The sequence below is a fragment of the Canis aureus genome, chromosome 30, assembly GCF_053574225.1.
Source record: "Canis aureus isolate CA01 chromosome 30, VMU_Caureus_v.1.0, whole genome shotgun sequence".
Taxonomy (NCBI): domain Eukaryota; kingdom Metazoa; phylum Chordata; class Mammalia; order Carnivora; family Canidae; genus Canis; species Canis aureus.
In genome coordinates, this window is record NC_135640.1 from 23,223,237 (window position 1) to 23,367,415 (window position 144,179).

The 144,179-nt window shown below is 33.6% G+C and overlaps 2 long non-coding RNA genes across 6 annotated transcripts; one reads left to right on the forward strand and one right to left on the reverse strand.

Moving 5' to 3' along the window:
• The first annotated feature begins 25,433 nt into the window (after window positions 1-25,433).
• On the forward strand, window positions 25,434-63,210 carry LOC144301780 (uncharacterized). Of its 5 annotated transcripts, none has more exons than XR_013368632.1 (6): window positions 25,443-25,488; window positions 38,240-38,400; window positions 43,565-43,653; window positions 60,455-60,608; window positions 61,097-61,200; window positions 62,691-63,210. It is a non-coding gene; the product is annotated as an uncharacterized LOC144301780 (long non-coding RNA). The 5 variants fall into 5 exon arrangements; XR_013368633.1 differs by having other exon boundaries at window positions 60,455-60,595; XR_013368630.1 differs by lacking the exon at window positions 60,455-60,608.
• Window positions 33,874-114,687, reverse strand: LOC144301778 (uncharacterized). Its single transcript, XR_013368629.1, has 4 exons — window positions 114,589-114,687; window positions 62,851-62,999; window positions 35,545-35,670; window positions 33,874-34,144 (listed from the first exon to the last, which is right to left on the reverse strand). It is a non-coding gene; the product is annotated as an uncharacterized LOC144301778 (long non-coding RNA).
• Window positions 114,688-144,179: the final 29,492 nt, after the last annotated feature.

Sequence of the window (144,179 nt, forward strand, 5' to 3'; positions counted from 1 at the left end):
TTTCAGATAAAGTACTCAGGATAACTTGAGAGAAGAACAGGAATTCTTCAAGTGGAAATATTGAGTACTACCTCCACTATCAATATGTATTTTAATTTTTTTTAAAAATCTATTTTTTTAAAAGATCTTAATATTTGGGAGAAAGAATGCTAGAGAGAGTGCAAGTATGATGAGAGGGGATGAGCAGAGGGAGAGTGGGAAGCAGACTGTCCCCAGCCTGAGCAGAGTCTGACACGGAGCTCTATCCCAGGACCCTGGGATCATGACCTGAGCAGAAGGCAGACATTTAACTCACTGAGCCACTCAGGTGCCTCTACACCATCTGTTTTTTTTTTTTGTTGTTGTTGTTTTGTTTTGTTTTGTTTTTATTCATGATAGAGAGAGAGAGACAGAGACAGAGACACAGGCAGAGGGAGAAGCAGGCTCAATGCAGCCCGACATGGGATTCGATCCCGGGTCTCCAGGATCACGCCCTGGGCCAAAGGCAGGTGCCAAACCGCTCTGCCACCCAGGGATCCCCACACCATCTGTTTTAAATTAAGCTAAAGTAAATTCCATAAAATGCAAATGATTTTAATCAAATAAATTTATAAATTAACTGTATATTTGTATACTTACAAACTAACATAAATAAATGTGCGAGCCCAAGAAAACAAGACAATGGCAGAATTAACATTTCTACACTTAACTATGAGTTCATAATCAGTCTATCTATAAGGTAAAAGCAATTGTGATCTGCTAGGATCTAAATCTTAAAGAATTTAAAAAATACATAAAAACAAAAGAATCACAAGGAATTAAGAAGACCAATTGATATATAGATTTATATTCACTATTGTTAATGAAACTCATTCTACACATATTGAGTATTGAGAAATTAGCATATAATAACATCAAACTTTGCAATCCACAAAGCATTTAAATATTTTTTTTTAAATCTCAACTTTAGGGCAGCCCGGGTGGCTTAGCGGTTTAGTGCCGCCTTCAGCCCAGGGCCTGATCCTGGAGACCCGAATCGAGTCCCACGTCGGGCTCCCTGCATAGAGCCTGCTTCTCCCTCTGCCTGTGTCTCTGCCTCTCTCTCTCTGTCTCTCTGTCTCTCATAAATAAATAAATAAAATCTAAAAAAAAAATTCAACTTTATCTCAGTCTTTGAAAATAATTTTTGCACATAAATTTGATATACTTATTTTTTATTCATTCATTGTGATATTATAATTGTGATGTCATTAATCATATTTGTTCAGAAATAGTGGTTTTCCCATGTAATTTCTCTTGAAATGCACAAGTACTGATAAAGAAGTAGACTTATTATTCCTCAAAGTGGTACAGGTCACACCAATATCAGGAAGAATAAAGATGTGTATCAAGAGACAGAGTCTTCTGGTTGTTATTCCCATTTAGCAGTGGAGAGGGTTATTGGATGAAGAAAAGTATAACTAAATCATGGCTAAGGTCTATGTTTTGACTGATGTGATCTTAACTTTCCTTTATGTTTTTTACACCAAGAATATTATTTTTCAGCTTTTAAAATTACCATGTAAACTAAAAAACAAACAAACAAACAAACAAAAACAAAAAGGACTGTTAACTTAAACTATAATTCAACTCCCCCATCCATATTGGGAAACGATTTTTGTTTTCACTTGGGCTTCCAAGGAGTTATTTAGTATTTTGTAAATTTGTATATTCAGATAGGAAACTCCATATATTTGAAACTTCAACTGAAAGAAAAGAGCAAAATAAAAAACTGAAAGAGATTACAATGGGATCACAACAGTGTAAGTAATATAAACAAAAATAGCGTAGAAACCATTGTATTGATCTGTGAATCAAGAATACAAAATTATGGAGTCAACTGCCGAGCTCAAGGACTCTTGATCTCAGAGTAATGAATTCAAGCCCCACATTAAACATAAAGTTTACTTAGAAAAAGAAGAATAGGAAGTTATAAAACTACAAACTAGTAATAAAATTAAAATAAAATGGATCATTTGACAAATTAAAAAATTGCAAAATAAGTAAAAAATTATAAAAGGTTTTAAAGTAGTTTGGCAAAAATCTCCAGAAAGTGGTACAAAGGAGCAGAAATATATTTTTTAAGATTTTTATTTATTTATTAATGAGAGACACAGAGAGAAAGGCAGCAACACAAGCAGAGGGAGAAGCAGGCTCCCTGTGGGGAGCCTGATGCAGGACTCTACCCCAGGACCCCAGAACCATGGCCTGAGCCAAAGGCAGCAGGCTTAGCCACTGAGCCATCCAAGTGCCCCAGAAATAATTTTTAAATATATAAAATAAAGGATCATGTAAGGGCAGGCAATGCGCAACTAATCGTATTTCTGAAAATAGAGTACTCATATGAGAAAATAAATAATACGCGAGTGATGTTGCAGAAATAATAAAAATGAGGTTTCATAGTGAATGGGGATCATAATGAACTTAAGCAATTGATGAATAAAGAAAAAAAAAAGAAGATAAACTCCCTGGAAATTTACTATGAAATTTTGGGAAACTGAAATTGGAGAGATGCTGACAAACACCAACACCAGAAGTTAAGGTGAAATGCTTTTCTGCTAACGATGCATTACCCAGAAAAATAATTCAACAAATGAACCTTGTAATAAGGGTATTTTCAGATATTCAAGAGTTTTGATGGTTTTCCTTCCATAAATTTTATTTCAAAGAGTTACTGAAGAATGATCTGTATTAATAATATAATATGGGAATTAGAGTAAAGATTCTAGATTCAGGCCTTCTGGTTAGAAAGTATGCTAACCCACTTACCAGCTGCATAATATTCATAGACATTTCCTATTGCAAAATGGAGTTTATGTTAATTATGTATATAGATTCTTATATGCATAATGTTTCATATAGAGTACATATAATTTATATATACATAAAATTATGCAGAACATTCTTCCTAGCTCTCTCCAAATTTACCTGTGGCCATTAAGATAAAGAAATAGTTTTTGGAGGGGTGCCTTGTGGATTCAGTCAGTGGAGCCTGATACTTTTGATCTTGGAGTTGTGAGCTCAAGCCCCACTTTGGGCATACAGCTTACTTCAAAAATATTTTTTTTCTCAAGAAATGTAATAATACTCTAACTCCCAGGAACTAGAGTACCACTATGATTCTCAAATCAAAATCAGGTACATAGAAGACACATGACAAAAGGATGATTGGACTAATTAAAACACAATCGTACCTGTGAAAAATAAAAAATATAAATAAAAAATAAATAAATAAATAAATAAATAAATAAATAAATAAATAAATCACAATCGTATCAGCCCACACTTTATTTTCCCAGCAGAAGTGTGCATAGTTGGAACAGAGGACAGTAGCTGGAAAACCTCCACACTGATTCCCTGGCCTGTGATGTGAGAGCTACTATCCCTAAAAATTGCCCTCAAATACCATAAAACTGGAGAAACTGAATAAATTTGTGCCACTATCAGCGGCCTGATGATACCAGAGGTACTGATTTCCAGGACCTCACTTTTCATATTACCTACTTGACCTACCTTAAGCTCTGAATCTTGCAGATTCACAGAAGACTATCCTCTATATTCCTGTGTTTACTCAAACTACAGCTGCTTTCCCAGATAGGGTCTCTTTACCTGACAAAACAGCATAATATCTGACAGCGAATATGCAACTTCTAATCTTAGAAATTCTCTCCTCTCTGTCTGCTTGTAAGACCCCCAGAAGCTGTTTATATGTTTCTTGTACTAAGAGACTCCAAGCAGCAGCTGAGACTACAACTAGGTCTATAATTGCTCTCTCTACCGTTGGAGCTTCCTTCCTGACTGCACTCAGGAAATTGAGCATAGGGCTTCAATTTGACCTTGATCTTCCCTTCCTGACCCTGCAAACTTTGGACTGGCTTAGGTTCCCCCCCACCCACAATTTTATGAGCCAATCAACTGTAGTAAGTCTCTTATGTAAGTATAAATATGAATGCAACCATACGTGTAAACACTTACCCACATACAATGCCCGATTGTTTTACTTTTGGGATATAATCCTAACTGATATATATTGCATGCATACAAGATCATTCCATTATAGTTGTCAAATTTAAACTGTAACTACCCACGGCTACCACATCGCCTGCACTGCAAAGAAGAAAGCAGGAATTCCATTTCCGGAACATCTTTACATAGTTCTGGGTTAGTTTTTTAATGAAAGAACTTGCCCAGGACTGTGAAAGGAAAGAGGCTGTTATCTGGGAGGCTGCGGCAGTGAGACATGTCAGTGTTGCAGTTGAGGTGCACTTATTTCACAGAAATTGTGGTAGATGTGTTGAATCCTCTGAATTCGTTTTGGCTTTTGTTTCACAATTTGAGTGGCCAGATAAGAGAATTGTTTTAGGCTTATTTTCTAACTTCTGTTTTGTGGCCAATGAACTCAAATACCATGGCTTTTTGGATGAGCATCCCAAAGTTCAACATTCTGGACTCTTCCATAGCTCTAGCTCCTACATACATAACATGTTTCAGGCTGAAGTAATAAATGACTCTCCCTTTTCTATCTTTCTCATTTTCATGGAAACTGATTCCTATATTAAACTCATTTATTCCTGCAGTTGGTCTATTTTCCTGACTCATCTAGAACTATCAAATTTATTTAAACTTGCTTATTGTTAAATAGTCTATAATCTACATTTCTTCAGCTTAATGATTAGGTAGTCAAAATTCTGTATCTGGTTTAAAAAACTAAAATGTAATTTTGTACTGAAAATATATATGACAATATTCTACTCATCTGAATTACACAAATTCTCAAAATATATGAGATAAACTGTTCTTTATCTAGGAAAACATTAACATCCTGTACAAATTTCATAAAAGCCAACTAACTCTTCTTGAGTTCTGCTCACTTATTAAATATGATTTAGAGTTTTTTGGGAATTGACTATACATCTGCATAGCAATCATGCCTGCACTGCTGTAGTATGTATCTATACATATACATATATATATATATATATATAAAATGTATAATTATCCATAAAGATATGCACTTTTTTTGTAATTGTTATTTGATGTTCTACTACTTGCACACAGACTTAACAAGAGATTTTTTTCATATAATATTTTAATTTTTTATTCTTATCAGAAGTTAGCAATGAAGACAATTGAGTAGTCATCAAACAGAGGCAAATAAGCATCTTATTATTTCCTTCAGTAACGTTTCTTTATTCTGGGAATATAGTTTATTTTACCTGCATGCATGTAAGTAAGTCTGTTTTATCTTTCATTTTTCCTTCTAATCTCTTAGTTACCTAGGTTCTTTGGAATACAATCTTAATCTTATAGGAAATTCTCTGTAAATTATCAAATTAAAAAAAAGGAGTTTGAAGTGTGTATACTTAGAAGAGTATACACATTCAGAAAATGGGAATTCTACTTTTAGATTTAAAAAGTTCTTGAGTATTTTTTTAAAGATTTTATTTATTTATTTATTCATGAGAGACACAGAGATAGAGAGAGGTAGAGACACAGGCAGAGGGAGAAGCAGGCTCCACGCAGGGAGCCCGATGTGGGACTCCATCCCGGGTCTCCAGGATCAGGCCCTGGGCCGAAGGCGGCGCTAAACCGCTGAGCCACCCACGCTGCCCAAAAATGTTCTTGTGTATTTTTACAAATATTTCAAAGTATTATTATTTTTAAATTCATTGGTGATTTGGGGTATATTTATAATACCTATTAAGATATTCCTGGCTATATGACTTAGTTTACATTTTATTTCCTTTGTATTAGAAATATTCAATACTACCATAATTTATGTAATATACAGAATTTGAATGAAACATATAACTAACTTGTTATACACAACCAAGAAATCTGTGGGTGTCTAATAACATACTTGCAGTCCTAACCCTGTTTGTATTAGCTACAAGCTGACAATCTCACTTTTGGATGTCAACTTAACAAACTAGAAAAGTAATTGAAAGTTATAAATAAAGACATTGCCAATAACACATTCTTTATATTTCACTGTGTATTGGTGTAAATATAAAAACTAAAATAAACATGTTATATCAGTGATTACAAATTCTACTTTATTACAACACATTATTAATCACTTTTAACCTTGATGCAGGTGGGCAAGAAATTCTTAAGAGAAAAATTGATTCTAGTTTATTTTATTCCTCCATTAGTTTCTTCCTCTTATATACATTGGTATAGTCTCTCAAAGATTTAAACATGCTTTTTTACAATGATAAGGGAAAAATACAAGGAAAACAAAATCATAAAGTACACTCATCCCAAGTGTACATAATATCATAAAGTATACTCATCCCAACTTTCTTATTTTCTAAATAATACCTCTTTTTCCAGAGAGATCTTTAAACTAGGCATTTTTAAATAATACTGTTCAGTAATTTTATTTGTTAAAATCAGAGATTAATAGCTAAATTAGAGTAAAAGAACTATAAAAATCATTGTACTAAACAAAATGTTTAATTAAGGTAATTTACTTTGGAAATTCATTTGATGTGATGATTTCATTTCTAATTATTTCCTAGCTCAATGTGATTGAGAGTTATATTTAGATTTTTTTTTTCTTGAACTACAAATACAAATTTATTGTGGTTGAGCATCTGCCTTTGGCTCAGGTCATGATCCTGGGGTCCTGGGATCAACTCCTGCATCAGGCTCCCCATGGGAAGTCTGCTTCTCCCTGTAACTATGTCTCTGCCTCTCTCTCTCTGTGTTTCTCATGAATAAATAAATTTTAAAAATCTTTTTAAAATAAATTAAGATGGGAATCAATCTAACAAGAGAGGAGAAAGGCAAGGAAACAACAATCATTGAGCTAAAAGAAAAGTGACGAAACAGGTACATAGCAGAGGGCAGTGGAATGTAGAATACAAATCTTATTTTATTTTTTTTTAGATTTATTTATTTATTCATGACAGACACACAGAGAGAGAGAGAGAGACAGAGACAGAGACAGAAACATAGACAGAGGGAGAAGCAGGCTCCATGCAGGGAGCCCGATGTGGGACTTGATCATCAGACCCCAGGATCATGCCTTGAGCCAAAGGCAAATGCCCAACCACTGAGCCACCCAGGCATCCCTACAAATCTTATTTTAATCACACTTCATAATCCAGCATTTACTTGCTTTCATAACAGCAAAATAGGATGACAAAGGCAGCAAATTCTAGTCTCTCCTGGACAGCAATATGAAGCTGTGGGTATTTTATAACCATTTCACTTCTTTTGCCTTCGTACACATCTAAATTTAGAAATTAGAATAAAAGGCAGTAAAAGCACACAGTGAAGAAGTAATGGTAACATGTGATAAGGTTAGGGGTGATTGGAGTGGTACGGTGAAAAGCCCATCAGAGACAAATGGCTGAACATATTACCTAATATGCAAACGGATTTGCATTTTTTGTAGAAGAGTAGGACCTGCAGAGGCATTAGGTCTCAGTACAGGGGTGAAAGAGGTGATGAAATAGATTCTTAGATAAATGACATAGAAAACCCTATTAGTCAACCTATTAATTAGTATGAGACTAAAATGGTCTAATGGTAAAAGGCTGAAATTGTGGGTGGGTTTGGTCACTGGAGTAGAGGAAATTAAGAGACAAAGAGGAGCAAAATAAAGGTTAAAACAATATTATCTACTGATTAATTAGGTACAGTGGATGAGGAAGAATGAGTAAAATTATAACTATATATTTTATAGCCTAGGAAACCCAGAGAAACATATTTTCATCATGAAAAATAAGGAGATCATGATGAAAATTAATGAGATCACGATAAAGCTCTAGTTTAAAGTGTGATGTGATTAGGTCAGTGTCATCCATATTGAACTCAGTTGAACACTGGCTAATAAGCATTAAAAAATAGTCAAAGGAGAGTTGAAAAATTGGAGAAGGAACACAGGAAGGAGGTTTTGGGATAAATAAGGAAATTCTTAAGAAATATATTCAGAAGATAAATGCTGATAAAATCTTGGAAAATATCCACATGTGACAACATAGAAAAGAAATGGAAGTACAGGAAAATAATAAATAAGGAAAAGAAGGCGGTACTTTAATATGCCTGCACAGAGAAGAGAATTTCAGAAGGTTACACTTTATTGCTCCAAATGCTCCTGACATGAATGGAAGGGAATAAAAACCCATAGATCCAAAACAAAACAAAACAAAACAAAACCATAGATCCAAAACATCCATTAAGCCTAATAATACATTGTATACTAGAAATAGGAGAGAGTCATATTTATACTTACACTAAAATATTCATTTTTAAGTCAGCACCAAGAGCTTTTTAAAAAGGCCAGAGGCACCTGGGTGGCTCAGACAGTTAATATACGACTTTTGGTTTTGACTCAAGTGGTGATCTCAGATCCTGAGTTGGAGTCCCAATTGGGCTCTGTGCTGAGCATGGAACCTGCTTAGGATTCTCTCTCTCTCTCTCTCTCTCTCTCCCTCTGCCCCTTTTCCCACTCCTGCTCTCTCTCTCTCTCTCAAAAAATAATAATAATAATAATAGTAAATAAATAGAAATGTGCCATAAAATAACTATTAATTATTCTCTTGAAAAAATCTGAGACATAACTCTGCATTACTATGCATATCTAAGAATTGATGTTTATTCTATATTTTGTGTCAAATTTCTTTGATTTTTTTTTTTTTAATTTAAACCACACACACAGAGCATAAAGTTGAATTGTTAATAGAACACAAGTAACTACCAACATTTTACATTTTTTTTTCATCTGGTCTTACCCTCTTTTTAATTTGTTAAATATGTTAAAGATGTGTTATTTCAAGTCAAAATACATTCCAATGGGTCTTAAAAATACATTTTCCTACAAAACTTTTTTTTTTTAATTTTTATTTATTTATGATAGTCACACAGAGAGAGAGAGAGAGGCGCAGAGACACAGGCAGAAGGAGAAGCAGGCTCCATGCACCGGGATCCCGATGTGGGATTCAATCCCGGGTCTACCAGGATCGCGCCCTGGGCCAAAGGCAGGCGCCAAACAGCTGCGCCACCCAGGGATCCCCAAAACTTTGTTAATTATATCATATCTAAGAAGATTAGTAATAATCCAGTCAACCCAATATCCATTCAAATTATTGGAATTATTTTTAAGAACCCATTTTTCTTAATCATTTCTGCATTTTCATATATGAATATTTCAATATGTTATGTCAGAGTATAATAAATCCTCATGTTATCACACAATTATAACAATTATCTTCTCATGGCAAAAAGTGTTTCATTTATATTCCCATCTTCTTTAACTTCAAATTAGTTTGAATAAAATAAAACAGATATCTTATTTAATTAAACTTCTAAATATTTCTGCATCCAAAGCTACAGAATAGAGTCTTGTTACATAATCATATTATTATCATTATTATGCTTTAAAAATCTACTGCAACAATTGTTAATTGCTCCATAAATGCCACACACACACACACACACACACATGCACACACACAAACAGAGTATTACTGGTTGGTTTGTATAATGCTTCAAATAAAACCCATAAATTGAAATAGGTTGATTTGTCTTTTAACTTTTTTAATATACAAATTCCTTCCTTAGTTCTTTATTTTACCTTGAAAATGATTTACGGAGGGGCTCCTGGGTGGCTCAGTGGTTGAGCATTTTCCTTTGGCTCAGGTTGTGATCCCAGGGTCCTGGGGATCAAGTCCCACCTCAGGCTTTCCATAGGGAGCCTGCTTCTCCTTCTGCCTGCGTCTCTGCCTGTCTCTGTGTGTCTCTCATGAATAAGTAAATAAATAGTCTTAAAAATGAAAAAGAAAATTATTTACTGAAAAACATTTGTGTGTAGGATTTAACTCTACAGGCCCTAATTATTCTAACCCTGAACATTCCCAAGAAGGGCCTATCTTTGCAACTGGCCCATGCCTGACTTCTGAGTGATGAGTTCTAAGGCCTTGAAATATTTTGCCTGACAAGAGTGTTTCTTTTTTAAGCCTGTGGCCTTTGGGCACAGAGTACTAATTTGATCAGAAAGCTTATACTAAGCATCTTATCTATGGAGAATGCCTGATTTTTGCATAGTGGCTAAAGTCCTACAAACTGAGGTCAAGCATGCAGATGCTATAGGCATAAGTGACTGATCCCCAATAAATACCTTGGATATCCTGCCTCAGATAAACTTTCCTGGTTGGGAATACTTTGCACATATTGTCATACATCATTGTTGAAGGAATCACACGCCTGAGAGAGTCTACTGGGAGAGGACATCTGGGAATTTGCTCCTGATTTCTTCAGCCTTTGCACCATGTGCCTTTCCCCTTTGCTTATTATAGTCTATATACAATACTGTATTTATACCATGAGCATTAGCAGCTTCTCTGAGTTCTAATAAATCATTGAGCCATAGCATATTCTTGGGGAGTTTCAACAAACTGTATCATTTATGCTTCATGTTTTCTTTCTATCTAGGCTACATGGCTAATGTGGCATAAAAGCCCCCACAGGGAATATCTGCCTCCTTGAGTTGTGTCCAAGCCAAATTCAACTCAAATGTTGGTTTCATTTTAAGAGTAGAGTTCTTGTGAGAATACAAAGGCCCCTGAGGAGTTGTGCCTACGAATCTCTTAGACCTCCCCAATTTGCCTGAACTCTCTTCTTACTGTATTGCTTATTTTTTATTAAATCCTTATGTGAGCTCTCATAAATGTTGTGGATTCTTTCAAGTATATGAACCTGAGAAACCATTACACCTATAGTACAAAATGAAAAATTAAACTTAATTTTACACCTTGGAAATAGTACTACTAAGCATGTGACCTAATATCGATTATATCAATAAGCTCATCAAGCAAACTTTGCAAAGACTTGATCAGATGCATAAAATCAATATTCAATAAATTCTGTTATGATCAAAATGTTTTTATTTTTAAAGATGAAAAGTTCTAATTAACCTTGGTATTAATGTCCAAAATGGACCAGCATATCTAGCAAATTTCATAGCCATCAAATTCATTGAAAGAAAATCAAAATTTCATTATCACAGTATTAAATTACATACCTAAAAATAAAAAGCTTAAAAATCATAAAACTGAAGGAAATTTGAAACAAAGTCTTGAATAATTTTATTATCACTGCTATTTTGCTGACTCATATTTTTAACAGTGGCTAAAGAGCATAGGTAGAATTCAGCTATTTTTTTAAAGTTTCTTAATTAGAATTTGTTTTCTAAGATTACCCAAAGCAGCTCTATGTGAAATAGAAAGTAATTAAGGGATTTCTTACTACTCCTGCCCATAGGAGATGAAAGCATCAAAAAATTAATTGAATAATAAATATCACAACAGGGAAACAACATTATTTGAATATCACCATCCTCCTGGCTGGAGTCCCAGAAGCAAGTGAGCTCATGGTTTGTCAAAGACTGGAAAATAAGTCATATGTTCTATTTAATTCTCCATGTAAAGAATATATACTTTTTCTAAAATTCCAGTGATAAAATTTAACATAATCTGAAGTCCTATAAGTAAGGTGAAAACAAAATAACAAGATTTGTATTTATACACCATTGCTTGAATAAAAAATGTTGTGTAAGATGTTTGGAATAATGGCTCTTTTAATAACACATATTGCATACGTTTTCATAAAACCATATTATGATATTTGTTCCTATTGCTTCATCAGCCCATCACCATTATTCTTTCTTTGCTCTCAAAAGAATGACAATGTTCTATAGATCTTATAAAAGGCATACTGTTGTTCAATATTTTCATCAGTAAAATGGATGGATCATTATCATACTAATATAGTTTGCAGATACCTTTTTTTTTTTTTTTTTTGAAAACAAGGACTTGAAATATCTGCTTCAAGGTGAGGGTTAGAAATCAATTAGAATTGAATAAGCAAGTACCTGAGACATAAGTCATCAGATAGAAGTTAGTATTAATATTTGGAGCATTATCACAGGACATGGGGAAGATTGAGTGAGTTTCTCTCTTTAGGAAAGAAGTGTCTTCTTGTGATAAGCACTGGGTCCTGTATGTAAGTGCTGAATCGCTAAATTCTACTCCTGAAACCAATATTACACTATATGTTAACTAACTAGAATTTAAATAATAAACTTGAAGAAAAAAAAGGAAAGTGGCTTTAATAACTTCAGAAGAAGAGAAACCGTTGCAGATACAGCTTAGACTTTATGGGATCTGGGTCCTGCCCATCTCTGTAAACCTGACTTTAGCCACTCTGTAATCTCACAATAATCTCAAGGGAACTAATTGTTTAGCCAGAAGAAGAGATCCTATTCTTCCAAAGAACTGTTATGACCACTTGTTTTCTTGTTGCCCTATTGTATTCACTCAGCCTTGATCATTCCATAAAGTAGCACTAAATTCATAGCTTCTTGTTCAATCAAACAAGATCTTATGCTATAGTTTAGTATTAGTACTTCCAAAATGTGTTCAGTGACTATCCTATTACCTTCTCCAGTGTGGTCAGATGTCCTTATCCAGTGTTCTAAAAACACACTTTAATGCTTACAATCATGGCATGAGCCAAATAGTTTTGGATTTACTTTTCTGTTTGTTGTTCTATCTTCTGATTGAAAATATCTTCCTTAAATGGGCATATTAATTTTACACACTTTTGTGTAGTGAATGTTCAGCATAATTCCTGGTATTAAGCAAGTGCCAATAATTATTTATTTTTGAAATCTTTAAATATTTTTACTGCTTTTATTTGAACACTTACAGGATTCATTTTATTTTTTCAGAACTTGGTCCCCAAATGTATATAATACATAAAGTACATTTTATATGATAGTATATGCTATATATATAGTACATTATATATTATGTTCTATGTTAGAAAATATATTTCTACACACATATATAGTTGTATATATGATGTATAAACTTTTTTTCTACATGTAGGACATAGATTTAATAATTTCTAAAATATTTATTCTAAATTCTGCTTACCTAAATAGCATTAAAACACTATTCTTACATGTTTTCAGCCACTGAATTACTTGCAGACTCTTCCAATGAAAAAATAAGAAATTATAGATTATTTATATTTTTCTTACTACATATTATCTCCCTTTCCAATTGCTTCATTTTTTTATTACAAGATTATGTTGCACCATAAATTATTATAGAGCAACCTATAAAATATATGAAAGTGTGAAAACTTTAACAAAATCTTATAAATGACACAATAACAAATTTCATTAATAATTTTTACCACCTAGGGATGCCTGGGTGGCTCAGTGGTTGAGTGTCTACCTTTGACTCAGGGCATGATCCCCGGGTCCCAGGATCGAGTCCTCCATCAGGCTCCCTGTGACCTGTTCTATAGAGTCTTGACAACAATCTAAGACTAAAAGATCACATCAAAAGTAAATTTGAGTGATGTACATTTGCAGATCACTTTGCCAAAATGTAGAACCTAAAGAAATTTGTTCATTCCCTTAGGGCCCTACCAAACTGACAAGAACACTACCAGTAGTAAATACAAACACTCTAAGCAGAATAATTTCCCCTTGACATCACTTTGTTCTCCATTTTGATAGTGGATTTCCCTTGGGATTGGTATATTACTATGAGTTAAAATTCTGACAGCTAGATATTTATGAAGGATCCCCAAAGCAATACTACTCCAGTACAGAGATATCTACATTTTTATATCAGAAACATACTACCCTAGCAAAAAAAGAAATGGCTCAGACCAACTCCTAGGCCCAATAAGTCCCATCACACTCAGTGAATAGAAAGCCACATTATGCTTCCTGAAGCACATCTCTTGGGGAAATTTTAACTGATTAGTAAATTAAATTACTATCTCCAGTGATCATTTTGGGAAACCCAAATATTGTAATTTTATATCAATGAAGCACCAGCTAACCAAGATAGAAACCCCTAAATAAATATGTTCTCTTATCTATTTAATACTTGTGACCAAAGTTATCTACTACCGAATGATACAGTATCATGGAAATAGTAGTTGCACAAATCATAATTTTGTCAGGCAAAATCATTGTCAAGATTTTGATTAACTCTGTGTGTTTTTATGGTTGTTAGAACTGATACAAATTCAAAACATAACAACAAATACAAGTGTGCTGGCCATATGTCATGGGAGTATATGCAAAGACATCTTGTTGTTAACTTGATACATAAGGCTGCAAAAGGCACTGTAAAAACCATACTAGAACACATTTAAATGTGAGAAGCAGTTACATAAGGAACATCTAGAGCCTGAAAGATTACTGTGAGATGTAACACATTTTTTAGCTTAGGATAAGTGTCAAGAGTTTTTCTTTAATCATTCATCTTTCTAATTTATATTAATACTTTACAAAAAATAATACTACTATCTATAACTGGTTTGTAAAAACCAGACAAACCAAAATACAAGATTTTGCATTTTTCTGAAAAAGAATAAGCACAAACCAATTGTTCACAATATACTTATATTAACCGAACAGTCCAAAGTTTAGGCAAAATTAATCATAGATTTGTGGTCTTAAAAGAAATGTCAGAGGGCATTCAGTACAACATATATTTAGTGTAAAAAGAATTGCCTGTGCTGAATAACTGAAAGCATTTTCTCACGAGTTGACATATCTCAAATTGGTGATTTTTCTCATTATTGCAAAACTGTTCCTACCTTCAATGGAAAACTGAGCTGACCACTTCATGCCCTTGATTCTACTAATGCTCCCAAACCAGGAGACATGCACCTCTCCCATGTGGCAGTTCTTTAAATATAGGAAGATTTCTGTTGTAAGTTACCGTGAGAGGACATGACTTCAGATTTACTCCAGAGCAGGAGGAGTCAGAGGCTCCTCACCCTCTTCTGGGTCCTTGGAATATATATTCAGTATACTATTCCCACACTAGCAACTGTTCCAAGAACATAGCCTTGAGAGAGTAAGGTGTGCATGTGTGTGTGTGTGTGTGTGTGTGTGTGTGTGTTTTAAAGATTACATTTATTTATTTGACAGAGAGAGCAGTAGGTAGAGCAGCAGCCAGAGGGAGAAGGATAAGCAGTCTCCCCTTGGAGCAGGGAGCTCCACATGGGGCTCAATCCCAGGACCCTGGGATCATGACCTGAGCCGAAGGCAGATGCTTAACTGACTGAGCCACCCTGGTGCTCTGAGAGTAAGGTGTTTAATATTATCTGGGCTGAATATATGACTTACCTCGATTAAACCTTCTATATAAACTTTTGCGATCCTGGAGGGCAGCTGAAGAGAGGTCCTCTTGTAGCCAAAAAAACCAAAAACTCTTATGTAAGTCTTATTTCTTATCTAAACTGCCATCTTATGATTCTGGAGTGATCTACTCCTTTCTTCTGTTTCTCCTTGCCTTTCAGGTTTCATGTGCATCTCCTAAGGTTGTGAACCAAATATTTCATTTAAAGATCATAGTTTTCAATATTTTTTCCAATGTTGCAGGTAGCTTCATTTCACTAAATCTAATACAAAGGGCTTTAGACTTCTAATCTCCTGAATATGTTTATCTGACAACATCTGATTTTGCAAATTAGCTTCATAAATAAACACATAGTCAAGATGTGATATCAGAAGCGGAGCTTCAATTTTTCTGAATCCTACCCTTTTTTTGCAACCTAGGCCACAGTGACTTTATGACCACTGCTATATTTGTAGAATGATGTAGATTTCAGTGAATTAAAACCCTTCATAGCCAGTCCTATATAGGTCATTTATTTTTTACTGAAATATGGTACCTAATCTTGGTCTATACTAAATTGTTATCCCGTTTCTTAGCACCATTATCTTTGTCATCGAAACTCTATTTAAATCATTGTTCTGATTTTTTATTTTATAGAAAGTTACTTAGCATAAACAATTATTATATTTGATTCTATCATTCCATCATTAAAAAAACAAAACAAAAACGTTTGAATTAAGCACTGCCTGTTAAAAATTCCTCTTCACTCTATTTATACTCAGAGAAAAATCTTTAAAAAAGAAATATAGATAATATAAGCAGCCATCTTTACCTCTGGAAGTTTCATTTTTATTTATGTTTTATTGCACCTAATATTAAACAATCTCTGAATTAGTAAAATTGCCATCCACTTCTTGCTTAATTTTTGAAATTTTCTGATAAGATTGTTTTCACTCTCATGATTAACAATATGCATTCTAATAATAGTTTAACTTGATAGATTTCTTGAGGCTCTTGGGTGGCTCAGTTGCTTTTAAGCATCCAACTCTTGCTTTTAGCGGGGGTCATGATCTCAGATTCTGGAAATTGAGCCCCACATTTGGCTCCATGTTCAGCATGACATCTGCTTGAGGTTCTCTCTCTCTGCTCCTCACTGCCTTGCCCTCTTGCTCTCAAAATAAAACAAAAACTTAATAGATTTCTTGACTGAAAACTGGTCAAACAACTTATTACACACTAGAAAGATTGAAAACAAGCAAATAAACAAACAGAAACCATTCTCATTCTCCATCCAATTACTTCCTTGGATGCTTTTTCCTATAATAGATGCTTAAGAAATGTTTTCTGATTATTTATTGCTGTATTTAATATATTATTCACTTAGGTCTCTTAAGGTTGGTTTGAAAATGGGTGGTATTAGGAATGACACATGCACAATATAGACTTAGTGACCCTCCAACTGTATACAGTGGATAATTAAATATACTGCATATAATAAAGGCTGAAACTAATACTTCTGATGAGTAATTATAATTTCCCCAACATTATATACAAATGCCATCTTAAGGAAGACAGCTGGGGATCCCTGGGTGGCTCAGCAGTTTGGCGCCTGCCTTCGGTCCAGGGCATGATCTTGGAGTCCTGGGATCGAGTCCCTTATCCAGGTCCCCGCATGGAGCCTGCTTCTCCGCTGTGTCTCTGTTTCTCTCTCTCTCTTTGTGTCTCTCATGAATAAATAAACAAAATCTTTAATAAAAAGAATAGTTTAAGGAAGACAGCTGGGAAATTGTGTTACTTTTAGAGATTTTTTTATGGTTATTATTTTTGCTATTACAAAGAAAATATAATATTTTGTTATTAAATGTTTCAAATAAAAATTAATGTAGAGACATTTTCTGCTTACCTTCTAGAGATTTTGCATTACTGATAAAAGAGAATAAATATTTGGGAAAATTCATTATTCCAACAACAATAAAGTCACAAAATGGGATTTGGGGGTTATTTTTTAGGATAAGAAGCACCTCCATATGTTGTGAGCAAATGAAAGGACAGCTCTCAGGACTGGTTCTTAGATCAGTTTTTCTCTAATCATACTCTCTTAAAATAGGTCATTCTCACAAACGAGACCCATGTTGGCTATCTGTCATGTAAACAGAAGGGTCGAGAAGTGCAGACATTAATTGAAAAAAAAATATCCATGCCTTCCTCCCTGAGATATATTTATATGTTGTCACTTTCCTAGAATAGCAGTGTTAATCATCAGCTAGAGAAAATACTTACCTGCTAATTTCATAAGATATATTCAACCTAAACAGTGACTTAGAGTGCTATTTTTAAAACACTGTCATTTTTAGACATATTAATCATGTTTATTGATTGTAAGAAGTCAAGGTGCACTAGGGCAATTTAATGCACATCATTAAAATAGAACAAATTAGGTGATAGCCTACACATGCCAGACTCTGAGCATTATACTACAGCAACAGATCGGGGCATGGTCATGACAAAATGTAAGCATACTCAAAGGCAAAGCATAACATATTTGGAGTCAGAATCTGGCAAATGGTTTATTAATTATGCTCATGGGATAGCATAAGCTTAATAAATACAGAATGTATGTGGTTGTCTGCATACAAGTGTATATCACTGAGTTTATAAATTCAGCATAAAATCTTCTACTCCCAAACTGTATAAATTTAGAAGCTCAATCTGTTTATGTTACCTAGATTATGCAAATATGTATGTATATATACATGTATATATTTCATATTTTCTATTTATCTTTATTGTCACTGATTCCCAAGACCAAAGTTATTACATCCTTAGAAAAACTGAATAAAAGGGATTATTTCTTCCCCAATACACACGGCACACTCCATGACAAAAGCTTCTTTTCTAAATTCTACTTGTTTAATAATATACCAGCAGGAGTTTAGAAACTTCTTGGAATTGTAAACAGAAGTCATGATTTGGGCTATTCAACATTACCGACTCTCCTGCTGTAGGGCAGTGAAAAATTTTTCCCAATGGCCTCAATGGTTAATATTTTAGGCTTTATGACATGAACAGTCTGTCATAACTACTCAATTCTGCTGTTAGTAGAAAAGCAGCCCCAGATAACACATAACATATTGCTGTAGCTGTGTTCCAATAAAATGCCATTTACAGAAACAGTGAAGGGTTGGGATGGAGATCCCCAGTATGCGGACCCTAGCTCTAGACTAAATCAAAACACATGAAGAATTCAAGCCATCATGCTTATATGGGATCATGGCCAAAGAAAAGCCCAGACAAGGCTTTCTTTTAGAAAAAAAGTTTACAGTGATAAAATTTATGATAAAAGATAACCGTATGCACACTTATAACCTGATAGTGGTTTTGGCAGAAAGTTAATAGTTGTGGTCTGTATTAATAAATGCCATTTCATTTGCTTCAAAATGGCTGCCTCTCATCTCCCTTGCTCTCCAATTATGGAAAGGAAACCATAAGAATATTGAGGCACATTTATATAAGGCTAAACTCTGCATATACTTATAAATTGAATATATTTTACTTCTTAAATTTAAACATCATTTACACCAAGAAAATATTCATTTATTATCCCACCTAATTCTTTGATTAGCATGTATTTATATATATGTGGTTTTAAATAAGTACATATTTTCGCTATTTTTATTTCAATTTCCTAATTTTAATTCAAAATAATTGATATTCTTCTGAGATGAGGCACAATAATACATAACATTGAACTCCTGTTACTGAAACTTATAATCTTATATACTGAACTATTTTAATCTGCCTAACAATTATTTTGGGGAATCTTAAGTTTTCCTGATCTTGTTAGTTTATTTTCCATGACTATGCAAGGATGAGATGCCCAAATCTTACATGATGAGCACTCTTGGCTCCAAATCATCTTATCATATCATTCTTTGCAGGATCCAAAATTATCGAAAATAAAACCCTACTAAATTTTTTATTGGGACAATGAAACTATCCACTGCTAGCTATTTTATTCATAACTTATTTTCCATTTCCATATATTTTCTACAATTTATTTGATTAGCAACCAAATTTATTCTGAATTTGAATGAATTTTATACCATAAATGTCAGAATTATTTGTTATATCTACTGATAATATTTCCTGGCTTCTCAAACCTTAATTTTTAGTTTGTAGGATTTTATTGTAATTTCTGTGCTATTAAATCTGAGATATGGGTGTGATACAAAAGATTAATAACTACATATCTATTCTTTATCAAAATATTCTGCACTTTGCTTAATGTTATACCTGTTAATTTTACTACTTGTACACTATGCACCTTTTATTTTAAAATTCATTAATTATAAGAGTGGTTTTCTAGTATATAAAATAGTATTAAAAATAGAATTCTACAACCTATTATAGCAAAGTGGTAAAGATTGTGAGTTCTTTAATTATATTGCCTAGGTTTGTAACCACTCCAAAATTCAGTAGCATATGACCTTGTGAAACTTACTAAACTTCATGACTGAGATTCAACCCCACTAAATAGAAAACACAACGTAACTATTTCATGGGATTATGTGAAATTTAATTATGTTAATACTAAACACATAGCCTAATACCTGGCTTATAGTAAATATCACTTAAAACATCTATCATGTGCATCACTTAAGTCAATAAGTCCTATAGTAGTGATATTATAGCAAAATATAAAAGCTTAAGTAGAATTTCCAATTTGAAAGAGAAATTAAATATTAAGCGTTATATTTTAATATTGATTATTTTACTGAACTATACTTTCTACTATAGCAGTTTTAAAAGAAAGTATCTTTGAAGGTACATTTCTCATTTCATAAAATACATGTTTGCATTATTATAATCTGGTTACAGGATAAATATAGACCAAAATATTACAGATACATGTATTTATCAGGAGTTAACCAGACAACCTCAATAAAATGAATTGATAAACTAAAGGTTAAACTGATTGAAATTTATCATCTAAAATACAATAGAGCACCAATGGCAAACATGGATAACTCAAAAGAAAACTGCTTATATAAATTTGCTTGTGTGTAGTAGGAAATTTTCCACATCATGTTGCTGACACTCTTCTTAGAATATTAATAATACAGAATTTGTTTTCTCTTTAATGCAAGATTTAGTAACTTAAAAACAATAAGAAGTAGTATATTATATTTTTGCATGAAAATATGTCTATAAGATTAAAGCATTGGGTAGTATAAATAGTATTTCCAAATTGAATAACACCTATCTACTCCTGGTGAGCTTCAAGGCACATGTGCAATCCTTCTTGCCATTTTTCCTGTCCCATGGAACAGGTTGGAAGTTCTATGGCACTTCCATGACACTGGGGGAGATTTATAAGAAAACCATTACTTGAGTTTTGTGATAGTGATTTTAAAACATTTGGTTTGTAAAATACCTGGGGCACTTATTTCAAAAAAGAAAAATGCTGACAATCCAAGTGATTACAAAGCAGGATTCCTTGAATCATGGTTGAGAAAAACAAGACAGGAAATATAAGGGAAAAATAATAAAGATCATTTAGGTTTGTGTTTTGGTGAGTCTTATAAAAGAACAACGTGTCTATGATCTTAACCAAAATATCATAACCAATATGCTGATTTGATCCTTTGGTCCAATTTTCATTCATAAATGGATTTACTTAAATCAGCAAGCCATATCTAATTGAATTATATGGAATATGATCATATTTCAATATCCAAACTAGTTAAACAATATGCGAAATTTCGGTAGAACAAGATAGAGTCAGTCTCTTGCTTTTACCCTTCAATTTTCATTGATGTTACCCAGAAGATGAATCATATTTATAAAGCAACCATTACATAATATACATTATCCCAGAAAATACAAGGTTCATATAATCCAAGTTTCAAGTCTGACAGAATTCCTTCTACCTACAATCCATCTTTTCTTTTCGGTTTTCAGTTATTTAGTACCCACCTTCCTCCCCACAAAAATAATTTCTCCACACACAATGGCTTATGCATATTATTTATAGGTCCATTTAAATTTACTTTTAATGAGTTTGGTTTTATTAATTGATATCCTTATATACTTATCTGGAAATATAAAATCTTATTTAGTAGATACTGTATTAGAAAACATAGGTTATTGTCCTGCTTCCATTGTTAGACAACTCTCTCAAACTTGATAAATTTTAGTTTCCTCATCTCTAAATTTTAAAGAGTGGGTCATATTTACAGACTCCTTTTTATCTCTCAAATCCTATGTAATTCTCCATCAACTTTCTGCCTTAAGATCACTGCATGTAAGATATATTTTGGGGCAGCCCGGGTGGCTCAGCGGTTTAGCGCCACCTTCAGCCCAGGGCCTGATACTGGTGTCCCGGGATGGAGTCCCACGTCGGGCTCCCTGCATGGAGCCTGCTTCTCCCTCTGCCTGTGTCTCTGCCTCTCTCTCTCTCCTCTCTGTGTATTCTCATGAATAAATAAATAAAGTCTTTTAAAAAATAGATAATATTTTGAATCTGAAGAATGATTTGAAGTCTTGTCTCCAACACTTACTATCTGTGGGGTTTTATATAAAAAAATTAATGATTCATGCACCTGTAAAAGTGGAGTAATATGATTTATTATTTTGGATATGAATATAGTAGTAGGGTTATATAACCAATAGCCTGGTGAAGCCTGACAGTATCTATGCTACAGGTAGATATTACCTAGATAATATTGTATTTGGAGTAAATTTTTTATGTTTTTTATGTTTCTCTATGCTTGCATGACCCAGAGATCCCTCTTAGTATACGGAATTTTACTCACAATATCTAAATTTCATATGGGGAATATAGAAACAGAAAAAAACATTAATTAATTTGTAAATAGAAATCATAATCAGAAGCCATTTCATACGATTATTTCAATGTTTTGTTAACATCCAGTGACTTGGTAACTCGATTGATAGATAGATTTGATTAAGACTAAAAAGATTTTGAGTTATCTCATATGATGATTTCAGATTATTTGTGTTTTATTACTCCAAATTTCTTTAGTAAGAATTCCTCTAACAACAAAAGTTTATTGAACTTTACGATATTTTAAGTTTGCAAGGAAATTGGAACAGGATCATGCATTTGATGGGATTCTATTTCCCCACAATAATACTGTGATGTTCATAAAGATCTTTACCCACTTTTTTCACCCGAAATTATTTTATCTTCTCTGAACATGTTTTTCCTTGCCCCCTTTTTTATGTGCTTTAAATTTTTTTTCGTCAATATACTTCATTCCAACATACACCAACAAGGCAAGTTTAACAAGAAAAAAATTATACATTTGCCATTTATTGTATAGACTGGTGCATTTATGATCAAACTTTTTCTTCTACCATAAGCTGATGGCAATTTTTTCAAATATCTGGTGGAAAAGCTTATTGTCCTTTTGCATGGACAAGAAACACTATATAGAATTGTTATGAGACAAATAAAATGAGATAATGCAAATGATATTGTTTTATAGACTACAAAGTGCATTGAAAATAAGATCTATTACCATAACTGTATGCCATAACCAAAGAAAGTTCTGAGTTTGTATTATGTTTGTCAAGCAAGTTGGAACCAATTACTCTACTCATTGTTGGGTTAGTGTGATTGCTACTGCAAAAACGGTAATGAAAATCATGGCATCCTAATTCAGAATATATAGCTTCTTATTATCTGAGTGAAGTGGATGTAAACTATATGTAATAAAAATACATATTATCTGACACAACAAAACTAAAACTTTCTAAAAGTCAAACTTTAAAATATCAATTAGCAATGTTTGCAATACAAAGGTACATTTGGTATAATGTAGTGCACTGTTGTATTTTAGCTTCATATCCACACAATTAGACTAATTAAATATTTTTACTTTGTTACTTTTGATTAAAAAATAATATCCAATCAACTGCATATTCAGAAAATTAAAAAAAAAGATCTAGGAAGATAAGAAGGAATGAATGCTTAGAGAAATTAGTTTGGATGAATTAAGTTATCCCCTTCCTAAAAACCCTTCAGTAAGAAGCCATTGCCACAAGAAAATGTTAAAAAAGAAAAAAAAGAAAAGAAATGTAAAAACAAAACCAAAACTTGATTCTTTGACATGTAACAATTACAGAAACTACTTATATAGTGTTGCTTTTAAAATGGTAAGCAAAGCACACACACACACACACACACACACACATTTTTTAATCCTGATAGAAACAAGGTAAATTCTATTATACTTATTTTACATACAGGAAAACTAAAGCACAGAAAGATAAAGTAATTTGCTCTTGAACAGAACCAATATTTGAATCTAGAGAATTTGGTTGTATGGTTCATGATTTTAAATACCATATGATGGTGGTTTTCAGAATATTTATAACAAGACCCTTTAAAATTAGTAGCTACCTTTCTTTCTTTGAAGTCTCCATCAAAACAACTGCTTGAACCTCATTGGCTTCTCTTGCTATTTAAATATAAGGTCTTTGAAAACAAGAAGGACATTATTTTTGAATCTTCATATTCCAAGTGCCTAATGGTACTGGCACATAATTGGTTTTAAACAAATGTTTGCCAAGAGGATGGATTCTCCTGCCAAATTGGTATGTTTTTATGACATTCCCAACCTCCTCTTATTATGTCTTTCTGGTTATTTTCAAAGGGTTGATTCAAACTTCCTTGCCAAACTCGTTATTACTCAATATGTCATGAAGTCTCACATAGAATTGATCATGTCCTCAGTATTCTCCAGAATTCTGTATATATTTCTAAAATAGTACTTCTACATTGTATTGTTTTTTATTTGTGCACATCTTTTTCCCTATCAAGTTTCTTCAAAGTAGATATATCATTCATTGTTGTACAATCAGTCCCTAATAAAGTGCTTAAAATTAAATAGTTGCTACCACTTAAAGAGTTCTGCAGCTTAAAAGACAGTAGATTTCTCGATTTTATTTGTCTTCAATTGTAAGAGACATAATCTAATACTGGTCTGGCTCATATTCTATGTATTAAAAAATTAAATCCATCTTAAGATTCATAATTATTTCTAATATGTAAATAATATAAACAAAGGGATAATCTATGAATCCAGGAAAGAGAGTAAATTCTGAAATAAGCTATATGCCATAATGATTTTGGCAGTGTGATTGAGTAGCAGAAATGGGTTTTAAAAATCAGAATTGTGATAGGACCTCACCCTGCTATTTGCAGATTATGCCCTTGGTCAAGTCACCATATTGCTTAGACTTAGTTCTGCATTTTGTAGATAACTGTGCATATTTATAAGGTTGTTTTAAGGGTGAAATGAAATATATGTGAAAGAGCCTGTAAAATGTCAGTGTAGTATGTAAGTTTGTCTAAAACTATGTAAAATATAAGATCCTTAGCTGCCACAGTCTCAATGCATACATTAAAATTGTGATTTTAAATATTTTTTGCTGTGAACTACAGTTTGTGTTATTATAATTTTGTGCTTTAATAATATCATAAATGTAAATTTTGGACTGATATATAGTGCATGTATATAGTTTATATAGGCATATATTATTTAACAAAAGAACAATTTTGTTTGACTAGGATGAGCTGTGATCTATTCTGTTCTGGCCTATTCTAGTCTATCCACTTTTAATTTAAAAATTATATTTGAGGGGCATCTGGGTGGCTCAGTTGGTAAAGTATCTGACTCTGATTTAGCTCAGGTCATGATCTCAGGATTGTGATGAGATTGAGCCCTGCATTGAGATCTACACTGGGCATGGAGCCTCTTAAGATTTTTTTTTCTCTCCTCTCTCTACTCCACCCCTCTAAAAAAAATGCTCTTTGAAACACAGTTAAATAATTGATTTTGTTATTCACAGATGAGTTAAGCCCTAGAGTTTGAAAACTACCGTGTGACAGTCCCAGCTTACTTTGTAGAAGAAAATTGGTGATATTATGGGAAAGAAAAATTTCAATAAACTATGAAAATTATTTTGGTAGTTATTAGGAAAATTCATAAATATTCTGGTTTCCCTCTCTTTTAGAGAATCATTAAAACTGTATTAGTATTAGTAGATAGGTAAGGTCATGAATCTTAGTTTGATTAAAAAACATGAGATGTGAAAAAAATATGAGAGGTGACGTATTTCACTTCTAGAGAGGAGCACCAAGAAACTAAAATTTTGTCACTTTACCCTTTATTGCATGGTGAGTCTCCATGTTCTCTATGACATAGCTCTGTCAGCTTTGGTCTCAGAGTGAGAAGACATGGTCACAGCATCAGTTGGCTTGCATAGGACATGTAATGTGAGTAGAAAATAAACATATCCTATCCTGACTGATAAATAAATTAAAGGCTATGTTGTGTTAGTGTAAAAAAACCCAAGGTCACTGAATTTTGCTTGATATTCAAGTAGAGATCACCAAATAAATTATCGATTTTAAAATAATGGACATAATAGTAGTGGTACATGTAATCAGGCAGAAATTTGGAAGACAGATCATCTACCTAATAGACTTGTAGAACTAGGGCAAAGAGCTGGAAGTTAGAATGTTTGTAGGTTTTATTCCTTCCTGTTGCTTCATTTGCTGTTAATCATTTTGGAAGCAGGAATAAAAGGGAAGAGAGAGAACACATAAATTCAGAAAATGCAACCGTGCAAGAGGCAACTGCTTTTCAATTCCAAAGGGAAATGGTAAGGCTGCGTAAATCTTTAGCTAAACAGCAGTCTAATTGTGCCTTCAAACATAAATCAAAGCAAAGATGTGGTTGTCAAAGCCATTGAGAAATCTCAGAATAAAACCAACGGAGGATGTGCCTCCTATGATAGTTAATTTTATGTGCCAAACTGACTGGGCCATGGGGTGCCCAGATATTTGATCGAATGTTATTCTGGATGTTGTTGCAAGGGCGTTTTTGAATGAGATTAACATTTTAAATTAGAGATAGAGTAAAGTAGGTTGCTTTCCTTAATGCAGATGGTCCTTTTCCAATCAGTTTAAGTCTGAATAGAACAAAAAGGCTGACCATGCCTTTAGTAAGAAAGAGTTGTTCCTATCTCTCTGCCTCTGAACTGGGACATTAGTGTTTTTTCTGCCTTCAGACTTGAACAGAAACATCAGCTTTTTGGGGGCTGGAGGTTGCATGCCTTCCCATGAGAATCATACCATTGGTTCTTCTGGTTCTGACCTCCAGACTTGAGCAGAAATTGAACCATTGTCTCTACTGGGCCTCCAGCTTGCATACTGCCAACCTACCCTGCAGATCATTCTATTAATTCTATTTCTCTGGAAAATCCTAACTAATACACCACCAATCATTTCCATAGGAAAAAATTCTAGGAAAACAAACTAAAGATTTTCTTCTAATGCTTGACAGGTTCAAGATACAAGCAATTTATATGAGGGATCTTCTACCTGGCACAATGGAAGAAGACAAAGAACTAAATTTCAATTAGAAATTAGTCTGTTGTTTCAGCTAGTCATGTAATCCCATCCGTTTCCAGGAGCTGGTGATATTCTGACAGTGGGGAGACGTAAAAAATAATTGTGAAGAAAATACTTGCTATGGGTCCTTACGAAGATTTGGGTAATCAGAGAGTCTGTTATTTACTACTTTATACAGAAGTAGTGCTATTAATAATTTCATAATTCCACATTTAAGAAATATCCTGCATTAATACATAGTGCATGAGTATTCTCCAATTTAGCAGATGATCTATGTAAAAGATAGGGATGCTACATTGAATTGCTGGAAATCAAATCTTCTTCATTATTTATAACCTTAAAGATACTTAATTTCTCTTTATGTATTTGATATAACAGATCTGTAAAAGTAGGAAATTAGGTTAATTATTGATGTTTCTTGCTGCTGTTTTATGTATAGTTTTTAAAAATGTTTTATTTCTGTGTGGTATTCCATATGCAAATACATCATTATTTATCTATCTCCTGTTCATGAACTTTTTGAGATGACTTCCAAATTTTTATTAATTTATATATATATATTAAAATATGGAATGTATATAAAATTTTATTATACTTACTAGAGTAATGGAGGATTGATTCTGCATCACATACTATGTTATACTATTGCATATTATAAGAGTTACAGTATTATATCAAAATGGAAAATAAAGGAAGGCTATTCAGAAGGTTTTAGGGTCTGAGCTGGTTGATTTTATTTTATTTATTTATTTTTTGAGCTGGTTGATTTTAAATCAGATTTTGCAAGATGAGAATCTGAAAGAGATTATACAAAGTTTATGTCATACTAGCATAGGTGACAGTGAAGTAAGGGCCTTGAAAATAATCTTGATGAGCAAAACTCATCAGGGGACATCTAGGTGTGTTGACTTTTTAATCCCTGCCCTGCCAAAATAGCACAATATGTTGATCAAAGTACAGTTTGTTAAACTGACAGTAGTAAAGCAGGATATCAAACTGACTGTCTTAATAGGGTATTGACATGGAAAATTAGGGTAGCATGTTTTAGTTTAGATTTTAGGCTAGGTGATTTTGATATGGGTTTTGAAAAGCTGAGAAATGATTATAATTGAATAGAGTCGATAACATCATAGCTTTGGGTTGGTGAATACAGCATAGAGAGGACCATGAAGTAAGTCCTGACTAGCAAACTGTTGCTTCTGATAATTAAGCTGTATAGTGGATTGATGTGAGTTCACTGTGTCCTCTAAAAAGTTATATTGAAGTTCTAACATCCAGTACCTGTCAGTGTGACCTTATCAGGAAATAGAGTCTTTTCCAGTACAATTAGTTAAGATGAGGTCATACTGGGTAAAGGTAGGCCCTGATCCAGTGGCCTTAATCCAGTATCCCTGTAAAAAGAGAAAACACAGACACAGACACACAGGGAGAATATCATGTGACAAACAAATGCAGAAATTGGGGTTCTTAAAATCAGCATCTTCATACCAGGGAGTACCATGAATTTCTAATAATCACCAGACAAATAAAGACTCAAGAAAGGAACTTCTGCTATGACCTTTAGGGGACAGCAGATTTTGTACTTCTGATCCCCCAAACTTTGAAACAATGAATTTCTATTTTAAGTCCACCAATTTGTGGCAATTTGTTATGGCAACCCTAAGATATTAACAAATGAATTCAGTCTTATTGTCTGGGAAAACCTATGTCTTAGAGCAAGCAGCTAATTTAATTTTTCTTGTTTCCCAAACTGTTTAACATAAGGATGGGGAAGTATGTCAATTCCCAGTGTGGTGTCACATAGGAGAGAATTAATTATGCTAGTTTCAATTCTCAGTTACTTCACTTTTTTATCACCACTAAAATGTAATTTACTGATTGATAGTGTAGTATATTTATAAATCAAACACATAAAGGCATGTTTAACATATATTAGTGTGTGTATATATACATATATACATATTACATACAATGTATATGTTAGCTAGATAGATCTATTTAGATATATTAATTGAGCATTCAAAAATCAAAAAAAATTCTACTTCAAATATCCATATTAGGAAAATAATTTTTGACTAATTTATCTAAAGAAATCTATTTCATTTATATAAAGAATAAATTAAACACATAACTTTAGATGATATCACTAGAAAGAAATATAATCTTTAATGTACAATCCTTATTGTAATGTATAATCCTTAATGTATCTTCTGAAACAATTAGACAAAAGTGGTATACACTATTTGACAAATATTGTACCTTGGGTATTCAATTACAATAACAACCAAGCACTCAGATGTAAACCTGGACCAGGGGTTGGCACATCACCAAAAATCAGCTACTGAGAACCTGGAAATCTCCAAAGAAAAGGTCAACTTTCAACATTCTCTCTGATAAGGCTCCTTTCAGGTAGATTCATGGAAAGACTAAACACAAATAGTAAATAATATAAATTCCAATGAAACACACAAGAAAAACAAAATAAGCTATGCTGTAGATGGAAGGAATGTTAATTTATGCTCCAGTGTTCCAAAAAAGAAATGCATAGATGACAAATCACTAATTTTCTCACTAATTGGAAGATCACTGGAGTAGGGAAAATGAATTGGTGCATGTACTTAGGAGGGGCAATCTCATGCTAGATTTGAAGTATGTTATTCTAGTTTCTAAATTAATGACCATCCGTGTAGCACAGGGATTTATTGTTTCTTCCCTCTGTCTCTCTCTGTCTCTGTCTCTCTCTCTCTCTCCTCATTATATGAAGATTCACTTACTAAGCAAATGTGAGCATGTTTCTGAAGCTTAAAAAAGGAGGAGCTGCAAGTTGGGAAATTTTAGATTTAGAGAAAAGGTAGGAGGGAGGGATGGTGATAGTATGTGATAGTGTTGATTCCACTAATTTTGGTGCTTGAGAATAAGTGAAGCTTGTTGTGGTAGCCAAGGCTGGAATAAGGTTCAGATAAAACCAAAATACACTAGAGGTTTTCAAATGACCCATTAATTGACCCAAATGTCTGTCTTGGCTCTTCTGACCTCCCCAACCTGATCCATTTTTCCTTAATTCTTTTTTACTGTTCACTGTGTCTTAAAGGCTGACCCACATGACTTTATCAACTGGATATTTTGTCTTCTGATTTATGTTGATGTTGGCCAATGGGGAACCCTGGCAAGAAATCAGAAGGGAAGAGTGTGAATTTGTTCCATTTTTTCTTCATTTTATTTCCTGTGTTACCATTCAGAGCTGAATATATTAATATCACTATCATAGAAGATCTTCCCACATACTCCCCTCTCAAGTTCATTAACCATTCCTTTTCTGATTCTTCAGACCTTAGATAAAAGGATGATAATAGGTTGGTGCTGTCACTTACCTAGAACATTGTGCTGTTTCAGTTCTTCTACATTCTATCCACATGTCTGTAAATAGTCCCTTGGTTAATTTCTTTCTTCAAATTTATTTTCTTCCCAACTTTTTGAGGAATAATTGATGAATATAATTTTAAATATTTGAAGTATATAAGTGATGACAGGATATCCATATATATTGTGTAATAAGTATCATTGTGAGAATACTCAAGATCTACTCAGAAACATTCAAGTATACAATATCGTATCATTGACTATAGGCACCATTCTGTACGTTAGATCCTCTGAACTTAATCTTTTTAACCATCTGCTTCTTGCTGGACCTTGACTAGCATAGAGTCTGGAGCTACTTAGTTATAATTCTGCAAAAACTTTGGAGTTTTCATTCAAAGGAATAATAAAGAAAGTGAAAGGGAAAAATTGTTCAAGATGATTGGGCTCTGTAGGAAAACTCAAGAAAGCTTGAAACTACCATGAAACATTTTTTGCTGTAATTTTTATTTGTACTATAATTAGTAGCATCCCGAAAGTAAAGACATCCCTGAAGTGAACATTTTGTTTAGAAAGAGAACATTATCTTTTGTTTCCAAGGATCCTAGTTTAGTTGGCTGAAAGCCTACTTATAAATATTCATTTTACTTTCTAACCTACCTTTCTCTTCTTACCATCTACATTTTCATCCACTGTTTTATTCATTCTGCAGGCATTTCTAGACCCTCCATGAGATCCACACACATTTACTCTCTCCTTACTTAGAACAAGAATCACTGCAGAGCTGTGTGGTTGCCATTGCTTAACGTGACCATATTTTGATACCTGGAGAATTTTGATGCTGAGAGCTGACAAAGACTTGATTATTTTAGTGATATATAGATAGATGATAGATAGATGATAGATAGATAGATAGATAGATAGATATAGATAGATATAGATATAGATAGATATAGATATAGATATAGATATAGATATAGATAGATATATTGTTATATAGATTAGATATAGATATAGATAGATATAGATATAGATAGATAGAGATAGATAGAGATAGATAGAGATAGAGATAGAGATAGAGATGATATATATATATATATATATATATATATATATATATATATATATGCCAAAGGAAACAGTAAGGAAACACAATAAATAGATCTAAATAATTGATGGCAAATTCTCCTTTGCATGAATTGGCCAGCATTCCTTGGATAATGAGTTTCAAACAGGACTATTTAGATCATAAAGCTATGAAATTTCAGAACTAAAGATGCATGAACAATTACTATGTCAGATACATAAAGAAAAATTAAGTGTGTTTTCCAAGATCTCATAGATAATTAATGAAGATATGATAAACAGCCATTTGATACCCCTTCTCCACTCTTTGCATAGATCATTTTGTGCATTCCTTAAATAATTATGTGACTATAGATACTTACATGAGACATTTCTCACTTCCATAACACAGCTTTCTTTAGTCATTACTTCAATTGTGAAAGAAGGCTTACCAGGCCTAAATCCTCTAAACTAAAGACAGATTAAAGTATCAGTGGAATAAATATTCTGGAAGTTTAAGCAATCTTTTATTTTTTTTCTCTCTCTTTTTTTTTTTTTTTGAGAATGTAACAACTAAAATATTGGTCAGCAGAAAAATATTCATTAAAAAATTTTACTTGTCCATTTTTCATTTACTTATTAAAAATATGTCAAATAGTTATTATGTACCTGGTATAGGTTTAGATGCTGTTGACATACATTGAAGAGGGAAATTTAAAGATAAGATAATTTCAATAGTGTTAAGTGAATTGAAGAAAATAAAATATTACTGAGCCTCAGCAAAACCGAAGTCAAGGAATGATAGCTTCATCAGGTAAAGCATCTCTTTTTACATGACAACTGAGCAGAGACATAATTACTGAGATCATCAGTAATCAGAAGATTAAAATAACCAGAACAAAGATTCTGTAGTGAATAAAAAGAAAAGTATAACAGGTGCAAGAACAAAAACTTGATGTAGCCTGAAAACTGCAGTAGAGACAGTGTAGGTAGGCAGAATTGAGGAAAATAGATCATTTATTCAGGCTAAGTTAAGGTGTAGGAATGTTATCCTAAGAAAAGAGGGTAAATGTTTGGAGTTTTTTGTTTTGTTACTTTTTTTAAGAATCTGGGTTGAAGAATACATGATATAAGAGCTAAGAAGATTGTTCTCTTGCTCTAATCTTGAAATTAAAAAAAAATCTTTCAGACAATAGAAGAGGTAACTATTCTCAAATAATTTAAATATCCTGATATATCTAAATGGCTGAGAAACTTCTAAAAAGCTGAACAGTTGTATTAGTCATCAGGAGGATGAAAATTCTGGTCAATGTGGCATGACCTATATTAAGAAACATGGAATCTGAGATTGTAAATTGGTACAATCAGTACACAAATCTACCAGTAGTCATTAAAACTGCACATTTTTATAAACCACATCTTTGTAAAAATGCTATTCCTAGGTTACCATCAACAGAAATAAGCATCTATATACACCAGTGGACATATTCAACAATGTTCAAAACAGCTCCATCCTTAACTAGCCTGTACCAAGAAACTGTGTCAATGCCCATCAACAGAAAGTAAGATGCCTAGATCATTCTGTAGTCAACACAAAGAAAATTAATGTACTAGAAGTGTACTCGGCACTTCTTTTGGATGGCTCTCCCAAACATATAGTTGAGGGAAAGAAGTTAGATGCAAAATTACACTGTTGTTTACATTTGTGTAAAGTTCAAACAAAGACAAAATTAACTTATGCTGATAGACATGAGGTGGCCTTTTGGTTGTGACAAATTGACTATTTCTGAGATTCTGGTATATTCTATTTCTTGATATGGAAAGAGGCTATATTGCTATATACATCCCAAAATAAACACCAATTTCTACACCTACAATTTGTAATTTTCTTACTTCAATAAAATGATGGGAAAAAAGAGATCAGTATTATTAGCATAGATTCTATGTGGTGAAAGACTGTATGTGCTGAGAGTGGAAGAAGACATTTTTGTAATTGCTGGAATAATAATAATGGCTTGCCCTAGATGTGGGGGTTGTGTAGGTGGTTGGGGTAGGGTAACTGGATTCATACATCTTGGAAGCGACAGCTATATTATGTTAGGCTAAGTATAATCATTTGTAAAACAGATGTTATTTCTAGATATGTACAAAAGAAGTCTCAAGAATAAAATAAAAGACATATAGATAGAATTTAAGTTAAGAAAATGTCAATTATGATCAATAAAGAAAACATATCTGAATTTTATGGGAAAATATTCTTCTATTCCTACAATTATTGTATTTCAGGGAAAGTATTCTCCTATTCCTACAATTATTGTATTTCAAGTATTTTTTATTACTTTTAAGGCTTCAGAAAAAAACAAACACTGCAATTCATAACTCAGTACATACAATTTCTTAAATTGCTTTATTTACCTAATAACCACTATTTTTCCTATTTGAATATTATAATTCTAAATACTCTTTCCCCTCTTCAATATGACATTTAAACTTTTCTTAGCATCTCCTCTACGAATTGTCCTCCAAAAAGAGCAAGTTAATATAGCTCCAGAGTTTCCACTTTGGGAACAAAGGAGAAAGGAACAATAGTTTAGGTAATAATCTAGTTGCTAGATTTATACTGCAAAACACTGGGAAGCATCCTGTTGGAGCAACGCCTAAAAGATTGTCATGGGATGTTAGCAAAGAGAAACCCAGCAGTTGTCCTTTTTCTTCTCTCTGTTCTCTGCCCTCCTCTACCTCACGACCAGCAACCCTAAGCAGATAACTTGATAGTATGTCTGTATTAGTTTTCTATTGCTGCAGTAAAAAATTACCATAAACTTTGTGGCTTTAAAAACACAAATTTATTAATTCAAAGTTTCTGAGGGCAAGATGTCTGAAGTTATTAACTCAAAGTTTCTGTAGGTGTGATTTAGCTGGTCGTTTGGGCTACCATTTGAGGTTCAATTGGAGAGAAATCTGCTTCCAGGCTTACACGATTTTGGGCAGCATTTGGTCTCTTGAGGCTTTAGAAATAAAAGCTTTATTTCTTTGTGACCATGAGCTACAGTCTGCTCTTGTTTACTTGCCATGAGGGACCCTCCAACAAAGGCTGTTTGTTCCAGGAAGAAAGCAAGGAATTGAGAAACTCCAGCAAAATAGGCACTTTAACCTTATGTAAATGAATCACATAATCAGAGATGTCCTTTCACCTTTACAAATTCTTTTGGTTAGAAGTGAGTCACAGATGTTACCAATATTCAAATAGTAGAGATCACACAAGGGCTTGAACACAAGGCGATTTGGATTATTGGGGCCACTCTAAGAGATTGTCTATCCCAGTCCACTCTCTAGCTGCCAGTGACTCCCATCTGTTCCATACCTAAAATAATTTTACCAACTTTCTCCCAAATGCCAGCAAGAGTTTTAGTCCAATATAGCATCTTCTCAAAATCTAGAGCTCATCATTGAGATTGGAGGTAAGTTAAAAAAAAAAAAAAAAAAAAAAAAAAAAAAAGCCTGCTTCTTTTCAATAGAATTTAGGGTGTTTGGCTATCTTTCTAGTTTGTACTCTCCTTGTCCCTTCCATTCCAAACAGCTAATGTTTTTGCTGAAATAATTTTCTCAAGAACTTTGTGGGTCTCTCATGGAACTAACTCAGGTTCTTTTTTTTCTTTTTCTTTTTTTTTCTTTTTTTTCACAAAATCCATTTTATGAGGTCATTTAGAAATAGTCTATTTTGAGCTTTGGCTGAGCTGGCTGAGGGACATGACTCTTGTTTCCTAAAGATATCATGGTTTGATTGAGAGATTCTATGAGGCACACCCTTAATATCTTAAAAAGAAAACTTTCAATCTCACTTTTCAACCTTTCTGATGATTTAGAAATAGTTTACACTATCACACTCTTTTTTCTATAGACATTGCTTTCTTGACAGTGCTAAGATGTCATTTCTAAATTTTACCATCTTTTCCCATTGGAAGAGTGAGAATGTCCCAAATCCTTTCATCCTGGTTGTTATTGTACTTAACACATCTTGCTGCAATTTATCTCACTTTTCTTGAATTTTGCTATAAGTAGGAAAAAGAAATCAGGCAACATCTTTTCTACTCTGCTTGGGCATCTCCTTAGCTAGGTCACCAAATTCATTAGCACATTTTCTACTTTCCACTTTATTATAGGCAATAAAGTTGCTAAGTTTCACAACTATGTAATAAGGATCCTCATTCTTTCTAATTCCAAGAGCATGTTCTTTATTTACTTGTTAGCTCTTACTGGCAGCATGCTCCAAGTTGAGATGTGTACAGAGAGTAAGTTTTGTCTATCAAAGTCTTCAAAATTCTTCTAGCCTACATCTACTGCCAATTAAAAAGCCATTCCCATATTTTGAGGTATTTGTTATGGCAGTATCCCATACTCAGATATCTGGTTTTCCTATGCAAACCTGCAATAAAAATGTTAGCTAGGGATAGTTTCTCATCTGGAGGCTCAAATGAGTAGAAATTTACTTACAAACTTGCATTGTTGTGTATACTATTACTTGTTGGTTGTCTTCTTGGGGCCACCCTTAGCTTCTAGAGGCCACCATCAGGTTCTTGCCATATAAGCTTATAACATGCCTATTCTCTTCATGTAAAGCTGCATAGAAATGGGAGACTTCATCAAAATAAATGCTATAATTATATAACGTAACTACATAATCAAATATATATAGTTATATATGTCCTGTCACTTTAAACATATTCTATTGATTATAAGCAAATGATAGGTTGAATAAACACTCAAAGAAAGGAGATCATGTACATATGTGAATACCAAGAGGTAGGGATTATGGAGCTCATCCTAACAGTGATATCTGTCCCGAGATCCATCCTCAAAATATCTTTTGAACATGGGTCTTGATATTTGCTAGGGGTTGAACATTTTATATATGTTATTTACTTAAGTTCTAGCAATGGTGTCTAATTAGATGAATACTGTTATTCTGATTTTGCATGTGAGAAAATGGAGGTGATTAATTTGCTAATGGTAACATAAGGAGTAGTGATCATTTCTGATTTTGCATGTGGTAGGATTTTTTGCAAGAATAATTTCCTCCCATCTCTTCATTCTGTCCTGCCTTTGCATTTTCCAAATAACCTACTTACCTTCTCATCTAAGAGAATGCACAGTCATCAATACATTCTGATTCTTAGGACTATGTTAAGAATTAGCTCTTGAAAATAAGAATGTGATGCTCAAAGCCCTCCTATTGCTTTCATCTGTCAAATAGCTTCATTTCATTGATAAAATAATAAAATTCAGAAACAGCAGGCAAGCAAGATTTCTTTTGAGATAAATAGAACCTAGCAAAACAGCTGGTCCCAAAGATCAGGTCTCTGGCAGATGCTCTCTCTATGCTTCCATTGATGGCAATCACTTAGGCTTTCTGAAGACTCCATTACTATAAATAAATATTACTTAGGTTTCTTCTATATGCTGTATTCTATCCTGGTTTTAGTCTTGGCTATTCATATTTTGAATATTGAAAAATTATATTTAAATATGAATATTCATAAATATTTAACCTGTGACTCATAAATAATCACAAAATATGTTATCAAACAGATGCTCTAAAGAAGACCATAGTATGTCAGTCTTTCATTTATTTAAAAAAAAATATACCAACTGTTACAATTAAAAGTCAGTGGTTTACAATTAAAAGTGTGTCTATGGCTTAAAAAGTTTGATCTGCACCATTTTGTATTAGCTATGTCCTATGCTTCCTCTCTATACCCTCACAGTGTAGCACATGCTTGAGAAAAACAAGTACTCAAAACGAACTAGCTTCTGATTGAAGAAAAAAAAAACTGCTCTATAATGAATCACACAGAATTATACAAATGACTCTGAAGGACAAAAATGAAGAAAGCATAATTATACCCATATTTTCTATAAAATGTTTTCTCAGAACAATATGCTTATAACAAATAAACTCATTGCCCCTTAAATATCATCTCTACTTTTCTTCTGCAATAATGGAAACTCTAGTTTTTCTGTTTGTTTTAACATCTTTACTGCGCTATAATTTACAACCATAAAATTCACCCATGTAAAGTGTATAATTTGATGTTTTTTTAGTATATTCACAGATTTTTGCAACTGTAGCTAAAAACTAAGTTTAGAACACTTAAATTACCTCAAAAAGTAACCCCTAGGAGCTAAGGTGGTGGCTAAGTAGGAGAACCCTAGGCTGGTCTTGCCTGTGGAATATGAGTTAACTATCAAATCATCCTAAATATCCCAGAAATCAGTCTGAAGACTGACATAACAAATTCCAAAACTAAAGGGAGAGAAGAAACCTCATGGAAGTAGGTAGGAAGGGCGGAGAGGTGGTTTGAGGCAGAAAGGGATCAGGACTGCTGTGGAGGAGAAGGAGCCATGGTCCAAGAAGCGTGAGAGACACAGAGAAAGAGAAACAGGGAGAGAGAAAGTCAGATAGAAAGACAGGGACAGAAGGGCATGCAGGAACCCACACCCAAAGCCATTTACTGGGAAAAAGAGAAGAGCTGAGTTTCTTGCAAGCAATGGGGCTTCAAGTCTGAAGTCTGAAAGGTCAGGGAGCTTGGCTGGCTTAGAGTCCTGAGGGCACTGCCCTGTGCCTGGAGAGAAGACAGGCAAACAGCCCCAGGGGCATATGGCATGATTTGCACTTCTTGGAGAAGTCACAGAGAGGTAGTTTTCCTACAAGGGCCTCTCTGGGCCCACAGGAGCTGACTGGCACCCTTTCTCTCCCAGCCCATCAGCAGAAATACAGGCACCAGCAGGAGGCAGCTCTGGACCAGCACAGGCTGCCTCACTTACTTCCAATAAAACCCACTTCCTTGCATTCTGGGGAGACTGTCTTTTGAGATCCAGCTTGCCTGAATCCCAGTGCAGTATGATCCTCCCCCAGAAGACCAGTGCAGGTCCCTGCCCACCCTGCCATCCCTAAAACCTGGAATTTAAGAAGTCAGCAAGCTGGGCTGGGCTAGAACCTATAAGGCACTGGGCCGCTCCTGGTCAGGAGGCAGGCTAACAAGCTGGAAACAGCCATCTGGAAAAGGCCTGGGACACACCTCAGGGAGATAATTTGTTTGTCTCAGAATGCTTTCCTGAGAGGCAGTGGGCTTGGAGACTGTTCTCCAGGAACAAAGGAGGTGACCAGTGTCATTATATTCTCCTGCAGGTCAGCATCAGCACAGAGCCCTCTAAGGTGGCAAGCAGCTAGGGACGATGGACAGCTGAATCTGCTGACACCAAGTCCCATACACTTGCCCTCCAGTCTCTTAAGGATACTTACAGTTGTTCAAGTCTTCTGTTTCCTTGTAGCTCTAACCATTATTGAAGGTGAGGTATTGAAATCTCCAACAATTATTGTTCAATTGTTTATTTCTTCCTTCAGTTCTGTCAATTTTACTTCATGCATTTTGGAGATCTTTGTTAGTTGGTTATATATTTGTAAATTTTATATTATCCTCACTGATTGGCTTTTCAAAGGCTTTTTTGTCAATTTATTTAAATTAAAAAAACTCTTGCTTCATTTGCTTCTCCTATCCCTCAGCCCACACCTTTGGCAACCACCAATCTGTCCTTTATCTTTAAGTTTTGTTTTCGGTTTTGGTTTTTTTTTTTTAAGATTTCACATATAAGGTCACGTGGTATTTGCCTTTCTCTGTTTGGCTTCCTTTACTTAGTATAATGCCCTCAAGGTCCATTTCTGCTGTTGTAAATAGCAGAATATTTCTATTGTAAATAGCGATATTTCATTCTTTTTTATAGCTGAATAGTATTCCACTATCTATATATACACTAAGTCTTCCTAGTTCATCATCTATCAGTCTATGCTTAGGTTGTTCCCATATCTTGGCTATTAAACATGAGGGTGCAGTTGTCTTTTAGAGTTATTATTTTCATTTTCTTTAGATAAATACTAAGAATTAAAATAGTTGCATAATATGATAGTTTTTTTTAAATTTTTTGAAGAGACTCCATACTATTTTCCACTGTTTATTGTGTCTGTAGAAACAATCCCATTTACAATTGCATTAAAGAGAAAAAAAATACCTAGGAATAAATTTAACCAAAGAAATGAAACACCTGTATATTGAAAATACAGTATATTAATATAAGTAATCAAAGATGACACAAATAGATGGAAAGATATTCCATGCTTATGGATTGGAAGAATTAATGTTAAAATATCCATAATACCCAAAGCAATATATAGATTTGGTGCAATCCCAATCAAAACACCAGTAGCATTTTTCAGAGAAATAGAAAAGAAAATCCTAAAATTTGTATGGAACCACAAAAGACCCAAAAAGCCAAAGCAATTCTGCAAAAGAACAAAGATGGAGGAGGCATAAAGCTCCCTGATTTAAAACTGTATCTGCAGATTTAATGTAATCTCTATCAAAATACCAACAGCATTTTCCATAGAGCTAGAACAATCAGTCCTAAAATTTGTATGGAACAACAAAAGACCCCAAGTAGCCAAGATTATCTTGTGATAGAAAAACAAAGCTGGAGGTATCACAATTTCAGATTTCAAGTTATTCTACAAGGCTATAATATCCAAAACAGTATGGTACTGGCACAAAAAATGAACACATAGATCATTAGAACAAGATAGAAGCCAAGAAACAAACTGTCATTTATATGGTCAGTTATCCTTCAACCAAAGAGGCAAGAATATGTAATGGGAAAAGTCTCCTCAACAAATGACACTTGGGAAACTGGGTAGCAACATGCAAAAAAATGAAACTGGACCACTTTCTTACACCATACACAAAAATAAATTCAAAACGGATTAAAAACCTAAATGTGAGACCTGAAACTATACCAGTCCTAGAAAAGATCGTAGGGAGTAATGTCTCTGACATCAGCCATAGCAACAGTCATCATGGAAAACAGTATGGAGCTTCCCCCCAAATTAAAAATAGAGTTACTCTGCAATCCATTAATCGCACTACTCAGTATTTACACAAAGAGTACAAAAGCACTAATTCGAAAGGATATATGCACCTGTATGTTTATAGTAGCATTATTTATAATGGCCAAATGGTGGAAGTAGCCCAAGTGTCCATCAATAGGTGAATAAATAAAGAAGATGTGATACACACACACACACACACAATGGAATTTTATTCTGCCATAAAAAAGAATGAAAGCTTACCAATTGTAACAACATGGATAGAACCTGAAGAGTATAATGCAGAGTCAAATAAATCAGTCAAAGACAAATACCATATGATTTCACTCATATGTGGAATTTAAGAAACAAAACAATGAACAAAGGGGAAAAAAGAGAGAGACATAAACCAGAATACACACTCTTAACTATGAGTACAAACTGATGGTTATCAGAGGAGTGATGTGTGGGGATATTGATGAAATATGTGACAGGGATTAGAGGCACTTATCATGATGAGCACTGAGTAATGTATAGAATTGTTGAAATACTATTTCGTATACCTGAAACTAATATAACAGTGTTATCTATACTGGGATTAAAAGAAAAAAACTTAAAGTTAAAAAAACTCTATATTACAAAGCTATGGTGATTAATACAGCATGGTATTGGCATAAGAAACAGACACATAGATCAATGGAACAGAATAGAGAGCCCAGAGACAAACCCAGACATATGTGATTGATTGATTTACAACTAAGAAAGAAAGAATATACAATAAGAAAAGGGCAGTCTCTTTAATAAACGGTTTTTGAAAATCTAACCATTAAAATAACAGTGTAGCTACTCCAGATTTCTTGTATAGTTAGACATGGTAATCTCCTTTTCACCTTTTTAAAAATATTTTTGTATCTAACATCTCTTATAGACAATGTACAGTTGGATCTTGGTTTTTATTTTAATCCAAATTGATCATCAACTTTTCAATTATATATTTTAATCCATTCACATATCTTATGTTTATACAGTTGAATTTAGACCCGTCATTTTGCATATTGCTTTTTACATGTGTAATGTCTTTTTGTTGATCCATTCTTCCTTTACAGGCATCCTCTGTAAACATTATGCACATAATATTTTATGCAGTTCCTTTGAAATAATTTAAGAGAAAAAAAGAAAATATAAGAAATTATGCTATATTTTAATTACCTATATAATTGTCTTTACTGATCTCCGCTTTTTCCTGTGCATTCAAATTCCTACCTGAAATCAATTGTATTTGACCTGAAGAACTCTATTTAGAATTTCTTGTAAGGCAGGTATGATACTAATGAATTCACTTAGCTTTTGTTTATCTGGATCACATTTCCTACATTCTTAGCAGGTATCTTAATATTTGTTCAAAGTCGGACATTTTAAATAATAGATAATTGCCATTCTGGATACACTTTTCGCCCTTTCCTCTCTCCTAGAGGTCGATGTCATTATTATTGATTATTTGGTCATTTGTTTATTTGTTTAGTGATTTGGCTTAATATGTTCTGTGAAATATATTTATACTGCAGAGTGTCCCCTCTGATGTTCATGCTCACATTTCTTTCCTTACTTTTGCCTTTAGTAAAGGAGAATTAATTAGGTAATACCCCTTAGGTCAGGATAAGTCAATTATCGGTCAAAGTTCATACCTATGTCTCTTTGCTCGTTACATATTTACCCTTGACCTGCAGATGAATATGTAGCTTGGTGGCTAATACCATAGTTCAAGGAAATTATACCCTCTTCCTATGTTCAGGCAAGGACTAGTGTGGAGATGTTCCCTCTGTGATTACTTTGGAGAGGGTGCAACCCCGGGTATCCACACACTCATCCAAATGGTTTTTAATGATTTATTTACAAAAATATAGATTTATTTATTATAAAGGGATGGGGGAATAGGGAAAGAGGGAGAAGGAGAGAGTCTTAAGCAGACTCCTCAGTGAGCATGGAGCCCAAGGCGGGCCTGGATCTCACAACCCTCAAATTATGACTTGAGCTGAAAGCAAGAGCCAGATGCCTAACTGCCTGAGCCACCCAGGCATTGCAAGAATAGATGTAATTTTATTTTTTAAACTTGGCTTCCCCAGGATTGCCCCAGTTCAGAATAGCTTCTTATACAGCCAGTGTAGTATGAGAGAGAATACTTCAGCCTCTTGTGCTGATTTTTGATGTATCTGATCAAAAGTTAGAGAAAGTTTTCATGTCTGCCCAATGTGCTGCATTGGTTCACCCTAACACAATGACTGTGATCATAGCAGGGTTCTTCTTGGCTATCTCTTCCCCTAGTTCTTTGTTAAACTTCTGATTTCTCTGCTGTTCCACTTGTTACTACCAGTATCATGGAACCACTAGCACCATCTTAATTGCTATTCTCATTCCACTTTTCTGAAATTTTCTGATGAACTTTTACATTCTGGATGGACCCCATCAATATAAAAAATTCATTTGTAGGCAACCTTGCCCAATGATGTGGTAATATGACTAAGTTTAAACCAAGAGATGAGGAAAGCAATATATATAATTCCAGAATTTGTCACTTTTTTCTTTCCTTCCTTCAACTTTCTACTGAGTTCTTGAGTATAGAGGTTAGACCTTCATCTTATAACATAAAAAGGAGAAAATATGTCAGGAATGGTAAAATAAAAGGCTGCAAACAAACATCCTGCTCTCTGCTCCCAAACTGAAATAATTGAGATGGCTTTATTTCACTTTTCCATGTGATTGTTTAGTAGACTTCTTTTTGTGTTTGAGACACTCCCATTTGACTACTCGGTTTAAATTCTCTCTCATAACAATCATATTTCTCTTTTTAACCTAGCTGAATTACTCATTTACTTTTTCTATTAACTTATATACATAGAACACTTAATGCATATTCCTATCCAGGATTTCAAACATGCGTGTGATTTCAAACATTACAACTTACTAAGTCAACTCAGGTTCTAAAGATCTTATTTATATGTCTATTAGCCTCATCACACTTTAATTGTAATTATTTGTATGCATGTTTGTTACCCATATTTTCCCCCTTTGCCTCAGTTAACTAATATAGCTTTTGATGTCTTATTCTTTTTTGGGTGATTACTATAACCAACACTTACCTAGGCTTTGAATAAATACTAATGAAGTTTGCTAGTTAGTTAATTGAGTTTTATTAAGTTGATATAGGGAAAAACAAAGTACTGAGAATACAACAAAAAAAGTACAAAAAATCAAATTTTAAAGAAAACTAAATCTATCTGGACAAAAGAAAATATAAGAGATTACTATTAAGTAACAGAGGATTTAAAACACTGTTAATACAAAGGCTAAGGGATAACGGTGGATATTCTCATAGAAGAGCCTGAAGATAATCTTGGAAGTTTCGAGCTAGAACATAAAGCAGAGCAGAATTTCATTAAGAGAGAGACAGTGTTGTTTCTTAAATACTTGTTATCTAATTGTGATCAGTAGAATTAATATGCATTTTTTCATTATGCAGGCCCCCTCCAGCCCAATCTATTAAATTTCCCATTTGAAAAGTAAAATATAAGTTTCAGATAACCTATTTTCTACCTCTTGCAGGGGGATATATATTTTGGGTGATATATATATAATACCGAAAGTTGGATCTTCAAACAAAAAGAATACGAAGCAGCATTAATCAACACCAGGTAAAAATTGGGGCTTTTCTGCTGCCACCAGCACAGAATGTGCAGAATTTACTCATTTATTTAGTCTTCCCACTGTGGCCCCTGTGGCTGTTTATACTCTCAGATAGGGTGCACAATTATTGCTATAGAAAATTTCTGTGAATGCACAAAAATTCTCATATTTAACACATAATCTTTGACAAAACCTATTTACTCCTCTACAACTCAATTTCATTTTCTTATGACTAGATGATGAATACTCTTAAAGTTCTATTATAAAAACTAGTCTCTCCCTAAGATTAGGAAATAATGTTCTCATTGCTAAGAGATAAAATCTCAATAGCTCATCTCTACATTTTATAGCATAGAGATTAATGTTCTTTTCATTGTCTTCTCAAGCTTTGCTCCATTTTTTAAAATTTAAAATTCACAGTGTTGATTCTAATTCAACGGAAGATCATATCATATTTTTCTAGCCACATAATTAACCAAACATATTTCTACTCAGAAAAAAAATTCTACTCAGTTCTTATACCAGCTTTTCCTTCTAAATAAGGCCAACAGTTTATATATATTCATCCAAGATACATATGCTCAAAGTACCTAAGATTTTCCTATTTGGCAAATGCATCATCATAGGTATCAACAAGCTTACTCATGCTATGTACGTGTGACTTAGAAACAGAGATTAATTAGACACTTTACTTGCTCTAGCCTAATTTTAGTATCACAATTCATTGTTGTAAGAATAATGTCCAGCCGACTTCAGAAATTGCCATTTCTTGCCCTTATACTATTAGCGAACTGGAAACAACAGATCATTCTTTTAGCAGACATAAAATATTTTTTTGAAATATGGTTTATTCACTTTAAAATTCCAGAAATGTGTAAGAACTTTTAAAAAAGGTTACCCCACATCATCTATAAATGCTCTTTTATGACATTTTTTAAAAAACATCAAAAAGTGCAGAGAAGTATAAAATAAAGGTAAAATATTTCATACAACTTATACCAAATCTTTTTTAAAATCATTCTTAGTTATCACTATATATTTTGTCTTAAAATAAAAATATCCTATCAGTACACTCATATATTTACATCATATATATAATATACATGTACATAAGTGTGTATACACACATATATAGACATATATGGATATATGTGCTATATATGTGATATATATATATACATATAATTTACACAGAAAAGAATAAAATATTTCTGCGGTGATTACAATAATTCTGTGAGTATTTACTAAGGGATAGATTTTTATTTTTTTTTTTTAAGTGTTTTACTAGTCAATGAAGTTGGTTGGTTTTGCCACCAAATTTGTGATGAAGAAATTCAGAGAGAGAAAATTTAAATGACTCTTTTGGGGTCACCAACCTAGGAAATACTGAAATCAACATTCAAAACTAGAGGTCAAGCCCAGAGTTATTTTACTTTTTTCTTTTGTAGACTCATTATTTTTATTAATGTCACTGCATCAATCATCATAATTTGTCTCTATATGGACATGGCTGCTCCTTGAAAAAGAAAAAAGGTACAATGTGAGGGAAGGGCTGGCTTAGAGCTACACTTACAATAGAAATACTGACTCCATTGAGTTTCCAAGTAAAATAACAAGGAAATTTGAAAATATGAAAGAAGACACAGGGAAAGTTGTGTATCCAAATAATGTTCAGCTGAATTTTGAGTAGTGGTACAGAAGAGCATAGAACAGGGAGTTTGAGGTACTTGATTGCATTATAATGTCAATCTCATGAGCTCTTTATTTTTTAATCAATTCACAATGCTAGTCTGGTATTCAAGGCCAGCACCTATAAAATACAAAGGTTGGACTATAAAATGTAAGCATTGCGTGGTGCCAAACTCTTTTTTTTTTCTTTTGAAGCATAAATTGCTTTACAATCTTCTATGTAGAACTACAAATGATAAGAGATGTAAAAACAAAACAAAAAAACTGAAGGGAGTTTAGTTGGAAAAGACGAGAGAGAACTATTGTCTGGAAGACTATCTGGTTGACTTCTGGCTCACCAATGATTTGGTCTCAATGTTTTGTTCATGGGATCCAAGTGTAATGGAGACAGAGTTTAACAAATAACTTAGTTAAATAATCTTAAACTCAGTAATGTTTCTCTCTGAATTTCATGATCATGAACCCTATAATGAGCTAGTTATAACCAAACATTGGCTGCTGATACCACTACATGTGTGTGTTGAAGGGGCCTTATATATAGGGGGTTAAATTTTTAAGTGGTTATGTTAGTCAACATCTAGATTAGCCAAATAATTGGAATATTTACTAAATACATAATTTTAAAATATCATTGTAAGCTTGGTTTTGAAGGAATGCTTGATTTCTATACTTGAGGGAATTCATGTTTCCATGCATGATGTGTTAGCAACAATGGAATATAAGGCAATTGAAGGACAACTTACAGCAGATGATGGATATGGCCTTTTAAAATTAAATTGCTTTTGAAATATATCATTTTATTATAGTTTAATCACTCATGGTATTTATATGTACTGGCTTTATAAAACAGCAATTATATGTTAATACAAATATTAATATGTATAATACATAAGTTTGATCCTTCTATATTAGAAAGAATTATATATTTTTTAAGTAAATGTAATTTCGTGTGGAGATTCAAAACCTTTCACATGTCGGAATTTGTGTGTTTTCAATGTCTGTATTATAAAAGGACCCTTTGTGAATAACATGTATATTAATTTGGAAAAATTGTAAATAACTCTGAATAAAGGAAATTGAGTAATGGTGAATTTGCATGGCAACTGTGAAATAATCAGGCAGGGATTAGGTACACTATAATGGCTTGAATTACATCCCCACAAAAATCACACAGAATTGTGGTCTAACATAATACTTATGTTACATACTTATCATACTTAACAGCACTTAGGAATGTGACCTTTGTTGATATTGTCTTTAAAGAGATAATCAAATTGTAATGAGGTTATTAGAATAGGCTCTAATCCAATATTATTGGTGTCCATTTAAAGAGAGGAAATTTGGACAAAGAGACACATATAGAGAAGAGATGAAATGAAGAGACAGTGGTAAAGATGGCTGTCTACAAGGCAAGAGAGGGCTGGAGCAAATCTTATCACATAGCTCTCAGAAGGAATCAACCCTGCCAACACTTTGATCTTACACTTCTAGGCTCCAGAATCATGAGACAATAAATTTCTGTAGCATAAGGAATTGTTTGTGTTATTTTGTTACAGCAGTCCTTGCAAACCAATGTATGCAGGTAATAACTCTAGAAAATAATATCTTAAATACATATCACTTTCTTAGTTATATCTTTTTACTTGAAAATAAATATTCATTAATTTGGATCTCCTTAAACCAACAATTCTTGTATTTATAAAGCCATGAAAAGAAAACATGTTGCAAAGGAAAGTAGTATAAAATAAGCAAACACTGAACAAACCTGAAATGGAAACCTAAGCATTTTTCTTAATATTATTTAATCATTTAACCCATATTAAAATTTTATGTACTTTTAATTATGAATTTGTATTATTAAGAAAAGAATGAATACGTTACAATCTTTGAAATATCTCATATGTTGGTTTTTTGTTTGTTTTGATGCATAAACTTAAACTCTAAATTCCAACTGAAATTTGAAATATGTAGAAATCTAAAACTCCTCATCTTGCTAGCTCTTTAATTACGTAGACTCTGGGCTTTCATGCATCTGGTTAGACTAAAATGTGTGGGATGGAATGAACAATTGAAAAGTGATAGAAGTTGGCCTTGGAATTCTAGGCCTGGAATATTGAAGAAGTCACTTCTACTAGGAATTTAAGGTTGTTCAGGCCTTTATGGCATACAGAATATTGTATGCAATTTCTGTGCTCGAATCATAGCCTCCTAAGTTTCACTTATCCCTGTGGAATCCAATGCATGTGCTCTTATTCAACATAATATTTCCATATCATAAGATGATATTTTCCATATAAATTATGGCTAGTTTAAAAACTGTAGCCATTTGTAGGCCATGTGATGATGACCTCCATTTTCAAAGTCAGAGTGTAATCTTGCTACTTTGGTACTTCCTGCAAAGTTTAGCTAAATTTCAAAAGGGGGAGTCTATAATGCACATATGAAGACTGGATTGGAAAGACTTCAGCAGAAAAGAAATTGATACCTTGGCTGGATTATGTGTGTGCCCATGAATAGATGTGAGACCACAGATGGTATATCTTATATAGAAATAGACATAAAGAACATCATATATCCAAAGGTAATATTATGCATCCATATGTGAAAACAAATATATAATTCAAATGCTTAAAAAATGTTATAATTGTATGCAAACCAAAATAGTGACATTAACGAATTAGGAAATTGAGGGTCTTATTTTCACATATTGAATAAACTATAATCACATATCTTGTATAACTATCAAATTTGATTTTTAATTAACTAAATCTGGATTTAAATTTTCATTTCATAAGATCTAAAAATGCAACAGCAAAGATGTTAGAATTTTCTATAGTAAAAATTAAATATGTAAAGTCATCTATGAGTAGACTCTGAGATTCATGTGTATATTATATGTAGTTTTTCTGATATAGGTTGCCATTTTATGCCTTTTTAAAGTTATTTTGTATTCTCCGAACAAATATTAAGAATCAAATATATCTTGAAAATTACAGGGAAAAGAAGACATAAATATGTTCAGTGTTTTTGTATAAAATATGCTAAAAATATGATGTTTAGATACCTGTATTTGTTATTAAATCTCAAATAGTTGCATGGCTATGTAATTTCCCTCTTTTTAACAGTAGTGGAAATGCATAAAAGCAGATTTTGCCTGTATGAAATTACTGTGCTCATGATTGCTGCTTATGTATAATTTTAAAATCCATGATGTATCTTGAGAAATTTCTTGTACATATCTTAAATAAGGTTAAAAATGAGATTCACTTTATGCCTTATTTTTTAAAATAATGATTGTAAATGGAACAGATGGCAACACATGTGCTGCATTAGACCAGAAACAGCATTTAGAATTATTTAATTTGTAGTTCAATATTCATATTTAAGATAGGAAAAGGTAAATCATTGCAAAAGTTTGCAATGCAAATTTGCAATGCAATGTAGCCTCGGCTACATTGCAAACTTTTGTCAACACAATTGTTATAAATCTGGTGTTTGAAATATGAACATGATATAATAGTAGAAAGTCACATATATGCAAAGATGTAAAACATGTCTAAGATACTTTACATATAAATTCCACTTTTATGACTCATTTAGTGAGGAAAAATCATAGGAACCCTTAAGAGATCAGATTTTGCCAATTAAACCTATATAACTGTTAAGTATTCAGAGAATGAGTCTTATGAGCAAATCACTTTGTTTCAGGTTGTAATTTAAATCAACACATGAAAGCTAAACATTCCCTAATAGGGTACTCTTTCGTGTAAATGAATCAATCCACAAACTTACTCATGTTATTTTTGTACAGAGATGACATTTTCTCAGAGATTGACAAAGATAAATTTCAAGTAAGGTAGTTGATGACTTGGCAAATAGTAATTTGACAAGTTGTGTTCCTTAAAGAGGACCCAAGTAGGGAGTAATATGGCTTAAATATTGGCATGATTAATATTAATATAAATATACAATAGTGAACAGAAGAGATTGGTAGGCATCCTCTCCACTATGGTTCCTTGCCTTGTTTAAAGGTAGATACACCTCTAAAATTAGGTATAACATGAGATGCTTCTTACTATGGCTGAGGGATAGGAAATTTGGCTTGGATTACCTTAAATATACAGCCACATTGAACTAATTTTTACTACCTCTCTGCTACCATTCTTATATGAGCCTTCAAAGTATAGTATTTACCCAGATTACTGTAAAACCCTCTGTGTTTTCTGCCTCTATGACTGCTCATTTAAAATTTATTCTCAGCAAAGAAACTAGAGCAGTTGTTGTTGTTGTTGTTGTTGTTGTTGTTGTTGTTTATAATAGCTATTAGATCGTACCATTATTCCCTCAAAATCCCGCAAGGGCTCTTCTGTCCATGGTCTCATACAAGACAGTACCTTACTCCTCTACCCCAATTATTTTTGACTTCTTCCCCTCTATTACCCTCATAGATTCTTATTATATTATAGTTCCTTACGTACATCTAACATTTTCACCTTGGATAGTTTTCACTGGCTGTTAACCTCTTCTTATAAAACTCTTCTCCAAGATATGAACAGAGATAGGGTCTTATTTTTTTCAAATCTTTACTGAAATCTCATCTTCTTAATGGGGCTACCCTCACAGTCTATTAAAAAGCATTATTTATTTTTGGCACTCCAAGATTTCTTATCTTGCTCTATTCTGCTTATTTTTATGCATAACATTTATCACCTCACATAGCAGGTTATTTTTTTTCCTTTCTGTTTATTGTCTCTATAGCTCTGATAAAATATAAGTCCCCAAGAATAAAACTCACACTTTGGTATTTCTGGTATATAGTATGTACCCAATAAATGCATGTTGGATGGACATGTGAATGGGAAAAAAAGAGAGATGTGTATTTGGAAACTGTCATTGACATTCTAAGTGGCAGCCTCCCTTCTTGCTTGAGTATATTGTTGAGTAGATGCTAAGGGATTGATGCCAAGATTGTGATTTATTGCAGCAGTCACATTTTGTTCTTGCCAATACAGAATGATATAATATTTGAAAATGTATAAAGAGTTAAATAAAAATAAAACCATATAATGATGTAATATGACCACGTTTCAAAAGCATGAAATGTAATCCAGAGTATTATAAGATGATAAATTAAGATGAGAAAATGAGAAATGGAAAGAAATCAAGAACTGTCTAGCTCTTTCTTTCCAGCAGGACACATTTTATATCACATTTAAAATCTCAAAGTAATATCTATATATCCTTATAGATCCACACATGTATATCTATATAATTACATATACATACATATGGGCATATGTGTGTGTCTATGTGTGTGTGTATATATATATAGATATATACATACATACATATATACACAGATATATACATGAGGAATTAAATCCATGTTTTACATAATGAAAATATAGTACCATTATATTTACACAATCATCATATCATAAAGAGGACAAAAAGCTTTTTTTTAATTAAAAAAGTTTAGACTCTAATTTATCCAAAGTATTATCTATTATATAGGAATATGTCAAGAACTCTTTTCTACCACAATATATAATCTTAGTATTGGTTTTAAATGTATAGACATTCTTTAATTAATGTATGATAGTTCTTCTTCTGCAATCTAGTAACTAGGTTATTTCTTCTTGATTTCTGATCTAGGAAGTAAAATCATTATTCAGATACATGGGTACATGGGTGAACTTTTTTCTCTGAGTTACAATTTGGACAAGAATTTTTAAGACCTGGGCTATTTTTTTTTTTTTTAATTCGTGAGAGATACAGAGAGAGATAGAGAGAGAGGCAAAGACACGGGCAGAGGGAGAAGCAGGCTCCATGCAGGGATCGCGACGGGGGACTTGATACCCGGTCTCCAGGATCAGGCCCTGGGCGGAAGGTGCCGCTAAACCGCTGAGCCACCGGGGCTGCCCAGATGTGGGCTATTTAATGCAAAACATTTTCATTTTGTTTTCTTTCCTTTGAATATTACTGAGTCTGTTTGGTTAGTTTTTTTTTTTTTTTAATTTTATTTATTTATTCATGAGAAACACGGAGAAAGAGAAGCAGAGACACAGCCAGAGGGAGAAGCAGGCTCCATGTAGGAAGCCTGATGTGGGACTTGATCCTGGGACTGCAGGATCACGCCCTAAGCCAAAGGCAGATGCTCAACCGCTGAGCCACCCAGGCATCCCGGTTAGATAGTTCTAAACTAGAGGGTGAAAGAAAAACAATGAACTATTATATGTTTATTGCAGAGGAAGGATAAGTGGCAGTGAGAAAGAAAAAAGGAATAAAAAGTGAGAAAGAACTGACCACAATAAATGTGAACTATCATAAAAGGTGGATTATCTCCCCTATGAGAAGTAGAGGGGCGCCTGGGTGGCTAGATCAGTTAAGCATCTGACTCTTGATTTCAGCTCAGGTCATGATCCCAGGGTCATGAGATCGAGCCCTGCATCTGGCTCCACACTTAGCAGAATCTGCTTCTCTTCCTCTCTCTCTGCTTCTCCCTGTGCAGTCTCTCTCTAAAATAATAAATAAATAAATAAATAAATAAATAAATAAATAATCTAAAAAAATAAAAAAAGAAGTGGAATAAACCAGGATATAGGAAAACCCACTGTGACAAAGAGAAGTCTAAGGAACTATACAACATGTATCAAAAAAGTATATTTTAGGCTCTTGACAGTTCCATCAAGCCTATGAAGCTAAAAATCTTCTCTCTCAGTGGTATGGAAACAAAGGAGAATGATGTCCTGATGTTAAAATGATTTCTCCTTTATATAAAGGACCAGAATTTCTACATAAGGGTGCTTATTTATTTATGTTTCTCCTTTCTTTATTTTGAGGTTTACAGCCTTTTACATGGGTAATTTATAATTCTCACTGTATTTGAGAGCCTTAGCATACAGTAAAAAATGCAGGTCCTTGGATGTTGAAGATGAGTTCCTTTTTTGTTCTAAGATAGATTTCAAGTAGAAAATCTTGTTCATTGGTTTGCATGTGAATTCTTCCAATGCTATGATTCAAAAATATTCTTAAGAAAATCAGTTAGAAAGGTAGTCATTAAAATTATACTATGAAGACATGAAAGATACACATAATTGACCCAGAGAGAAGTAAATTTAGGAAAGATCCCATGAGAACTGCAATAGTCAGGAAGAATGGTGTTTATGCAATCATGTGTAATAGGAACCTAACCTAACCCAAATCCACAGTTGTGGGCTGAAGAAACTCTCAAATGCAGCCCTTAGAGACAAAAAAAAAAAAAAAAAAAAAAAAAAAACGCTATAGAAAGAAGTGATTAGGGGGCACCTGGCTGGTTCAGTGGTTGAGCGTCTGTTTGCCTTTGACTCAGATCATGATCCCGAGGTCCTGGGATTGGGTCCCACATGGGATTCTCCTCAGGGAGGGAGCCTGCTCCTCCCTCTGCCTAGGTGTCTGCCTCTCTGTGGTGTGTCTCTCATGAATAAATAAATAAAATCTTTAAAAAGACAAAAAGAAAGAAAGAAAGAAAAGAAAGAAAGAAAAAGAAAGAAAGAAAAGAAAGAAAGAAAGAAAGAAAGAAAGAAAGAAAGAAAGAAAGAAAGAAAGAAGGAAGGAAGGAAGGAAGGAAGGAAGGAAGGAAGGAAGGAAGAAAGAAAGAAAGAAAGAAAGAAAGAAAGAAAGAAAGAAAGAAAGAAGAAAGGAAAAGAAAAGAAAAGAAAAGAAAAGAAAAGAAAGAAAGAAAGAAAGAAAGAAAGAAAGAAAGAAAGAAGAAAGAAAGAAAGAAAGAAAGAAAGAAAGAAAGAAAGAAAGAAAGAAAGAAAGGAAAAGAAAAAGGAGGGGTTTAAAGTACTTTGGTCCAAGTATGTTGCTCTGAAGTACCGTGAATTCATCAGCCATTGAAGCAAACAAAAAGATGGAATCACAGAGCTTGTGCTCCTTTCTTCCCTGCAGACCTCCCTCTGAAAGATGAGAATTTATGGCGCTGAATACATAGACAGCAAAAAAGCAAATAATAGACGATAGACCATCTGTGATAGAAGGCTAGAAGCCATATTTTATCAAGGAATTATACAAACATCAGAATTCAAAGTCCTAAGTGCTAAATATAAACCTAGCACTGAGGAACTCTAAGGTATTCAGATCCAGCAAAAATTTACCCTTTTCAGGGCCAGCTATATAAGCTGCAGGGCTCAGGGCAAAATAAAAATGGAAGAACACTTTATTGAAAATGGAAGAAAACAACACTATTTTTTTAAAAGATTTTATTTATTTATTCATGAGAGAGAGAGAGAGAGAGGCAGAGACACAGGCAGAGGGAGAAGCAGCCTCCATGCAGGGAGCCCGATGTGGGACTCGATCCCGGGACTCCAGGATCACACCCTGGGCTGAAGGTAGGCGCTAAACCGCTGAGCCACCCAGGCTTCCCAACAACACTCTTTAGGTACTAAAATATAATCTCTCCTGTATGTTAGTAAATTGAACACCAATAAAAATAAATTAAAAAAAATATAATCTCTCTAGGTCAGCTATGGGACCAGTTTACTTGCTACTTAATGTCATTCTAATTAAATAAAAATAAAAATTTTAAGTTATTAGCATGATTATTACTTTCCATCTTCACATTGTGCAAAGTCAGTTTTAGAGGCTAATATAACAAGCATACATCTTGCATAAAAAATGACCGAAATCACCTATTTCACACTGATAGCTGGTAGATACGTATGTTCTTACCATAATAGTGGAGGTGTTGTGTATACTCAATTGTATGTTGTTTATTTCACTTCTTGATATTTGCACCTTCTACTAATACTCTCTAGCTTTGACTTACCCATAAGATAGGACTGAAAGGAAAAGGAACTATGAGTTGCCCTATCCTTCCTTTCTTTCTGTGTCATCGCCTTTGAAAAAATGGCTGCCTAATACATAGAAGTGATGTGATAGATAAAGGCTAGTAATTCATGTTTCCTAGAATACCATTACCTCCTTTCTGTGTTCAAAGAAAGTTCCATTTCAAGTGGAAAATGTGGCCCCTCTGAATTATTAATACCTTTACTTAGTCATAGAGGTAACAGAGAAAAGGCAGTTTTGCTAATTCTAGGACTCTGACTTTCCTCTTCTTAAAGCATTTATTCTAGAAAGTGTATGCTGTCCCCCTTTGAGATGTAAATCTTTTTAAAAGCTTCTTGCCCACTTGTCTATTTTTACTTTCGTTGCCTGTGTTTTGGGTGTCATATCTAAGAAATCATTGCCAAGACCAATGTCAAGAAGGTTTGACTTCACTTTTCTTCTATAAGTTTTACAGATTCAGATCTGATATTTAAGTCTAATCCATTTTGAGTTAATTTTGTGTATGGTGTAAGATGGAGTCCAATTTCATTCTTTAATATGTGGATATCCCATTTTCCCAAAACCATTTGTTGAAGACCCTGTCTCTTCCCCATTGCATGTTACTGGCGCCCTTGTGAAAGATGAGTATGTACGGGTTTCTTTCAGGGATCTCTATCCTCTGTCCTTGTGTCAGTACCATACTGTTTTAACTTATGTTAGCTTTATAATATAATTAGAAATCAGAAAGGGTGAAACTTCTGGCTTTATTCTTCTTTTTCAAGATTACATTGGTTGTTCTGGGTCCTTTGTGGTTCCACATGACTTTTAAGATGTTTTTTCTATTTCTATAAAAAACAACACTGGGCTTTTGATAGAGATAGCATTGAATTGGTAGATTATTTTTTTTCATAGTATGGGCAAAATTTTAATAATATTGTCTTCCAAACCATGGACATAGGTTGCCTCTTCATTTATTTGTTTCTGTTTAATTCCTTCTACAAGTGTTTTATTGTTTTAATGTACAAATCTTTCACTTCCTTAATGAAAGTTTTCCCTGATTATTTTTTATGTCATTGTAAACTGGATTATTTTCTTCATTTCCTTTTTGGATAATTTAATATTAGTGTATAAAAAAGCACAACCTTTTGTGTCTCTTGATTTTTCTATTTTGTAACTTTATTGATTTTATTACTTCTAACTTTGTTTTTCTTGTGGATACTTTTTGATTTTCTACATGTAAGATCATAACATTTGCAAACACATTGTACTGTTACTTCTTCCTTTCTGATTTGGATGCTTTTTTTTTCTATTTCCTGCCTGAATAAAACTCCTAGTACTAAATTTAATCATAATGCTGAGAGGGGGATATTTATCTTGTTCCTGATCTTAGGAAAAAGCTTTTAAGATTCACCATTGAGTATGATGTTGTTGTAGGTTTTTCAGTTAAAGTTTTTAGTATGTTGAGGTAAGTATCTTTACCACCTAGACTGTTGAAAGTTTTTATCATGAAAGAGTATTGTGCAGCTCAATTGATTTTCTTCATATTTTGTTGATTTTTATATCTGTGTTCATCAGGGCTATTGATCTAGAGTTTTGTTTTGTACTATCCCTTTCTGCCTTCAATGTCAGGGTAATACTGCTTCATAAAATGTGTCTGGAAGTGTTCCCTCTTCTTCAATTTTCAGGAAGACTTTAAGAAGGATTAGATTAATTCTTTTCTAAATTCTTGGTAGAATTCACCAGTGAAGCCATCTGGTCCTGAGCTTTCTTCTTCTTCTTCTTCTTTTTTTTTAAAGATTTGTTGATTTATGAGAGAGAGAGAGAGAGAGAGCACTCATGAACACGGTGAGAAGGGGCAGAGGGAGAGGGAGAGAGAGAATCTCAAGCAGACTCCACTGAGCATGGAACTCAACAGGGGACTTAATACCAAGACCCTGAGATCATGACCTGAGCTGAACCCAGAAGTTGGATGCTTAACCATTTGAACCACCCATGCACCCCTGACCTTTTCTTTGTTTGTTGTTTTGTCTTATATTTTTAATTTTTGATTTAATATTCTCATTCATTATTGTGGTCTACTCAGTCTTTCAATTTCTTTGTGATTCAGTATTAATAGACTATATGTTTCTAGGAATTTACCCATTTGTTTTAGGCTTTTCAATTTGTTGGTGTTTAATTGTTCATAATAGTCTCTTATGATCTTTGTTTATAGTCACATCAGCTGACTAAAAAGTTTCTGCACAGTAAAGAAAAACAATCAATATGATGAAAAAGCATCCTACAGAATGGGAGAAAATATTTACAAACTGTGTATATAATAAGAGGTTAATATTCAAAATATATAAGGAACACCTACAACTCAATAGCAAAAACAAAACAAAACAAACAGAAAACAAGTAACCTGATTTAAAAATGGGCAAAAGACTTGAGTAGACATTTCTCCAAAGAATACATACTATGGACAATAGTTATATGGCAAGATGCTATTCAGTGCAAATCAAGACCACAATGAGACATCACCTCACATCAGTTAAGATGGTAATTATCAAGCAAACGAAGATAGCAAGTATTGGTGAAGGAGTGGTGAAACCCTGGTGCATTGTTGGTGGGAATGAAAAATCGTGCAGCCACTATGGAAAACAGTATGGCAGTGCCTCAATGGATTAAAAATAGAAATACTATATGATCTAGAAATCCCACTTGTGTGTGTATATGCCAAAAATAATTGAAATCGAATCTCAAAGATCGATCTGCACTCTCATGCTTATTGCAACATTAGTCACAGTAGCCAAGTTATGGAAAGAACACAAAGTCCCCTGTTAGATGAATGAATAAAGAAATGTGGTGCTACATACAATGGAAAATCAATATAAGTAAGTTTCTAGTATAATTTTCATGGAATAAGTGAAGCCAATTCTGGAAATTGTAGGAAACAAAAGTATCAACCACTAATTATTAACTATACCATGAACTATAAGTACTGGAATTATCATGGTAGTTATGATCTGTTACATCTCCATAAGTGACTCCTTGGTATTCAATTATTTTAATACTTTTGCATCTGCCTAATAAAATTTAATGTACTGACAAACAAAACACTTAAATTTTAAGATACATCTCAAGAATTTTAGATGTCTGTCATCTAAATTATTCATATAATTTAGGTATCTGAAAACTTATTCTGGCAATCTTGAGATTAGATACTGATCAGGTGGGAAAAGCTAGCTTCATGAAGAAAAAAGATATCTTCACTCTGGATGTGGGTTTGTAGTAGAGAAGATAAAATTAATCATGGTTTAAGAAATAGAAAATAAAGTATTTGATGATTTATTACCATGGGGGAAATGGAAATTCTAAGATGGCTTACATTTTTCTGACTTGAATAATTGGCTGAGAGGGAATTCCACTAACCAAAACAGACAACACAGCAAGAAAGCAGACCTGAGTTTAGGGAAAAAAAAGAAGTGACTTTAAGATACAGGCAATAAAGGATGCCTGGGTGGCTCAGCAGTTGAGTGTCTGCCTTTGGCCCAGATTGTGATCTCGGAGTTCCGGGATTGAATTTGACACCAGGCTCCTTGCGAGTAGCCTGCTTCTCCCTTTACCTGTGTCTCTGCCTATCTCTTTGTGTCTCTCATGAGTACATAAATAAAATCTTTAAAAAAAAAATACAGGCAACAAAATGATTGGTACATTAACCCATTCACACAGAAAATGTTAATTTAATGATTATTACGCTTCACATGCTCTTTTGAGATCTGGGAACATGGTAGGGAACAAAGCAAATATAATCCATTTTATGGAATTTTAGTAATGGAAATTATACACCCCTAAAAAAGCCAGATATAAGATAATGTCTGATATTAATTGTCCAAGAAAAACAAGAACAGAGAGTTGTAAAAAAGTAGGGAAACATAGGTGTATTGAATAGTACAAATGCACCACATCCATTAAGTAAACATCATTCTTGTGAAAATATGAATACATTCAATAATCAGGAAGTTTCTAATCACCTCAGAGAAAAAGATTAAGGTTAAAGATTAAAGAGAAGATATTCCAGTCCGGGTTGTGATATGAAGAAATTCTTCCATTAGTTTGAAAGAAAAGTCTATATAGCACAATATTTAACAACAGTGAAGACCATAACTTGGTGGAGCTTGCAGGAAAGCCGGAAATCAACAAAGACTGCCCAAATAAAAACAAATACAAGTTATTTATTCAGAGATTGCTACGGTTAGGAAATCAGCCACCAATCCCTGTGTTTGCCAGAGATTTGAGACAGTCGGGATGTGGGGATGCCTTATGTAGAAAGAAAATTGGGGAGTAGGCACGTGGGTGGCTCAGCGGTTGAGCGTCTGCCTTGGGCTCAGGAAGTGATCCCAGGGCCCTGGTATCCAGTCCTGCATTGGGCTCCCCACAGAAAGCCTGCCCTCCCTCTGCCTATGTTTCTGCATCTCTCTGTGTCTTTCCTGAATAAATAAATAAAATCTTTTAAAAGAAGAAGAAGAAGAAAGAAAAAAGGAATGTATCAGATATGCTCTGATTCAAATTTTTCTCAGGTGTAGAAAATAAAGACCACTCAAATGAGAACAAAAAGAGTCTATCTGTTCAGGCTTTGCTATACAAGGAGCCAGATATTATCACTTTCCTTTGTCAGAGTCTCAAAGTCAGGTAGGAGAGTGGGAAGGCTTTATTATGAAAAAGAAAGACAAGGCTTAAGAGTATGCTCTCACTGGGGACTGTTAGCATAAGGAAGCCGGGCATGCACTAATTACAAGTGGGCATTTTATGTGGTTTGGGGAGCCATGTGGCATTCTCTTGGCCCAAGTTAGCAGTAGGATAAAAAATAAAAGAAAGCTAGCAGTCATTAGCCAAGTCTTGACTCTTCTAGGCCAATAGCTGCAGAGGTTTCGGGGCTTGTTTCTGGAGAGGTTGTGAATTAGAGATCTGTTGTCATCTCTCATCTAGCCATTTTTCATTTATACATTCAGTCTCTCACTTGTGCTGTGCTACAGTGCCCAGATTCCCCCTTGAAAAGGTGAGGGATCTATCCCTTCAGCATCTGGAATTGTCTGCTACCATGCTCAAATCCATGTCTCCTCCCTTTTAAATAGCCTACATCCAATTACTGGTTGTGGTGCAGTTTGAAGACCCAAGTCGCCCACTCCAAGACTGAAGAGATATCAAGCTCCAGAGCGTCCCACGGGGTTTGCAAAGGTCAAATTGTGACTGAATCGCAGTTCCACTTCTCTCTCTGTCCAGTCCTGTTTTTTCATTTCTTTCATTTGCTGCTCACAAGACCACTCCCAGTACACTTCCTTCAAGCTTATGTGTTCCCGAGAAACCTGATCCCCCACATCAAACACTCATGTTTTTCTGTGAAGGATGATACTTCCATACTTCTCAGCTAGAGATACAAGGTCTCTTTGGCCACACCTGTACAACAACTTGCAGTCTCCATTAACAGAATTGTTTTTAAACATGAGGGTTTATTATTTTAATTAAAATTGCATCATACATAATGATATATCTATATATTTATAGAGATATTTTTCAATCTAGGGGAATAAACGTCTTCGTGGGTTGGAAATTTATATACTGTCCAAAGCAAGTGTTTCAATTTCCCTTCCATGTTAGATTCTAATTTTTCATAACACTTTTTTTCACTTATTTCTTTTATTCTCTCCTTTATATTGAACTTTTTTATATAATGCGTTTTTCTGAAACTCTAATATCCAAACTTTGTTAGTTTCTCAGTTTTCACCTCATCTCATATCTTTCCATTGTGATTTACTGATACCTGCTCACATTTTTTTTTCTTTTAATGAAGTAAAAAATGCTTGGTTGTGCCACACTGAGAACTCTGCTCTCCCCTATTCTAATCATCTGTTTATTTTTGTATTCTGACTAATAAATTCTATGCACTTAAAGCAATAAGTAATAAATATTTATTAAATTATTAAAGTGTCTACATAGGCATAAAATCTGTTTGCAAATATTTTTCTAAAATGTTCTCAGAATTGATACTTATGTATTTACAACTGTCAATCAATAGGGATGGGATATCAAGACCTAAGGAAATATATAATTTCTTCAAGTCGTCGAACTCATTAGAGACAAGCAGGATTGGAAGTGATATTAAAATCTATAAATAATTACTAGAGAACACTTGATCAACTCATTCATTTTTCACATATGAATTATTTGGTTATCTTGAAATAAATAAAATAATTGAAAAGAAATAAGATAAGATAGTTTAAAATGGACTTGATTCATCATATTTTATTTAATTATGTTTCCTGCCATTTATAGGCACAGCCATTTGCCAAATGTTTCACACACAATACATTACCCATATCAACTACCTTGAATGTCAAGCAAATACTAATGTGTACTTCGGAAGTGCAGTAATGGGGAAACAGAAGTTCACTTCATTATCATGCTGAATACCTGGTGATTAAAACAGGTCTCTCTACTAACAAGAACTATGCTTTTGTCATTTCCACCACAGGCTTCTTAATATATTGTTAGGTATTTTTACACCTGAGTTACATTTTTGTCCTATTACTTTTGTACTTTTTAAATAAAAATCTGAAAATGAGTAAGATCGTAAAGATGCTTTATTTTTTATTATACTGGAGAATGTTTCTCTAAGACTCTCACAGTCATTTCTAATGTACCTCACTGATGCCAAGCAATGAATTTCACTTGAATTCTCTTGAATTGGCTTCAAAATGTAGTAGCTTTTAATTAATCTCTTCTTTGCTAGTTTTTCTCTACTTTACAATCCCCATTAACTTTAAATAACGTGTCTCAGGCCATCAACTTTTATGCTTTTGTTTTTTTTTTTTTTTTTAAGAGTTTGAATAAATTTAATTACTGAATGCTTTCCCAGGGTTCTACAGCTTTGGTAGACACTTTCCTTTCTATTTTTTTTTTTTTTTGTCTTCACAGATCATATTGATGACTGCAATTTCTAGGATATTAGCCATATTTTTATGTTCCTCTCCACAGGATGTGTAAAAACAGATGTCAATCTTCTCAGTTCAATAGAAGTGGTATGTTCATGAAAATATTAAAATGGCAAGTATTCACAAGAACAATTTTATGCATTTTGCTTATTTATTTTTTAAAAGATTTTATTTATTTATTTGAGAGAGAGAGAGCACAAACTGGAGTAGGGGCAGAGGGAGAGAACATCAGGCAGACTCACCATAAGCAGGGAACCTGACACAAGGCTGGATCCTATGACCCTGATACCATTGACCAGTGCTCACCCAAATGAGCCACCTAGGCACCCATAATTTTGCTTATTTATATGCATCTGTCCTGGCAATCTTCTGATTCTTCATAAATAATGAAATCTTTGTTATTTTTTCTTTAGTATGTAAATATATAAATATTTTTCTTAAATATATAAAAATATGAGAGAGAGGGAAGGACACAAAGTGATCAGTATGTGACTATTCACTACAGTAGTTCACAATTATTTGCTAAGCCCAAATTGGAACTGAATTTACCACATTTCAAAAACAGCTGCTACAAGAACAGCTCTTTAATTTTCACACTCTCATGAAAGTCTGCCCACCAGAAAATTCATGCCTTTGAAATAGAAATTAAACGTGGGTGAAAGAAAAGTTCACCAGCATTTGGAGCATCTAGAAAGAAAGCCAACATCTGCTCTTGTTTGGCCAAGGAAAAGGAGAAATAGGGTGCATGCTTTTGTATGGACGCTGTTCCATGTCAGGGCACACAGTTGGGAAGACAGAAAGCAGACTTCCTCTCTTTTCAAGCAAATAATCTTCTCTTGTGTCCTTTCATCTCTGCTCTATTTTGCCAGCCACCACACAGGTATGCCATTTCAGAATAGCAGAGCAAGAAGATGGAAGGAAACTTGATTTCTCACACAATGTCACCAATATTCCCTTCTAGGACTGCTGAATATCAGATTATTATGAAATAGAGAAATCGCTTTCTAAATCATCTCATTTGCCATTGTTTTATCCCCCTCCCCAAGTTATATTTAGATTCCAGGTAACATACAGTGTAATATTAGTCTCAGGTATAGAATTTAGTGATTATCACTTACATACAACACCTGGTGCCTATGACAAGTGCCCTCCTTAATCACCATCACCCATTTAACCTACTCTGCCGCCTCCCCCCACGTCCCCTCTGGTAACCATCAGTTTGTTCTCTATAGTTAGGAATCTCTTTTTTGATTTACTTCTCTTTTTTTTCTCCATATGTTTGTTTTGTTTCTTAAATTCCACATACAAGTGAAATCATATAGTATTTGTCTTTCTCTGAATGACTTATTTTGTTTAGCCAAATTATGGAAAGAGCCCAAATGTCCATCAACTGATGAACTGTTAAAAAAGAGATGGTATAAATACACAATAGAATTTTACTGAGCCGTAAGAAAAGAATGAAATCTTGCCATTTGCAATGATGTAGATGGAGCTAGAGAGTATTATGCCATTATGTTTTAATTGTTTGGTGTTGCAGCCAGGCCAGTATCCTAAAAAGCACAATTGTTTCTTTACAGGTAAACCTACGGGAACACCTGGAAGCAAACACAAATAACTCCTATAAGAGAATAAATAAACAAAAAGCAGCTGAACATAGACTCCCAATAGAAATCACAAAATAGGAAGAGATACACACTAAGGTGGTCATGTTTCAAGCAATTCATGAAATTAGCCTACCTTGTTATGAAAGAATATTTCTGAAGATGTCCTCAATGGTTATAGTCAGTAAGTGTAATGTCTCCCTGGCCATCCCACAGCAAAACCAATCACTGTATTTAAAGGCATCATAAGAGGACCAGATGAACTTTGATGATAACCAGTTTGACCTGTAATGATATGGTGAAATTTTCCTTTTTAGAGGTAAAAATCAACATTATTCATTTCCAAAAGGATGGGTAATCGTCTCATTGAGATGAAAAAAATTGTTGTACAACATAGAATATATAAAGGAAAGAATCTTCATAAAAACAGCATTGACTCTAGGTGGAGACTAATGAGTTAAGTCGAATACCAGAAATTCAGTGTATGTTTGATGACTTTCTCCACAGCGCGGAATAAATCAACTTACATCAGAACTATTTGTTTTTGTACACTATTGGTCAGGAGACTGCCACATTATCTTCCCAAGGTCATGACAAAGCCTTGCCAGATGCCTTATCAGCACTTCTGGAACAAGCTGAAAATTCACTAATGGTAGCATTATTGTCTAATCTTATTTTTAAGGTGAGTAACCTAGTTACTACTTGCCAAAAGGTGAGTTCTAAAGAGCAGAAGATTCTTTAGAGATCAAAAAATAACCTTTGTAAAGGATTTGGGAATTTAAAATAGTAGAGCAGAAAAGGGGAAAGAAACTGGAAGATGGAAAAAGACCCATCAACTATGGTAGATCATTTACTTAAAATGTCAGTTTTAAGTGCTGTCATTTACAAAGATTCAGCTAGTTTGAAAAACAGCTTTTTGAGTTTTCTAATTTCTCTCATCTCCATTTTTACTTCCCTGAAAGGTTAGAGATCTCCCATTATTGTCTCAGGCTTAATTAATTCTGCATCACCAATACATATTTATTAATTTGTAGACTTCAGGTGTCAGCCTGGACACAATCACTTCTTGTTGAAACATTGAATTTTGAATATTTTTAATAAATACAATAAACTTGTTGTACTTTTTAAAGCCCCTTTTATCCCACAACACCCTGTCTCTCTTATTCATGTGTATGGTAATGTGTATATCCTACAGAACAAGAGCTGTAAGTTGCTTAAAACAAACTCAGGATCAAGAAAAAAAATAATTGATAAATATATTTCTTAAATTTTCAATGATTATTTCTGATTGGAAATTATCTTGTCTAAGTTTCAAATGAAGAATTGTTTTGCCTCATAAAGAAGTTCAGATGTAGTCTGATTTGCTCTATCTGATGGTTTTTAAAAGCTTTGCTAATTAGGCTTAGTGGGCAAGAAATGGCTCTCTGCAGAGACTGATAAAGCTACAGGAGTGAGGGATAATGCCAGGAGCATGGCAATTCAGGAAAATGAGTTTTTGAGACTGTGCCCTGCGTGATTTGCTGATACTGTAACAATCTGAGGTGGCAGCAAAAGAAAGGGACAGATGGCAGGAAACAAAGGTGTCAAATAAGAGTGTTGGTAAATTTCAGAGTTACCTCTTGTTATGGGCTGAATTGTGTTCACTCAAAATTCATATGTGGAGCTCCTGACCCTCAATACCTCAGAATGGAGACAGAATCTCTATAGAGCTATTTAATTTAAAATGGATTCATTAGGGTGAACCTTAATCCAATAAATCTACTGTCTTTTTCTTTTTTAAAAGGTTATTTATTTAACATTTTAGAGAGAGAGATAGAGCATGACAGAGAGGGGCAGAGGAAGAGGGAGAGAAAATCTCAAGCAGACTCCCAAGTGAACATGGAGCCCAATGTGGGCTAGATCTCATAACTCTGAGATCATGACTCTGAGATCATGACCTGAGCCCAAACCAAGAGTCTGAGACTTAAACTAACTGAGCCACCCAGGCATACCATCTCATGTCTTTACAAGAGGAGATTAAGGCACAGAGATACTCCAGATATAGAGATACCCCAGACACATGCATGCACAGAGAGTTTACCAGGTGAACACACAGTGAGAATGTGGCCATCTATAAGCCAAGAAGAGAGGCCTCAGAAAAAACAAACTTGCTCCTACTTCAATTTCGAATGTATAGCTTCCAGAACTGTGAGAAATAAACTTTTATTATTTTGAAATTATTAGTAGATTATAAAAGTATTAAATATTAATTTTATTTAGTAAATGAATGAAGTAAGTGGTCTGTTGTTTAAGCCACTTAATCCATGATATTTTGTTATAGCAGCTCCAGCTAAGCCACAAATCCAAAGATTTTCATAGAAGATTTAGTAATTCAGGAATCCAGTTACCCTGCTTAGCACAAGTAAATAGTAGAACTACAGAAGGCAGTGAGTTGGGTCAAGAAAGTGACCTAACTGTCTCTCTTTCTGGCCAAAAAGAACCCAAAAGATAAATGACATCTTGTTTTTTGTTGCTGTTGTTGTTGTTGTTGTTGTTGTTGTTGTTGTTGTTTTTCTGTACTCTGCCCTGCTGCTCAAGACTGGCCTTGTTTTCACTTTGTTCAAATGATTTCTAAATTTATTTTTATTCTACCTAGTAATTCTTACCTAATGCTGGCTTTTATTAAAATAAAAAAAAATAATAGCACTTAAGGAATTTCAGGTATGTTAGCATTGAATGTGAGTCTGGGAATGCTAGGAATCATTCCCACATTCATAAAACCTGAGACAGCCGTGATATTGCAATAGTCAGCTAGCAAATATGGATAACAATCAGATTTGCCATTCAGGGTTTATTCTGCTCAGCCACAAGATTAGTGTAAATATGTCCCAGAATTCAGATTGAGTAGGTTCTACAACCATAACCCCAGTGATCATCCAGGTATGAAGGGCTTCTATGAAACTTTGTATGTTTGCTCTTTTCCACTTGGATTTCTCTCATATATGATGATTGTTCTATATAGATGAAGGCCACTCATTCTTTGGTGAAAAGTAGAAGTAACTGTTAGTAAATTGATTTGAAATATATGATGTAAAATATTATTTGGAATTTTCAAATTCTGCCCTTTACAAATCTTCATATAATCAGGTTAAAAGTACAGAATACCAGCTCACAAGAAAATGAATAACTGATTTCTTCCAAGAATTTATGGAGAAACTAGAGAAAGTAAATATCAGAAAAGGAAAATGATCAAGTCCCCTACCTATCCATAAAGAAAAATGTTAGTCTATCTAATATGATTTGAAAATATTAGGTAGAAGAATTTTAGGAAAAGCTAAGACAAATGAACTACTAATGCAGTAGATTAAATAGGGGGAAGATTTTCTTGTGTGAATTTGTTTATCTTTAATAGATGAATTTGCTATTTAAATGTTTATTATTTTTGTTGCATAAAGGAAACACAGAAATCTATGGAAACATTCAATACCACAGAACTGTAGAAACAAATTATTGGAAGAATAATAACCATTTTAATTATCTTGAGGTAATGTTAAAATATATTTATTTAAAAAGTGCATACATACAAATATACAAAATATAGCACACTGTCTTGATTATTATAAGATTTTAGTATATCTTTAAGTACATACTCTGACCTTGTTATTCTTCAGTATTCTGTTGGATATTTTGATATTTTGCTTTTTCATATAAGCTTGGATAAGTTTGTTGAAATGTACAAAATAAGTTGCTGAGATTTTGATATGGATTCTGTTGAATCTAAAAAGTTGAGAAGGGCAGCCATTTTGACAATATTGGATCTATCAATGAACATGAAATATCTCTCCATTTATTTAGATCTTCTTTGATTTGCTTCATCAGACTTGGTAGATTTCCTCATATAAATCTTGAATGTATTTTGTTGGTATAATAAAATTGTAGATAATAAATACTGTATATATTTATACATATTTCAATGTTTTAATACTGATGCATATGGTATTATGTTTTTAATTTTGAACTCCAATTATTCATTGCTGTTGTATGGGAAAGCAATTGACTTTAGTATACTAATCCTATATTCTGTAACCTTAATATAATTGCCTGTTAGTTCTCATGAGTTTTTTTTTATGGCTGATCTTCTGCAATTTTTTTCGTGTAGACAATCATTTCATCTGCAAACAAAGATATTTTCTTCCTTCTCAATCTGTAGATTTTAATACCTTTCTTGTCTTAACTGCATTTGTTAGTACAGTATTGAAATTGAGTGGTGAGAAAGGATGTCCTTGCCTTGTTCCTGAGCTTAGTGGGAAAGCATCTAGTTTCTCCTCATTAAGTATGAGGTTAGCTATAAGTTTTAGTAGAGGTTCTTTACCAAGTTGAGTAAGTTTATCCCTATTAGAATAAATTTTAAAAGACTAACTTTTAATTTAGGCTTATCAAGCTAATGAATGCAGTACTTACATCTCATCACAATGGAGATAGCTTCAAGTTAACAAGTTTTGGTACACAATTTTGTTTGTTTTGTTTCATTTTGTTTTGTTTTGTTTTGTTTTGGTACCACATAGCACAAATTATTCGAGATAATTCTGTTTAGGAATGTATTTTCAAGAAAGAAAGAAGGAGACATTAGTGTGATCCACAACACTAATGGGTATTGATTATCTTTCCCTGAATCAAGATCTCTTTACTGTGTTTGGATATATTCCAGTCTTGTGAGTCTTGGTCAGTGAAAGAGACCACAACTCACCATAGAAATTTTGAAAATCTAAGCATTTACTTTCTTGAGTTGTCTTGTCCTGGGATGTTGGAGCTAGATTAAGGCTCAGGCAGCCAATGAACACAACTCCTACTTCCAATTCAGAGCTACTATCACAAAATAGTATGCATAATGGAAATTTTACCTTATTTAAAATAAGATGTGGACAGCAGTGACACTAATTACAACAGCAACATCCAATTTATAAAAGCAGCAGTGGCTATGGTATCAGTGTTGCTATCCTATGCCCAGTGCCATTAGCATGCCTACTTCCTAAAATTAAACCCCTGGAGCTTTCCTTCAGGTACCCCCAAACTGTGGCTGCATAATACATGCTACTGTTAGCACTCAACATCTATTTATTAAGTGTAGGTTCAGTTGTGTAGTCTGGTGCTGAGGGTGATACTTGAGATGCAGTTTAACTTCAGTTCTTTATCATTTTTTAGACTATTTCTAAATTTTAGTTTCAAGTTACCTACCAAAGTATTAACCCATCCAATATTCTTTTATTAAAATGATGTTTATGCTTTAATAAGAAAGAATTCTATTGCTTGCAACTAAAATTCCTTTGTAACAGACTAGCAGCACTGATAATCTTCTATGGGTGAGATATAGGCACATAATGGCTCTTAGATTTCAAGGAGTTATAATATATAATTCTTGATCTCAATAACTTGTGATTTATACGGGGAGATCAAACAAAAAGATATGAATATCTAATTAAAACCCTACCAAAATACAATAGTAAAAGTATATTACATGATTTATTCCTAATATGTGGAAAGTATATATTTTACATGCAGTAAACTCGGAAAAAATATCTTTGAGTTGCACCTGTGCATGAGGACTGTATCAAACATGAAGCTGAATCATTGGGAAACAATTTTTCAGGTAAAGAGGATGTGAGGAGGCGTAGTTCTGTGAGGAGTGGTAGTGTCTTATTTTTTTATGATCAAGATATGCTATATGTATAGTTAGTAAATGTTTGAATAGATGAATGGATGGATTAATGGATGGATGGATGGTTCAATGGATGGGTGGATGGATGCAAAGGGACAATTTAACAATTATTAAAATATGAAAGCATTAAAATGCAAGTTCTTTCAACAGATAGTATTTTCCTTGATGTAATAAGGTTAGATAGGTGAACGTTAAATATCAACACGAAAAGTACAAGATACAGACTCAATTTGGGGAAAACAGAAAGAAAATTCCTGGGATGTTAGGATTATCAAGTAGACATCAGAGAGTAATTGAAGGTTGTCAATCTTCTACTTTCAGATACTAAAACCCAGACATGAATGCACAGGTAATGAAAGCAAATCGAGGTAATTTGCATCACCTGTTTATTATGGAATATGCCAAGTGATTAATTCTCTTGATTTCAGACCACAATTCCAAAGTCCCTGTATGATTTTGTTTTGATATATTCATAGAGTCCAGATAATTTTCCTGGAGAAGTTATTCTTTTCAAAATAGCTACTGAAAATTTTAATATAGGGGCGCTTGAGTGGCTCAGCCAGTTAAGCATGTAATCTTTTATTTCGGCTCCAATCTTGATCTCAGGGTTGTGAGATCAAGCCCCATATCAGGCTCTGTGCTGGGCAGGACCCTGCTTAAGATACTCTCTCCCTCCCCTTTTTCCTCTCTCCTTCTTCTCTGCCCCCACCCCAGCTCTCTCCAAAAAAAACAAACCAAAACAAAACAAAACAAACAATTAAAAAGCCTTAAAAGTTTTTATTTATTTGAAAGAGAGAGAAAGAGAGTGAGGGGAGGGACAAAGGGAGAGGGATAAACAGACTCCCTTCTGAGTGCAGAGCCCAACTCAAGACTTGATCCCACAAACCCTGAGACATAACCTGAGCTGAAATCAAGAGTCAGATGCTTAACTGACTGAGTCACCCAGGTGTCCCTAAAAAAGATTTTAATGTAAATTTATATGAAGATTTTCCAACATTGGGGAGCTAATTAGCTTTAAAGACATCGATAGGGGCAGGAGGTGCTGGGCGTGGGGACCAAGTAAAGCAAGCAGGAGCCACAAAAATAAAAATAAACAAATAAATAAATAAATAAATAAATATCAATAATTATTAATAATTTACAGTGAAACTCCAAAATGATCCAAAATGTCTGACACCTACTCCCTACCTCTCCCTGCTATAGCCAATCCAAGCAAATATAGATATTCAATATATAGTTGAAATATAGACACAACACAGTAATCTGCATGTTTAATCACATAGAAGACTACATACCTTCTTTTTACTGTCTTTTATGGGTTTGTATTTTCCTAATTTTCTCTTTATCTTTTTATTCAAATCCTTAAAAAATATTTTGTATAACTAAAGCATGTGATGATAATTTTCTATGTAGATGTTATCTTTTTATTTTAGTCATATTTTCAAAACAATATTATTCATATGTAATTAAAAATAATTAGAAAATATTGATGATTAATGATTGCACATTTAGTGTAATTTATTTCATAAATCATGTTGACTTATATACTAAAAATTATTTTCAAAATGTAGAAATATTTTATAGTTGCTCATTAAAACAACTATGAAAAATCTTCAGGGCTTGAAATTATATGGCCTTTATCATTGTGTAAGCTTTGTTTTTATCATCATGTAGATTATCTCACTTATTTTGAGTTTTATGTTTTAGCAGGCACACTCTCCTCAGTACCTAGATATGGAAAGGGAATGCTAGTAAGAAAACAGAAATAAATGTGTGAAAATGACAACATAGTGACATACATATACTACTCTACTAGTTGTCAATGAAAAGTCATCAAGTACCTGATGCCAAGTTAAATTAACATGAGGTACTTCTCAATGAAAAGGGGTTAATTTTCCCTTCTGCAGAAGACAAAAATGCACAGTGACAACAGTTTTGAACCCGGGTTTCAAAGCAAATAGATTAAAGGCTCATGATATCAGACATACACACATTTGGCATTTTCAAAATTTTTAAGTTCATACAAGAAAACTTTGGCCATAATATGTCTAAAGGACACCAAGGTGGTTTGATGTTGTTCTAAGGGAATAGTTCTCTTTTCCAGAATAGACTTGCATTACCTGTCCATTCAAAATTTGTTGTAATTGAAAGAACCCTAATGTGGATGCTATCATTCCCTAGGGGATAACAGATAGATTGCATTCCTATTTATGGATATCATCTTCAGATAGAGACATAGAGAGCCACATTCAGACTGACCAGATTGAGGAGGAAAAGAAACAAATATGAGAAAATTATATTCATCTTCAAAATTTAGATAAACTTATTTAGTTGGGATGCTGTTTGGAGCATCACAGGATTATTTCTACTCTATTTTATCCCTTTTGGTATTCATAGGACTGAGATTCACTTTCTGATACAGTAATATTATTACCAATTGAAATGTATCTAAAACACAATAGCAAATATTTGCCAAAATAACTTGACTTACTCACTCATAAACTTACATTACTCTAAGTCATTAAATTACAGCCAGACTGCCACTATATACAGTTGTGTGCATTTAAAATGGAATGTAAAAAAAGGGCTACCACACTTTTATTTCTCTAAATTTGACAAACTTAAGTGAGTGCAAATAGAAGATCAGAACAAATTTGTTAAAAGAAACTATAAATTCACTTCATAAATATGTCCCAAAATAGTGTCCATGCAGCTCATTACACTTATATATGAATTACTTTAAAAATCATTAACCCTGTACTCACAAAAGTTATCAATAAAGATAGGAACTTATATTTTACACAGTTTTATAAACTTCAGACACTACATTTTTAAAGAAAGTTTTAAAGATTGTATTTTAACACATGTTGAAATAATTTTTCAAGAAATATTTTTTTCATTTAAGGCATGGATGCCTTCTATGGACTTCATGTCCATATCTTTAAGCATTGCCTACATTTATTTACACTTTGACACAAATTCATTCTCAAACAAAAATAACACCAGTATAAAATTTTTGCAACACCTTATTTCAAAACACTTTTGTTGTTTTGTTGTCACAATGAGTGATTTACTGAAAATTTCATCAGACAAAACATTAAATTTAAAATAGTAGAAAACGGATCATATGTGAATAGGAAATACTTTTTATATTTTAAATGCATAGAACTAGACAGATTTCATCTTATAAATAATACTATTAATATTGGTAAAAAGGTTGCAAGTATGAAAAGACAAAGGTAATAACAGAAGTTTATGAATGCCAAATGATATATTATGTGAGAGTTTACCAAAGTCCCTGTTTTGTATTGATTTACTAATTTACCACACAAATTGGAAAACTTTAAAGCGTTCTGTGCACATGATAAGTAGTTAGTATATGTGGAAATGAATAAAAGCTAAATAAATACATGAATGAATAGATGCTGGTAAAAGTATTAATTGGAATGATAACATATTGCCATGAGTTCTAAATCCATACATTTAATTATTAAATTTTAAACAAATTATTTTGTCAAATTATGAAACATAATTTATCAAACTTGTTAATATTTAGTTTTGCTTTTATTATTTAATTGAATTCATTCTATCCATTCAAAGTTAAACTTCCAGAAGGGAAGAAAAGCAGGTTAAATTCATCAATTGAGTAACTGGAAATTCTCTGGTTTAATTTACTCTGTAAGGGGCACCTGGGTGGCTTAGCGGTTGAGTGTCTGCCTTTGGCTCAGAGCATGATCCCAGGGTCCTGGGATTGAGTCTTACATCGGGCTCCCAGCAGAGAGCCTGCATCTCTCTCTGCCTATGTCTCTGCCTCTCTCTGTGTCTCTCATGAATACATAAATAAAATCTTTAAAAAAATAATTTACCCTGTAAGTTACATGTGTACCTGACAGTTAAATGAAATTGCAGCTCTCTGGGATGTAGAGATCCAAATATCTCACATACCTTTCTACACTTATAATAAAATAAATATAATTGATCTCGTAAGGAAGACACTAGATTAATCTAATAAATAAATCAATATGTTTTCCCTTCTTTGGGAGAAAGATAACTCTTCAATGATTGTACAAAGCTTTTTCATATCATTTATTACACAGGATAGTATTAAACTCTATTTTTCTTAATACTTAGTGTCTGTTTTTTTCAAGTGCGATTTTTCCTACATACCTAGGGGTAATATCTCACTCAAAAACTCACATTACTAGAGATGTAGGAATATATTATTGAATCATCAACACCTGTAATTACATTAGAATATCAAGCCCTGGAGAAAAAATTCAGGGCTTTTTTTTTCTTGTTAGTTTATGTAACAAATCAGCTAGCTATATATTCTTGTTAATAAGATGTGTCTAATTGAATCATAATAACTTCTTTGATTTACTTAGTCATTTATCAAAGCACATTTGTTATATGAACAAAATTAAGCAAGCTTCTAAAAATTTCATAACATGTTCCATTAAGAAAAATATGTCAAATGGAGATTAATTTTGAAAAACAGAACTTAAGGTTACATTAATTAATATAGTTACAAAATATTACATTGTGAGATTTTTTTTTTGAGAGAAAAGTAATTGGTGTCCAGTCAGAATGTATATAGATAGGATGGGGAGACTGAAATTGGAGAATGTCATTAATCTTTTCCTAAAATGATAGTTCCTAACCACTTATTATATGCTAAATACTGTCTTAATTACTATGTGGAGACTAAATATTAAACTTTCTGTTTCCCTGGGTTTAAAAGAGAAAACTAATTATATCAAGACATACATGTACATTTTTTTTTAATTTTATTTATTCATGAGAGACACAGAAAGAGAGGCAGAGACATAGACAGAGAGAGAAGCAGGCTTGTTGCAGGGAACCCAATGCGGGACTCAATCCCTGAATTTGGGATCTTATCCTGAGTTGAAGGCAGACACTCAACCACACTGAACATCCATCCAGGTATACCATACATGTGCACTTTGAAAGGGCCAATCTATAAAGTGAAAATTAAAAATCAAAAAATAATTTTGAGTGTAGAATTATGAAAGTAATGCTAATTAGAAAAAATAATCTAATACTTAATATCCAAGTTTGATTAGTAAAGAAAAAGAAAAGGTAAAAATAAAGAGACAGTGTTTATTGTCCTAGAATCATATAAAAATATTTTTCAAATAACATAGGCATATCTTTTCAGCTTCCATTTTGTTGAAAGATAATTTATAGAGTAACTTATATAGCGTCACTCAATCAGATAAATTTGAAGAAAAATAAAATAGAGCATTTTATTTTTCCATCATACTATCTTAGGAAATGGATTTGGAGAAAGAAAAAGCACTGGGGAAGGGTGCAGGGAGAGGTTAAAGAGAAAGATCATAAGCAGGCTCCACACCAATGCCAAGCCCAACATGGGGCTCAATCTCATGACCCTGAAATCCTGACCTGAGCCAAAGTCAACAATCATTCACTTAACCGAGTCATCCAGCCATCCCTGTAGCTTATATTTCTATTATACTTGATTAAATATACTCCTTTAGGCATTGAATACACTAGGTAAGAAAATAGTGTGCAATAAAATATTCCTAACGTTTGTACTCATACATTCACAACATAGATTTTTGCAATTGACTGAAAGATTTGTTCACTCTCTTCTCCAGTGAGTTTTTATCGCAAAATTACAAAAGTCTGCTTCTTGAAAAAACTATTTCGGATTCTAAATGTGGATAAAATGGAGTAGCATGCAGGGGGATCAAGAACAAGTAGAAAACCTAGATAAAAATACAAAAATAAGTCTGTTTAGAAAAATAAGATAGCTGCCTAGGTAACCAGGAACTTAGGAGGTTAGTTATTGAGGAGTAGGGAGCAGACTTTGCATTGGCTTCCTCTTTCCCTTGGAGCATTTTCAAACTTGGTCGGAAAATACTGAAAATCTAAACAGATGATTGCAAATCAGAGGCAGAGAAACCAGTACAGCTGTTAGCAATGTAATGGAGGTGAAGACAAAAGTTGAATATTAAAACTAGTAAAGAACCAGGACTAGAGCAGCCAAGATAGTAGGGAGAAGCAAGGGTCTGAGGATTTAAGAGCCTGGGACACTCCAAGAGGCCAGCTAAAGGCCAGTTAAAGGTCAGCTCATTTAACGCCAAAGTAAATTGTTATTGAAGCTAACAAAAATCAATATCTGGAACAGATGACTTGAAATAAAGAGGATATTCATTCCTACATATAAAATTAAGTCAATGTATAAGTACAAACACTGCTTTGTGAAATTTTGCTTGAATATTTTTGCAATTACATATGAATTTAAAACAGTTTCTAAAATCAGCAGCTGGAAAGCAATAACGAAATTAATTTTAAAGATATAACGTGTGTGTGTTTTACTAATGTAATAGTATGTTTTAGATCAACATTTTCTCCTTGAATTTTTTTAAATTCCTAAAAGAATATTATTTTGTTCTGTTTGCATAAGGAATTATGAGTTCTATCTCAATTATTATTATTTACTATTTTATAAGTAAACATATATGATACTTCATACATTGCTGAGCATTTGCTTTAAAACTCCTGGCTTAGGGACACCTGGTTGGCTCAGCAGTTGAGTGTCTGCCTTTGGCTCAGGGAATGATCCTGCGGTCCTGGATTGAGTCCCACATCAGGCTCCCTGCATGGAGCCTGCTTCTCCCTCTGCCTGAGTCTCTGCTTCTCTCTCTCTTTCTGTGTCTCTCATGAATAAATAAATAAAAATCTATAAACAAACAAACAAAAACAAAAACCAAAAACCCAAAAAACAACAACAAAAACAAACAAACAAAAAACCCTCCTGGCTTACAACTGGATTAGGAAAAAAAAAAATCTGAAATGTACAGCCACATGAAGTGAAAAAGTCCCTTATATATGAGTGATGGTATAATTTATGAGTTAAAATGGGGTGAGAGTGAAAAGGTGCCTATTCATCATCATGTCAGGAAATAAGGCATATACTGGACTGTCAAAGAAAACCCAGATGCATGATAACCCAATGCATAAACCTCTGTGACTTAGCAGAGCACAGAGTTCACAATTTATTGGTCCATAAATATTAACTAAGCAGATTCTAAAAGGGCTAAACAAACTGAGGAATTAAGAGTTTCAACTTGAAGCTGAAGAAAAATAAGAATTTTTATGGACCTATAGGGATAGTGCTCCCTATATTTTGCCTCTGTTGTACAATTAATCACTAAAAATGATTTTTAAATGGAGTAATTAATACTAGATTGTGTAAATAGACCCAAATGATATATTACAATAAAAAATATTAAATTGCCTATTTATCATAACTTTATTTATTATCTATATCTTAATATAAATTAGTAAAACACCACAAACTCTTAGTGGACTTTTTTAATTTATTTTTTTAAATATTTATTTATTTATTTATTTACTTACTTATTTATTTATTTTGAGAGACCCAGGAGAGAGAGAGAGCAGCAGAGACACAGGCAGAGGGATAAGCAGGCTCCACACAGGGAGCCAACACGGGACTCGATCCCCGGTCTCCAAGATCAGGCCCTGGGCTGAAGGCAGGCGCTAAACCGCCGAGCCACTGGGGCTGCCCCTCTTAGTGGACTTTAAACACAAATTATTTCTCTTTGTTTATCATCATTTACATATGAACTAGATATTGTCCATCAGAATTACCCAGTTTGTAACTATTAGCTCAAAATATGATCATCATGAATATTAAATAGACAATGTAGTCAGTACTATAAAACTTTATGAAATGACTTTGGGAAATTTGTTGAAAGTAGACAAAATTCTAAAAGTCCTGTTAAGGAAATCATGGTCAATTAAATACAAGTTCACTTTCCACATTTGAGAAGCCTAAACTACAAAGGTCAGGCAAAACTTGTTAGTCTCTGCTGCCTCAACCTCTGTCCTGCCCAGCGGAGGATACCAGATGTCTGACAACTGCAGACTCAGCCCACCATTTTCTCATGAGTCAGCGGATGGATGTGCCACTTGACAGCAACAACATCTGCAACTAGGCTATCACTCTCATTCTGGCTTGTCTGGTGGGATGGTAAAATTAAGTAATGTGATAAGTATAACATTTTAGTGTTTGTTTCCATCCATCATGTTTGGACTGGGAATGTTCAGAGAATTTTAAGGAAAATTAAGAAAGAATAAAAGCAGTTCAGTTAAGTTATATGTGGTATTTGATCTATTACAAATTTTCAACACTCTGTTTTAGCCGGAAAGCATATCACATACCATTACTACCAAAAGATATCAATAAGTATCCTGCTAATGATGATAAGTATTTATGTTAAAAATCATAATAGTCTAGTATACTGTGCTTTGCCAAAGGTATGATATTTTCATTCCATATGAACATCGTGTTTTATCTTACAGTTTGGGATATATGTAAATTCTAATCAAAGAATATCGTAGACTTATTGAAGGAAACTACTCCTCATTCTATTACATTCCATTGAATTTACATAGGTCATTTAAATAAACTTCCTCATTTACTTAAATAAAGATTGAGAATTAAGGAAAAAATGACCAATTCCAGTGTCAACTTCAGACTATTCCCTCTCTGACTTGTACTCATGAATGAATCATTAAATAATTAACAATTAGACCTCTGGGATATATAGGGGAAACTGACTTTTAGGATTTGTTGATTTTCATGATATAAATACTCTCATCATAGCTCATTTTAAGCTACCTGAAAATTTAATAATTAGCTCCCTTAGGCCTACATGAGCTGACTGTAGCACACCACTGCTTTTACTCTTCCTATAGAAAAAAGAGATTATGGTAATTGATATTTATTAATTTGTAATTAATTACACATAGCTACTACACATAACCTTAGAGATGTTCACATTTTATTTTTCTATTGTTCATTCCTCCAAAATGTTATAACTGTCCGTGGTAATTTTTTTTTCTATATATCTCATTTCTATACAATATTGAATGCCCTCTGAAGGAAATGACCATATACTTGATTTTTTTTTTTTTTGCATTTTCCCCCTATCATCATACTACTATACATGCAGAGAGGTGCAGCACACAAATGCTGTTGGTGTTAATGACCATATGAGAGTAAGTAAGGGTTTACTTACTCAAGACTGATAATATACAGACTGATCAGGTAAGTCACCCTGAAAGACTTTGTAGAAGCTGACTACAGCCCCAGTGTTTACAATAATCAATTCTAGTCCACAACCAGGATAAGATATCAATACACTCATTGATTATTTCAGGAGAGGAGCTGATGCTTTCCTGACCTCAGATAATAAACTGAGAAAAGAAGGTTTGTATGTAGTAGCTTCTACAGGTGTCCCTAAGTAGTACTGTTACAACCTAGCCACTAATTCTAGCAGGAAAGACACTACTGTTCTGATAATAATTCAGCTTAACTATCCCACAAACTCATGGCTGTGCTCTTTTTCCTTGATTCGGAGGTCCTGCCTTGCATTATCAATGTATATGATCCCTGTGTAAGGGAGCAAAAGGAACTCTGAACATATGCTGTTGATTGTCTCTATATGAGTTTCTCTTATGTGTACTACTCCAGAAGGCTTGAGGTAATATTATTTGGGCATTTGCCCTTGTTTGCAAGACCCTAGATTAGAGTGCTCTGTGAGTATAACATATTATTTCATATGTGAGGGAAATCTGAATGTGAGTTATTTTGAGGTTCTACTTTGAAAAAACTTAACATAAATTTCATTAAAACCTGAAATAGTAGTATTTCTAGGGAATCCACAATAGAGCATGCATTTGGCTTAAGTAGCAACTTTTTAAATAATCAAATGTATTCTAATAACTGCCGATACTCTTCAGAATTTGTCACAGAACTAAAGATGTTTGGAAAAACAGGAGCCCTAATTGTCTGTATACTCTGCTACCTTAACATTAACCCTTCAGAAGTAGCTTACTAATTGACATTATGTTATGGTGTTTCTGAAAATGAGATGCTTTTCTACTTTACTCCATCATTGATAAAATTTATTTCCATCAGGTCTGCTTGAGAGATTCATAACTATTTCCCAAAGAAATTAAAGGAAATATACAATTGCATAAATTGTCCATAAAAAGGCATTCTTAGAATGGAGCATTATATAATTCTTAGAATGGAGCTATATAATGTAGCTTAAATAAACAGCTACACCTAACTTGGCTTTGGTTTACACCTGACTTGGAAATATGTTAAGAAGCTGTTATTCAAATGAGCACATTATCTTTGATTTTGTCCTGTAAGCAACTGAGTCTTTTGTTTAGAATGTGTACTGCTATTTAACCTAAAGGAATATTTTCTTAATTGTGCCATTTCTATTATACTTATTTGTGTTTCTTTGGACCACAGGATATATTTACATGTTCTGAATTACTGTAATTACTCAGTCACTACCCTCCTTATCTTTTTTCATGCACATTCTGCACCTGGATCGTTTATTTGCATATTAGGGACATCTTTCCCTCCCCTGCTGCTGTAAGTTGGGACAAATAGGACTTGTTATCACAATACAGAAGAATCATCCCTTCTGTCCCCCATTAAGTCCTGTTCTGTTAAACACTTAAGCAAACCCCATGTCTCCACAGAAATGGGATTTTTTCACAATAATTTGGAAAAAAAAAAAAAAGTTCTGTGGTTGGCACCACAATTTGTTTATCACCTTTATCCAACTACACAAGAGAGAGAAAGAAAAAGAGAGTTTTTAACCCCCACTACATACAAGTGGATATCCTTCTCAAGTATTTTCCTAAACATGAAGATAAAATAAAAAAGATTCTTTTGTTAGATTGGGTATTTTGTGTGTATGTGTGTGTGTGGGGGGGGGGAGTGGGAATATATTTTAAATGTACTAATTTAAATAGATTCACCTTAGACTTTGTCTTCAAAATAATACATAAACATTTCAATTTAAATATATTCCTATTGTTGAGAAAGCTGTGGAGATAGAAATTAATTAAGAAAATTTTGTGACTTTTTTATTATCTCAAACATTGACTCCTTTTCTTTTGAGTTGGGATTTACTTTAAATACATCTTACTTTTACATATTGGATAAATGAAGGAAATAAAATAAGGAGCTGGTCATTCTTCTCCCCTTAAGAATTCTCTCTACATCCTTTTAAAAAATATATTTATTCATGAAGCAGAGACATAGATAGGCAGAGGAAGAAGCAGGCTCTCTGAGGGGAGCCTGATGCAGGACTCAATCCCAGGACCCAGGAATCATCCCCTGAGATAAAGGCAGTTGCTCAATGACTGATCCACCCAGGCGTCCCTTCTCTCTACATTCTTATCTAAATTATATACAGACTAGAAAAACTCAGAGCAATCATACTTCCTCCATAAAATTATACCTCATTATCACATGCTATTCTAATATTCCCTTCATTTGGGATCCTGTGACATATATGGCCTCTGGTCATTTAACATGCCTTATGATTCTTCTTTTACATGCTTTACTGTAAAGGAATTGAGATGAAACAATAACTAAGGAGTTTGAAACCAGAAGACTCTGATTTTAAAGTCAGAATTTGAATTCTCTTTTTGATATTCAGTACTTTAGATAGCCTTAGTCACAATTATGTTTGAACTTCTCATTCAATAATAATAATGAAAACAAAACAAACTTATTGAACATCAGATAACAAGCAGGATATATGTTACATAACACACAACCTCTGCTGTCAGGTTAAAAACAGTATGGCCTACTGTCTTTAGACCTAGGCAAGATAAGCTTGATGTTACTGACTCTGGCTCTCCTTTGGCAGTATCCCACCCCCATAGTGAGGGGCTTAGTAGGCCAACAAGGTATGCTCTGCTAACATCCTCCCTTCTAGCCCATTCTCTGAGTATTTTTGATTCCAGAACTTTTTGCTCAATAGCATGGAGGACAAAAAAAAAAAAAAATAGCATGGAGGACATATACAAGATATACATAATCCTCTATTTGTATCAATTCTCCTAAGGGTAAAATATACCTACAAGTCCTGGGCAGTGGCTGAAAGGCAACTATTTCTAAATGGCATAGACAGAGGTGGATTTTCAGGCTGGCTGCTCACCCACACCTATGCACACTAGAGCACTCCAGTATGGGGAGAGAAAACAGCTAGACTATAAGCCATGGGCCAGACCTTTGAGACATCAAAAATTCAAAACTTTAACTTAGCATTACAATCCTTATGAAGGCTTGACATATTTATCAAGATAGCTGGGCAGAATGTGATTTGTTATAATAATTGCTAGCTTTATATATTTTATATATTTAAATACATGAAGCACAAGTCTGTAATGAAGACCTGCCCCCTGTTAACCTCTAAACCCCAAATGAACTCTTGCAAATACTAAATAAGAGTCTAATAAGACAGGATATCTAACTCTATTTAACCTGTAGTGGTGAGAGAGGTCACTTTTCTTTTGGGTGGAAAGAGTGATTTAATCTTATTTTATAAGTATAAATGGGTAGTACATATCCAGAGTGTACATGCTAAATAAGTCTGCCTAGTTCCAGCAGCTACCGTAATGCTCCTTATGAAGACAGTCAAGTTACCATGGGGAGCATGCCAGGTTCAACAAAGCCAGGTTATTAGTTTTAAAGAGAAGTTGACATTTCTTTTATTTTTTTTTAAGATTTTATCTATTTATTCATTAGAGACACAGCTAGAGAGAGAGGCAGAGACATAGGCAGAGAGAGAAACAGGCTCCATGCAGGGAGCCCGACATGGGACTTGATCCTGGGACTCCAGGACCATGCATTGGGCCAAAGGCAGGCACTAAACCGCTGAGCCATCCAGGAATCCTCCATTTCTTTTAATTTTAAAATTTTTTAAAGATTTATTTATTTATTTTAGAAAGAGAGAACGTATTCACATATGAACAGGGGTGGAGGAAGAGAGAAAGAATCTCAAGCAGGCTCCCCACTGAGCATGGAGCCTCAAGCAGAGCTCTATCCCTTGACCCTGAGACCATAACCAGGAGATTATGATCTGAGCTGAAACGGATGGCCTTGCTCAACCAACTGAGCCACTAAGGTGCACCAGGAGTTGGCATTTCTACTTGCTGGGCCAAAGATCCTTAAATATAACAGAAACATTGTGTTCTATGTTGTTTATTTCCTCTTGTTTGATTTCATAGCTTTCCTTTTTGCCCTTCAAGGAGGAGAAAGAAGAATACCAGCTCTGTTGCAAGCATTTATTGAATTTTAATCATTGCATAATGCTCTCTGGAAAGATTATCTAAAGCTCACATATCCCTTCAAGTAACACTTTTAAAGGTCTATCAGATCAGGAGGCCAAAGGGCTATATAAACAAATGTTTTTATTAATTCAATTTTTCAAAATGGTTGATATGGGATCTCACAATTTCAGTGAGAGCAGATTAAAGTCATAAATCTGAGTTTATCATACCACCTTGAAATTAAACAAGAGAGCAAGAACTCCCCTTTCAATATGAGGACAAGAAATGGGAAAGTTAAACATGTCAGAATCTAAGCTGAGATTTCAGAGAGCAAATTTCCAATCACTGAATCTCTGCAATAGTGTGGGAAGAAGAAATAGACAAGCTGGCTAAATATTCTCCAGTCTTAGAGGTCAAGTTAGAGATGAATTGCTAACTAGCCAGGCTACTTGAGCACACAATGAAATCCATTGTATTCCACATTCTACACCAGAGGTCAAAGCCAATAAAGACATGAAAGATAAAGCACATTGTTTACTATTACAAGTTTAATGCAACCAATATTTAAGTGCTTGTGAGATATGTACATTTTTAGTTCTATTCTCCTTTTATCTCATTTTCTCAGATAACCATCCATTCTTGTCTCCAGACTCATGAATATTTTAGCTACTTTAGGTTGAATATAGCTTAAAATATTAGACTATGCTTAGTATAGTTTAAAGTTGAGCACAAAGTTTACTCTCAAATGAAGGAAATGAGCAAAACAAATGCTCCCACTCTGGCCCTAACAACTGAGAGTAAGAAGGATGAAACCTGCAATCTTCTGCTGTTTTTCACCTGCTAATGAGGAATTTTCGTTAAAGTCCCAGGTAGAACTCTGAACTTCATATCATTCTTCACAACAACTTTGTTAATTTCTTCAGTGCATTTCTTATTTTCTTTCTATTATTTTTAATTGCATTTACATAAAAGGTTTTTTTTTTCTTAAAAAATTATTTATTTATTCATGAAAGACACAGAAAGAGAGAGAGGCAGAGACAAGAGAGGGAGAAGCAGGCTCCATACAGAGAGCCAGAGGTGGGACTCAATTCCGGGTCTCCAGGATCATACCCTGGTCCAAAGTCAGTGCTAAACTGCTGAGCCTCCCAGGCTGCCCAAAGTCTTTACTTAACTCACTTCATACTAAATGCTGGATTTATAATATACACACTACATGGCATAAAACATAAAACAAAAGCAAGAAAGGACTCACCATAAAAAAATTAGGATATGGCTCACTTTAGAGTAGAGGGAACTGTGGTAAGAGGCATATGAGCCCTTCAGGACTCTGACAATATTCTTTTGCCTTAGTTACATGACTATTTGCTTTAGAATGGCTATAGAAAGTGTGCATTTGTGTTTTATGAATTTAAAGAAAATCCACTTTATTACATTGTGGAATTTTTGTAACAGGAATATACTCTATAATGTAGATTGTAGACAGATTTGTTTAACCTACTTCTTGAATTCAAGTGAATTTTGTTTTGTTTTGTTTTATTTTTATATATTTATTCTTGAGCGAGAGAGAGAGAGTCAGAGATACAGGCAGAGGGAGAAGCAGGCTCCATCCTGGGAGCCTGACATGGGACTCGATCCTGGGTCTCCAGGATCATGCCCCTAGCTGAAGGCAGGTGTGAAACCGCCAAGCCACCCTGGCTGCCCTAATTCAAGTGAATTTTGAATATTGTTTATTTCTTCTCTTCATGGAATTTCTGAGGATATTTATTCTATCAAAGATAACTGACAATCAGCTAAAGTTTAAAATAAGAGCTGCAGTACAGCATTCAAGAAATCTTTCAGAAATCATCTAGTCCAATAATACAAATGGAATACCTCTAACTATGATGTGAACTCTTTTCTGATTATGAAAAAAGAAACATCATATACTGACTGAACAAAAGCTAACATTAAAATACAAAATTTTATAAGAATAAAATATTCTGTTATTGTTAATCTCATTCTCATAATTAATCTGATTTTATATTGGTATAAATTTATTTTTAAAAAGATTTTATTTATTTATTCATGAGAGACACAGAGAGAGAGGCAGAGACACAGGCAGAGGGAGAAGCAGGCTCCATGCAAGGAGCCTGATGTGGGACTAGATCCTGGGTCTCTAGGATCACACACTGGGCTGAAGGCAGGTGCTAAACTGCTGAGCCACCCAGGCTGCCCTATATTAGTATAAATTTAAATGTCCAAATAGTTAGTTTGATCAATACCAGATTTAAGAAAATAATGAATGATGATTTAAGTGTCTTGGAGGATTAATTTTGTAGTGAAAGTTCAATAAATGATTAAATTAACTTATGATTTGACCAAATTCAAGGAAAAGTATTTCCCTTGAAATAAATTGATATACTCAAAATAATAAAATTATTTTCTGTGGAACATCTTCTAAGACATTTGCATTGAGAATGATGTCAACATCAGTTTCTCTAAGTGTATTTGTGGTGGAACACATGCATGCATTTCTTGAGCGCCCAAAGTAGCAGACTATTGTGTTAATCAGAAATATCTGGTCAAACAACCTATAAACACCCTTACTATTGGAGGAAAATCTTCCAACAATATATGTTAAATGAAAATGTATATTGACTTCCCTCCTTCTCTAGGAACTTAACCTATAGGCCTGAGCCTGAGGCTTAGGCAGTGGATACTCCAACTGATAGATGATTATTGAGAAAGTAATAAAAATTCAAGGTCAGTTGGGAGACTAATAGTTCATCGTTTTATTGGTTGACCTGAGATTTCAGAGGCAGGAGGAGGAAATGGTCAGGGAAGCAAGTGTCCAATGATAACAGCAGTGATGACAGCAGTAACATCCCAACCAGAGATATCTTGATGTTTAAAACTTGATGCATGTTAGAGCTCACTCATTCCCTGGACATTTTGCAAGCATTCATCACATGCTTCCAAAAATTCTTCTCATGTTGAAGTTACATAGATTGGCTTTCTCTTTGGTTTTATCCCAAAACTTATGTGTAAAGAGAGAAAGCATTCTTATCTCAATATTCTGCGTTATGATACATTGTGTCACATATATTTTATGTGATGGTACAAAATCAGATATATTTTTTTTTCTGCTGTATGCACTTCAACATCAGATATATTTTTGTACTGTTACAGGCACTTCTACCTTATACACAATAGTAAAAGTCACTTTGGCTTGCATTGTTACCCCTTTTTAGAGAGCTTATTTGTGTGTGTGTACTCTTCTTTCAGGGGAGACTTACATTCTCTAGGGTAATGGATTATGATTTCTTTGACCTTGCATAATTTTAGTAATCAAAACTGAAGGAAGCTTTGAACCAAGAAGACCTAGAAAAGCCCTTACAAGACTCTTTTAGACGCCCACAGTGGGGTAAACTTCAAAATGTGGGTTTTATTGGTCTTTCATCCATAAAGATCCACATCATTTGTCTCCTCTTCAGCACACAAAATGATAATCATGCTTCAGCAGAGTAGTGCTAAAGCAGAACAAATTAGAATGGAATTGGACAATAACCAAATTAATTACCAGGGAACCTGAAAATGATTTAATGAAGTAATTGAAAATATTTCTTTTTTCGTAGGAGAGTGATTTGCCAGATATGTTTGGAAGTGGTCCTTGCATTTTCAAGAGATTTCCTACCTAATCTATGATCATCTGCATAGACATTAAATTGAAAACCCTATTTACAATCTTCAATTTCTTAAAAAATTATTAAAAGAATATCACAGAGCTGAGTGAAGACCCTCTATGAATCCACAGTAATTCTGAGATTGCACTGTTCCTGAATGTATTCATTGTTAGGTTCATGAACTCTACAAGATTTTTTTTTTTAAGGTTTCTATTTATTTATTCATGAGAGACACACAGAGAGAGAGGCAGAAACACAGGCAGAGGGAGAAGCAGGCTCCATGCATAGAGCCGATGTGGGACTGGATCCCGAGACTCCAGGATCATTCCCTGGCACCAAACCGCTGAGCCACCCAGGGATCTCCAAGATGTTTTACTTAAAGCACAACTATATGCGGCAATAGATACAAAGGAGTAAAATATTTCTCTTATGAACAAAATGAATCTGAAAAGTCTACATTGCTTTAGATGTTTTATAGAACTATTAACAAAACATTGTGAAAACTTCAAGAGATTTTACACTTTTGGTAGGGATGAGAACTTTGACTAATAAATACATTGTGAACTTTGTCAGTGGGAAATTTTGTGCTAGGATGCTATTACTAAATGAGAGGTTTTAAAGTTCTTTATAAAATTGCTACAAAGTAATAAGTATAACAAATAAGAGGCAGTTTTGAGCCACCCACAAGAAAGAGAATCTGATAACATCTTCAGCCATACTAATTATTGGATGATGCTATTGCCAACCGTTATGAATACCTATTAAAACAGAAAGGAAAAATCAAAGGTGAGAAAAGTAAGTTATAATAGATATTTTATTTTCAGCTCATCTTAAACATAATATGATTTTCTTTTTTTTATTTTATTTTTTTCATAATATAATTTTCTTAAATGACACTGAATATGATCTGTCAAGCATAATTATGATTCAAATTAATTCGTTTAAAAATATTTTATTTATTTATTTATTTATTTATTTATTTATTTATTTATTTATGAATAGCAGGAGGGGCAAAGGTAGAGGTGTAGGGAGAGGGAATCTCAAGCAAACCCAATGCTGAGTGGGAGCTGGACTCCAGATTCCATCTCAAAATCCTGAGATCATGACCTGGGCCGTAATCAAGAGTCAGATGTTTAACTGACTGAGCCATCCAGGTGTCACCAAATTAATTCTTATGATTATTGAACGATTTTATCTCCGACATTACTAGCCATATACTTTCCGCAAGAATATAATCAGTATGTTGCAGTTGCCTTTGCTTATTAAAATTACCATTGCGTAATTAGTTCTCTAATTATGGCGTATATAATAGTTTGCATGTGCTTGGTTTACTATGCATCATTTTATTTCTGTCTATATTTTGCAGAGCTTACACCCTCTGGTTAAGAAGGTATTTATTTACATGACAAAACGTGGATCCAAACTTTGCAACAGTTATATAAATATTCTGATATGTTTTGAAGCTTATGAATTATAAAATTTTATTTTATTTATTTATTCTTGAGAGACACACACAGAGAAAGAGAGAGGCAGAGGCACAGGCAGAGGGAGAAGCAGGCCCCATGCAGGGAGCCTGATGTGGGACTTGATCCCAGGACTTCAGGATCATTCTCTGGGCCAAAGGCTGAGCCACCCAGGGATCCCCCATTACAAAATTTTAAATCTCTAATGACATTGGTTATTATTTCATAAAGCCTTATTGATCTGCAGTGAATTAAACATGTAAATTGCAGTTCTTTGGATACATGCAATATTTTACTTTCTAAGAAAATCTATAGATTTTCTTTTAATTTTCCTTTATTTTTTAAATGAATTGTCACAAAAGATTATATATTGTCATGTAGAAGCTTTTAAATAGTTTGTTATAGCCAGTTTCAGAAAACATAAAGATTGCATTTACAAAGGAATATGACCCATAAATGTTCTTCTCTTCTGGTAAGGGGATTCAATGTGTCCCTCCTGAACTGCTAAAATTTATGCCCCTTCTTTGACTGATGGTACAGTAATGGATTTTGCGACTTTCCAAAAAATTTTAAAAAGATGGAAATTATAAGGTAGCCTTGTGATTTCCATTCTATCACAATAGTTTCCATTAATTACATATTAATCAATGATGCATAAAAATCTTAATAAAATTATGGAGTATGACAAATTTAAAAGACTATGCAATATTAACACCTTTATTTTATTTCTTAAAAACTTTTTTTAAAAATTTTATTTATTTATTCATGAGAGACATAGAGAGAGAAAAGTAGAGACACAGGCAGAGGGAGAAGCAGGCTCCATGCAGAAGCCTGACATGGGACTCAATCCTGGGTCTCCAGTATCCTGCCCTAGGCCAAAGGTGGCACCAAACCACTGAGCCACTGAGGCTGAGGCTAGGCTGCCCCTTTATTTTATTTCTTAATGCTTCTTGGGAAATATTTTCCTTTTCCACATTTGTTAACACCTCCTCTAGATTCAGTTTTTGACATTTTTGTTAATTTTAAAAAATTATTAAGACAAGTCCATATATATTCATATTTACTCAGTTTCTATGTAGTGTTTTTTTTTTTTTTTTCTATTCCAGGCATTTACCCAAAAAACTGTAGTACATTTAGTCATGTTGACCTAGATTCCTCCCCTTGGCTGTGACAGTTTCATAGACTTTCCTTGTTTATAAGGACCTTGATGATTTTAAGTCCTACTGATCACATATTTTGAAATATGTCCCTCAAAAGGATTTATATGATTTTTTTCTCACAATTATACTTGTTCATAGGTTTTGTAGAGAAAGACCACAAAATAAAAGTGTTTTTTGGGGGGTTTTGGGATTTTTTTTTTTTAAGTAGGCTCCATGCCCAACATGGGGATAGAACTAAGGACTCTGATATTGAGGGTTGCATGCACTACTGACTGAGCCAGCCTGGTACCCCAAGAAAAGTGCTTTTTAATCCTGTCATAAGGCTACATAATATTAGACTTTACTTAGTAACTCTTGATATTAACCTCAATTACTTGGCTGCTACAGTGTTTTTTAGGTTTCTTGCCTTAAAACTTTTGCTTTTTCCTCTTCTGAATAGTCTATTGTTTGGTAGAAGCTCATCATGCATGTGTCAGATAGATGATAGATAGATAGATAGATAGATAGATAGATAGATAGATAGATAGATCAATTATCTATATATGTAGATCTCTGTGTACATAGATCTCTCTCTCTCCATCAGTTTTTATGTATATTAAGCTAAATGTGAGTTCACAATGGTGTTCCCACGTCTTCTCCATTACCACATGAGTCATTCTAGCTTCTCCCCCTTGTTTTCTGTAATCTCCTATATCAACACTGAGAATCCTGGGTTTCACAATTTAGCTTCCATTTACTTAACTTTTTAATCCCAGTGTATATCTATACTGTTATTAGAATTGTTAACCTGTGCTGCCATCAAAACTTTATCAACCACAGTATAGTATTAATGTACAGCTCCTTTTAACATTCGTTTGTCAGACCCAACTCATTTCCAAAGTTTCTTAGGTCAGTACCTTTTTCACTAACCTCCTGCAGTTATTTTGTTCAAGTATTAGTAACATGGTTTGATTAGTAACATGGTTTGATTACTTTGAGTTTTCATTCTTTTCTGGGAACAGTTTATATATATTTTTCCCCAGTTTTGGACAATTATAAATAAAGATACTATATACACTTGTGGACTAATTGGTGTGTGTATGTGTGTGTGTGTGTGTGTGTACATGAGATTTCAAATCAGTTGAATAAGTATCTAGCAGCACAGTTTATGAGTTACATTGTAGGACTAGTTTTTTTTTAATATATTTTTATTTATTTATGATAGTCACAGAGAGAGAGAGAGAAAGAGAGGCAGAGACACAGGCAGAGGGAGAAGCAGGCTCCATGCACCGGAAGCCCGACGTGGGATTCGATCCCGGGTCTTCAGGATCACGCCCTGGGCCAAAGGCAGGCGCCAAACTGCTGCGCCACCCAGGGATCCCTGTAGGACTAGTTTTATAAAAAAAACTTTCATTGTCTTATGAAATAGGTATACCATTTAAATTCTTATCTGCAATGAATATTTTATTGTTCCACATCCACACCAATAATTGATATGTCAAGTTTTTTATTCTAGTCATTTAAATGGGCATGTAGTGATATCTCAATTATTTTTTTGAATTTCCTTGATGATAAATGATGATAAGCATTTTTTCACATGTGTATTTGTCACTTGTAGACTTTTCTTCCTTATTTTGGCAAATTTCAAAGAACAAAAAACAAAGACAAAACACACCCAACTTTAGTGAGATGCAATACCACAAGTGTGCTATAAAATATCATAAACAAAAGATCTTAGTATAAATCAGGTATTAATTGTATTAAAAATGACAATATTGTAAATTAATAGTTTAAAACTCATGGAATAACTTAAATATAAGATATAATAATTTTGTGCCACATTTTATTGAATATATTCAGAATACTTTTTTTTTTATTTTTTTTTATTTATTTATGATAGTTACAGAGAGAGAGAGAGGCAGAGACACAGGCAGAGGGAGAAGCAGGCTCCATGCACCGGGAGCCCGATGTGGGATTCGATCCTGGGTCTCCAGGATCGTGCGCCCTGGGCCAAAGGCAGGCGCCAAACCGCTGCGCCACCCAGGGATCCCTATTCAGAATACTTTAATGTGAGTGGTGAGTAAATATCACAGACTTTTCTGAAGTTATTTTTTAAGGTTCAAATTATTAAATTGCTTTCCTAAGAGATGTCAAGTAGTACTATGATAAAGGACTTATTTCAGTTTGAGCAGAGCCTTTATCTGCCTTACTGATATCTTTTTTAAAAAGAACTATTAAAAACTACTTGGCCCATATTAAGTATATACTTATAGGAGGCCAAAGGTAAGAAGAAAAACCTTTGAAAAAAGAGTCAAGTTTACATAAAACATTTGAAGAAAGATCTATTTTTTTTTTTTACATTTTAAGTTTCTATTTGATTTCAGACAAATCTAAAATTCATTTTTTCTTAAACAGATTACCTAATTCAGATTAGATTTTATTTCTTAAATAATAGTGTTAATCAATTTATTATATATTTAAAAATGCATATTTAACAATATATTTAATAATAAATCAAATAATTACTGTGTATCCAGGACTGTTCTAGGTGTTGGAAGTTATCAGCAAACAAAAAAGACAAATCTTTGCTTTAGGGAGCTTACATTTTAGAGGGAGGGTAACAAATAAATAAGATTACTATGTAAAATATATGTTATACTAGATAGTAATACATGTTATAGAGTGTATGTTTTTTACATGGGATTTTTGCCATGTAAATATTAAAAATTTTGCATTGGGTTATGAGAAGAGTTAATATTAGAGGTGAATTTTTTGGTAAAGACCTAAAAAATAATGACAGTTCTATCCCTGCATGTATCTGGAGGGAGAGTAAGCACAAATGCCCTGAGACAGCAGTGTTTCTGGTCAAAGAATAGTAATGAGGTCAACGTCATGGAAGTGTTGCTTCCTGAGCAGGAGACAAGTAGAAAATGTCAAGAGGATAAGGAACCTACTCTTCTCAAAGTGGAATGAGAAACAGGTTCTTAGCAGAGATGTGTCATGCTCAGCTACGTGTTAACAGCAATCCTGAAGACTGCTTTGTTGAGAACAGACTGAAGAGCACTAGAAGGAAAGACTAGGAGGCCAGATAAGATGTTACTACTTTAAGGACTTGAAAAGGACCAGAACTGTGGGATAGGGCTGAAGAGATGTGCCTAAATGCTAGATATCCTCTAGAGAAGTGCCTAAAGCCCAGATATCTTCTAAGTCAATTGGATAGAATTTTCAAACAGACTTTTTATAAGATGAGAGAAAGACAGCTTTATTGAAATCACCAAAGATTTTGGCCTGAATGATTAAAAGAATGGGTATGCCTTCAAAGGACATGAGGAAAATGGCTGCAGAAGTCTTCGGAGAAGATCACCTTTGGCTATGTTAACTTTAAGATGCCCATGTGTTATATTACTGGAGATGTCAAATCAAATGTATTCTTGTGCAGTTCAGGGAAATTGAGCTTGAGAAAAGATTTCTGAATATTCTACATATTAATGTTATTTGAAATCAAGTAATTGCATGACAATATAAAACAATGAATATAATGTTTCAGTTTGGGGACTAAGAGACATTTTGTCTGGTTGTTTAGTAAGTTCGTAAGCCAGTTACAAAGGTAAAACAAATTGACAGAATACAGTGTAAGTAGCACAAAATAATAATATGCCAATATTATTATTAAAAACAATCATTTCTTCTGTACAGATAAGAGAGGGTGTCTCCAAGCATTATGTGAATGAGGGGGTTAAAATGTATATTAGTGTTTAGGAAGTAAACACTCGAAAGAGAAGATCAGAAAATACAACCAAGAAAGCCTGAAGCCCTGGAACAGATGGACAATTAAGAGTACATGGAAAACTTCAAGAGACATTAAGTGTGTCATGACATAGCACTACAAAGGTGGGAGGGGACTCATGGAGAATTCTGTGGAAGCCAATGCTTCTGCTGAGCTGCCACTTCTGGGACCCTAACATAGTATGAAAGGGAAGAAAGCAAGGATATGTTGGGAACTACATGCCAGCTGGCTGTCTCTACAGCCTCATCTTTTCTTCTTTTCTTTCTTCTCTTCTCTTCTTTCTCTTCTCTTCTCCTCTTCTTCTCTTCTCTTCTCTTCTCTTCTCTTCTCTTCTCTTCTCTTCTCTTCTCTTCTCTTCTCTTCTCCTCTCCTCTCCTCTCCTCTCCTCTCCTCTCCTCTCCTCCTCTCCTCTTCTCTTCTTTCTCTTCTCTTCTCTTCTCTTCTCTTCTCTTCTCTTCTCTTCTCTTCTCTTCTCTTCTCTTCTTTCTCTTCTTTCTCCTCTCCTCTCCTCTCCTCTCCTCTCCTCTCCTCTCCTCTCCTCTTCTTTCTCTTCTCTTCTCTTCTCTTCTCTTCTCTTCTCTTCTCTTCTCTTCTCTTCTCATCTCTTCTCTTCTTTCTCTCCCTTCCCTTTTTTTGTTAAGATTTTAGTTATTTATTTGGGAGAGAGGAAAGCGAGCATGAAAGAGAAAGCAAGCTAGTATCAACGTAGGGATCTGCAGATCAGAGAGCTTGATGTAGGGCTTGATCCCAGGACCCCAGGATCATGACCTGAGCGAAATGCAGATGCTTAACTGACTGAGCCACCCAGCCTCATCATCCATAAACTTCTAAGGATATTGGTCCTTTCTGCTTTTGTCAATTTATTGACAAAAATCTAACCTGGGTTATATAGAAATGGGATTTAGAGAATTTATCCAGTTGAAGAGCTGAGTGATGGTACAAAGGTAAGAACTCAGTATTCATAGTCAATCCTTTAACTATATTCAATTTCTCAACAAAGACATACGCAATGCCATGTTTTCATGGCAACCCCTTCCTCAAAAAGTATTTACAGGGCAGCCAAGGTAGCTCAGTGGTTTAGCACCTGCCTTCAGCCTGGAGCCTGATCCTGGAGACCCAGGATTGTGTCCCAGGTCGGGCTCCCTGCATGGATGCATGGAGCCTGCTTGTCCATTTGTGTTTCTGCTTCTCTCTCTCTCTCTCTCTCTCTCTAATGAATAAATAAATAAATAAATAAATAGATAAATAAATAAATATTTAAAAAAGTATTTACAACATTCCACTTATCACTGTTCTCATATATGTGTATACTTAGAACCCATACATAAATGCATACAAGACCAAATTCAACATTCCACGAGTCTAACAAAATTTTGTCACCCAGATGCCATGCTTAATGAATCTTTGAAAGGACATTCCACTCTTCTACCAAATTATTTGTTTCAGAGTGATAGGAATCATAGTAAGACCAGTAACTCCATAGGCACAGGCCTCAATGCATTTGCTGTACAGTGAGGTCCTTTGTCAGAGATACTGATATGTGGGAGATATGGTAGTGAATAAGACATTTTAAATCTATGGGTGGTGATTTTTACAGAAGTATTGAAGTCAGAAAAATAAATTAATATCCAAGTAAATGTTTATTCATAAAAAAGCAACATACCATCTCCCTATGGTGAGAGAAATCCTATGCACAATTTGCCACCAGGCTGCTACTCTGGAGGAATGGAGACTTATTGGAAGACCGTATTGGTTTCTGCTACTTATAAGTGGCTATTCAACACTGGCTAGAGCCATTATCAGCTTAAGAAATGGAAATCTCCAATGCTAAAATCATACATAACATGAATTCTTGTTCCTATGGCCAAGTTGCCCAATATGTCTATTAGGCAAGAAAAAGGATACAGAAAAGAACCTGACATCTCTATAATTGATTATTTTGTCCATTGAGTTTTTGAACAATGGTTACAATTGGTAAACATTTAACTGTAACAGAAATATCCTCAATTCTGTGCCTGTTTGAAGAGGTCACTTCATCAATTGCCCAAATGTCTTTCTTCCACATCCCTGACAATCTAGCTGAACTATTATCTACAGCCTATAAATCAATACAGTTGTGAATTCTTTACCTTCTCTTGTTCCAGGTAAGATAAACAATCAGGTGCCCTGATTAATATCTGTCCCTGGAAGGATTTTCCTTCACCACCATACTTCAGACCTTTGCTGGGTAAAGTTATAAATATGCAGCAATTTACTTTCAAGTAAATCATAATAGTGTACAAAATATCTGAAAACCTGGCCTGATTTTACTTATCTATCTATCTATCTATCTATCTATCTATCTATCTATTTATTGTGGGTAAAATTAACTGGTTATGGAGAACTCTCCTTGAAGCTATAGACTTAGGTTGGGGGAAAGGTATATATTCAATAGGAGTTTAAGCAAAGGAGGCAGAACCACTTACTTATCAAACATATTGAAGCCTTTGTGACTAAATAAGCTTGGTAATAGATTACTACTGCCTCATATGGGCAGCCTTATTAATACCCAGCTCATGATGGGTGGCTCAGGTTGCATGTTAATTTGGTGACATATGTTCAAGGCAGCCAATTTCTTCTAAGGCTCATAGAAAAAGTCAGATGCATTTCTTGAAAGAAAAATAGTTTTCCTCAGATGATGCCATGCTTTTGTTCCCAAATTCTATAATTCTGCACTGCAACCCATATATGGGAGCTTTCCAGAGTCTCCATGAGCATGTTTAGCTATCATAGATACTTCAGGAACTATTGGGTAATATGGAACAGACGAATCTAGATCTATTGGAGAGCTTTCTTCTGATTTGGTTCTTTTAAAAAATATATATTTTATTTATTTATTCATGAAAGACACACAGAGAGAGGTAGAGACATAGGCAGAGGGAGAAGCAGGATTCCTGTGGGGAACCAGATATAAGACTCGATTCCAGGACCCTAGGATCACCACCTGAGCCAAAGGCTTAACCACTGAGCCTCCCAGGTGCCCCTGATTTGGTTCTTTTTTTTTTTTTTTCTGATTTGGTTCTTAATTAAAACTGGCAACCTCTCAGTTTGTTTAGTGAGTAGGTTGATATATGTCGCCTCCAAAAGCAAATGGGTTGATATAGGTTGCCTCCAAAAGCAAAATATGTCTACTAGTATTATATTTCTTTCTTAGTGCCGGGGTGGGGAACACAATATACAACAACTTACAAAGAGTGTTTGTGTTGTTTGCCAGTTCCTTTTCTCTAAGTCTTATCAGCATGGTATCATGCATATAGCAGGCCAGCACCTTGTCACCACTGTGTATATCATTACTTCTTACAAAGGAATTCATTCCACATCATAATTCAGATAGCAGACCAGAATGGTAAAATAATCAAAAGGATCTCTGTGAAAGAGGTCATATCAGAGGTATAGAGAGTATAAATAACCCTGAGATTGAACTGAAAACTGTCCTGTTCAAGTAGAAGCAAGTGGCTTCTCTTAGTCTTTATTAACAGGAATAGTAGAGGGTAAAAATGTTCATCAGTTTACTGAGTGAATTTCATGTATCAGGATCTCTCATGATTTGCTTCAGAAAATAGCAGTGATGGGATGCCTTGGGTGGCTCAGTGGTTTAGCACCTGCCTTTAGCCCAGGGCGTGTTCCTGGAGACCTAGAATGGAGTCCCACATTGGGCTCCCTGCATGGAGCCTGCTTCTCCCTCTGCCTATGTCTCTGCCTTTCTCTCTCTCTGTGTGTCTCTCATGAAAAAAATAAATAAAATATTTCAAAGAAAAAAAAGAAAGAAAATAATAGTGACAAAAATACTTAGAATATCAATTGCAATTGGAATTGCTACTTGACTATATTTATGAAAATCTACTACCTTTCCCCAAGACCATTCTAGCTTCTGTAGAGAGCAAATAAGTAGCTTAAGTTGAGATGTGTGGGGATAATAATTCATGCTCTTCAAGTTTTGTTGGGACTAATTTCTAAAATTTCTCAAGAAATGCAAGGCTGAGAAAATGTCCTAGAAAATAAGAAGCTGCTAGGCCATTTTGCTTGGTTTTCCTCACTTTAATATACATTATTTTATAGGTCAGTGAAACAGAATAGAGATTCTATTTTTAAAAAATGGAGATTCTTTCAGTAACTACATATGTCTCTGCTAATTATATGTTCTGGAACTAGGGAACTAACTTTGGAGTGCATATTAAAGACCACACTGAACTCACTGTGAGATGAACTGGAGCTGAAATTCCATTAATAATCTTAACACCATAAATCCTTAGTGGCCTACATTGACTAGTTGTAACACAAAGAATTACAACCAGGAACCCAACAATTTAGAGAACTTGCCATAGAAAATGGCCACATGCCCCTTTTGGGAAGACCAGAATGAATATTTACAGTGAGCAATTTAGACTTATGGTAGGGCTCTTCCTTAGGGAACCCAGCTCCCCCTTCCATTCAAGGGATTCTAAATCTGCTGCTTTAGTCATTTCTGGGGATGTGGTAGGGGCTATAACTCTACTTGTTCTATAATATTTGTCAGACTTGGATATTTTTCCCTTATGCAAATCAGGCACAATTTTTTTTGGCTAAACAGCTAGCTATTTTATTTCTAGGGACACTATGATAAATTTGCTACCACATAAGATCTCTCTGCATAAATCCCATCTGATTAGTTCTTTGGTACCACTGTTCATTTTACTAACCATGCCCACTTTGTCTTTGGCAGTAAAATATCACTAACTCTCTACTGATACTCTGGGATTACCTCATCTCCACTGCGTTCAAGGAGCCTGCATAGATGTGAGTAACTCACATGGTCACTCTTGGCCTGCAGAGAACAACTATCACAATGTGTTTCTAAAAATCTCTATGAAGAGTGTCTCTAGAACTTCATTAAAGGTTGCTGAGCCAATAATGCAAATACATTCACTCTAGCCATTGGATATTTTCCTTTATAACATACCAGGGCTCTTCTAGCATTATAGCTTCATTTAATGAAGATTATCAAAGGGTCCAGAATGGTAGTCAGGATAATGAAATAAAATATTTGAAGTGATCCAATAATATAGTTCTTTTGCACTACTTTCACACTCTATGTTACTTAATTTTATGTCAATAAAAGAATGAGGATATCTTACAATTCTTTTGGTGATCATGGTACCTACCATATCTTAGTTACACTTTGTAACTGTCTCCTGGGCCTTCCAATGTTTGTGTCTGTTGATAGTTCTAGAATCAATGAAAGTTGGAAGGAGGTGGATTTTAAGAAAACCATCATTCTTAAATAAAAAATATAATGTCACATTTTATGGTTTAATATGGACATTCTGATAGTTGTTAAGTATTTATATTTTGATTGTATTCTCAGAAACTGGGTAAGTAATACAGGATAATTTTGTAGATAAAATAACATCATTCTATGAAAGATTCAGACTGAAACTCCATTTATCGTATGAGACTCATAAGATTCTGTTCTAATTGGTGGAGAGCAGTGACGCCTGGGTGGCTCAAGGGTTACTCGTCTGCCTTCAGCTCAAGGTGTGGTCCTGGGGTCCTGGGATCAAGTCCCGCATCGGGCTCCCTGAATGGACCCTGCTTTTCCCTCTGCCTTTGTCTCTGCCTCTCTCTCTCTGCGTCTCTCATGAATAAATTAATAAAATTGTTAAAAAATAATAAGTGGTGGAAAGCAATTTTCCTCTGTGTCCTCAAAGATTAATATTAGCTCATATTCATGATATAATCATTTCCAAATTACTAGGAAACTTCCATTTCTCCAGTTAAGAATAAATCTGATAAGTAATCCTAGTATTATCTTGCCAAATTTAGGAAGAAGATTTATTTTAAGTATCTATATTCTTAGCACAGAGAACTTTCCCAAGAATAAACTCCCTTCTGTTGATGGGGCACTGAGTCTGTGAAATGACTCAGGTATGGAAATTGAGGAAACAGACTTGGAGTTGGCTCTGTTAGGTCTCCATATTCCATAATATGAACTATTTTCAAGTACAATGATAAAGAATATTTGTGGTAGGCCCATTTATATATTTCCTGGGACCTCTGCATCTTGTAATTAAATGGCCAAGGTTAGATGACTCTTAATGTCTTCTGTCACTTTTACTTCAATGCTGCTTCTTAACAGTCCAGGATTCTATCATTCCAATGATACTAGGAGCTCATTTCAATGCCAGGAGCTCTTACTTTCTATTCCACAACTTATAATAGTTTGGACTTCTGCAGGATTTTTAACAGATTCTGCGTGTTTCTCTCACCAATATACATTTCATGACTTAGGAATAAATATTTTCTGGGTTAAATTTACTAATGAATTAATGATTCGTACGTGAAAAATCCACTCCAGCAGTGCCACCACTGTAAGGAATTGATTCCCTCCTTTTTGTTATTGAAAGAGATTTTAGGAAATATATCTACTTGTGTCTAAATGTGATATGTAGCTGTCAAAGAATATATGACAATTTTAATGTAAATGCAACATAAATAATTTAGATAGACTGCAACTTCATATGTTTTTTTTTTTTTTTTTGTTCTTAGAACAGCAGACATCCACATAAGGTAAATGATGACCATGATGAGAACATGGTAAGTGTAGAATGCTTACAATTTCTTGACATTCTTAAAGTTGCTTATTTTCATAATTCTTAAATAATCCTAAAATCACTAATCATTATGAAGTGGTGGGTAGAATGAATTACCTATTTTCTTAACTTGTCTACAAAGTACAGAGGATATTGTTTTTCTCACATCTAGTAAAAACTTATTAACAATGGGGATATGGGGGATCCCTGGGTGGCTCAGCATTTAGCACCTGCCTTTGGCCCAGGGTGTGATCCTGGAGTCCCGGGATTGAGTCCCATGTCAGGCTTCCAGCATGGAGCCTGCTTCTCCTTCCTCCTGTGTCTCTGCCTCTCTCTCTCTCTCATAAATAAATAAATAAATAAATAAATAAATAAATAAATAAATCTTTTAAAAAATGGGGGTATGTAGGGGTGCCTGGGTGGCTCAGTGGTTGAGCATCTGCCTTTGGCTCAGGGTGTGATCCTGGGGTTCTGGGATCAAGTCCTGCATCAGGCTTCCCAAAGGGAGTCTGCTTTCTCCCTATGTTTCTACCTCTCTCTCTCTCTGTGACCGTCATGAATAACTAAATAAAACCTTTTAAAAAAACACAAAGAAAAAAGAATGGGAATATGTGGACAATAAACATGAAGGACGTACAATGTCATGTTCCTGTCTACACAAGTTTTGAAGCTGGAATGAGAAGTGTTCACAACCATCAAATATTAGCAATTTGGCAGAACTGAGAAGATAGCTTTCTCTTTCCTCTACCCATTCTCCTTCCTTTCATTCTTACTCTATGAAAAAAAAAATTGAGTGGGGTGGCAGTGCAACAGTATATAAGCTATCTTTCATTCAAAGATTGATTTCTTGTGGCCAATATGGAGTAAAAGAGATCAGATTTACCTATCCATCTGAATTTTAAAAATGGACAAAAAATAGGAATGAATATCCGTCATGTAGTTGGATATTAGGCAACAAAAGACTTTGAACCATGAGAGAGGGGAAATAGACAAGGTAAGCCAAATGACTGTCCCAAAGTATTGCCTGGAGAATGTTTATAGGACTTAGTACAGGAAGGTGGAATAGGAAGTCTTTGGAAGTCTACTTGAGGTAAGGAGATAGGGTTGGAAGTCCAAGAAAGATAACACAGTAAGAATTCACAAGGAAAAATGTGAGAGAGGAGAAAACTGCACTGAAAAAAACCTCCAGAGCTCTTAACAGATCCACCCAGAGTATTCAGTTGGGTATAAATCACCATATGTATGAGGAAACTACCTACAGAGATTAGAAGGCACAGTGCCTGAAATTTAGATAGGGCTGAGAACAAGCATGTTCCCAACAGAGAGATTCTTCCAGTTCTTCCACATTTGAGAATATCTGTCTCTTCTGATAAGTTAACTGAGGATCACTGATTTGGATCAGGCTTTACGTAGTGTTTTCATTGTCTTTTGTCATTGAGTGTGGCTGCAGAAAGTTAGAAGTAACTCCATTCTTTATCCTCTGGATCATAGGCACTTTCTGAATGACATTTTCTAACTCTATTAATTACTTTTTATAATTAATAAGGATATATATTTAAGTTTTCTATTTAAGTTCTTATATGCTAGGTGATATACTTTTGTTTTCATTTTAAATAGTTTTCTTCTATTAAGCACAAATAATGATTTTCTATATCATTTATTATACTGGGTACTCTTGGTCTCTCCATATCATTTTTTGTTTCTCCAATTTTTTAGTCTGTTTTCTATTTTTTCTTCTGTACTTATTGTAATAATGTAAAGAACCTCTTCAGAGCTTTGATTCAATTCTTAGTGACTCTTATGTGTTTCTTTTGTTTTTTAATTGCACTGAAATCTCTATTTTCATCTCTCTCTTTTTTAAAAGATTTCATTCATTCATTCATTCATTCATTCATGAGAGACATAGAGAGAGAGCGGCAGAAACATAGGCAGAGGGAGAAGCAGGCTCCATGCAGGGATCCCCTTGTGGGACTTGATCCTGGGACTCCGGGATCACACCCTGAGACAAAGGCAGACACTCAACTGCTGAGTCACCCAGGCATCCCTCTATTTTCATCCCATTCAGCTGTTCATCATCACATCTTTGAAATCTTGAGCTCATGTTAGCTTAGATCTTGAGCCATCCAGGTGCCCAGTTCTAATTTTTATCATGGGGTCATTACAGGGAATTTTTCTGTCACTTATCTCTTTAAAAAATATATTCTTAGCCCTTTCTTTTCAAATTTATGTACTTTTCTTCTGTAATAAGTGGCTATAGCTTCCATATTATTTCTTTTAAGTTTACTCATATTTAAACCAGGAATTTTGATAGAACATACACGGTGAACAGATACGCTATTTAATGTAGTGTAGATGGATTAACATTTCCCATGTATAACTGCTTTATTTATAGATCTTCAGAGTTATGCACTTTAAGGAATAGGTTTTTAATTTTTGTGTTGCCTGGGAAAGGGAATGAGATTGGGAAGAAATCACTGGGAGGTACCTATAGATCTTATTTGCAAATAGGGCTCTATTTTATCTTTAAAAAATATTATTAAGTCTCCTATGCCAGAATGATCAAGAGGCAAATTTATCTTATTTCCTGGCTTGTTCCCCTTTCTTTTACAACTCAATACAGTGCTCTATAAAGTGAAGAAGTCACCTTATATTATACTTTATAAGGTTTTAAGGTCTTTCTGCTTTTGTTGACTTTATTTTTTTAATATCCTTTTATTTATTTTAAAAAATATTTTATATTTTTTTGAGAGAAAGAATGAGCAAGCAAGAAAGAGAGAAAGCACAAGCAGGGAGGGAGGGAGAAGCAGGCTCCTCACTGAGCAGGGAGTCCAATGTGGGGCTCGATCTCAGGACCCTGAGATCATGGCCTGAGCTGAAGACAGATGCTTTACTGACTGAGCCATCCAGGCACCCCTTTTGTTGACTTTGAATGTAAATATTGTTTGTGTAACAAAAAGGAAGAATTAAAGCCTCAGACTTAAACTGACAAATAAATACATATCATTTCTAACGTTTGGGAACAAGGAAAAGTATAAAGTGTTTGAAGACCAATAACATGATACAGATTGAAAATGCTTCAGGGAAAACCTTAGTGAAGGTGGAGAGCACATATGATGGTTTACGCCTCAAAGAGAAAGAAATAAATGATATGTTTTTCATTATCTGGAACCCATGTAAATATAATTAAGCACTTATTTAGACATGAGTGTCAATGCATTTTTCTCTTCCCTTTGGGTTTTAACAGGGAGCTGATGCTGTGAACCATATGTACATATTTATAAATAGCAAACATTAACTCACTTGCTTTGCAGAAAGTCTCACCATAACGTTAAGTATAATTTTTATTAGTTCAGGCTCATTATCTCAACAATTTTAGAGAACAATATTCTCCATGTGATGCTGTAGTCCTACATCCTGATAAACCAAAACTTTAACATACTGGCTAAGTAATACTACTCCAGATATATCTGTTTACCTTTTCCATTGAAAATCATATCCTAAGAAATTCCATATATAGTGGAATCTTGTTGAGAGTTTAGCTAAACTACCCCATGGTACTGCTGCCTCAGTATCCATTTCATTTGGCCAGTTACCTATAGGTTGTTTAAACTGACAGCCTCCTCATGGAAGTACATGCCCTTCATAACAGTCTGCAGAGTTGCAAGCAAATGTGATCTCCTGATAGAGGATGTCCCCAACAATTCTTGTGATAACAGTCTTCTCTGCCTCCCAACACCTTCCCCTTGCATGTTCCTAGTGAAAAGATTCTTGTATGACTTACCAAACCTGCTCTTTGGCTTTTATTGACCAATATGGTCTAAGTCCAGGAATCCCAAATACTCCACTCCCCACATACCCTAATAGAAGCATGTTCCCAACTTCTTGCTTTCTCTGTCTCTGCACACTGACCTGACTTCTCCTGTAGACAGACCTCAAAACATGCTGGGTATTTTCTCTAGGATTGGTGAGGAGTAAACCTCTCTGTTTCAATTTTTCTTGTGGTCTATTGTTCAACTACTGCTCACTATCTTTCACCTTGTTCTCCACTTAAGAGGGATTAATTTGAAAGATTCAAAACAAATATGTAACAGCCAAACAAAAAACATTTTTTATCCTGTAAATTTACTAGTAAATTTAGTGTGTCAGAAACGCTAATGTGTGTGTGTGTGTATATATATATATATATATATATATACATATATATACATATATGCAAATAATTATCAAGATAAGAGTTGTGAAAATATGTACATCACTACTGATCAGTGCCTCTTCTTTTTGAAGCAATCTGCAACCATTTTTTGTTTGTTTGAGATCATCATTTGCTTAAAAGGCACTTATTAAAATAAATTACAATCTTCTAAGATTGAAACGGAAAGAAATAGAAAATTAAAACAGACTATTAGTAATGAAATTGAATCATTATTCAACAAAACTCCCAACAAACAAAAGTCTGGGACCAGATGGCTTCACAAGTGAATTCTACCAAACATTTGAAGAACAGTTGATACCTATCAATGTCCAAGTATTTCAGAAGACTGAAGAGGAAGAATTGCTTCCAAACTCACTCTGTAAGGCCAGCATTACCTTGATACTAAAAACCAGACAGAGATAATAAAAAAAATTACAAGCCAATATCAATAATATACGTAGATGCAAAAATCCTCATCAAAATATTACAAATCCAAAAAAAATATTACTAATCCAATTCAATAATACATATAAAAGATTATTTACCTTGAACAAGTGAAATTTATTCCAGATATGTAAGGATAATTCACTATATGCAAATCAATCAACATGATATTCCAAATGAACAAAAAAAAGATAAATATCATATTATGATCATCTCCGTAGATGCAAAAAAAGAATGAAAAATTGACCATCCATTTGATTTAAAAAATCTCAGCAAAGTACATAATAATAGAGGGACATAATAAAACCACATATGACAAGCTGACATCACTGTCACTGGTGAAAAGCTGAAAACTTGTCCTTCAAGATTAGGAACAAGACAAGAATGCCTGATGTCACCACTTTAATTCAACAAATATTATAAGTCTTAGCCATAGAAGTTAGGTAACAAAAGGTATAAAAAGCAACCAAATTAGAAAAGAAGAAGTAAACTTGTCACTTTTTGCAGATGACATGATACTATTTATAGTAAACCCTAAAGCTTCCACAAAACAGCAACAATAACAACAACTATTAGAAGTAATAAATTACGGGCACCTGGGTTGCTCAGTCAGGCAGCTACCTTAGGCTCAAGTCATGATCCTGGAGACCTGGGATGGAGCCTGCATCCCTGCATCTGGCTCCCTGCTCAGTAGGGAGTCTGCTTCTCCCTTTTCCTTTGCTTGTGCTCTCTCTCTCTCAAAAAAAAAAATATAAATCTTTAAAAAAAACAAAAATTAAATGAAAAAAAAAACTAATAAATGAAATCAGTATAGTTGCAGGACATGAATCAATATACAAAAATCTGTTGCATTTTCTATATACTAATAATAAACAATCAGAAAAAGGATTTTTTTAATCCCATTTACATCTACATCAAAAAGGATAAACTAGTAATAAGTTTAAACAAGGTGAAAGACCTATACTCTGAAGATGATAAATTCATGACAGAAATTGAAGATGACAGAAACTAACAAATGGAAAAATATATCATGTTCTTAGATTGGAAAAATTAATATTATTAAAATATTCATATTACCAAAGCAATCTACAGATTCAATTTAATCTCTATCAAAATACCAATGGCACTTTCTATAGAACTAGAATATATAATCCCAAAACTTGTAAGGAATCACAAAAGACCCCAAATGGCCAAAGCAATCTTGAGAAAGAAGAATAAAGCTTGGAAGTTTCACACTTCCTGATTTCAAACTATACTACAAAGCTAATAATAAAAACTGTATGATACTGGCATAAAAACAGACACACGGATCAAAGAAACAGAATAGAACCCAGACATAAACCCACATTTGTATGGTCAATCAATCTATGACAAAGGAGGCAAGAATATACAATGGGGAAAAGGCAGTTTTTAAATAAGTGGTTCTGGGAAAACTGAATAGCTACATGCAAAAGAATGAAACTGGACCACTTTCTTATACTAAATACACAAATAAATTCAAAATGTAATACTGGAAACCACAAAACTCCTAGAAGAAAATATAGGCGGTAAGCTCTTTGACATTTATCTTCTGGTGTTCTTTTGGAACTTCTCCTTAGGCAAGGACAGCCAAAGTAAAATAAACAAATGAGACAACATCAAACTACAAAGATTTTGTACAGTGAAGGAAACCATTAACAAAATAAAAAGGCAACCTGCCGAATGAGAGAAGATTGTCACAAATTATATATTCAACAAGGGGCAATACCCAAAATATATAAAGAACTTATACAATTCAATATCAAAAAAAAATTAAATGGACAAAGACACTGAATAGACATTTTCCAAAGAAGACATAATGCTAGCTAAGAGGCACATTAGAAGATGCTCAATCAACATCACTAACCATCAGGGAAATGCAAATGAAAACCACAGTGAGGTGTCACCTCTCACCAGTCAGAATGACTAGTATCAAAAAGATAAGAAATAGCAAGTGTCATTAAGGATATGGAGAAAAGAGATTCCTTATGCATGTTGGTGGGAATGCAAATTGGTATGGCAGTATGGGGTTTCGTAAAAAATAAAGAAAGAAAGAAAGAAATAAAATAGAACTACCATACAATCTAGCAATTCAGTGTGGGTATTTACCAGAAGAAAATGAAATTCAATGTGGGTATTTCAAATTCAATTGTGGGTATTTATCAGAAGAAAATGAAAACACTAATTCAAATAGACACAAGAATCTCTAATGTTCATCTCAGCATCATTTACAATAACCAAGATATGGAAATAACATAAATGCCCATCAATAGATAAGTATGTGGTAGGGTGCATGAGTGGTTCAGTCAGTTAAGTGTCCACCTTCAGCTCAGGTCATGATCCTGGAGTCTGGAGATCGAGCCCCATGTTGGGCTCCCTGATAAGTGGGTACCCTGCCTTTTCCCAAGCTTATGCTTGTTCTCTTGTGCTCGATCTCTCTCTCTCTTAAATAAATAAATAAAATCTAAAAAAGAATAATTACAAAAATTATAGGTGTATATGTGTATAGACACACATATATATATGTGTGTGTATATACACACACATACACATAAGCATACAATGAAACATTACTCAGCCATAAAAAGTAATGAAGTCTTGCATTTGTGATCACATGGATGGACCTAGAGAACATTATGCTAAATGAAATAAGTCAGACTAGAGTAAGAAAAATATTGTATGACTTCACTTATATGTTGAATATTAAAGATAGTACTAACAAACAAAACAAATAAACTTATAGATTCAGAGAACAAACCAGTGGGTGCCAGAGGGGAGAAGGATGGGAAGGTTGGACAATATAAGTGAGGGGATTAAGAGGTATAATTTTCTAGTTATGATATGTGGAAATAGTATACAGTATAGGACATATAGTCAATAATATTGTGACAACTTTGTGTGGTAACTAGATTTATTGTAGTGACCATTTTGTAGTATAAATAAACATCTGCTCACTAAGTTGTGTAAAACTAATACAACATTGTATATCAATTATTCCTCAAGAAAAAAAGAGTTAAAGTTAATAAAGTACACAAAAACTAATTTTTTAAGTTATTTGGGGTTATAAGTAGTTATGAGGGCAAGAGTGGATAGGTGCCTAGGGAAAAAGAATAATAATTTTAAATGTCCTAAGAGAGTTGGCATTGCTTGAATTATACACAAAAGTATAAATAGGATGTGGTTAAACAAGTAAGGGGTAAAAAAAAAAAAAAATCAACTCCTGATACCTATCAACCCATCTGATGTTAAGCCATAGACCTTGATGTTGTTAGGAGGTAACTGCCACTCACAGCAAGCCTTTGGTGTCCTCTTACTGAATATAGACAATCTCACAGAACACCACCATAAGACAAATTCACAGTGTGCACCATGATGAAGTAAGACCAAAGCTAAGTCACTGTTCAAACACGTAAGATAACAAACATTTACCTCTCTCAGACAACTACTACAACTGTCCAATGAAAACCTCAATTCCATTTTTTTCTTGCTTAAATGGCTTTAAATGGATTAAGACACACAATCCTATCCTTACCCCAATCTCCTGATCACACATATCCAAGCAAACCTTGCTTCCACTGAACCAGTCACAAAATCACCTAACACCAGCCCCAGATTCCTTTTTCTAAAAAGTTTTATTTATTTAAGCAATCTCTATACCCAATATGGGGCTCAATCTCATGACCCTGGAATCAAGTGTCATACTTTCCAGCCAGACACCCCAGCCCAAATTCTATAGTAATTTTTTCTAACATCATTTTAGTGAGACCTCCCTCTCCCATAATTATCTGGAGTGGAGGTTTTCTCTTGCAATGAAAGTACTACACTCAACTTTGTTTCAGCATCGCTGTGTTTGACAATGAGTGTTCCTTGGGTTGGAAGTCATTGGCAGAGTCTGGGTAATATTACTAGAGGAGTTCAGCTGGTTTTGTTTCCATGAAGAGCATGGCATCACCAACTATAACACTAAGGATTCTAAAAGTAAAGGGATGGAACAAAGATTAGAAAGAGTTAATAAAAAATCACTTATTGATGTGTGGAAAGGTTGAACAGGACAGAAAAGGGATTGTGAGGCATCCAGAAATACAGCCACAGAGAGTTCTGAAGAAGTTATCTCTGGCATCTAGAGCCAAGGATATAGGAACTAGCCATGTGAAGCTGTGGTCTTCAGCAGAGAAATATAGCCATTACCAGAACATTATCTTGTGATAAAAGAGGAGGATAAAAGATCCTGAACTTTTTTCTCTTCACACCTTGTAGTCTGCTGTTAATAACTCTCTCTAATCAAACCCACTGAGGAGACGAAGACAAGAGCTTGTGGGTGATTGAGTACATACATCATTACCTATCAGGGCACATGCAAGTTTGGACAAAGTAGAAGTTGTGGAGGATTGAATCTGGCAGGGAAATGAAGAATATCCAGTAGATGAATCATAAGTGGCTTAAACAAAACTGGTTATTTTTTTTCCTATGTATAATTTCAAGATAAAGTTCAGCAGCAGGGCTGGTTTTATGGGTTTGGGACCTACACAGTCACCTAAAGCATCATACTCAGAAGGGTGCTGGGTTTATGCTATGCCGTCACCATCTTGGATTCTTAATAGTTCTTTCTTAGATTTGTGTATTTTGAAGATGAAGTCCCTTCCCTTGGGGCAATGGAGTATGCAAATGAGGAGTTAAAATACATACAGTTTAAGAAGGAACCGCGGACAGAAGGGAAAAGCTTAAATTTTATTACATATAACAACATTTTTTCCTATTTTATGAGGAAAGTGTCTGAAATTTTTATTTATTACTCTTATTTTTTATTTTGCAGTAGGCCTGCAAAACATTTAGCTGGGGCTTTCAGCAACTATAAAAACATATACTATCTGAACCAGCTTTCTTGTAAATTGTGGGGTCTCCATTTCTCTCATGTACGTTACATAGCATGGAAGCTCCAAAAATATGTTTTCGCTCAGTGTTGATAAAACACAGGAAAAGAAGGCTATCTTCTTCACATATGACTTCTCTTTTATCAGGAAATGAGCTAAAATCTCAGAGGTCTCTCACCCTCCTGCTCCCCAAAGGTGATTCTTATTCTAGTGAAAAAGAGGACAATGGTTTGAGGTAGTAGCATTGTTCATTTCTAGAGAAGGAGACCCTGGGAGCAGGAAAAAGCAAGGACAAATTATTTTGAGAGACTGTCGACAATGTGTGCCACAGCTATGAATACCCATTAACTCACACAGACTAAAATAGCAAGTTGGTTGGCAAAGCTGTTCACATTTTCTTTCAGTTAACTTTTCCTTCCTTGCCAATTGTTAACCAGTATCCTAAAATTTAACTATTTATATATTTTTAAATCACTGTCTGTCAAATATCTTCCATTGGCAGTAAATAACTAAAAGTTTTCTTCATCAAACTTCTAGATACATCCAGTGCATAAAGAACACAACCATCCTAAAAGTGCCAGCATAGTTTTTGTTACTTTATTACTTCCTAAAATTTTAAATTATTTATTATCAAAACATGGCTTTATTTCACAATATCTCATATAAGGTGAGTGAGACCTTTGTTCTTCTTTCTAATGCCTTTGTCAAGCTAAATCTATAATGTTCTACTCTAAATTGCAATATAATAGAGGGCATTGTGCATGTGTATGGGACACATTTTGAGATGTCAATGCCAGATAAAGTAAAATACCTTATGCTTTAAATAACGGTGAGCTACTGCCATCTCCTGTTTACTAAATAAAGGGAAATCAGACAGACAGACATACACACACACACACACACACACACACACACAGGAAGAGATTTAGGAATTAGCTACTTTTATAGCAACTCCAGATTTGTTATTTTGAGCTTTTAGTTTTTTAGAACCAGAAATATGATATTAATTCCAATTGGTGTCTTATTCTTAAGTGGATTTCACTTAACACAATACAAAAGCAGGGCACCTAGGTGACTCAGTCGGTTAAGCATCCACCTTCTGCCCACATCATGATCCCAGAGTCCTGGGATAGAGTCCCCCTGTATCAGGGTGCCCACTCAGCAGAGAGTCTATTTGTCCCTCTGCTCCTTCCCCTGCTCATTCTCTCTCTCTTTTTCTCTCTATCACAAAAAATAAATTTTAAAACTCTAAAAAATATAAAACCATTGATTATGTGACCAATATTTGAATATTAAGAATGTATACTTTTTGAACTCCAATAAAAAAAGAATGTAGACTTTTTGTATGATGGGAAATGTAAAGATATGAATGTGTCCCTCAAAAATATTTTGTCTGTCTACTTCTTCTACTTCTGTCTACTTCTGTGCCTTATACGTATATGGAAGCACCTATTCTCAGTCACTATAGTGTCACCTATAGTCAGCTTCACTCAGATGTGATCACCCTTGAGTTTCTGTCATTCTTGTTCAAGGTTCTATCTAGTTTCCCCCAGTTTACTGGATTGCATTGCTGTGTCTTCTAGAATATCATAGGCCTTGAATTTAGTAGAATGTTCACTGTTTGATGCCACTTCTTTGATTTGTTTATTTTCTTCAGAACTCCATAATCCTCCTTACTCTGACAGTCTGTTAACCTGCTTACTTTCTTTTCATTCCCAGTCTTTATATCACCACATATATTTAACTGAAAATAAAATCAAGGCCATCTCTTTTTATTGGCTAACCCAAATTTCTCCTCCAACTATTTTATAATTTTTTTGTTGCTCATGTTTATTGAAAACTAGGGAACATATTCATTCCAGATGATAAAAGTAATAATTTAAGATTACTAGAATGGTCTAGATAGAATCATTTTTAAAAATGAGTTAGTGGAAGAAAGTAGTAATTCAAAAAGTCAAAATTAAGGAAAATAAAACAATTTTTTAAAATTTAATTTAACTGATTTAGTGGCAAAACTAAGAATTTCAGGGCACCTAAGTAGCTTAGTCATATAAACTACTGGCACCTGGTTTCAGCTCAGTTCATGATCTCAGGCATTGTGAGATAAAGCCCTGGATCAGGCTCTGCCCTCAGTGGGGCATCTATCTGAAAACTCTCTCCCTCCACCCCTCTACCCCATGTGTATTTTCTCTCACTCTCAAATAAATAATCTTTAAAAAAAAAAACTAAGAATTTCTAAGATGTCAGAGACAACATCCATCAGAACATGTTAAATGGCAAAAAGCTGGAACCCAAGTTTTTTTTTTTTTTTTTTTTTTTCCCCTACAATCCCAACTGAGAAAAGCCTGAAGGCCTTGGATATTTCCATACTACAAAAAAAACAGCTAGTTTTTGGAAGCATTAAGTACAGAAAAAGGCCTTACCACCTTGCTATTAATCTCAAACACTGTATTATTAAAGTTGAATGTGTCCTTGTTGAATTGAATATCTATGAGACAGGTAAATTCTCTAACTAAAGCATAGTTCATGTATCCTAGGGAACTTCTGCACAGTTGTGAAAATCACCCATCCTTTTCATATACAGTTTGCTGTTCTGAAGATTTCAAAGGAATTGTCTATTGAACCATCAGGGCTTGCCTTAAAAATACTTTAAAATTGCTCCATATGCCATTATAGAACAAATAATTCATGAGTTTTCTCATGAATTAACAGTACAGTAATAAACATTGATTAACTCTAATTTGCTCAGTAGCCATGTGAAGCTTCATGTTTTCCATATTGTCATTTGTGCTAGTGTGGCAACTATATAGATAGATATGTGAGTAGAGCCTTTTTTTTTTTTTTTTTTTGGTAAGGATTACTTATTTATTTATTTGAGAGAGAGAGTGCATGAGTGGAGCTGGTGGGGGGTGGGGGAGACAGCAGGGAGGGACAGAGTAAGAGGAAGAAGCAGACTCCCCATTGAGCGTGGAGCCCAACACAGGGCTCAATCCCAGGACCCCAGGATCATGAACTGAGCTGAGGCAGATACTTAATAGACCAAGCCACCCAAGCGTCCCTGTAAATAGAACTTTTGAACATACTACTTGATGGTTTATCATTTATTCATCATTCTTCAGAACCATTCTTAAAATGATTAACACCAATCCAGCACATTTGTTTCTCTGCTTTATTAAAATACAAATATTAAATTAATTTATTTATTTGAGAGAGAGAGAGAAAGAGTAGTTGGAGAGGCAGAGTGAGGGGGTCTCAGGTAGACTTGATGAGTGCAGAGCCTGATGTGGTGCTTAATCCCATGACCCTGAGATCATGAATGACCTGAGCTGAAATAGTCTGATGCTCAACCGACTAAGCAACCCAGGTGCTTCTTAAAAATACACATTCATTCAAAAAAAAAAAAATTCATTACTATGACTTAATTAACATGGTTTTACTTTCAAATTATCATGAATCCTGAAATACAATACTTTATCCTATGGTTTTAACCTACCTACTTACAAACTTTTACTTTTTTACTCTGATTAAATTCTCTTCATTTACTTGAACATTTCTTCTTATTGTTTAGGTCGGTCCTAATTTTTGAAGAAGTATCAGTGTGTAAGATTAATGAAGACTTTGCCTTCATCAACCTTCGTCATTTTCCCTCTTACCACATAGTCACTGTTTTATTTTTCTTGCTCTAAGCTATTCCTTTCTTTGTTTTTGCACTGACTTTTATTCACTTAATCAAATTTTACTTTGTTATTTTGACTTTTCTGCCTGCATTTCTCCTTTGGTGACTATATTCGATCACTTCGTTCTTCAACAAACAGATCTATGTATGTTGCAAAATCTACATGTCATGACATTTAATTTCATACTCATAAGTACTAACCACCATCACCAATAAGCAAAACCAACCAAGCAGCAAACCAAATGGCATCGAAATTATCAGAATAACATAAAGCTATATTGTGCCCAACTTGTGGTCCCAACACAACAGTTTTATTTATTTATTTTTTTAAAGATTTATTTATTCATGAGAGACAGAGAGAGAAACAGAGAGGCAGAGACACAGGCAGAGGGAGAAGCAGGCTCCATGCAGGGAGCCTGATGTGGGACTCCCCGGTCCCCAGGATCATGCCCTGGGCTGAAGGCAGACGCTAAACTGCTGAGCCACCCAGGGATCCCAACACACCACTTTTAGATATTTCTGTTCCCTGTACTTCTGCGAGTTTGGATTACTTGGTATTATTTATATTCCATGTTTAACTCTTCTCTCTTCAAATACACTTATCTTCTTGAATCCCAAAGTTAATATTTACTACTTTTCTTTCTTCTTTCATTCCCTTTATTTCTTTTTCCTTTTACTCTCATGTCTTAATTTCCTTTCTCCCTTCTCCTTCCATTTTTCTTTCATTTATTCATTAAATGTTCAGTGACAATTTTATTACCTATTATAAGTGCAGAAACACACACCAATGATGAAAACATAGACTGTTTCATTAGTATGAGCATGGGGAAAAAAGATAATTAAAAATATACTAATAAATATATTTTGAGAAAAACTAGGGAGAAAATAAAGCAGGGTAAGACCTGTAAGCACTGCAGAGCAAGGAGGTGTTTGCCTTTTGTAAAGAGTGATAAAGGGAAAGGGAATTCGAAATGTAAAATGTAAATACCACAGACTTAAAAGAAGTGATCACACAAGACTTAGATATAAAAGCCAGATAATTCCAGACATAGGAAATCTTCAGAAAAAAAGTCCCTGAAATAGAAAAGTATTGGTCAAGGCTGATGGAGACACAAGATCAATTCAGATGTAGCAAATAAGGCAGTTATTGTAATAATTCAGGTGAAAAATAAGGTTAATTGGATCAAGATGGTAGCAGTTCTCATACTATTGAATGGTCAGATTTCAAAGATATCTTAAAGTCTAACCAAGAGAATAGCTATTATATTTCTATATTTATAATTTATAAATTATAATTTTATAATATATTTCTATAATATACATACAAGTATATCCCAGTAGCTAAATTATCTTAATTAAAATACATACAGCCTTTAATCTTTACCTCATTTATGACAACTATCACTAATTGAGTAGTTACATTCTTTTTCACATAGAGAAAAGCCTATAAGATTCGCAAAAATTAAATTATGAATAGATACTGATGAATGAAGAACCAAATAATGAATTATATAAAGGCAATGATATCTTGTTTTAAAATAATTCTATCTTGGGCAGCCTCAGTGGCTCAGCAGTTAAGCGCGGCCTTCAGCTCAGGGCGTGATCCTGGGGTCCCAGGATGGAGTCCCACATCGGACTCCTTGCATGGAGCCTGCTTCTTCCTCTGCCTGTGTCTGTGGCTCTCTCTCTCTGTCTCTCATGAATAAATAAATAAAATATTTTAAAAATGATAAATAAAATAATCCTATCTAGTTAAGTAAAATGTAACTTTGTTTAGGAATATGGATATACATATTAGAGTATAAAATTGAAAAAATAGGTTAATCTTCCCAAGGTGTATTCCTTCAATTAATTAGGAAAGTTGAAAAGATAGGTTTTTCTTTTGTGATTTTAACATCCATATTCTCCTTGTTTTGCTGTAGAAATATTCTCTTTCATATTAGATGTATACATTTTATTTTTCTTAGAAACAATACTTCTTGGTCATTTTCTGATGCTCCATATATATCATTGGAGGTCCAATTTCACTTTCCTCAAAATATAGAATTAGTTGTGCCAATTTCATTTATTGATTCAAATTACAGTATTTAAATATTTAAATATCGATATATATTCAGATATCTTCATTCTTCATTATGTCTTTTTTTTTTCTCTTCTTTGGCCAAGACCTTATTATTTTAATTGCATTTGATTTTATTGTTTTTAAAACTTAAATTTTATATGACTCCATTTATTGTTTATTAATTTTAAAATCATTGCTGGTGAAATCATTTTCCAATTATAGTATTAATTATAAATGTTAAAATTTTTATTGTTATTCTTTAAATATGTATAACCATAAAACAAAGTTGAAGAGTCATTGGAGTTTATTTTTTTCTTTTCCAAATACAATTTTCCTGTATCCTCAACTGTAAGTTTTATATTTTGAAACATAATTCATTTTAAAAAATGTTAGTCTTGTATAAAAGAATAAAACGAAATTTATGAAAAACTACTGGAACTAATAAGTGAATTTATCAAGGTTGTAGAATACAAGGTCAATATAGAAAATCAATTCTGTCTTTATACAAACATTAAACAAATTGAAAACATACAGATTACAGTAGCACAAAAAGCAGATTCATTAGAGTTTTGATGGATTCTACCTTGTTTTCTGCATTTGAGGTAAAAAAATGATACTATGAGTCACTATTATTAATTTGAAATAATTATATTGCTCAGGTGTGACAGAAGAAAAAATAAAGATGCATCAGTTTATAAGATGAGTTATAAAAAAAAAATACTAAAATAGGGCAGCCCAGGTGGCTCAGCGGTTTGGCGCCGCCTTCTGCCCAAGGCGTGATCCTGGAGTCCCCGGATCAAGTCCTACCTACATCAGGCTCCCTGCATGGAGTCTGCTTCTCCTTCTGCCCGTGTCTCTGCTTCTCTCTCTCTGTGTGTCTCTCATGAATGAATAAATAAATCAATAAAATCTTTTAAAAAATACTAAAATATACAATGGCTTGTACAAATAGTTTTTTCTCTCTTAGGTATGTGTCCAGGAGGCTTGTCCAACATTGAAAAGAGAACTGCCCAAGATCATGCAACCATGATTTCTCTCTCTTGTTCCTCCACCATGCTCAACAGACCGTCCCAATGGTTATCACCCTTTCTCTCACCTTTATTACCGCATTGCAGGCTCTAAAGGGAATTGTACTCTTCATCCACTCAGGGCCTTCATTTGGGCTTGCACATTGCTTCTACTCTGATACACGTGAAATCACAATCTAGACCTATGGCAATATCTCCTGGGAAACAGGAAAGTTGCTTGAGCTAGATGCCCTGTGGGCCCACTGAAAACTTATGTAAGTTTAGAATATGGGGTTACCATATATTGGGTTAGCAGCACCTGTCACAATATGTAGAACTAGTATGATTTTCTAATAATAATTACTTTCTAATTAATTGTAAGTCTGTTCTAAATCCATATTTAGGAGTGTATATTTAACACTTCATGCCATAGTTTATGTATTCATAATAGAGAATCTGATATAATTCACACATAATTATTAATACAATATTCAATCCAAGTGATTGAATATCTCAAAGATTAATATTTGTGCTAAGAACACACTGGGTATGGTGGCTGCATTTTTGTTCTTTTGAAAATCATTTTATCATTAAACTATTAGTAGGAAAATTTTAATCTTACCCCTATCATTATAAACTAAGAACAAATTAATTGTCACATTTTACTTTACCAACTAATTTGCACAGAAATCTCAAATATATTATTCAATAAACATTGTTAATATTTTAGCAGTTAAATGAAGTTAGATTTAGATCCTGATGTCTAAAAGTTAATGTTTTTGTTCATATCTTTCAAAACATACTTCAACATCATAAAATGACAGAAAAAAATCCTCTATTATTCTGTCCCTTTATTTTGCATGGTGAGAATGCAAGAGAATTTTGAGAATTCAAATCCTGTTATCACATATGTATCTGAAAATAAGAAAAGGTAAATAAGATACAGCACAGAGTATTTACAAAGTAGTTCAAATTTATTTGTGTAAACACACTAGTGAGCTATTTAGGAGAAAACTTTTTACCTAATAATTAAAGTAGCTAATTGTATAATTTGAATTGCTTGGCTTATTTGTTCCCTGAGTTCTTTATTTGCAGTTAAATACTTCTGAGGTAAGTCATATGGTTTATTGACCTTCAAAGTAAAATTTTAATATTTGATTTTACAACTTTTCTTTATTTCTCTTTTCTGCACTGCGTGTGCTATAAACCCCAGTAGAAGTAATTGCCTAATTACAGAGAATAAAAAGGAATGCCTTTTGAAAGATTTAAAATTTGTTATTTCCTACAGTGAAGATTTGACCTGACAGCCTGACCTACACAGTTTGCACCCATTAAAGAAGGAAAATAATCATCTATTTGGGAACACAATTTTAACCTATAATAAGTGTAACACAAATGCTCCACGATTTAAGTCATTTCATATTCTAAGAGTGAAGTCTGGAGCCATTATAATGGTTAATCCTTACCAGTAACCATCTATCCTCTTCTTAAAAATAAACTCCACCTCTATTGTTTTAATTGTTTGGTACAAATTAAATATGTAGCAGAAATTAGGCATTAAGAAAGTATTAACAGTAGTAGCTGGATCTTTGGCACACGGGAGAAAATTTTCCAGCCACAGGATTGGATAAATTTTATGAACAGGACTTACAAATAAAATCCATGTAAATATACTTGAGAGACATGACATATACATTCCATCTGATAAAGACATATATTTGAATATAGGCTTCATATCTGCTTTATCTGTGGGCTACTCCTGTTGTCTTCTGATGCCTATTGGGCTCTGGGTATATGTGGTCTACTTGTGTTAGTTTTATACCAGCACAGGCACTCACAGAGGACCATAAGGGAAGGTAAAAAGGCAAATATGTGAGATTCTTTAAATGATGTCATATGACATGATTGGAAACCTGAAAAAAGATGGTCACTTTCACCCGGAGTATTCATAGAAGAATTTACAGAAGAAATAAAATGTGAATTAGAGTTTAAAAGGGAAAGAAATATTCATGAGTGCAAATGAAGATTCAGTCAGTTTCAAAGCAGATACCAGTAAAGTTTCCTGACATGGTAAGAAAAAGAATTCTTTAGGTGAAGCAGATCAGGGTAAATAAAATGAGAGAATTTTGAGTTTTATTATTGCACTAAGACAATGGTTAAGGAAAGTTAATCTGGTGATAAAAATGGTAGGAATCTAGCAGGTAGATGTGGGAGGGGAAAGTAGAATTTAAGAAGTAGAGGTTATAGATCGGTACAATTTTGAGATGTGAAAGGTCTAATATAAGATGAAAGCAGTATGTGATACAGAGGAATAATTACATATTAAACAATGTTTTAAGTGAAGTGTGAGGCTTTAGTGATTAATTAGCTCTAGTGACCATGTGGAGGAACAGAATTAAATGCCCTTGAAGTTTTCAGCTGTGGAGATTGGAGAATAATAGAGCCACTGAATTAGAGTCAAATTAAGAAAATTTTGTTGAACTACAACATGCCAGTTGAAGTCATGCCACTTTATTTCACTGGTAAGACAATTCAAGTGATAGTTGAAAACAGGGCGATGTTGCAACAAGGATGCTCTACCTTAGACTAGTGATGGGTGAAGGTATAGCTATGGTGGCATTTTAAAAGGCTCAAAGTGCTTTAGAAATGAAAGTTTGTCAGAAGACTGAAAAGGCAGAAGATTGAGATTCGTAAGTTTAAGAAAAGAAAGAATTAGCAGAGGACTACAAAGAAGTTCAAAAAAGGTGCTGAAAGATTCTGAAGGAAGCTTCTAAAACCAGGATAGTCAGACACAAGGAAGATATCAGAGATTGTTAACATTAGTACTATATAAGTGGTTGAAATCATTTCCCGCGGTAACAAAAGGTACATTGTATGGATGTCTGGGTGATTCAGTGGTTGAGCATCTGCCTTCCGCTTGGGGCATGATCCTGGAGTCCTGGGATGAATCCACATGGGGCTTCTTATGGGGAGCCTGCTTCTCCCTCTACCTGTGTCTCTGCCTCTCTCTCTGTGTCTCTTATGGATAAATAAGTAAAATCTTTAAAAAAAAAGATACATTTTAATCTAAAGTAAGTAGAAATATGTCAAAGTTCTGGGATACTAAGACATTCATTTCTGTAACAGAATATAGTAAAAACATTTAAGAGAAGAACAGAGCAATTAGGATTTCATCAAAAAAACAACCTGTGGACTGGCTTTTTTTTTTTTTTTTGCCTTTTATAAAATGTCTCTCAATGCTTTTGCCTTTTATAAAATGTCTCTCAATGCTATTCTCCTATTGTATCAATTTAAGGCCATCAATTCATTACACATCTAATAAAAATACTTGTGAATAAATGGGAGTGCTTCAGGTAAGCAAATCAGTTTCTTTGGCATTGCTATGGTCTCAGTGTTTCTGTATCCCACCAAATTCATAAGTTGAAATTCTAAACCCTAGCATTACTGGTATTGGTAGGTGGGGTCTTCGGGAAGTTTTTATGCCATGAGAGTGGATCCCTCAAGAATAGGATTAGTGCCCTTAGAAAAGAAACTCCGGAGAGTGCCCTAGCTGTTTCTGTCATGTGAGGATACAAAGAGAAATCTGTAACCCGGAAGAGAGCCCTCACCTGACACGCCTACATCCTGATCTTGGACTTCCCGCCTCTAGAACTGTGAAAAATAAGTTACTTTTATAAGCTACTCAGTCTTGTGGTACTTTGTTAGAGCAGCTCACATGGACAAGACAGGCATGATAGAACATAAATCAGGAGTGAATGATCACCTGCAAGGTAGGTTAAGAATAAGAATGGGGGGGGGGGTTTGGTTACAATATCTGATGGCTTTATGAAAAGTGACAGTGGCAGAGAAGAAGGAAGCCAAGCAAGCTAATTTCGTGAGTACACAAGAGATATTTTAATAAGTGCAGGGAAGAAGGATGAAGGGATTTGAGCTTGTCTTATGACTGAGGTCTTGAGATAAAAATAAATCTTTTCCTTTCTATTAGCATTCAAACAGCCACCTAGATTTCAACTGGTACATATATGTTATACAGAATGCCACACCATATGTTACGTGTTAAAATATTTGCCCCAAATTCTTTTATGTATGCATGTTTTATTCCTAACTCAAAATTATAATCTTCACAGACACAGAACCTCTAGCTCCCAGCAAATTACTTGTCTAACTTGCATTAAAGTTAGGTAGTCTTGCATATACTGACACTTCTAGCAGTGATTAGAGAAGGTAATAACAAGGTAGTAATATTCACAAATTTTAACAGTATAAATTCCATTTAAGCTGTTTTGGTAGGATGAATGGGATTTCTTCTAGGAAAATAATAGAGAAAGAGAGCATTTGCCATAGAGACCACTCCACGAACCAATGTGGAGGTTTAGAGAAAAGTATTGCAGTTATAGGAGTTAATGGTAGTGTGGAAATGTAGGAGATTTAAGCAGCATGTGGAAATTTGCATGAAATTTGCTTAATTTGATTAGTCTTACCTAATACCTTAAAATTATCTAAGACTTTGTGAATATCTCTGTAATTGGGAAGAAGAATCAAAGGAGCACAAAACATGATGGTATAAGTGAAATAATTTAATTAAAAACAATAAAGGTTTAATTTTTAGTAAACAAAATAAAATTTTATGACTATATCAACTTGTATAAAGATGATAAAAACTGTCTTGTAATATATTTCTTCCCTTTATGATTTTCTGTACAAAATATTTTCCAGTAATCTAATTCACCATGTAAATAATTATTCTGATGCCATTAAGATTCTTTCACTATTTCACAAGTTCTGTGGGGAAAAACAAGCCAGAGTAATTGTCCATGTACTTAATTTTTGTCTGACTACTCACCCCCATGTTATTCCTTTATGTTACACTAGAGCATGAGGAATGATAAAGAAGATCACCCCAGGGAGATGTTGGTAAAACCCTGTTTCAATGCAGTTGACTGAACCTCTTCAATGTGATTGAAAATAATAATGAGGGGATCCCTGGGTGGCGCAGCGGTTTGGCACCTGCCTTTGGCCCAGGGCGTGATCCTGGAGACCCGGGATCGAATCCCACATCGGGCTCCTGGTGCATGGAGCCTGCTTCTCTCTCTGCCTCTCTCTCTTTCTCTCTCTGTGACTATCATAAATAAATTAAAAATTTTTTAAAAATTAAAAAAAAGAAAATAATAATGAAATAGTGATCCAACTGTCTCATTCTTATTTTCTCATCTCCCTGTTTTCTTCCCCTTTGGTGATCAAGGTAGGGAATTATCTATGACATTTTATAAAATTACTACTAATAATAATCTTTTGAACTCTTGCTAGATAAAACAAAACTATACTTGGGGATGAGGTAAAGAAAGCATCCTCCTTAGGATGAATTAGAGCATCTGCATTTGAACCATCTTTGGGGATCAAACATGATGATATATTCCACCTTGTGTATTAAGTCTAGTTTATTTTAAAATTCTATTAGAGGATGACATGTTAATACTGACCATTTAATCTCTGCCTCGATTTACTCATCTGAAGAATAAAGAACCACCAGAGCATTGGCTGACCTCAGTAATATTTATTGTTTCAGATTAGAACACATACCAGATTAAAATGTGTGGTGATCTAAACCTCAGGTACTTTCCTGATATGGTGACACCAATCAGCATTCTACTGATTAACAGTAGAATGTTAACAGATTGGTGGTCATGGGGGCATTCTGAAGATCTTTGGAATTCTCTCTTGTTAACCATCCTGTGAAGTTTAGCTTCCTCATACTTCCTCAGGGATGCCATGAGGCCCCACCTCAGTCTTGCCTCACTTTCTGTCCCCCACTATCCCCACCACATCAAATGCTACTCCCTCGAGTAACAAAACAGGAACAATTATAGAGCTTAACTCATTTGTATTGGGGATCACTGTTATTTGTTGCCTGATGTCCACTATCAACTAAGCCATTGATTCATGTATTTTGTTTGTTTTGGTTTTACTTTTGTCTTCACTTCTGTCAGAAAAGTAAATCTCTTCTCTGTCATTTGATCTTGGCTGGGTGCTAACATCACCTGCTATGATTTTCATTGGAATAGTGATAGAAAAATAGATCAATGGGGAAAATGGATATATCAATTAGATTAGGTTTTCCATTGCATCAACATGTTATATTTCTCTATTTATTCAGGTCTTCTTTAATTTATCATAGGAATGTTTTGTGTTTTTCAAGGTAGAATTAAGGCACATCACACATTAAGTAAATTTTATAAAATCGTTTCTTATTGTTCATTGCTTTAAAGTCCTATTTTGTATCTTGTGAACTTGCTATATTCTCCTTTTAATTCTACTGTTTTCCCTTAGGTTCCTTATAGAAATTTCTTCAGAGCTTATTTAAAAATATATATCTGTGAATGAATGATGGTATTTTAGTTTCTTCTTTTCCAGTGATTATGATGTGTCTAATTTTTTTTCTTGCTTGTTTTACTAGCTACTATTTATAATATACTATTGAACAGAAATGGGAATAATGGCTATCTTTGATTTTCTCCATTTCTCCATTCTCCAATAGGGTGTTTAATGTTTCAACATTAACTATAATGTAAGTAAATTTTGATGAGAATGATGAAGTTCACCATTTCTGTTACAGGTTGAATTGTATCCCCCCCCCAAAAAAAACAGATATGCTGAAGTCCTAACTCACAGGAGCTCAGAGTATGATCTTATTTGGAAATAGGGTCGCCGTATGTATAATAAATTCAAATAAGGTCATACTGAAGTAGGGTAAGCCCAATCCAATATGACTGTAAGGACATCTCCTTACAAGAAAAAAGGAAATTTGGACACAAACATGCACACATAGGAAAAATATACCGTATAATAATTGGATTTATACTGCCATAAGTCAAAGAACCACCAGAAGCTAAGAGAGAAGACTGGAACAGATTCCTCCCTAGCACTTCAGAAGGAGTATAGCATCGCTATGCTTGATTACAGATTTCTGCCCAACAGAACTGTGAGGCAGCACATTTCTATTGTTCTAAGTCTCTCAGTTTCTGGTACTTTGTTTTAACATCCCTAGAAAGCTAGTATTATTTGTATTTCTAGTTTACTAAGATTTCTTTTAAAAAGTCATGAATGAGGAACTTCCATACTATTTTCCAGGAGTTTGCATTTCCAAGAATGCAAGAGGGTTCCCCTTTCTCCATGTCTTCACCAACACCTGTTATTTCCTCTGTTGTTGATTTTACCCCATCCTGACAGGTGTGAGGTGATATCTCATTGTATTTCTGATTTGTATTTCCTTGATGATCAGTGATGTTAAGCATCTTTTCATATATCTGTTGCCCATCTGTATGTCTTCTTTGGAAAAATGGCTATGCAGGTCTTCTGCCCATGGTTTAATTGGATTATTCATTTTGAGGGTGTGGAGGTCTATAAATTATTTATGTCTTTTGGATACCAACCTTCTATCAGATATCCCATTTTTAAATATCTTCTCCTATTCCAAAGGTTGCCTTTCAGTTTTGTTGATTGTTTCTTTCACTATGCAAAAGCTTTTTATTTTGGTGAAGTTCCAATAGTTTTCAAAAAGTTAAAAATAGAACTATTGTACAATAGTACAATTACACTACTAGATATTTACCCAAAGAATGCAAAAATGTTAATTCAAAGGTACACATGCATCCTAATATTTATAACAGCATTATTTACAATAGCCACATTATTGAACCAACCCACGTATCCAGTGTCTATCAACTGATGATTGAAGAGGATGTGGCATGTATGTATATATGAATATGACTCAGCCATTAAAAAATAATGAAAGCTCGAATGTCTTATGCTAAGTGAAATAAGTCGGTCAGAGTAAGACAAGTAACATATGATTCTGCTCATTTGTGGAATTTAAGAAACAAAACAAATGAGCAAAGGGGGAAAAAAGAGTGTGAGGCAAACCAAGAAATAGAGAATAAACTGATGGTTACCAGAGGAGAGGTAGGTGGTGGGATGGGTGGAACAGATGATAGGGATTAAGGAGTGCAAATGTGATGAGCACCAGGTGTTGCATGGAAGTGTTGGATCACTGTAATGTATACCTGAATCTAATATTACACTGTATTTTTACTAACTGGAATTTGAATTTAAAATATTTTAGAAAGTCAGGAATGTACTTCTAATGTTTTTTTATTCTCCTCTTTTTACTGATATAATCATCTGAATTTTCCCCTTAAGGCTTTTAATGGAGTGAATACTATTGTTTTCTTTTCTAATTTCAAACCAATGTTGCAATACTTAAAGTCCACTTAGTCATAAAATATTATTGGTTTTTGTACATTTTATATCGACATGTCCTAATATTTATGTGAAGATTTTTGCACTTATGTTCAACTATGAATAGCCTTCAATTTTTTGTGTGTTTGGTAATATCTTTGTCAGGGTTTATTATAAGGATTAATCTGGCTTCATAAAATGAGTTGGGATTTATTTTCCTTATTGATTTTTCAAGATTATGTAATATTTTATTATTTCTTCCTATAATGCTTTTTATAATTTAGTAGTGAAGCAATAACAGCCTGAAGATTTCTTTCTTTTTTTGTTTTTTCTTTCTTTTTCTTCTTTCTTTCTCTTTCTTCTTCTCTCTTTCTTCTTTCTTTCTTTCTTTCTTTCTTTCTTTCTTTCTTTCTTTCTTTCTTCTTTCTTTCTTCTTTCTTTCTTTCTTTCTTCTTTCTTTCTTTCTTTCTTCTTTCTTTCTTTCTTTCTTTCTTTCTTTCTTTCTTTCTTTCCTTTTTCTTTTTCTATTTTTTATGTAGGCTTAATGACCAGTGGGGAGCCCCAGGCCTGAAGATTTCTTTGAGGGAAGGTTGTTTTAAATTACAAACTCATTTTTTAGTAAATAGATTTTAAAAATTCAAATTTTCTTTTTTTTTTAATTCAAATTTTCTAATTATTCCTGTGTTAGCATAAGTAGGAAGTTATGTTTTTTCTAAATCCCATCAATTTTGTCAAAATAATTACCAGTAAGTAGTTTATACTATTCTCTGATTATTTTCTCTATGTCTTTTCACATACTGATATTGTTTTAGTATTTTGTTTTTTTTTTTCTTTTATCTCTATTCTGAAGTGGTATCAATTCAATTAATCTTTTCAAAAAAAATTGTTTTTTTTCCCTGTGTGCTTTTTCTTTCACTGATTTATACTCTATCATCTCACTTTGTAATTATTCTTCTTTTATTAGTTTCTAAATGTGAAAGCTTAGATTGTTGATATACATTTATTCATCTGTATTATAGTCAAAGATCTAAATGCCCATCTAAACATTGCTATGGCAGTATCTTAAGATCTGATATGTTTTCATTTTCAGTCATATTATAATATTTTCCAATTTTCTTTACATTTTCCTCTTTATCACTTGAATATATATTAGCAGTGTGTTGCTTAATTTCTAAATATTGGGAATTTCCAGATAAGTGATATTTATTTCTATGTTAGTACAGTAAAACAAACTGCACATAATTTTAATCCTGTGAACTTGATTGTGTCATTTTATGGCTTAAAATATGGCCTATATTGGCAGTACTGGTGAATATTCAGTGTAAATCTGAGAATATCTACTAGGTGAGGCTGAGCTTCAGTGTTATTCAAGTATGTTAATTTTACACTAATTTTATCTTCTATAAATTACTGAGAGTCTGGTGCTTATCCAACTATGATTGTAGATTTATTTATATTTCTCCTCTTAGTTCTGTCAATATTTGTTTTATGTCTTAAGACTTTGCAACTATGTTCATGTAGGATACCATCTAGCTTTCTATCATTATTAGAAGTAAACACCCTTAAAATTTTTGTTGTTTTTTAAAGAAATTTATCCTTATAAAATGACATGGTAATAATTTTACTTCATCTGATATTAATATAGCTTAATATATGAGTGTTGGTATACATTTCTTAAGCTTTTTTGTTTTATATTTCATTCTAGCTTTTTGCTTTTTATTTTAAACCTATCTCTGTCTCAAACTTTATATTTATATTATGTTTTTGTAGCCAAAATATATTTGTATATAATGTTTATGTGAAACTTCTACCAAGTAAGTGAAAATTTTAATTTTTTCAACTTTAATGTAATTATTGGCATGGTACAATTTAAATCGACCATCTTTTTATTGGTTTTCTATTCTATTTCTTTTCTTCTTTTTTTCCTTTTATGTCTTTTTTTGAGTGAATGCCATCCTTAGTATTCCATTTTATCTAGATGTTTATTGTGATTATTATTATTTATCCTAAGCTTTGTGTTTTGTCTGAGGTTCTTGGAATTATGTGTTATGGTCTTGTATTAAATTTGACAACTTATAGGTATTATTTCTTCAAGTAAATACTCTGCTACATTCTCTATATTCACTTCTTATAGGACTCTAATTTTACACATTACATTGTTAAAATTATCACAAATATCTTGAGCATTCCTTTTAGTGTAGGTCAGTGTCTATTAACTCTTTTACCTCTTGATATATTACAGCTTTATTTAGGTTCAATTTATCACCAGCTTCAAATATTTTCAAGTGAGACTAAGGCTTTCTTTTTAGTAAGACTTGGCATTTGAGCATCAATTAACTTTATAGATGTTTGTATGTTTTACAACCCACAGATCAGCTTTTCAATCTGATCTGGAGGCGTTTGTCTGGTTTACAGCAACCTATGAGATTGTTTTTTATTGTGGTGCTCACCTTGCTTTCATCTATACCTCCTACTTTCCCCACCTCCAAATTATTCTCCAACCTGCAACCCTATGCCCAGTCATCTGTGGAGTACCATAATACACTAACAAAGGGCCATGGACCAAATGGTGATGTTCCTAAACTATTCTTCTTTGCAGCAGTCTTGTCATTGGGGAAGAGTACACATCCCTTGGGGAATTCCTCTTGTCTTGAGAGCTGAGAGTCTTCAATGTGTTGCTAATATGCACCTAGTTGAGGCCTCACGGGACAAGAATGGCACCATTGACTGAGGGACATGAGAACTATATTCTTTCACACCAATCTGCACTTGGAGATTAAGATTCGTCAACAATTCCAATATTGGGATCCCTGGGTGGTGCAGCGGTTTAGCGCCTGCCTTTGGCCCAGGGCGTGATCCTGGAGACCCAGGATTGAATCCCACGTCGGGCTCCCAGTGCATGGAGCCTGCTTCTCCCTCTGCCTGTGTCTCTGCCTCTCTCTCTGTGACTATCATAAATAAATAATACCTTTAAAAAAAAATTCCAATATTCTCTTCTGTGGCAATTTGTTTCTTCATCGTGGCCTTAGAGCTGAAAGCCACCATGGGTCTCATTTTCGTTTGGAAGAAGCTTATCTGGTATTTCCCCTTTGTTATGAGTAAATAATCATCTCTTAAATCTTTCTGTATCCTAACAAAATCCGGAAGTGCCTTTATTTAATCTTATATGTGAGAAACCCTTTGGTGTTGGAAAAAATACATATGTAAATGATTCAGCTACATGATAATATTCTCAATATATTATTAAATACTTTTTTAAATACTATCAATGCTTCCTTCACATATGTTATCTTCTGTACTTGTTGTTCTAGCAAAAGACAAGTGAGCTTTACAATAGCAAGATAAAGCAAAATAGTCTGATATCATCAGTGTTGCTAGTCCTTCAGTGAGGTAGAATGATATAGGAGAATCTTTTCTGCTTCTACTTATAAACCTACCTTTATATTTAGGTTATGAACCACTTGAAAAACTTTAGGGCTAGGGTTTTAACTTCTAAATTCTAGTCTATGAAAAAATAAATAAATAAATAAATAAATTCTAGTCTATGTCACTAAGTGATGGAAACAAGTGTGGGAATGTTTTACTCACCAATGCATGTCTCATAATCTACTCTTTTTTAACTTGTAGCTAAGCACTTGTCACCAGTTTGTTTATGGTGCTTATGTTTGTTTCTAAACTTTTAAATATAAAGCCATATAGACACTTTTCCTTTTATGCTCTGCTATGATAAGTATTTGGATAGAGCAGATATTTTATCTAATATTATATGAATGATCACAAGAAAAATATATTGCATTTCATAGGTGACAAGATTAATCATAAAATAAAGCCGGATTGTACCTTTTGGAAACTTCAGTAATAGATATAATAAGATTTATATCTAAATATTCAAAATAATTCCTTTGTCATTTTTATTCTGTATGGAAAATTCACAGTATAGTGGAGGGATTTAACAGAACAGAACCAGAATAATTACCTTATAAAGTGGTAAATCATATTGTTTCAGTATTGACTGAGCAACTAGAATAACCTGATCTATTGCCAAATTATTAGAAGTTGTTTTGAGAAAACAAGGGAAGGGGTGAATGAATTATGAACCATTTTTATTTAAATTTTCAAAATGCCATAAAATACATAAATTATGGCCAATGAATAACCTATTCTTTAGTGGAAATTTATTATAAATACTCCTACTTTACTATAGAAAGCCCAAAGCTGGCTAAAAATTAATTACTTGTTTGCTGAATGCATATAAAATAAGCCAAGGATAATTAAATAAATATTTTAGTGTAAAGCTTACTCCATTATTAAATTCTATAATGATTTAGTTTTTCTCCCTTTAAATTTTAGTGGGCTATATTGTCTAATGAATTCATGTAAGAACAAGTTTTCAACATCATCAAATGACATATACTATATATGCTTATCTTGTTTTCCTGTATATTTGACCATGAATTACTACTAACAACCTCAACACTTTTAGCAATAAGACAAAACATGGCAGAAAAAGAATGAAGTCTTGAAGGGGGTGATCAGATGCCTTTGAAAAACAGACACTTAAGAGCTTTAAGAAGCTTTAAATGAATGAAGGCTGTAAGAAAACTGTCAGTGACAGAAGGCAGACTATTAGATAATGAAAGTTTAGGTTGCTCAGGACAGAGAATTGGTGAAGCTGCAGGTGACATTCATTCCTAAAAGTCAGTGATGTCCTTGAAGACACATTGTGAATGTTTTACTCATGGAGAACAGTATGTCTGGCCATGACCATTGTGGTAATTCATCATTACCACACTAATCTCAGGGTAACATCAGTGTGGATAAGTCAAGCACAAATTAAAAAAAAAAAAATTGTGACATGCTCTGATGCTAGAGACCTTTAAAAAATCCCAGGGTTGCTTCCTATTCAATAAATAAATAAATTATAGTCATGTATTGGCTATGTACTATGTGCAAAACTCCTTTGGAGGCAGGATGGTATATTTCAAGGTTTCCTTCTCCCCTTCCCCATCACACACAATTTAGCATTTGACAGTTATATGGAACAAGTAGAGCTAGGGTTTTAATTTGGCACAGATATAACAAATTATATGAATTTTAAACTAACTTCCAGAATATAAATACCCTAATAAGGTGGAAGTACACAAATGATCTTACCTTCCAAATAATCTAATTTTGAATATTATTTATACATTGTGCCATTATTTTAAAAAAATGATTTCATTGGAGGATATCATGTCATGAATTCTTCTTTAAAATATTTGTGGGTGTAAAAAAATTAGAGAACAAAACTCTCATTTATATAAGAAAAGATAACTAATTAACCAGGGCCCTTAACAATACATGAGAATCTGGATTTTAAAAAATCAGCTTTGGGCAAATACATCATAAGAAGCAGCTTTCAGCAACTTCATTAATTACAGCCTGCAAAGCCTCAATGTCATCTCTAAAGCACTTATTTTGGAAAATATTTCTTAAAAGCATTACCATTCTAAAACCATAAAGTATGTACAAGTCATAGCTATTTGTTATAGTCAAAATGTCTTTCCTGGGAATGGAAAAAGGGGAAAGAACAACAAAGGGATGAAGAGAAACTTTGGAGGTGATGAATATGTTTATTACCTGGATTATGGTGATGGTAACATGAGTATAGATTATTTCCCAAATCACCAAATTATACATGTTAATTATGTGTAGTTTTTTGTATAGCAATTATACTTCAATAAAGATGGAGGGAAGGAGTGCTTTCCTGGGGCACTGATTCTTAATTCTTAAAAAATGAATCCTTTCTTTAAAATTAAGCATTCTTTCACATATAATACAAGCAGCAATTTATGCAATTAAGATTATTTGAAAATTTTAAAATTTAAAAATTCTAACTTTTATATTTGCAAATGACTATATTCTGTTTATACATGGTCCATGATCACGGGATTTATCTAATACTTAATAGATAACTAAAAAGGTTTACAAAATGTTATTTGAAAAATGCACATTGAATCTTAAAGTAAGGAAACAAATTAGTAATTGCTACAACATAAAGAGTACCATGGGCTGTAAATTTTAGCAACTACCATCTTTAAATACATTATGAAATCTTTGAAGGTGTATCTGACCTTTACCTGCAATTTCTACTTTAAATATGGCTAACTATATCTCCTTAACTATACTACCTTTATCAAAAGTATGGTTTGAAGATGGTAGCATCATTTAATAAAACATTATTGTGACATTTGCTTGATATTTTAAATATTTATTTTATCTTGCCAGTAAATATGAGGTTTCTGGATCAAAGGCAGGATGATTGTTTACTTTCCCAAGTACTAAGTGACAGTTCTCCATGTCCCAATTTCTCCAAAGGGGACACATTTAGATTCAAATGTCAGCCTTATATGTGAAATGTGAGTTTGCCTCACAGTAGAGAAGCTCTGAAATTATGATTCTCAAAGCTTATAAAGAACAGCCTGTACAACTTCTGTCTTTCCCTCAGGAGAAGGGGACCTTATCTTGCTAAGATAAGCAAATCTTTTCTGTGGATCAGAGGGAAATTTCGCTAAATTCATTACCATTTGGACTGTAAACATGTGGCTCCAGGGGAGATAAAACTGTACACCACCACAGAGAAATATATAATCTCTAACTTCCAAGTTACTTACTCATCTCTTAATTCTGATTGTTAGTGATTTTTATTCAGGAAGTCCAGATCATGAAGAAACACAAAAATATTCCTGTAATATTACTTCCTGATACTGATTTTACTCAAGACAGAGTAACATTGTCCTAAGTTACCCACCCAAAATAAGCAAATAGAGAAATAAAACATAGAAAACATCAGTTTTTGACTTTTTACAACAGGCAGCAGGTAGAAAAGGAGAAAAAAATTAGGTGCCTCCTACCCAGATCACCTCGGCCTTATGATGATATGTACTATATGGACTGCAGTTTGGGAAGGCAGAAAGCCAAACAGAGCCGAAGAGCTCATTCAATTGATGAAACAGATATCAGAGCTGGAAAGTTTAAAGCAACTAGGATTTGTGGAGTAGTGTTCTTTTGATGAGGTGATTGATTCCCAGGAAGCAATCATAGATCTGAGAGTAAGAGTGTCATTGGAGTTTTTAGTTGACCACCTCTTTGAGCATGCATAGGATGAAACACTGTAACACCTAGAAAGAAACTTTCCAGGGAAAGAAAAACAGGAGAGCTTAAATTAAAAAAAAAAAAAAATTCTAAGAGATCACACAAAGACAGTATTAAGACACCATTTCAGATACACAGAATATTAATCAGATTCTAAAATGGTCATACCTAAGAAGTGTGGTTAATTAGCTCTAAAGTAATAGCTGCTCAGGGACGCCTGGCTGGCTCAGTGGTTGAGAGTCTGCCTTGGGCTCAGGGCGTAATCCTGGAGTCCAAGGATCGAGTCCCACATCGGGCTCCCTGCATGGAGCCTGCTTTTCCCTCTGCCTGTGTCTCTGCCTCTCTCTGTCTCTCATGAATAAATAAATACAATCTTTAAAAAAATAAAGTAATAGCTGCTCTAAACTGTTTCTAAAGCAGTCTAAAAATATGCATTTAAGAGTTCCAAGTGATCTTCAAGTAATTTAACTATCAGTATAAATTTCGACACTCTTACGAGAATACAATAAAACATAATACTCCACACTGTATAATTTGCAGAGTTGATGCCCCAAACAAATAACCAAGCAGAAAAACATGACATATAACTAAGAAGGGAAAACAATAATAACAACAGTCATTAGGAATGGAAAGAGAAATGATAGTTAATAAAATCAGCAGACAAATTAATAAAATGGCTACAATATGTATGATACATATACCCATATAAATTTCATCAATGTAGAAAATAAAACATAAATATAATGAAAAAACATCTTTTTCATGTGTCTGTTGGCCATCTGTATTTTTTCTTTGAAAAAATGTCTATTCGTGTCTTCTGCCCATTTTTTAACTGTGTTGTTTTTTGGGGTATCGTGTTTTATGAGTCTTATAGATTGGCTGTCTTATACTTTTGTTAATTGTTACCTTCGCTATGCAGAAGCTTTTAATTTTGATGAAGTCCTACTTATTTATTTTTGCTTTTGTTTCCCTTGCCCCAGGAGACATATCTAGTAAGAAGTTGCCACAGCCAATGTCAAAGAGTTACTGCCTGTGTTCTCCTCTAGAATTGTAATGGTTTCCCATACCATATTTAGAGCTTTAATCCATTTTTAATTTATTTTTGTATATGGTGTAAAAAAGTGGTCCAGTTTCATTCTTATGCATGTTGCTGTTGAGTTTTCCCAACACCATTTGTTGAAGAAACTCTTTTTTTTTTTTCCATTGGGTATTCTTTCTTGCAGTGTGGAACAATAAATGACCATATAATTGTGCTTTATTTCTAGGTTTTTCTATTCTATTGATCTGCGTGTCTGTCTTTGTGTCAGTACATCACTCATCATCAGGGAAATACAAATAAAAACTACAATGAGGTATCAACTTACACCAGTCAGGATGGCTAAAATTAGCAACATAGGAAACAACAGGTGTTGCAAGGATTTGGAGAATGGGGAAACTCTCTTATACTGTTGGTGGGAATGCAAATTGGTGTAGCCACTCTTTTCTAAAAAGAGTATGGAGGTTCCTCAAAACGTTAAAAATAGAAATACATTATGATCCAGCAATTGTACTACTAGTTATTTACACAAAGCATACAAAAATACTGAATCGAAGGGATACATGCACCCTGATGTTTATAGGAGCATTATCAACAAAAGCCAAATTATGGAAAGAGCTCAAATGTCCAGTGACTGATGAAGGGATAAAGAAGATATGGTATATATTATACATATATGTAATGGAATATTACTCAGCCATAAAAAAGAATGGAAATCTTGCCATTTGCAACTATATGGTTGGAGCTAGAGAGTATTATGCTAAGCAAAGTAACTCAATCAGAGAAAGACAAATGTGATTTCACTCATATGTGGAATATAAGAACCATAACAAATGAACATGAGGGAGAAAAAAAGAGAGTGGGAGGTAAACCAAAAAACAGATCTTAACTATAGAGAACAAATTGATATTTACCAGAAAGGAGATGGGCGGGAGAATGGGTTAAATAGATGATGGGCATTAAGGAGGGCACTTGAAATGAGCACTGGGTATTGTATGTAAGTGATGTCTCCCTAAATTCTACACCTGAAACTAACATTAACACTGTATGTTAATTGAATTTAAATTAAAAATGGGAAAGAGGGATTCTTTGGCAGCTCAGTGGTTGAGTATCTGCCTTCGGCTCAGGGTGTAATCCCAGGGTCCTGGGCTCCCGGCTATTTTTAAAAAGCCAAATATAACTACTGGAAATAAAAAGTAACCTGAAATTGAAGAACATTTTAAGCACTCTTGAGGAAACCATTTATTGAATAGTAAATACAAAAACAGAAAATATCTGAAATGAAGCACAAGAGAAAGAGAGAAAGCAAAAAAGGCTAAAAAATTAGCCAGATCCTCTTTGACACATGGGACAATAGCAATCAAAGATATACATTACCTGAGTACCAGAAAAAGAAGGAGGTACAAGAAATAGTGAAGTAGAGATCACTGAAAATTTTCCAAATTTAATGGAAATTCTAAATACACAATGCCGAAATCACAATGAATAAATCCAGAGCAAAATAAATGTATGGAACATCACACCAAAGCATACAAAATCAATTTACTGAAAGCTAATAATACTAAAATAGCCAGAGGTAAGAGACACATTTTGTTCAGAGAAACAAACATAAGAATGAAAAACATGCTTCTTATTCAAAATGATATAAAGAGAATGCAATGACACTTTTCCAAACACACAACTGTCAACTTATAACTCTGTATCCAGATGGAATATCTTTCAAAAAAATAAGCAGTATACATTTTTCAAACAAACAAATCTGAGAAGATATATTGCCAGTAAAGTTATATTAGTATAAATTATAATTAAACATGAGTAATGATCACTTATTCCTGTGATTGGTCAGGGAGATTACAAGGGTGGCCATTTTATTCAACATTGCAGTAGAAATTCCAGCCAGTAAGATGAAGCAAGAAAAAGTTAAATAAAAGAAGTAGACTGAAGATCGAAAAGAAAGAAACTGAACTGCTTTCCTTTGCAGATAGAATTACATTTAAAAAATCTAATAAACTATGAAAACACTACTAGAACTAATCAGTTTAACACTTTGTAGAAAACAAGCAAAGTCAATAATCCACATCAATTATATTTCTATATTTTAGCAGCAAAGGATTGAAAATTAAAAAAAAAAGTGTCACGTATGTACCATTTATAATAGCAACTGAAATCATGAAATATTTAAGATAAATTTAATGAGATATTGCAACTAAAATAAAATCACTTAATAAAGCACTGATGAGATAAATCAAAATGCATGAAGTAGAATGATGGTTGTCAGGGGATGGGTGGAGTGGAAACATGGAATTGCTATTCAATAGTTACAAAGTTTCAGTTACAAAAGAGTAAGTCTTAGTCAACTCCGGCTGCTAGAACAAGATAGCATATAGTGTTTTAATCTAGTCTATGGCATTTTGTTCTAGCGGCAACAGCCACCCAGGTCCTCCTAAAATTTTTCTAATGTATTAATAGGAATTATTATTATTTTCTCTATTCCCTTCTGCTTTTATCTCTTCTGTATCCACAAAAATTCAAAATATTTTGTGTACCCTCCTTCGCCCACTCCCAAAATCTATGGTTATCTTCCCAGAAGCCGTAGGGAGACTACAGAAAACTGTATAAATTGAGAACCCTGTATTGCAAATATAATAAATGGATAATAAATTAGAATCTCTTTCATGTTTTATAACCAAAGGAAGCTCAATAAGAACTCTTTAATATGACTAAAAGAAAGATCATTGAAACACAATAATACAAATCTAAACAACTACTTCTATATGTAATGGAGATTATAGATGCAGATTAATTAGGTACTTTTTTAAAAAGCTTTATTTATTTATTCATGAGAGAGAGAGGGAGAAACATAAGCAGAAGGAGAAGTAGGCTCACAGGGAGCCTGATGTAGGACTCAATCCCTGGACCCAGGATCACACCCTGAGCCAAAGGCAGACCTCAATCGCTGAGCCACCCAGGTGTCCTAATTAGGTACGTTTTGAATTTTTGATTTGCTATATGCTATCTTGATGAAAAGTACAATATTTTTTGGACAATTTAAAAGGCAAATTAGCATTGGTAATGATCTTAAAAAAATGCTTTATTCCTTATTCAACAATAATTAAATTAATATGTATTATTACCATAAGAGAACTCCTGGTATTACTATATTCATTTAAATAAAGTTCTTGTTCAATAATTTATCATATTAAGTATATGTGGGCAATTCCTATATGTAGTCCCCGGGATAGCCAATTTTTATTCACTAGAACCACGAGGTCATAAGCGATCAGAGAAGTTAATACAATTATCACATAAATCATGCCTCACACGTTTGTATAATTAAATTCAAGTGAAAAGATTTTGTGAACTGTTCTACAACTTGTACTTGATGGGTATTTATTATTTATAAGGTTAAAATCATTCTTTACTAAAGAAATGGCAAGAAACACTTGAAATTTACATTTTTTATTTCATCTAGTTTTATAATGAATGATATTTATTCATAGACATTTTCATCACAGTATAATCTGAATACATTAATAATCTATCTTAAAGAAATCTGTATGTTTAATGCAAAGAAATTAATAAATATAGAATTATAAATATGGATCTATTCTCCATTCCAATTCTGCAGAAATATACATTATTTTATGCACATGTTTTTATTTTTAAGATAAAAATATAACTAAAATAGGTAAATTAGTATACAAACAAATATGCATAAATCTATATAAAGATAGAATATTAATTTATCCTATATATATGAGCTCATTTTATTTTATTTTTTTTATAATCTAATATTTTACATGCCTTTTTACTCCAGAGCAAATGATTTTGCTCCTCGAGAGCCAAGGAGAATGCATTACTCAGTGTACCACTCTTCAAACAATGTATCATTTTAACTGACTTTTCTACTTTCTTAAGGGTACTGAAATATTGATTACTTTTTTATTAAGAAAGCATTCATAGTATAGTAATTCTATCCATATTTACTTGGATATAGAGATTTTTTCCTGTAAAATAAAATTTAGACATCTAAAATTGGACTAGAAAAAAGTAAATAATAATTCAATATGTGATTATTAAAAGTGGCTAAATTTCTGCTTATCAATTAAGAAGCATATCTAGTCACATCTACATATATTTCCATATATCTATGTTATCTGAGCAACATATTTTTGACATTATATTTTCTTATATTCTCCATAAGCAGGAAACATAAAATAGAAAATTGGAAGAAAAATCCACAGAAAAAGCCAAAATTTAAAAAAATGGAATAGCAATGCAAACATAAAAACAGTACTAAACCTGTTTTTGCAAGTAATTCTATACTTTACAACTAAAATTTTAAAAGAATTGAAATTGTGAATCTTTTTTATAAAATAAGAAAGGATATACTACCACCTAGTGGATAATGGATTTGCTCAAGGGTAATATTTCCCCATAGCTCAAGGGAGGCTGAGGGCTGAACAATTAAACAACTTTTAGTAAATAATTGTCAAAAATTACTTGATCACTAAAACATTATTAGCCACTTTTTACTTTATCTCTTTTACTTACAAGTTTTAGCCCTTTTGTAATAAGAATACAGATCATGAAGGGTTTATATGGTTATACAAAATAGTAAAATGTCAATATTTGAATATCTTAAGAAGCCATTGAAGATAAACACTGCATTGACTAATCCTTAGAGATCGTTAAATTTACCAATGCTACATTTAGACTACCTATTACTTTGAGTCTACGTAAATACATTTAAATTTTTCTCAAATTGGTAGAAATTGGTAATAGCTGTACTGCAATAATAAATACTGAAATTGAACATTAAACATTCAGTCAATCATTTAAATGAAATATTTTGAAGATCAAAAGGAGAACATGTATGGGGAAAGAAGAAATAAATAGGAAAATATTTTCAAGGAATCAATTTCTTTGTATATTATTCTCTGATAAATTGTGTATTTTTTCCACCTCTTCTCTTTTGTCCTTGAATACATGCACATGTGTGTGTATGTGTGTACATGTTCACTTTGGTTGAATTATATGACAATGAATATAATTTTACATAGTTCTGTTATAGAATATCCTCAATTTAAAATTTCAGTCATATATATAAGTACTGTGTAGTATGCTTTCTAAAATTGAATTCATGCTCAAATCATTTAATTAAATTATTAATTTAACTAAATAATTAAAGCACATTTTTATTATTTGGTTATGAGCTCCATTCAGTTATCTACGATTATTAAATTTGAATCATATACTACTGTGGGCAAGAGATAATGAGGTTTTTTTGATATGAAAACCTTTATATAAAAACCGCTTTATCAAAAATCAATATTCTGCTACAAAACCCCTGGAAAACAGAATTCTTTGTTCTTTAGCAAATTATAGCTTTAAATTAGTTCTAGGGTATTAGTGTAAGAAAACAAGAAGTCAAGACACATTTATTCATTTATTCATTAACTAACCAGATACATAATGACTACATTCTAAGGTCATCCAGTGTACTAGGAGCTGGGGACACTGCAATAAAGAACTAAATTTAACTGGCACAGTCTCTGCTCTTATGGAGTTACTTCTTTTTTGGAAAACCTAGTCACACAGAAGAAAAATGTAAGATAAAAACGGAAAGACTTGGATTTTGGAAAAGAAACAATCATGAAATTGCCAGGCAACAGAGATCCCAGCTACAGAGAAAGTAGACAAGTTCAAAAAACAGGGTTTGCCATGCATCAAATGGCAGAGAGAACACTGTAAGAGAGAAGGGGGGCGGGCATAGGTGAGTGCGCAAATGTCACAAGGTAGGAACTTAATGAGGAGGAAGAAGCAAGGGCCAGATTATGCAGGGCCATGCAGGGCAGAGAGAAAATTTAAATCTATTTGAAGGCTTGCTTTAAAATTCTCTACTTTCGTAAGTGATGGTGAAATAAAATTTAAAAAGAAAAGAAATACAGAAAGAGGAACATTTTGGGGTGAGAGGAAGGAAAGGAAAACAAATTCAGTTTAGACAAGTTGGGAATGAAGGGGACTCTGTATCACATTAAGTGAAGGGAGAATGAGTGGAAAGAGTAACAGGTGATTTCCCTTCCCCAGGTGTAGTGGCTAAATAAGAAGACCTTTTAGCTGTTATACTGTCACTCTAATGAGGAATAGGAAGTTATCTGCAACATAGAAACATCATCTGTAATAATTTCAAAGCATCATTCTACAAACTACTTACTATATTATCTTCCAGAATAAATCTCAATTCAAACAGTACTCATATTTAGAATCAGAACACTTAAATAATAGGCATCTTTTTCCAATCACTACCTCCTCAAATGGTAACCCCTCTCTCAAATTCTTATAGAACTCTCACATTGAAACCATTATCATGACTTCTAATATCATAAATTAGTTTTGCCTGGTAAATGGGATCAATATAAAACTCACACTTTTGTGTCAGGCTTCTTTTGCTCTGTGATTTTACATGTGATTTACTAGCTCTCATCACTGTATGGAGTTTTGGTGTATGGAGATATAAAAATTTGTTATTCTACCAAAGAAGAGCATTGCATTATTTTCATATTTTTATTGTTATGAATGTTATTGCTGTGAATATTATTGCTTATATCTTCTGGTGTTGACAAGTCTGAGTTCTGGTGTATATATAAGTAGGGATGGAATTGCAATATAAGATAGATTGTGTTCAGTATTAGCAGACATGACTAGATTTTCAATATAATACAGCAATTTATAGCCTTGAAATAATATAATACAAATCCAGTTGTTTGAGATCATCTTCGACTCATGACATTTCAGTTTTTTAAATGGCCTTATTAAGGTATAATTAATACACCCAAAACTATACATATTTAGTATATCCAATTTGATGAGCTTGAACATATGCAAACATCTGTGAAACCACCAATGGAATCAAGAAAATAGACCTATTCACTTTTGTGTCATTTTGTTTGTTTTGTTTTGTTTTGTTTTATGTGTGTGTATTGGTGAGAGGTAAGAACACAAAATAAATTCACTTTTATCCTTTGTCTATATTTCAGTAGTGATATATGCCAGCATTCTTATTTTCACTATTTTTATTAATATGGGCAATTTTAGAAGATAATTTTTCTGATAAGTGCTTTGTCACTACCTACATAGGGAATCTCCAAGACCACCACTAGTGTCAATAATTTGCTAGAAAGACTGATAAGAAGATGCTATCCTCATGGTCACAGTTTGTTACAACAAAAGGATACATTTAAAAGTAGCAAAGGGAAAAGATGAAGGCATGAAGAATATCTGGGAGAAATCAGCTATAAGATCCAGGTATCTGCTCCCTATGGGGTCTCATAGGATATGCTTAATTCTTCCAAGAATATGTGTGACAACATGAGAAATGTTGCCAACCATGGAAGCTCACCTGGGCCTTGTCCAGGACTTTTATTGTAAAGTCATGCAAGCATGTAGTATGTGCATGACTAACCTCAGATATTCAGATTCCAGATCCCCAGAGCAAAAGCAAGTGTCATAAGTAAAATTGTTAGTATAAACTATTTGGTTACAATATTGGTGTGACCCAAGGCTCTGACTGTATAAAAATATTCTTATTAGACAGATTTTACTTTGAACTTTATACTTATTTACTAGCAGTTGCCAAAAGGCCCATCCTGAAAAAAAGGCTTTCTTATAAAAAATCAGGTTTTGGGCAGCCCACCCCTAATGAATTGACACTCTTCTACACCCTCCCCCATGTATTTTCATATGCTATACAAAACATCTTGGAGTTTGGAAAATGTTCTGCCACAAAGTCCTAGATTTACTTCAAGGTCCAAAGAAAATTTAGATGATTTTTAAGAATAGCTCTTAGCTTGGCTGTATTATTAATGAATTAATTATTATTGTATTTTTCATTATATTTTTGTAATATGCTGTGTTTGTATACATGTGTGTACATGTATACTCAATGTTGTGAATTTGTTATAGAAGCCAAAAATATAGTTCTGTATTTATGTGAAGTGTCTTACATTAAAAACATACTTATCTCAACATCTAATTATCTCTAAAATTAAGAGATAATTTTAATTTATATTCACTAATTTATATTCACTATTTAATTTATATTCACTAATTTATATTCACTATTCTTATATTCTTGTAGGGACATTTATATCTATTTCTTATTGCTCTTGAGACTTTTAAATTTATGATATCTAGGTTTATGTATTTAACACTATGTTTATTGACATGGTCTTAGCTCATCATTATTATTAAACTTGCTGCTATAAAAAAACAACTTGCTGCTATGAAATATACTCAATTTATATTTTAATAAAAATATATGGTATTTTGGCTGATTTGGTTCTTCATGCTGGGCCATATTTACACAATAATCAGTACTTTGGGTCTTATTATGGTCATATTGTCTGATTATGAGGTTAATAATTTTTGTGAGGTAAATGATATATGGAGATGGTAGATAAAGTGGGAATAATATATGAAAATTATTATTGGGAATCATAGGCATATACACCTAGGCCATTGGAACACGGTAATGAGTAGGTATAGACACACGCATGCAAGGTCCACCTGATTTAGGACAATGGTGGCCAGCACTACTGTGCAGTAAAGAAAAGATAATCTTTCCAGTAGATAATGTTTGGTTGACTAAATAGAACCAAAATTAATTCTTAAACAGTACATAATACTATAATCAAAAATCAATTTAGGAAAATTAGTAGTTTTAAGTATAAACTGTATAAAAATAGGTATTTCTACCTAAATACAAAATATATATTTATAAATATAATGTAGTTGGTAAAGATTTCTTATTTAGCATGGACAAAGTGTCTACCATAAAGGAAAAAAATAATAAATCATTTTATATTTAGATTTATTGATAAGAAATTCTGTTCATGAACAGTTATCATTAAGAAAGTAAAAGGAAAGAAAAGGAGTTCTGAAAGAATGTATTGGTGAATACACACATCTGAAAAAGGATGTGGATATAATAGAGAAATAGGAACAATGACCTAAATTAAAAGAAAAAAAAAAGAAGACAAAAAGTTTCAAATGGGCAATTTTCAAAAATGGACATCTAAAAGGTCAATAAGCATATATCTTTAATGCTGTTCAACTTCTTTAATATTTAAAAATGTAATTCCATGGAATACACAGAAAGTTTAAAATGACGAATACTGGCAATATTAGAATTAGCTAAATCACAGAACAACTGGAATATTACTCAGCCAAAAATGAATGAAATCTTGCCATTTGCAACAATGTAGATAAAGCTAGAGTGTATTATGCTAAATGAAATAAGTCAGTCAGAGAAAGACAAATACTATATGATTTTACTCATATGTACTCATATGTGGAATTTAAGAAACAAAACAGATGAACATAGGGGGCAAAAGAAAGGCAAAGCAGAAAACAGACTTAGTTAGAGAGAACAACCTGGTGGTTGCTGGAGGAGAGGTGGGTGGGGGATGGGCTAAATGGGTGCTGGGCATTAAGAAGGGCACCTGTTTTGAAGAGCACTGGGTGTTATATGTAAGTGATGAATCATTAAATTCTATCCATGAAACCAATATTATACTGTATGTTAACTAACTACAATTTAAATAGAAACTTGAAACGTGAAAAAATATGACAGAGCAACTGGGAATCACATCGTTGCTGGTGGGTGTATAAATTACAACTGCTTTAGAAAATTGTTTGAGAGTATCTATGTAAAATCAATATTAGAATTACCAAGGGCCCAGCAATTTCACATTGAAGCTTATTCTCAACACAAATGAGAATGTATTTACCAAAACAAATGTAACGTATTTCTGAAGCAGCACTATTCACACAAAAATATGCACAAATATATTTATTATCTATCAGCAACTGAATGGTTAAATTAATACTGTTATATTGATAGCATGAAATACTAAATAGGAAAGACAAGGAATGATAATACATCTCTATCATGTATCTAAATACATGGATCTTAAATACATCATTGTTGACTGAAAACAACTGTAAGTGAATATTTTCACTTGTATTTTATTTATATGAATTTCAAAAATAGCAATAAGAACCTAAGCTGTTAGAGTCTAGATTATGTTGTGATAGTGACTAGAATGAGAAATAGTGAATACTTTCGAGGTTCTTATAATATCAATGTATAGCTCTTTTTTTTTAATATATAACTCTTGAGTATTTATCACGTAGTATGTTTACTTTGTGATAATGCATCCAGCTATACAAATTATATAAGTACAATTATCTTTCTATACGTTTAACTTCAATGATAATTTTACTGGAGCTGAATAGAAATTATTTTAAAATAAAAACATCATAATGTTTTCAATGTCATATCTTTTAAAATAAAAACATCATTATAATGTTTTCAATGTCATAAAATAATTTTAAATGAAATAAATACAATAACTGTTGTGGGTTAATTCCCTAATATTTCCTTCATTTCTCTAATTCACTCTTCTACATTTTTTTGATCATGACTTGATACAATAATTTTCAAAATCATTTTATGACTGACATACTCCAGCTCCATGCCAGCAATATAAAATTTGGAAAATAGAGTGCCATATATTTTAACCCAAGATATCATATCATTGATATCATATCAATTTCTTAGAACTGAGATTTCAAATGGACAAAAAAAATCGCTTTCACCAGTAGGATTCATAATTTTTGAGGTATTAAAAAAAATAAAATTTAAAATCCTACAACCAAAGTCAAATACATTTCCACATAGTTATTAGGAACAGAGCTGAAATAGATGAGCACTGCCAGTAATTAACACCCCTGGGTACTCAGCCAAGGATATATTGGAGTTGGTGGATAAATACCTCCACATTCTGTATGCTCTGTGCTGCATGATGTCTCTCGGAGGTTCTTAATGGGATGAAGGCCCCATTAGCCATAGCAATAAAGTGCTCATCAATGCCTTTTTTATCAATCTTTTACCTTTGTCTCACTTCCCCATTTATTTTCATTCCCCTGTGTTATCCTGGATTCATCCCTCAATTAAACGTCACAAATGACGATTTTTGAATCGAGTACTGTTGCTAAGCAGGACCTAATAAAATGCTAAAGCTGAAAACAGAACTGAGCTCATGTAACAAATCTTACTAACATATTAACATGATTATTGAAGTTTGGATACAGTTCTGGAGGAGCTCTCTGAGACACATTCTAGCTCTACTCACAGTTAAAGCTTTAGTCAATCACCTTGCACATATACAAGATCATCAGTTAGGGTAAGAAAAAAAGGCAAGCTCTATTTTTATTTTTCCAAATAAAATAATATTTCTTCCTATGAGATATATAGAGTATATGTGTTTTCTTTTATAGTAGAAAATAATTAATTTTTTATTAATCTATCACTTTTCTCTGTTGTGTGTTTGTGATATACATTTTTCCTTCCCCCTTTTTCTTTATCTCTGATTATTTGTGTTTTTAACTGTGAGAAAAATCTGTGGTTTTACAAAAATTGTGCTGTTTTTTATAAGGCACCTCAAGTGATTTTAGAATGAGTTGGACCATAAATAAAAAAAATAATAACTCCAGAAATAGGAACATAAACAGTATTACACCACATGATTTTGCTAGCAATTATTTCCTGTCAAGGACCCAAGATATCATCTAGTCCGTAACTCTGTCAGTGTATAAAACGTTCTGCAACCAATTTCTCCAAATAATATTTATGCCTCTTGTGGAGGAAAAATGTGTAGAAGTTGGCCATCAGCAAATCCAAAGCACTTAGGAAATAACCAGAGCACAGATGGGAACAACATCTCAAATAAAATATCTATGCTGCAAAAATAACACACACACACACACACACACACACACATATATATATATATATGATTTCTAAGTTATATTGAATAACTTAGTAGTGGCTTACTAATGTAACTACACTGTCAACAAGAGTATGAACTTATAATAGTAAGCCGAGAAAAGTTAAAGACAAAAAGCCAAACAACAACACCCTCCCCTCCAATAAATAAAGACCTATATATTTTAATATCTGGAGGGGAAAAAAGCATTTTGATTTAGCATTTCTGTGGTAAAATTAAGATATTAGAAATATTTTCAAATAAGCCATATATGATGATTATGATCACTTTGGAGAGACAGAAAAGACTATTCACAGCTAATTGCTTATTAAGCTTGCCTTTCTATTAAGTATATTAACCATAATTAAACCAATCCAGGGTGGTTAAATTCTCCCAGTTACGTTTACCATAGCAGGATGTTCCTACCCCCATGGAATTCTGGGAGTTCATTTTACTTGCGTCTTTTCCAAACCGTACTACCGTAGATTCTATTCTCACTAAAACTTGACCAGAGGGTCCTACTGACTGTGAAAACACATGATTCTTCCACATGAGATATGGCATAATATAGTTACATGGTTGCCTATAAGGAATCCCTGTTTCCAAATTCAGTGAACTTTCCTGTCAATTATTAACTTGATTTTTCAGCAGCACTTCATACATTTATGTAGAACAATTAACATCAATCTTAACGTCTAAAACTCAGTCATAGTAATTATATCTCCAAATGTCTACATAATCTGGCCACTTCTATCAACCTACTATGACTCTACATTAAATCATTATCATCTCTTTCTTCCAAATTGCTACACTTGCTTTAATCTTGTCCATCTGTGAGATGCACAGGTGTAGCCAGAATCTTCCTTTCCAAATCAATAATGATAATATTATATATTTATGTATTACCTTCCATGTACTTCCATTGCCTCTGGAATAATCTCCAAACTCCTTAGTAAACCTTAAATTGGACTTCCAGTTTAGCCTATCTTTAAGCCTATCGTTCATCACTGTCCCTCTTGCGCAGTCATTGTGTATACCATCCTGTCTCTCAGACAAGGACTACTTACAGGCTGTGCCATATGCCTGAGTTACTTTTCTCTTTTTTTCCTCCCACTATGTTTATTTGAATGACTTTCTACTTGAGGTCCTCTAAAATACATGTGTAAAGAAGAGGACTATAATATCAATCACACTTGGAAAGACTTATTCAGTGGCATAAGCTCTATGAGATAAGGGAACATGCTTGCTTACTAGCACCTGGATAATTAGCTGCACAAATTAGGTGTCAATATGTTTGTGTTGAGTAGGATGCCTTTTCCCCCAATTTCTTATTCACATTATTTTCCACTCAGTTATTACAGCTCTGAAGTTAAATGTATTATAAATGTAACACATGAGCATTTAAGTATTCCCCATTGACCAACTAATTTAAGAATTTTGAGAC